General features: G+C 65.5%; 1 protein-coding gene across 6 annotated transcripts; it reads left to right on the top strand.

Moving 5' to 3' along the window:
- Nucleotides 1-60,977: 60,977 nt before the first annotated feature.
- Nucleotides 60,978-128,778, top strand: MYT1L (myelin transcription factor 1 like; the record flags this gene model as incomplete). Of its 6 annotated transcripts, XM_084234643.1 has the most annotated exons (21): nucleotides 60,978-61,216; nucleotides 61,311-61,344; nucleotides 61,570-61,632; nucleotides 66,930-67,279; nucleotides 73,041-74,018; nucleotides 76,668-76,802; nucleotides 78,996-79,086; nucleotides 80,148-80,255; nucleotides 82,866-83,077; nucleotides 86,894-87,144; nucleotides 88,879-89,115; nucleotides 90,707-90,828; nucleotides 91,607-91,675; nucleotides 107,679-107,741; nucleotides 110,833-110,916; nucleotides 111,841-112,062; nucleotides 118,495-118,586; nucleotides 123,277-123,380; nucleotides 127,589-127,732; nucleotides 128,084-128,218; nucleotides 128,752-128,778. In XM_084234643.1, exons 1-21 carry the CDS (start codon nucleotides 61,162-61,164, stop codon nucleotides 128,776-128,778), a joined length of 3,576 nt encoding a protein of 1,191 aa, XP_084090769.1. In that variant the 5' UTR covers nucleotides 60,978-61,161. The 6 variants fall into 6 exon arrangements, with proteins under 6 accessions (XP_084090769.1, XP_084090772.1, XP_084090770.1 ...); XM_084234646.1 differs by lacking the exon at nucleotides 128,084-128,218 and having other exon boundaries at nucleotides 73,041-74,012; XM_084234644.1 differs by lacking the exon at nucleotides 128,752-128,778 and having other exon boundaries at nucleotides 73,041-74,012; nucleotides 128,084-128,277.
- Between the last annotated feature and the right edge of the window lie 8,588 nt (nucleotides 128,779-137,366).

The following is a 137,366-nucleotide window of genomic DNA, read 5'->3' as shown; positions in this document are numbered from 1 at the left end:
TGATGTTTCCCAAAGATCAGTGACGGTGCTGGCACGGCTCCCCAGGGACCCTGGCTCTCTCGGACGTGGTCCCTGGGTCTGTGTCACGACACGACGGTGACCCCTCTTGCTGCCGCGCTGGGATCGGCACACGCAGCCCAGACTGTCAACTTCTGAGGACCTAGGAGACGGTGGAGTTGGTTTCCCCTCCCCCCTCAAAAAAAGTTAATTGCCAGTCTTGGGTGGACCCTCCTTGCCTCCCTGACATTTGCCTGCTGCTAATTCACTGATTAATCTCGTTAATGTGATTATAGTGGGATGGGAGCCGGCTGCCATTGTTCTGCAGACACTGCTGTTCAGTGCGAGCACTTGCCACCTCATTCAGTCTCACTGTGATTTTTCAAAGGCTGCTGGAGTGCGCTATTGTGGGCAGGCCGCGCGCCCTTCCTTCAGCACCGGGAGCTGTCCCCGCTGCCCTCGCCCGGCTGGGCCGGCGTCCCGCTAGTTACCGGTGATGTGGGAACAGCTCACTCTTGTCACCCTAAAGCCTGTGCTCACGGAGGTAGAAGCAGGAGTGACCTTTAGGGTTTCAGCTGGATGTTTTGAAGATGGTGGCAGAAAAGATAGGCAGTCTCCGTGTCTTCAGCTTGCACACAGATTTTTTTTACCCTGCTTTCTAGATCACCGAACATGAACTCATTCAAGTGACTTGCGTAGGTCTAATTGTGAGTTGAGACTGTAAACTACTTGGGGACCTGCTTTCCAAACGGAAGATATTGACATAAATTCATGTCACCATTCACAAAACCTTATTTGGGAAGATGAAGCAGGGTTCTCAAGCCAACTAGTCAGGCAGAAAGCGCACCGGACGCAAACGTCTCAGCTTCTCTTGCTTTCAACTTGAGTCCTCCAGCAAGACTCAGGCCCGCTCCATCCACCTGCATTAGAAGCTGAGATCGAGGCTGAACTCCCAATAATCTGTGGCCACGTACGTGTGGCACAAAACCCCCTCCAGAGGAGTGTGAGCTCACAGCTGCTTTCCGGGTTCCAGAGGCTGCGAGTGTGGTTCTGGGGATGCGGGGTCCTCTCTGAGGAAGGCGCCCCTTCAAGGTACTGCGTGCATTGTTCCTGTCGCGTTTTCACCTAAGTCACTGCTTTGTGTGCTCTCTTGAAAAGACTCCTGTCTCCCTTGGCTACTGAATATACCCAATTCCATCACTGGCTGATGTTTCGTGTTTGTTTTCTAGACCAACTTTTAATAGGTTAGGGAAAAGAAAGAAGTTATTTTGCAGCTTCAAAGCTTTTTTAAGTTTACCTATTTGTTAAAAACTATGCTTAAAATTCAAAACTTAGAGTTAATAATCTGATTATTTGTTGATTTGATTTTAGAAATACTTCACATGGGTGATAAAAAGTCCAATTACCAAAAGAGTTAAAATAAATCCAGTTACATATGTGTGAAAAATTCATTTTGTTGTCTAAAAACTGTTTTCAAAGTCCCCTGTATAAGCTAGATTTCCAGCTCTACCTGTAAGATAACTGAGTTTGGGAGAAAAATACTGTATTATCAAGCATGCTGTGTTCTCTAAAATACTTGCTATGCCTTTTGGTGGCTTTATTTTTAACTTCAAATAACTTAAAATTTTATTTATCCCTTAATTTGTTTTCTATTAAGAAACCCATTCAGTGGAATCAGGGCCGGGCAGGCTGCTCCCAGTAGCAGCCTCCCCTCCCCCACTGCGGAGGCACAGCTGGCCGACCCGGGCCCCGGGCTGCCGTTTCCAATAAGTTACCAGCGTTTCGATGCACCTAGTACTGTGCCTTGAAGTCCACCTTAATGCAAAGTCTCATCAAAATCGTCCACGAAACAGATGAGGGCAGATTCAGAAAGAAAGATGTTCACTTTTGCTGAAATCTTGTAATCAAATTAGCCCACATCATGATTGGATTGCTTTGGCACTGTGCACCATCTGATGTTCAAGTTTTTTCAAGAGCCCCCTTTTTTTGTTGGTTTGTTTGTTTGTTTGTTTGGGTGTTGCTTGCTTTGGGAAAAATGCATAGCGTTCTTGAGGGGAGAGTAATGAGGGATAAACTTGAACAAAAACTTGACAATGATGAACGTATTTTTCACCGAGCTAAGTTTTAGCATAGGCAGCTCCACGCCACGCTGGACACTGAGCTGCACTTACTCTAGGCGAGAGAGAAAGCACAGCATGAAGCAGAAGAGAATGCTAAGATCTTTAAATGTTTTTATTTGGAGATAGCAGGGGATGGACACCTGTGTGACTAGCAGGGAAAAGATCGTGCGCCGGCATGCCCTGCAAATTAAGAAATATTGCCTGGGGTGAGCGTGACTTGTACGAGGAATACCCCAGCACCCCACTCTAGAGCAATTCAGATTGATGTTATTTATTTTAGAAATTCATTTTTCGTGCTTTCCCGTCGTCGGCACATTGCAGGGCAACACGGTTTCCGTGGGGGCCGGGCTTTGTCTGGCCCCCCAGCTCCGTCCCCGCTGCCTCGCGCTGCCCCTCTCCTCCCGTCTCTCCACCTGCATTGTTCGAGCACATCCGCGGGTGTCTCTTGCCTGTTTTCACAATGAGACTGTTTTAAGCTTTGACATCATAATGAGTCCTCAGGGTATCTGTGGAAGTCATCGGAGATGGCAGGGAAAATGTAAGCCAGGTGCTCTGGAGCCAGGAAGATGCTTCGTGCTTGTTTACTGTGGGAAGAGCACTGATAAGCTCTGCTGGGCTGGGCTGTTCTGTTGGGAAATTTTTCCTAAAATGTATCCCTTTAAAAAAAGCCCTGCTCCCCACGTGGTGATTATCAGGAAAGTTGGGAGGGGGAGGGAAATATTTTAGTTTGAGAGTGAGGTATTGTGCCGTCAGGAGACAGAGGGCTGTCCTCCCGGCTCAGACTGCGGCGCAGCGGCCGGCCGGGAGGGAGCGGCCCCGCGGGAGCGTCTGCTGGACCCGAGGAGAGAGGCTGGGGCTGGGGACTCCCGCACGCCCGCCGAGGTGGGCTCTGCCGCCTCCGACCGGGAGCCGCGGGGACGCGAGGACGCGGGGCCGGCGCCGGCCTCAGGGCTGGGGCTCCGGCGGCCAGAGCAGGACGACAGCTGTGGACGCCTCTGGACAGGTACCCGTCCCTGTCTCCCGGCTGTGCTCGCCGCCCCTAAGCTCTTCAGCAAACAGTGGCGAGGGGCCGGCTCCGCAGGCTGACAATGGCCAGCAATGGCCGCGCTGCGCTGCTGCCGGGGCTGGAGCTGGGCTCGGGGGCAGGGCTGGCTGCCCGTGAGGGCTGGGGGCTGGCGAGCCGGGTGGGAGCAGCACCGGCAGCCAGACAATCAGAGCTTGACTCAGAAGCCATTTATAAAATCAGCACTTTCTTTACCGGAAAGATGCTCACTGGAGTCATCTCTGCTCCCTTTTGTGTTCTCGGAGGCTCTCTGGGTTCTGGTCTTCCCTGATCAACTTTTGCTGGTTTTTATCTTTCAAGCATGACTAAAAGGTGGATCATGTTTTAACTTTCTTCGAAAATCAGTTCTGTCTTTTGTGCTAGAAGCAAATGCCGAGGGGCTCGTGCTGAGCGGTGTGGTTGGCAGGAGGCTCTGGAGTCGTGTTAACCCCTGGCTGGCCACTTCCTGGCCTGGGCAGGCCGGGGCGCCTCTGTCTGTTTTGTTTTGCTGCTAAGCAGTAGTAGCCTGTGCATCTCAGAGGTTCCGCTGACTTTGTGAGGCCTCTCTGGCCACAGCATGAATTACCATAACGTCGATAACGGGGGGCATTTTTAGATGGATGGGCGCCCGGGAGCTGCGAGCAGCCGGCTCTGGATTCGCAGTTCCCATCTACTAGGCTGAATACGGCGCTGCACATGATCCGCTCGCTGGAGATTCGGGGCCTGTGGGCACGCACGATGTAGGGCGCACCGCGTGCTCGAGCCGCCTGGCCCCGCAGGCCCGCGACCGGCCGGGCTGAGATGCAGGGGGCGCCTGCGGCTCTGCCTGGCCACCCATCCTGCGGGGCGCTGGGGGGCCGGCCTGCGCCGGGACCGCGGGCTGAGCACAGGTTTTGTGGCGCGTAGAGGATGCAGCACGCGGGTGAGTGGTCTGCGGGGCCTGCGGCAGGCGGGGGCGTCATTTAGTGCTGCCAACTTATTCATTCCCGTCTTCGACGTCAGGCCTGTTAGTTTCCTGTCTGCAAGCATGATTACTTTTGTCCATGTGGCAAAATAATTAGCATAGAGATGAGCAGCGCGGGAGGGAGAGGCGTGTGCGGACTGATGGGGAAGGAGAACAAATGGTGGCCGGTCCGGAGCCCGCGAGGCCGGGCAGTTTCTGGGCGAGTCCCTGCGGGGACGCGGGCGGCCGCGTGGGGAGGCTGCGCGCCAGCCTCCGGGGCCGGGCAGAGCCCTCCCCAGGTTCCCTCAGGTAAACAAGTCCAGCCCTGGGGTTGCCAGCCTGGGCTCTGCCTCCCCGAGGGCAGAGCTTCAATTCCCCAGCTCAGCAACACAGCTGGGTCGTGCCCGGGGCGGGGGTCCTGGCCCCTGCGGCCCCGTTGGAAGTGGAAATGCAGTTAGGACGGGATTGTGTGCTGGCGCTCAGCAGCCATTATTCACCGCGCTTCATTAATATCTTCTGGAACAGGGCAGCCAGGAAAATTAGCAAACAGCGTTGCAATTAAAGCCTGGACGTCATTTGCTTTGACTGGCACCTATTTTTCCTACCTGGGGAAGATTTTAGCTGGTTTGACCAGCGACTTGCTGGGGATTGTGAAAATCGAACTGAAGTTTCTATCGAGCTGTAGCATCTCCAGACAGGAAACGTACACATCGCCGCCCCCCACCCCCCACCCCGCGACCAGCTCTTCTCGGAAAGCTGGAGCCCGTTTTGTGGGTGGCCCCAGCTGGGCTGGGTGTGGAGGCCGCCGGGCGCCCGGCCGCCCATTGTCGCCAGCGGCACGCTTGTCTTATATAACCGGGCTGGGCTGCTGCAGTGTGGCTGCTGGAGTGTTTACCGCATGTGCTGCTGTCGCGGGGAACCCGCCGGTGACAGCTCAGGCTTGTTTTTATAATCTCCACTCTCCCTGAAAGGTAAGGTTTTCATTGCAACTGACCCAGTTATTTGGTCTGATTTAAGGTAGACCCGAAGAGGAAATTCTCGCTCCTGAGCTGTTGTTTTTTTTTTTTCCCCAGTTTCCTGGACCTTCAGGTCTCTTAGTGAATTTATTCGGCTTTTATTATTAGGCTGTTCCCAACTAGAGTGGCCTTCCTTGGGCTGAGTGCTGTGGACAATCACAGAGCATCTGACAGAAAAGGCAACTTTTTGGAGGGTCATTTCTTCTGTTCAACAAAACTGTGTCTTTCCATAAAAGAACAAAAACTACCTCCAGTGGACTTAACCCTCAAGTCCACGGGGCTGGAGACACATTAACCCCTTGCAGGCCGCTTCCCGCACTGGCTGGGAGACTCGCCCCCTCCAAGTCTCTGAGCCCTCCCAGGAGGGCTCTCCCTGTTGGGTGAACTCACTTCTCACATCAACCCACATGTGTGCGTCTGTGTGTCCTGACGTGTGCATGTCAGCAACATTTTTCTATTTTATTTTAAAATTTGCTGGTAAATTAGAATGGAAAAAAAAAAAAAAACAGCTCGGGTTTTTTATTGTTTTCACCCAACAACATCGAGTGCTGGTTTGTCACGAGACCCGCGAGCTCTGAGGGGAGAAGGTGACGTCCAGCCCTCCCGTGGACGGTCCCTCCACGGCCTTCCACGGCCCGACACCGTCTTTCATGTCAGACTCGAGTCGAGCTGTCTGTGATTCAAATGACTCCTGTTAGCCTGGTGATGGATTATTACTTTCTTGGGGCAAAATTCCAGCTCTGGCTTCTGCACCCCTGTGCACGCAGAGGCGGCTGCCCCCTGCCCCCCGCCAGCTCCGCGCCTGCCTCTGGGGGCACAGCCGGCCTTTTTTTAGGGCCACGATGATGCCCTGCTGGTTTCCGCTTGGCAGCGGCGCCCTCTGCCCGCGTGTGCTGTCACCCCCAGCTCCCTGGCTGGGCGGGGTTTGCGGGGGGCAGCCGGGGCTCCGAGCCAGGGCGTGGCTGCGTGTACCTGGGAAGAAGGTGGTTTCGGAAGGGGGTTTTCCATTTCGCAGTTTAGCTTTAAGGTGGAGCTTAGGCTTTGGAGAGAAAAGCAGCCTTTAAAGACAATTTTGAAGCCATCAAGGAAAGGCCAAGGTGTTTGTGGGGCGCGGGCACGGTGCGGGGTGGCCTCGCCTGGAGGTCCCGTGGGGCCGGCTGCGTGCCCGAGCAGGGCTCCCTGACCGCGGAGAGGGTGGGTGGGAACGTTCAAAAGGTCACTCGACCTTATTTCCTGAGCAAGCCTGGAACGTGCAGTGTCTGCTCCGGGGGCGCCGGCCAGGCTCTGAGGGCTTGTGAGTGCACATGGGGAGTGCCAGGGCAGGTGCCAGGAGATGTCCAGCCGCGGGGCCCGCGTGCGCCTGGCACCTGTGCACAGGCTCTGTCTCGCACAGACGCTGCCCCGAGCCTGGCTCTGGGGGGCACACGCGTCACCTGCAGCAACCTCCTCAGAACCACCAGGCGCTGGCCTTGGCCAGGTGGGGCTGCCAGTCCGCAGCCCCGAGCTAGGCAAGGTGGGGCGGGCAGTGGCAGGCATGGGGCTCACCCGTCCCTGGGGGCTGCCCCAGCTTGGACACGGCCGGGCTCGGCCCCTCACGATGCCCCAGCCTGGACTCCCTGCGGATTCGCTGGCACCAAGAACTTGTCTCTAGCAGCAAGTGTCCCCGTGGACCCCAGACTGCCTCCTTGGCCTCCAGTGCCCGCCGGGCTGCCAGCCTGCTGCGGGGGGCAGGGGACCGGTCTGCAGGGCGCCCCCAAGCCAACCTGCCCACTGGGGGGCATTCAGATCCCCACACTGCACCTGTGGTGGACTGCGGCCCCACGCCCACCTGCCAGACACCTGGGCACGGGCCTCAGAGACGGTCCTGGGGGTGAGCAGATGTGTCTCAGGCCGGGCACAGCAGGGGCTTCCATCTCTGTGCCAGGAGCCTTGCAGCAGCCTGGGGGCGTCGGCAGACACCAGGCCCCCCTGTGCCCGGGCCAGCCCCGGTTTCTCGCTAGGAAGAGGCTGAGGAGGACGGCCCAGCAGGCCACAGGCGCTCGCCTGCCTGGGGCTCGGTCAGGGCATGGGGGAGGGGCAGAGGCTTGGGAGGGGCTGTCGAGGCCACGGTGTGGGGGAGGGGCCCCACCACTGTCTGCTCGCAGCCCCCAGGCCTGTGCCGCTGCTGCTGGCCCCTCAGGTCGTGACTGGGCTCCTGGCAGCAGGCAGGGCCGCCCCCACGGCCTGGCTGGGTAGAGGCGGAGCTGGGCCGCGGGCCGCCTTCGGGGTGGCCGGCTGGTGGCGTCCCCGAGGGAAGAGCCTGGTCAGGGCTGGGCCTGCCCTGGAGGGAGGTGGTTTTGCCCCGTGGGTGTGACAACGGCCAGGCCGAGCACAAGACCCTCTGGCCCGCGGCAGCCGCCCCGGCCCCGAGCGGCACCCAGGGAGGTGGAGAGGGACACGGGCCAGCGCCCGCCGAGGCCCCTGTCGCCTCCCGAGCAGGAGGGACGGCGCCCTCTTTTGTCCCCCCTCCCTCAGCCCCTGCTGCCCGCGTCTGCCCTGTGGGTCCCGCGCGTGGGGCTGCTAACGGCCTCGCCGGAGCCCTCGCGCGCCGCAGCCGGCCCGCGCCCCCCGCTCCCGGGGCGGCTCCGTCTGCCCGCGAGTCACAGACTGTCTCCTCACACGCAGCCGCCGCCCCGCGAGGCTCAGGCCGGCGGGTGAGTGTCTGCCCGGCCCCCGCCCGCCCCCGCCCCCGCTCCAGACCTGCCCTCTCCGCGGCTGCGCTCGGGAGCAGAGGGAGCCCGCTGCAGGGCGTCCCTCCTCGGCCGCTGCTGCTTCGGGGCGCGGGCAGCCAGCCGGACGCGCTCCCGGGGGCCGCTCTGCTGTGTTTCCCCACTTCCCTCGGCTCGTGGCTTGCGTTTGCCCCTTGGGGTCTCTCGAGGACGGGTCTCTCGAGGACAGGCCTACTGTCCTGCCCGCGCCCCCCTGGGTGTGGGGAAGTGGGGACCAGTGTCCGCAGCTGCGCGGAGGGAGGCGCGTGGGGACACCCAGGCGTCTGCTGTGCAGCCTCAAAGCTGTGACGCCAGAGGCCACGAGCCGGGCTGGAGGGGGCCCCAGGCCAGGGCGCCTGCCCCCCTGGTCCGGACACGGGCCGCCTGCCCGGGGGCTGCCAGCGGGGCCCTGCGCACCTTTGGCTGCAGAGGCCTCCAAGGCAAGAGGAGAGGAGAATTCAGATTCGAGGCCGGAGCGTTTCAAGCTCCCGGGGCCCCGGCCGCCCGCCCCAGCCGCCCCAGCCGCCCCCGCCGCCCCCGCCGGTCAGAACTGAGCCTTTGCATGCGAGCCCGTGGGAGAAAAGTCAGACGGGCCTGAGGCTTTATATTCTCGTGGGGTCTGGCGTCGCCGCCAGCCCGGGCCTCCCGTGTTTGCTGAGAGGGGGGGCAGGCTGAGCCCAGGGGCAGCCCCAGCGGCCGCGTGGAGGGTCCGAGCCGTCTGCCCGGCAAGTTCCGGGCGGATCCACTCCCGTCGTCGCTCACGTGGCCGTCGGAGCACGTGGGGCTTGCTCTGGAGGGGCCCTGCCCTGGCCGGCGGCCCTGCCCGGTGCGGCTCCCCTCCAGGCCTGTGGCGTGTTCGCTCAAAAACAACCTTTCTCCTGAGAGACCCGCTCCGTGCGCCAGGCGCAGCGCCTGCTCCCCGGGGACGGGGCCACCTGTTACCCGAGGCCGCGCCACCTGCTCATCCCCGTCGCAGCAGCGGCCGCCCCGGGTGGGCGTGGAGGGCAGCGTGGACGCGTGCCCGAGGGTGACCGGCTCTCCACACCCAGCGCCTCCGTGGGCTGCCTCTCAAGAGGGGACCCCCCCGGGGGACCGCCGCAGCCTCGCTGGCCTCATGGGCTAGACCCGGGACGTGTGAGGGAGGCCTGGCCACAGGCGCTTCGGGTTTCGTGTTCAAAATCCAGCAGATGCAGATGGAGTCATTGATTTTGGCTCCGAAGGTCTCACTGAGGGGTGAGGGATGAGGGGTGAGGGTCGCTGCTGGGGCCACCGCCCCTGCCTCCCTCCCGCTCTGTCCTGTCCGTCTCCGAGCTCTGGGCACTGCCCACATGGCACCAGCTGCCCTGACCCGCTGCCATTACGTCCTCCCGCTGGCATCTCTGGGACTGGCCAACGAGCTGAGGGGCGGGAGGAAGGACCAGGACTGGACCCTGTAGGAGTCTCCTGCGGAGTCACGGGCGGCGGCGGGTTCTGTGAGGTGCCCGCGCTGAGTCCCAGGTTCTCCAGCCAGTGGCCGCGGGAGCCGCTCAGCTCCGGCGAGGTTGTGTGGGCCTGCGGGGCCCAGGCAGGGCCCCCTGCCCTGCGAGTGGGGCTGGGCTCAGCTCCCCTGGGCCGGCTGATTCTGCACCAGGCACAGCCACCCTCCCTAGCCCAGCTCCCGGCCCGAGGGGGCCCCGCACAGCTCCCGCGTGGGGCTGGGCTACGGGCTGACGGGCGGCCACCAGGCAGGGGCCTGAGAGTCAGGGAGGGGCAGCCCCCTTCCGGGTCTCGTCCAGGCCTCCGGGCTCCGCTGGGGAGACCAGAGCTGGCTCGCGGGAGGCTCTTGGTTCTAGGAAGCTGCCTGGACGGCAGGAGGCTCGCGCCTGACGCTGGGACTCTTGTCCCTCTGGTCTCCACCCTGGGCTCTGTCTGGGCCTGCGGTCCCGCTCACCTCGGGCCAGGCCTGGCCCCGCTCTCCCCACCGTGGCGGGCACCCCCGGCCCCGCGTCCCTGGGCCCACAGCGCCTCGCCTGTCCTCTCCGTGCGGGCTCCGGGGCCTGGAGCCAGGCTGCCCCCCAGCCCGGCGCCGCCACGGACTGGCCCCCCGGCCTTGGCCCCCGAGGGCGCTGGCGGACACTGGGCCTGCAGGGCTGTGGAGCGCTCCTGGATTGCGAGAGGGGCCAGCCTTGTCCTCACGACACCCGGTGACGCGGAGCAGAGGGGAGGACCTGCGGGGGGCGCAGTCAGACAGAGCCCACCCCGCGCTCACAGGAGCGAGGCCTCCCCAGGCCCCGGTTTCCAAGGAGGCTGCTTTGGGGAAATTCAGATGAAGATGTGCTGCTTTTAATAAAGCAACCGCCCTTCCGAGAGCTCACAACGCCATATATGGAACTTTTGAGCACCCGGAGCCGCGCCTGCACCGGGCCGGGAGAGGTGCGGGGAGAGAGGTGCCGTGCCTGGGGCTGGGGGGTGGTTGGGGGGGAGAGGGGCCGCAGCAGAGGGGGCCAGACGCGAGGATGACCCTCGAGGAGACGCCTTGGGACGGCCACGGTCTCCGCCCCGTGGCCCCAAGGACCCCATGCCCGTGCGGGACCAGAGGGCGCGGCGGCTCTCGTGAGACTGATGGGTCAGGTTCGCTCACGCCTGGGCAGGGAGGCCAGAGCCTGCGTCGGCAGCCGCGTCCGTGGCCACGGGAGGGTCAGCGTCAGCCCCCGAGGGCTGGATGCCCGCGCCCCTCCCGCGCGGCACAGCTCTGCTGACAGCCACGGCCGCCCTGGCTTCGCGCCCGGGACGCCGGCTTCCCTGGGGCGGCCCTCAGGGCAGGACATCACCAAGGGCTGTCCGGCCAGGGGCTGTCCGTGACGCCCGCGCCCTCCCCAGGCAGCAGGGCCCCTGCGGCTGGGCCGGCTCTCCTGGTCTGGGCCCAGCTCTCCGTGGCTGTAGGCCCCGAGTGGCTGACGGAGCAGACGCTTCATGTCGGCGCATTCAGTAGCGACTCCGCAGGGCCCGGCGTGAGCGTCCAGGCCTTGGGCAGCTGCCCTGCTGGCTCCGCAGCGGCGGGGGCCGGGGCTTCTCTGAGCCCGGAGGGGCCAGGCTTTGGGGGAACCCGGCCAATGCTCCGCTGCCGGCAGGGGCCCTGCAGCCTGGCCCCGGGCTGTGTGGGCCCCGTGCTCCCGGGCCCAGAGCCCAGCCCTCTGCTGGCCGGTGGACGGAGAGATGGGCAGGAGGGCCCAGGGTGCCCCGTGGGGAGCTGCAGCCAGACACGCCGAGCTCGGGCCCAGCGCGGGCTCCGGGAGGGACAGGGCGGCCCCTCGGCCTCGCGCTCGGGTTCCAGCGACCGACGGCAGCCACTGCCCGCCACTGGCAGCCGGGTCGGCCCCACGGCGGCGTGCTCAGGACAGACTGGACCCGGGAGAGCCCAGCCGCACCGCGGAGCTGCCAGCCCCCGCCCGGGCCCCGCCCAGGCCCCGCCCAGCTGCCCAGGCCACTCAGGGCCCGGCCGCAAGGTCATTAACTTCCAGACGTTTCCGGAGAGCTGCGCGCTGGAGCCCGCGGGTTCCATTTCCACAAAATGCCATTAACGTGCCACGGCTGGAAAACAAAGACGAGTCCTCCCTGCCCATCGCCCTTCTTCCCCCTCACCGTCCCCCCATCACCGTCCTCCCCATCACCGTCCTCCTCCCCCTCACCATCCTCCTCCCCCTCACCGTCCTCCGTCCCCCTCACCGTCCTCCCTCCCCCTCACCATCCTCCACCCCCCACCATCCTCCCTCCCCCTCACCGTCCTCCCTCCCCCTCACCGTCCTCCCTCCCCCTCACCGTCCTCCCTCCCCCTCACCGTCCTCCCTCCTCACCGTCCTCCTTCCCCCTCACCGTCCTCCCTCCTCACCGTCCTCCCTCCCCCTCACCATCCTCCTCCCCCTCACCGTCCTCCCTCCCCCTCACCGTCCTCCCTCCCCCTCACCATCCTCCTCCCCCTCACCATCCTCCCTCCCCCTCACCATCCTCCTCCACCTCACCGTCCTCCCTCCCCCTCACCATCCTCCTCCCCCTCACCGTCCTCCCTCCCGCTCACTGTCCTCCCTCCCCCTCACCGTCCTCCCTCCCCCTCACCGTCCTCCTCCCCCTCACCGTCCTCCTCCCCCTCACCGTCCTCCTCCCCCTCACCGTCCTCCCTCCCCCTCACCGTCCTCCCTCCCCCTCACCGTCCTCCTCCCCCTCACCATCCCCCTCCCCCTCACCGTCCTCCCTCCCCCTCACCGTCCTCCCTCCCCCTCACCGTCCTCCTCCCCCTCACCGTCCTCCTCCCCCTCACCGTCCTCCTCCCCCTCACCGTCCTCCTCCCCCTCACCGTCCTCCCTCCCCCTCACCGTCCTCCTCCCCCTCACCATCCTCCCTCCCCCTCACCGTCCTCCCTCCCCCTCACCATCCTCCTCCCCCTCACCATCCTCCCTCCCCCTCACCGTCCTCCCTCCCCCTCACCGTCCTCCCTCCCCCTCACCGTCCTCCCTCCCCCTCACCGTCCTCCCTCCCCCTCACCGTCCTCCCTCCCCCTCACCGTCCTCCCTCCTCACCGTCCTCCTTCCCCCTCACCGTCCTCCCTCCTCACCGTCCTTCTCCCCCTCACCATCCTCCCTCCCCCTCACCATCCTCCCTCCCCCTCACCATCCTCCCTCATCCTCACCGTCCTCCCTCCCTCCTCACTGTCCTCCCTCCCCCCCGCCCTCCCCCCTTGCCCAGGAGCTGGAGGGGCAGCAGCACAAGCCCCTCGCGCTCGCTGTCCTGCAGGGAGCAAGGATGGACGCTCGGCCTCTGCCCGGGCCTGGCCCACTCCCATGTCCGCGTGCCCAGCCCACGCTCTGCTCGTCTCCTTTGCTTCATTCACCCCCCGGGCGGCATCTCCTGCCTGGCTGGTCCCGCACACCTGCGCTCCCTGCTTCTGCTCGCAGCCTCCGTGTCCCTGCACAGCCAGCGGCCCCGGGTGGTGGCCCCTGCGGCAGTGGACGTGTCTCTGTATCCTGGGGGCCGAGCATAGGATGACGCTCTGGCCGACTCTGGACCGAGCATGGGCGGGGGTTGAGGCTGCCAGATGGCGATGGGTCGGGCCCCCGGGGTGGCCTCTCCGCGAGCCACTCGGGCTGGGGAAGGAGTGGACATGGCCCTGGGGCTGCCCGGCGCACCCAGGCCCAGTCCAGGGGCCAAGGGAGGCACCTGTGGGCTCCGTGTGCAGCCGGCCAGCCCCCTGCTGCCCCCTGGGAGGGACCCGGGCCACTGGCCACGCCACAGCAGGCGCTGAGAGGGCCGGCGGTGGGAGCTGCCAGAGTGGGGCCCGCTGGCCTCTCTCTGTCCCGCTACCCGAGCTGCTCCTCTCCTGTCCAGGCTGTGGGGAGGGCGGCCTGGCCGGTCCCGCAGGGGCACAGGTGGCAGGTGAGCGTGTGGCCAGTCCGGTCCCGCACCTGGCTCTCAGCGTGGCCCTGGGGGTGCGGTAGAGGAAACAGCAGGGTGGGCAGCACCTGGGCAGCCTTGGGGGAGACGCCAGTCCTTAGATGGTGCCGGGGGGCTTGGCGGAGAGCCGGCGGGCCGGCGGCGGGAGCCTGGTGCGGGCGGTTCTGGGGCAGAGCAGGCGCTCACGGAGGGAACCACCTGGGCCAGGTGCCCGCGGGCGCAGGACCCGCGCTCAGGCCTGGCGGCGCCGGGAGAGTGCTTTGTTCCCAGGGAGTGGGGGATGCTGCCGGTTGTGCCTGAGTGACAGGCCAGCGCTGTTCTCTGGGATAATTAATCTGGCAGCCAATCAGCGGCTACTTCCTGCCAATTCTGTCTCTAAAATAGCTCTCCCAACTGTTCCGTCCCTCGCGCCTTCCCCGGGCCTGGAGTGGGCTGTCATTATCTCGCTCCTGGACGGCTGAGAGCCCGGCGCCGCCCGCCCGCACGCTGGCCTCTGTCTGTCTCGGGCGGCCACCCGCTGCAGCTCCGGGACTCCGGCGGCCACCACGGCCTCGCGTCCACAGGCCCGCCCTGGGGCCCACCCGCGGTGCCTGCCTCCTGCTAGCCCAGCAGCCATCCTGCACCCCTGCCCTGGTGTCCCTGCAGTGTCCTGCTCACCGCGGGGCGGGCCCGAGGCCACTGTCCACAGAGCCCTTCGGGGCTTCCCCAGGACAGGCTCCCGCAGGGCTTCTCCTGGGCCTGGTGCCTCCTCCTGCGGGCGGCTCCTGTGCCGGCCTGGGGCGTGGGGCGTGGGGCGTGGGGCGTGGGGCCTGGGGCCTGGGGCGTGGGGCCTGGGGCCTGGGGCCTGGGGCGTGGGGCCTGGGGCGTGGGGCCTGGGGTGTGGGGCCTGGGGCGTGGGCCGCCTCTTGCAGGGCGAGCAGGACTGCGGGAGCAGAGCAGCGGCTGCAGGAGACGGACAGCCCCGTCCCGTGGGCCCAGCGCCAGGACCCCGCGCTGGCTCGAGGCCGACGGCCCCACAGGGCCGCCTCCTGCTGGGCTGCGTCCACCCCGAGCCCCGAGCTCTGGTCATGGGTGGCCGCCAGCCACACTCGGGAAGGGCTGCCGGTTCTTGCCCACCGCACGCTGACCTCGCCCTGCTGCCACGCTGGGCGCCCCCTCGTGCAGTCATTTGATGCATGGACTGTCGTGTGTCTGCCCCTGGAGCCTCCAGTGTGGGGCGGGGCTGCCGCTGCCTCGCCCCGGCTGGTCCTCGGAGATCCGGCTCACCGCCTGTGACACCAGCCGCGCGAGGGCATCTGCCCATGGGGGTTCCAGGGGACGGCTCACACTCAGGAGACGTGGGGGTGTCCCGCTGCCTCTGAGGAGGTGACTGCTCTTTTCCTTTTTTACGTTTAAGCTGGAACTAGCGGTGGAGCCGGGGCTGGCTGTGGACAGCGGATGCCCCGTGGGTCAGTCCCTGACCGAGCTCCTGGGACCGTAAACATGTGCTGTGGCTGAGGGGCGCTGGGGCTCACCCCAAGTCTCTGTGCACTTACTTCTGCGCCGAAGCGGTGCCTCCTTCAAGCCGAGCCCGGCCTCTGCCGCCGTGTCCATGGCTGATCAGTGGCTTTGGTTCGGGCCAAGGCCTGCCTGAGACCAAGGGCACCTCAAAGCCTTCGGGAGCCGGTGGGGTTGGCTCCGGCCTTCCTTCAGGCTCAGCCCAGAGGGCGCGGGAGGGTCTGACTTTCTGGGGCGAGCAGGTCTGTTGCCATGGACAGCTGCTGGGAAGCACCATCTGCACCCTCCGGCGGGCAAATCACTGCCACCCCCGCCCTGCCAGGTTGGTCTCCGAGTCTGGCACAAATGGAAGCTTCCTCCCTCCCCCGGCCTCCCAGGGCCCACTCGTCGAGGTAGGCGGCTCCTGCAGCCTCCCCTGGCCACCCTGCGCTGTTCTGCACGGTGTCTGGCAGGCCAGACCCCAGGGGGCCCGTTAGCGCATGAAGCCCTTGTTGGTCCAGCTCCTGGAAGCCCCGAGCTGGCACCCGGCTGGGCCTGTTTGCCGCCAGCCTCTGCCACCGCCACCATGCTGGCCTTTGTGGCATATCCTTGAGCGTCTCCGCGACCGCGGCGGGGGGTCCTCGTGGCAGGTGCTTTGGTGGGTGACAGTGATTCCTGGACATGGCGCCAGAGCAGACAGGGCCGCCCTCACCTGCTCCCCTCTGTAGCATGCAGCCCACCTTTGCTCTGGCAGCAGCGTGCCCAGCGGGGCCTGGTGTGGGCTGGGGGCGTCCGGCAGCCTGCGATCGAGGGGACGTGCTGTCTGTCACCTGGGGAGTGTAACACTTTATGTTTTCATTGAGGCCGTGTTGGTTTCTAGTATCAGGGACGATGTAGGGGTAAGGCACACCCTGTTTGGGTGTAATCGCTGCCCCCCGCCCTCCCAATGCCGCCCCGTCGGCCTTGCTGCATGCGCTGCGTGCGGAGTAGGGCAGGCTCAAAAATGTGAAATGCATATTTGCTAATGAAGTGATGAAAAACGAGCTTGTCCACCCTGCCGTGAAGCCGGTGCATTACAGCCATAGGCCCCAGCGCCCTGCTCAAGTCGGGGCCCCCTAAAGAGAAGGAGTTGAGAAAAAGCGGGGGTGGGGGCAGGTGGCTGCCCACTCCGCACTGCGCCCGTGTTCCTGTTTCTGTCCTGGGGCGGGGCCTGCTGCTGGGGCTCCCCCAGCCTGAAGGCAGGTGCACACAGAGGCCGAGGGTCCCAGCCAGGCTGGTCCCGGCCTCTAGGCCATGTCACCCTGTGTGCTCGGGCCCCCGTGTACCCCCGCCTGCCTCCAGCACCCATGGAGCTTTCAGTCTCAGAATTATTCTTGTTTTGCCAATTAGTTTTCCTTGGTTATTTATAATCCACAAATGAGCGAGACCGCCCAGCCTCTCTCATTATTTCATTTAGAATCTTCCCCACAAAGCCCATCCGTCCTGTCCCCAGAGGCAGGCTGTCGTCCTTTTTAACGGCTGCGTAGTACTCCCCCGATGCCATGCCCAGTTTGTTTATCTGGTAGCCTGTGGGCGGGCATCTAGGTTGGTGGCTCCTCTCGGCTGTTTGGCCTCTCCCGCCTACAGGGGTGGGGGGTGGCCAAGCTGGCTGTTCTGTGAGGAAAGCAGCTTGAGTGTCACCTGCCCAGGCCACAGCACCTAAGGGTCCAACTTCGTCCCTCCTGCACCTTGGGGTGGGCAGCTCAGAAGGGCCAGTCAACAAGATTCTTTCAAGTTGTGGCCTGATGGAGAAGAGGCTGTGATCTCTAGGGGAGTTCTGCCCGCTGTGGTCCCCGTGAGGGCTGAGGGCGCGTGGCCGCTGTGGGGGACACAGGTGTGGTTGGGCTGACAGACCCGACCACCGCACAGATGAGGAGGAGGGGGCAGGATGACAGTCTGCCTGGGGCCTGATCACAGCGGGGAACCCGGGCATCTGTAGCCCGCGCTGTGTCCACCGCACTGGGCAGGAAGCCCAAGGTGACCAGAGAGGCTCTGCTTGGGGCGGCTGCGTGTTGATCTGAGCATGGACATGTGCCGGCGTCCGTCCCAGCAGCGCGCGGATGGCCGGACACGCAGCAGCCGCATCTGCACACACAGGGCGCGGGCGTCCACACGGTGCCTTGCTGCAGGGACCGCGGACGCCCCCGGGCTGGGCTCATGCTGCCAGGCGGTGGCTGCTCCCTCTGCGGGCAGCGGTCAGAGGCCGCGGGCTGGGCTCCTGGGAGGCGAGGGGCTTGGCTGGTGCTGGCTGGTGTGACAGAGCAAGGGTCCTGAAGGGCCGGGGGCGGGTAGCAGGGACGTGACATTCACCTGGTGACTGAGGGGCAGGCCGAGGGAGGCCCCCTTCTCGCGCAGCCCCTCCCCCACCTGACCTCTGAGCCTGGAGCCAGTTGCAGACCCCTGGCTGCCCCTGGACGCCTGGCTACCCTTGGACACCTGGCTGCCCCTGGACGCCTGGCTGCCACTGGACCCCTAGCTGCCCCCAGACCCCTGGCTGTGCCTGGACCTCTGGCTGCCCCCAGACCTCTGGCTGCCCCCAGACCTCTGGCTGCGCCTGGACCCCTGGCTGCCCCCGGATCCCTGGCTGCACCTAGACCCCGGGCTGCCCCCGGACCCCTGGCTGACCCTGGAGGCAAGCCCGGCCCTCCCCTGACCGCAGGCTCTCCCAGGACCCGTGCCTCCGCCATCTCCGGGGACCAGGACACCGCAGGGCTCACTGGCCATGTGCAGAGAGAGGACCCAGTGCATCCTGTTCCTGGGATGACAGCGGATGCCTGACTGAGGGGGGCATTGTCCTCGCCGCCACCCAGTGACCAGACACAGCCCCGCATCCCCTGCATGTCCAGGCGCCCCGTGGCGTCCACCAGCCCGGCTTCGGACCTGAGCCTTAAGTATTATTTATAAAATACAGAGCGTTGACCATATTTTGGCTGTTTTTTCAAAGAAAAACCTCTAATTCGAATGAAAGTTTACAAACCTTCTGTGATTGAGGCCTGCTCCTTGACCTCACGGCTAGTCCCTGCAGTTCGCCCTTAAATGAAAGGGCTGGGCCCATGGGTCCACCCGGGTCTGCTGAGGAGGCCGCAGCCCAGGCCTCGCGGGTGGCTCTGCTCTCCTGGGGGGCTGCGGCCTGCAGGCTGGGCCAAGTCTGCGCTGAACTGGCCTCGTGGCTGTGGGCCGGGGTGCTGGCACCCCTGGGGCGTCTGCTTACCTGCAACTCCTTCCACAGTGAATCCCACCACCCCGCTGCCCCCAAGAATGTGCATGTGAGGGGTCAGGAGTGACCTGGAGGGTCAGCACCGGTCTTGGGGGTGGGTAGAACAGGGTCACTGCTTCATTGTGGTGGGAGCACCAGCGAGGGGTTCTGCCTGAGCCTGCAGATGACAATAGGCGTGGTCGATGTGCGGAGGCTTGGGAGACCCCTGTCCCCCTATCTCCCCCGTACCCCCATCCCCCTGTCACCCTTCCCACGTTCCACCCCCCCCCTCCACCCTCCCCCCGTGTGCGTGAGTCCCACTGTCTCCATCTCACTGAGCGTCCCGGTCGGCTGTGCCGGATTCTGCCTTGCTTGGTCTCCCCCAGTTCATCTTGTGGTAGTGGGGCTTCCTGCTTTTTGAAGGCTGAATAATATTCCCCCCAATATATACACGTGGTGCACACACACGCGTGCGCACACAAGCACACTCTTCTAGCTACCTGCCTGCGGATGCTGAGCTGCCTGCCTGCTTGGCCGCTCTGAGTGCTGTGGCGACCTCAGGAGAGCAGACTCAGCTTTGATTTCTTGCTTCCGATTACTTTGGATTACCTTGGATAAATACCCAGAAACAGGGCAGCTGGATTATATGGTAGTTCTATTTTTAGTTTTTTAAAAAAATATTTATTTATACATACAAGAGCTGGGGTACAGGTCAGAGGTGCAGGAGGGTGAGAGGATTCACCAGAGAGAGCGGGGAGCAGAACAGGCAGACTGACTGAAACACACTGCTGAGGGGAGCAGCGGGCAGACAGGAGAGGTCTGCTGTACCCTGTAGTTTGCTCCCTGGCCGGCTGGGAATTGAACCGGCGCTGCAGGGGCTGCGGACAGCGTCACAGTGCTGCGATCAACCTGCTGCGCCACTGGGGAGGCCCTATTTTTAGTTCTTGAGGCACCTCCAGAGCCCATTTCCATGGTGACCTTTACTGGCTTGCCCCTCCCTTCCCCCCGCCCAGCTCCTGCCTCCCTCGGCCTTGGGTGGCAGTGCGGGCACTAATTCATGTTCCGCTGATGGGAGACGCAGGGCACCTTCCTGGGCTGCGGGTGTCGGGTCTCATCCAGGTCAATCATCTGCCCGTTCTAGATTGAGTCACTCAGTGCTTTGCTCTTGGGTAGGAGGTCTTTGGGCCTTTTGGACATTAGCCTGGTCAGCCGTGAGGTCTGCGAATGCCCTCTCCCATCCCGGAGGCTGTCCCCTCGCTTTCTCCTGGGGTGAGCAGGAGGTTTTGCTTTGTTGCAGCCCCACTTGGCTATTTCTGCTTTTGTTGCTTAATAGAGTTAAAACGTCCATCCACACCATGCAAATTTGTCTAACGATTCAATGCAATCTCTCAAAATCTCATTTTACAGAATTAGAAAAAAAATTCCTAAAATTTAGATGGGCCCACAGATACCCCAGATAGCCAAACCATCATGAGAAAGAACAAAGCTGGAAGCATCACCTATCCTGACCTTAAAATATATTACAAAGCTACAGTACATGAAATAGTGTGGTACCGGCTAGAAACCAGTAGGAGAGAATAGCAGGTCAGGAAAACCCCACCCATACACTGTCACCTGATCTTCCACAAAGACGCACAATGGGGAGCGGACAGTCCCTTGCATTACTGGTGCTGGGCAAACTGGACAGACCCCAGGCAAGAATGGAGTGGCCCTTACCTGAAACCACGCACAAAGTCAATGATGAAAGACTTAAATACAAACCCCGAACCTAGATAAAACTCCTGGAAGACAAATCAGGGGGAGCGTCACACCCTCGGTCCTGGGAAAGATTTCACTGAGTGGCTTTACTTTCCTGACACTTAGGGCCGTTCCCCTCCCTCACATGCTCTTACAGGCATGTGCTGACTTTTGCCGGCTTTCCTCCCTCTGGGAGAGTGCTCACAAGGGAGCAGGGAAGAGGAGGTGATAGGAGCAAGACCCTTGGTCTTCTGGAGCAATCCCAGCCCTCTGGGCTAATGCCCCCGGCCCCATGAGGCACAGAGGCTGCCGGTGGAGGCGGGTGGAGACGTTTCAGCATCTGAACCGTGTGAGTCTTTACGCCAGTCTCTGGGGAACATTAACAGGCCCACCTGGCCCACCTGTGGAAGAGAGCCCCTCCCCGAGGCTCACGGGGTGGGGCTGGGGCCACACATGTGGGGGTGGGAACGGCCCCAGTCACTCCACAGCTGTCCTATCCATTGTAGCCTCTGCCCCGATCCCGGCTGCCCACGTGTCCCTTATCATGAGGGCAGTCCAGATACAAATTTCAAGGTGCTTCCTCCGGGAGCTGTGCAGGAGAACCACTCAGAAGCTTCTCCAGAAGCTTCTCGTGGTGAGACACCCTTGGGAGGGGGAGCCGGGAGGCGCAGAGCCCACGTGATGGAGGCAGCCACCGTGGCCAGGGTCTGGATGGTTGCCCGTGCTCTAGAAGTGTCCCTGCTGGTAGTGGTTCCAGCTGCCCCCATTTGGTGGCAGCAACCTGAGACGGGGCCGAAGGTCTCAGCTGCCCACACCCGAGGGTTGTCCGGGCGTGGTGCTGGCTGCGTCGAGCCCTGCCCCCACCTGGTTGGGCGCCTTCAACTGACCAGCATTGGAGAGGGCGGCCCTCCCTGGTGTGGCCCAGCTGGCCTCTCTCGGATGGGGGTACCACGGCCTTCCCTCCAGGAGAGAAGCCCCAGGGCCCCCCGTGGGTGGGGGGAGGGCGTGGGCTCAGCGCCAGCCCAGGTCTCCGTGCGGCTTGGGCCCTACTGGCTCCTGTTTGGCGCTGCCGGAGCCTCCCAGCCTCCTCTGTCCTCTGGCTTCCCTGTCCCTGGAGCGGACACACGCACGGCCGTCCTCCCCGTGAGACCGGGCACAGACGGACAGGTGCCTGTTTTGTCATTTCTTCAGCAGAGGGAGACACCCTCGGAATGGACTGTTTCCGGGAATCACGTCCTTTCTCTTACAATAATGACTGTGTCTAAGTGGACAGTGACACTCAGTGACCAGGCAGCCTCCCACGTGTCCTCCTGGGGCTGGTGTCCAGGAGCGGGGACCCTGGTGTCCAGATCCAGGGTCTTTTTTTTTTTTTTAAGATTTTTATTTATTTACACAAGAACCGGGGTGCAGGCCAGATGCGCGGGAGGGTGAGAGGATCCACCAGAGCCAGAGCGGGGAGCAGAGCAGGCAGAAGGACCGAAGGACACTGCTGAGGGGAGCAGCGGGCGGCAGGAGGGGTCTGCGCGCCAGGTGGGACCCTCGCCGGCCGGCTGGGATCGAACCGGCGCTGCAGAGGCTGTGGACAGCTTCACAGCGCGGTGCTCAACCGTTGCGCCTCCGGGGAGGCCCAGATCCAGGGTCTTAACCGCTGCTTCTCGGGCTCACTCTGCTGCTTGCACGTCCCTGCAGGCGGAGCAGCTCGGGTCTGCGCACTGACGTGAGTCCCCCGCTATCTGGGCCGCGGGTGTTTGGGTTGCGGCTCCTCCGCGTGGACAGGAAGGCCCCTCCCCGCCCCCTCCCTCCTTGGGTCTTTCTGGCGAGGCTGGTCTGGGTAGATCTCCTGGTGCAGCCGGCGTGGGGCCCCTGGCATGGCAGCGAGGGACCCCCTGGCTCGTGGTCTCGCTGCGCCGGCTTCCAGATGGACAAGCACCGCGGGCTGCATGCTCGGGGCCTGGGGCTCAGCTGCCTCACCGTCTGATCGCGTCTGGCCCCAGACTCTGCTCAGCCCCTGCGGCCGCTCTTCCTGGCCTGTGCCTGTCGGGAACACACGCGGAGACCAGCGCTCGCAGCGCCAGGATCTGAGTGGCGCCTCTAGCCAGGTCTCCCCAACCATTCTGACCTGGGGGCCCTGCCATCTAGCCGGGGCTCACCCACCACCTTCCTGCTTAGAACCTGCGGGTCAAGGGCTGGTGTGGTCTGAGGTCAGGCTGAGGCGGAGACAGAGGCATGGACGGGCGGAGGATCGGGGCAGAGACCACGAGACGGACAGACACAGACGAGCTGTCGCCGTGGGGGGCACGGGTGGCGGCAGGGGTGTGGGTGCAGACACGGAGACACAGGCGACGTGCGGGAGCTGCCGGTGCGGGCCCTGTAATGTGCCGTCGTGCTCGGCTACAGCGTCGGAGCTGACTTGATTCTGCGAGGACTAGACGCGCAGAGGGCGGAGCCGTGGCCGTCACCCGTGGCTCCCAGGCGCGAGGGACCGAGACGCCGTCCCTCGGGGGTGCCATGACGTGAGTGTGTTTATTTTTTGTTCCGCTTTGCCCCTCAGCAAACCACCATGCCGGCCCCCACTGCCCCCTCCCCCCACTCCCCCTCCCCTCCCCCTTTAGCTGAGCACTGGCCTCGTGTCGTGTCCTGCCACTGCCCGTGGTGAGCGCTCTGCCAGCTGTACTGCCCCGGCGCTCACCTCTGGCTGCACGCAGCAGCGTCACCTCCATGTCCCTCCGCTCTGCCCGGAGGCCTCGTTCCGTCTTCCTCGCGGCTGCGCCACATCCCATCCGTCCACACCAGCATCCACGGCAGCTTCCACCGTCCATCTGCGCAGTCCAGCTGGTCCCACAGTGGGCAGCGCCGCCGTGAATGTGGGAGCAGAGTGTCTTGAGGGGACCTCGTGGCCCCCAGAGCATGCTTAAGCTACGTGGTGTCATCTGCGGATGGAGAGAGCTCTCCTTGGAGGGCCGTGGCTCCCTTGTCTGTGTTCACACGTCTGACGGCGGCGTCTGGCCTACTCTCGCGCAGGGCGTGCGGGCGTGTGTCCACTGTATTCGCCGCCGGCTGGGGAGGCAACAGGCCTGGCTTCCAGGGCAGTTTGCAGAATTCGCGGGACCTGCAGTCCTTGCCAGCCTCGTCCTGGATTTTGTAAAGTGAAGGCATTCCTGATAGGCTGCGGACGGCCGTGTGGGCGTGCGCGCACCGGGCAGCGGGCTTGTGCCCTGGGCCAGCGCCAGCTCGGGGCTCCCCTCCATGACAGGGGCTTTCTGAGCCTGATCAGCCACCTGCACCGGCCTGTTGAGGGGCCACCGTCACCTGAACTGGACGCGCATTGCTCAATGTCCTCGGCCCCTCGTGGCCTCAGGTTCTCACTGACCTGATGTTTTTGCTAAAAGTTGAAGCTGGCCAGCGGGACGCAGCCTGCTGTTTCGTCTCTCCATCTGTGCATCTCCACTTCATCCAGCCTGCGCCTGGGCCTGCTGGAAGTGGCCAGGAGCCGTCCAGCAACCAGTGCTGACCGCTTCCTGTCCACTGTCCATGGCCTTACGCCCTCACCCTCCCCCTGCCCTTGCCTTGCCAGCCCCTGCCCAGCTCTGCCCTGCCCCTGTGCCTGCTGACCCCTTGGTGAGCATGGACATCTGCCCACCGGTGCCGGCACGTGGCCTGGGCACTCAGAGGCAGGGAACATGGTTTGCAGACGGGCTTGATTTACTGCCAAGGAGAAAGAGCCCGGAAAGGGCTCCCAGCACGGGGGGAGCCAGAGGCACACCCGCTCTGTCTGGCACACCCGCTCTGTCCCTCCGCGCTCAGCCGGCACGGCCGTCCTCGGCTGCACCTGGTGAGCGGCGTCCCTGCAGGTGGGGTGGTGCTGGGCTACCAGTGCATCAGAGCACAGATACGGCTCCAGCAGGGCCCCTGAGCCGGCTGGGGTCTGCCCCAGGGGGCAAATTTTCTTCCTGCCCCTCCCCCTCTGCCCCGCCTGGGCCCGCCCCTGGGGCCCTGTTTGTGGCTGGCGCAGGTGAGCTGGGGCCTGGAGGCTGCGGCTCCAGGCGACTAATTGGATCTGCACCTGCCCTTTCTTCCTGGCCTTCTCGGGATGCTGATAAGTCCCAGCCCTCCCCTCCCGCCTTCCCGGGCCTGGCGCCGGGCTCCCTCCTTCCACCGCGGCCCGAGCGGGCTCGTCCAGTCCCCAGCACGCGGGGCTGCTGCGTCCACGCCTCACAGCCGACACCCCGCAGGGCACACGCGGAGACAGCGTAGCGTGATGACAAAGCAGTGGGCCAGTTCCCGGAGGTCACGCGCTCGCCGCCTCCATGTCACGCAGGTCCTGGCTGGAGAAGCCGCCTGAGCGACGGGTGCGGAGCGCTCGGGGCGGGCGTGGCCTGGCGCCCAGCAGGGACGGCGCGGGCAGTGTGCTCCCCGGCGGGCGGGGCCCGCCTGCCCAGACAGGGGTCCACCCAGGCCCTGCGGGCACGCAGCAGCAGCCACCGCCTCGCCGTTGCGGGGACAGGAGGCCGCGGGCTGAAGGGCCCCGTGTCGTCTGGGGACCTGCTCGGGGCCGGCCAGCCCGAGCGGGCATGTCCTGGTCTCGGCGCGGTGCCCTGATATTGGGGTTGGGAGGTCCCGGAGTGGCCTGGCGGGGCCGCGAGCCACAAGACAGAAACGAGACACCGGAGCCCTGGCGTTGTCCCGCTTCACTGTCCGGCAGGTTGGGGCCCCAAGTGGACGCTGAGGCGCAGGGCTGGCTGGTGTCGCGGGCTCGGCCGCCTCGACGTTGCTGCTCCTGCGGAAGCTGGTCCTCGCCCGCCGCTCCCGGAGCTGGTTTAAGGGCCGGAGAGTGGTGTGGAGCCCCGGGTGCCTTGGGGGCACCCGTCATCACCCGGGTGTTGAGACCCAGGGGCCACCTGTTCTTTGAGGGTTTTGTCATCTTTCTACCTGCAGCCGTTAGAGGTTGATGTTTTTAGATAGAATTTTGTGCTTTTGGAAAGTGCGACTGGCCCAGGCTGGCGAAGGGGCCGCCGGGCCGCGCACGCCCCTCCCCGCACAGGCGAGCTGCGTCCTGCGGCCGGGCCCGGGCAGTCTCCCGCCACGTCTTAAATCCAGTCCTCGGGTTTTTATTTTATTTTGTTTTATTTATTTATTTATTTTTAAAGATTTATTTATGCAAGCACTGGGGTACAGGCCAGAGATGGGGGGTGCGGGGAAAGGATTCACCAGAGCCAGAGCGGGGAGCAGAACAGGCAGGCAGACCGAAAGCACTGCCGAGGGGAGCAGCGGGGAGACAGGAGGGGTCTGCTGCGCCCTGTGGGTCACTCCCTGGCTGGGGATGGACTCAGGCCGCGGCGGCTGGCGACAGCTTGACCGCGCTGAGGCTGACCCCTGTGCCCCGGGAGGCCTGCATGACCTCTTTTAAAAGCGAACGTATTCTTCGTTTGATTCTGAACTACCCAGAGTGGGTCCACGTCCCAGTAAGGGAGCAAGGGACACCCCCTCCTCTGATAAGCGCGAAGGAGCCGGGGCCGGGGCTGACGGGGCGAGCTCGCTGCGGCTGCTGGAGAGCGGCGGGCGCCAGGCGATGACGCCCAGCGGGAAGGGTGGCCGGTCCCCAAGGCTGGATGAGGTCACCGCGTGGCGCCGGGCCAGTCTGGCTGCCAGGGGGCCCGCCGGCGGGGAAGTCCTTGTCCTGCTGTCCTCACGCCGGCCGAGTGGGGAGCGTCACAGACCCCGAGGCGGGGGGCGAGAGTGTGTGTCGCTCTGCGTGGGGGTCCTGCGCCATTGTTCCTCCCCCAGGGCCGCTGCGATTGGAGTGGGTATGGGGGGGTGGCCAGAGAGAGCCGACCGGGCCTCCAAAGGGGCTCCCTCCTCTTCTGCGCTCACCCAGTCTTCCATGTAACCTAGAAGGCGGGGCGCCTCACAGCGCCCTCCGGGCCCCTCCCTCTGCCTCTCGAGCCTGCTCTCCAGTCAGCCTGGATGGCTTAGGGACGGCCTCAGGTCCTTGCTGGGCCCTGGTGCTGCCTACATTGGCACCGGGCACAGCCTGGCCGCCGGGGCCTACTGAGGCTGCCTGAGCTCTGCCCGGCCAAGCTCACGCCACAGCCTGGGCTCCGCGGGAGGCGGGCCTGGGGTGGCCCCACCTGACCCTGGGCTGGCTGTTGCCAAAGGACAGACTTCACCTCAACAGCAGGGGTGCAGGGGTGGGGGCAGGGGTGAGAGCTCAGCCTGGCTGTGGGTCTGGGACACAGTGGGCAGTGGACGGGGGCAGCCTCTCCACCAAGCACTGTCCTCTCTTTCCCACAGAGACACCCTCAAGGACGACGGGGCCCAGGTGCACGCAGCTTCCGCCTGGACAGGAGCCCAACTTGTGTCCACACCACGCGTGTCTCTGAGTGCGGTATGTGTCAGCGCCGGGTACAGGCTGCGGTCAGGACCGTGAGGGATGGTGTGGGAACCAGCCGTCCTGCAGGGCTGCCTGGGCGCCTCCTCCCGGCCCGCCTCCCCGCTCTGCCCTGTGCCGCAGGGCCGCAGGGGGCTGGCCCGTGTCCGCAGCCAGCTGGGAGCCTGGGGCCATGTGGAGACGTGGTCAGGCCGGAGGAGGTTCCCTGTGTCTCCCGCCATCGGCCAGGCTGCCCGGCAGGGTCCTGAGTCTGGGCCCCTGCTTACCTCCGGCCAGGCCTACAGCCCTCAGGGGCCCGGCCAACCCTCCCCGCCTTCCGGCAGCATCTACCATTGTTACCCCCGTGACCTTATCAGCCGGCTCCACAAACCCTGTTTAAAATGCCATGTAAGTGTGCAGAGGCGGCTGCTCCATCTTACACCTGAAACTCCTCTCCCCGCTGTTTCCTGAAGATCACTTGTGGCGCCGCAGCTGGGTCAGAGCTGCTGGGGCTGCAGGGAGGGGAGCTGCAGGTGCGCGGCTCCTAACATGTGCAGGCCGGCGCGGGACAGCCCTGGGGCCTGGGGGGAGCAAGGGCCGTGGGTGTCCCCGGAGGGGCTGGGGGGCTCTCGCTCTGGCAGGGTGAGAAGTTAGGGGCACGCGCCGGCCTCTCCAGGTCACCCCTGGCCGTGAGCGGAGGCGGTGCCGGTGGGGATGCGGCTGACGGGGGTGGCTCCCCACACACGCGCGTCTCCAGGCCTTCTGTGTCTCACGAGATGTATTTTGCCTGAAATAACTGGATTGTAATTCAAAACAAAACCTCCTCCGTCACCTTGGGGAGCCTGTGTGGGTGTCCTCAGGGGCCCGCACCCGGCCTGGCAGGATGAGCTGGTCACATCCGGTGCCCGCCTCCCTGGGGTGCCTCCGTGGTGGGTCAAGTGGCCGTGTGGGCCCCGCCAGGATCGGCCAGGCCAGCCCGGCGGCTGCAGCCCCTGCTGCTGTCCAGCGGCCCTTTTGCCTGTTCCCTCTTCCCCACGATTTATCTCCGGATCGCATCTTGCTCAGGCTCACACCTAGCGGCTGAACCCCCAACCCTGCAGCTTGGCTCCTGGCAGAAGCCAGCAGGGGAGGGAGCCCTGAACCCAGCACCGGCCTCCGAGGGGGCTCCGGGCCTGCCCCCCGCTGGCTGCCACCCTCGACAGTGCTTTCTGCCCGCCCTGCCTGTTCGGGTGCTTGTGAGCAGGGTCTGGAGACTCTGAACCCCACAAATGATGCTCACACGTTGAGGTTGGTCTGAGTGTGGAAAATCCACCTACGTGGTCTGTCCTGGGCCCCCACGTCCCCTGCCTCTGTCACCCCTCCATCAGCGGGCCGTCGCCCCACATGCGCGTACCCTAGGATCCGTCCCCGCCGCGCTGCGCTCGAGTGTGGAAACTGCACCTGCGGGCTTGGGAGGTAGATTCTGTTTTGCTTTCATATATTCGTCGTTATCTTTCACTCCTAGCTAACAATGACAGAGTAATTAATTATTTTCAGTTCAGAAAAGAAAATACTTCCATCCGGAATAGCTGCGTACGGGACTCCAATGCATGTGGGCTTTGGGAAATTAAAAAATGACTTCATTTTAAATTCTACATTGTGTTCAGAAATCTATTTCTAACGTTTTGGAATTCCCAGCTGCTATTCCCCCATCTCACCCTTTATTAACAATAATTAGAAGCCTAAATTCTAAATGAGTTTCCAAGTAAGACACTCAGAGCGAGTACTGGCTCCTGACCCGCGGGGTGCTGGGCTGAGGCCGCTCCCCCAGGTCCCTGTGCTTCTCCCCTGGTGCCACCCCGTCCCACACCCCTCGCCGCCCCAACCCGCCCCCAATGCGGGCATCTCTAGGTGGTGCCCGGTCACCCCATCTCTGCCTTTGGCCAAGTGCATCACATGGGTCGCCTCCCCTCCTCCAGCAGGGGTGCAGGTCCCGTGTCGCCCGCCCGCCTGTACCCTCTTCTGTGCGGCTCCTCCCTAGGGACTCACCGCACCCTCCTCCCCCTGGGGGACACCCCCTCCTTTCCCTGGGGGGACGCCCCGTGTGTCCCAGGGGCCCCAGTGTCCCCCGCACTGGAGTCATCAACACCTGCTCCTGCTGGGGCCGGCAGGTGCCCTTCCCCCACAGAATGTGCAGGGGCTTCCGGGGAACGCGGTCCCCCAGCTTCCCGGCCTTGGGGACTCGCTTCCCTGAGCAGGGCCGGCCCTGCCTGAGCGTGTGGGGCGGGTCCCCTGCAGGCCAACTCTGGGTGCCAGGGCCGCCGACGGGGTGCACGATGCCCCCTGCTTGGCTGCTTTCCCTCTAGCTCTGTCTGCCAGAGACCAGCTCCCCAGGCATCCGTGGCTGGGCAGCTGCTATCCCCCAGCTTCCTGCCTGCCTCACCTGCGCTGCCCCCGCCCTGCCCCCTGAGGCTCGGGCGTCTCCTTGCCCTGCCACCCCCGTGCGCCCCCTCCCCCGCATGGCGGCAGGACCCGCAGCCGCGCCCTGTTCTTGAACTGGCTGGCAACACTGTCCATGCCTGCAAGGGGGGAGCAGGCACCTCCCAGCCAGGCCTGGGGCCAGCACCCCCGTGGCCTGTGGGGTGGCCCAGCCGCGGGGCTCTCCATGCTGGCCGCGAGCTCCCGCTGAGGGGCCGCGGCTCCCGAGTCCAGCGGGGAATGGCCCGGAGCCGCAGGAAAGGCGCAGACGCAGGCGGGGGGACCGATGCCCAGCCCTGTCCCGCACGCGTGGATGGGGAGCCAGGATCCCCTCCGTGCGCAGGCACCGGTGCACCTGGCTCCCGCCTGTGGCTGCGGGGGGCACTTGGCCAGGCCGGGGGGGACTCCCAGAGGTGGTGGGGCGGCGGTGGGGGCTGCGCCGCTCTCGTGCCCGGGGAAGCCCACTGGGCTGTGGCAGGGCTCTGTGGTCCGCGCCACAGTCCAGCCCCACCTGGGGACCCGCGCCCAGGTCCCCCTCTGCGGCGCATCCTCCCCGCCGCCCCGCGCTGGCCATCGCCAGGGACACCCGGGAGAACCGGGGCCTCGCACCCGTGTGGGAGCCGCTGCTGGGGCTGACTCCCGGGGCTGCGCGCCCCACCATCCGTGGCCCGGTGAGAGGCTTTGTCCTCCCCGCCGGTAGCAGCCATTGCTGCTGGGCAGAGACGGAGCCCAAGCCCGGCTCCGCCTCCTTCCCCTTCGCCGACCCGTGCCGCCATCCTCTAGTTTCAGGTGCTCCAGAAATGCCCACTGGAGGCGCTGGCTCCGCTCCGGGGTCAGAGACGGGCTGCTCTGCCTTCTCCCCACTGCCAGCCCCCAGGCCGGGCAGAGGGGCTGCAGTTGTCCTGGTGGGCTGGTTCGTGAGCGCACACGGGGGTGGGGGAACGGCCTCCCCTTCCGCCCTCATCCTCATGTAGAGTGACTCCCGAGGGGGGCCCTGAGTCTGAGGGGGGCTGTGTGCAGCCGAGGTGGTGGGCAGGGAGACAGAGGGTCCTGCTGCGCACAGGCCATGGACCCCGGCCGGGGGTGGGCCCTGGTGGGCAAGTGGGCGGCACAGACACTGGTCTCGACCCCGGTCATCAGGAGGAGGACACGGGCTCACCAGCCTGCCTGGGAGGGGCTGGGGTCAAATCCACCTGCTGCCCAGGGTGAGCCTGCTGTCTGGGTACAGCCCGGCCCTGCTGTCCGCCAGCCAGAAGTCTCCCCATGTGAGTGTCCCACGCAGGCTGTCCAGCCAGAGGCAGGTGGCCTGGTGGGAGGGGGTGGGCACAGAGCACATGGGCACAGGGCTGACCGGAACGGCTCTCCCGTGTGGCCAGCAGCGGCCAGCTCTCTGCAAGGCCTGGCCCAACAGCCGCCCACTCGGCGCCGGGCACTGAAGGCTGGGGTCCGGGCAGTGGGCACCAGGGCCTAGCCCTCCCAGTGTGGGATCCCAGCAGCCGCTCCGCGCCACACGGGGACCGGGGCCCAGGCCAGGGAAGGGGCCTGCCCACCAGGTCAGGGGCTAGAGCGGCCTGTGCCCTTGGGGGCGGGGCGCAGGGAGGGGCCCAGCCCGGGTCTTCCCTCCCGTAATGTGCGAGCGCTACATCTTCCTAGACACCAAAAGAGGCCCGGCTCGTGGGAAGAGTGATTTGGTTAATTAACCCAAAAAAAGAGGTTCCATTTGGTCATTTAGGGGAGAATTAAATTTAACTGCCCTCGCCTGGGGCAGCAGCGATGCCCATTTACAAGTTATTAATTTTCACGGCTTTGCCATCAGGACGTTCATTGGTGCTTTCCTCCTGCCTTTCGAGAAAAATAATTGTATTTATTTACTTTGTGCTATTAATTCTCTCGGCTGAAAGAGATTTATTGCGTAAACGTGGCGTATCGACACGGGGGCTGCTGGGGGCCGGGGAGGGCGCCGCCGGGCAGCCGTCAGAGCCTCCGGTTCTGAAATAAAGTCGGGGGGCCCACAGTGGACTCTGCAGGCGGCAGGGGAGGGCGGGCGGGAGACGGTCCCCGAGGGCCGGCCCCAGAGGCCAGGTGCCGCGAGCCGCCCGTCGGGTTAGCGGCCTGTTTGGCAGGAGAATGTGCAGTTTATGCGGAATTACAGGAAATCAGAGACGGGGCCTGTGGGACTCAGGAGTCACTGCTCCTTATTCACCCCCAAACGCTTCCTCTTTCGTCCCCAACCCCCCCCAGCCCCCGCTCTCCTTTCCTCTTCACACCAGAGACACTCGATGTCCACCATGAGCCATGGTGTGGCTCGTCTAGTGTGGGATCCACAGCGAAAACCCCCCCACACTCACGTGCACACACGCCCACACGCGTGTAGCACACTGCACACACCCACACACCACTCACATACGCCGCACACTCACACTCACCGCACCCGCCCCCAACGTGCCAGCCCCCCAGCTCCTGGAGGGGCTTGGCCAGCTCAGGGGGGGCAGAGCCACCCCCTGCCCCCTGCTCAGCCTCAAGTCACTCCCCTCCCCCGAGGGAGCCGCCTTGTCTCCGGCGCCATCAGCGTGAGCGTCTTTCCTTCCGTGTGACTCTGGGTGTCAGTCCCTGCTCAGGGAGCCAGGGTGTCCTGGCTGGCTCTCCCGCTGCGGCAGGCAGGAACCACGGAGGCCCCGCAGGGCTCCCGAGCAGGCCCCTGGCTCGCCACCGCCCCCCCCACCCCACCAGGCTCCCCTCCTGTGCTAATGGCCCAGGCCACTCCCACGCTATTATCCTGATGTGCGTGGTCTGGCAGCACCCGGTTCCCGGCAGCCTCCCCGTAAACAAGCCCTGCCCCGCTCTGCTGTCACGCGGATAGCCCCAGCCCAGCGTTTTGAGGCTTAGCCTGGGTGTGGGGGGCAGCTGCGATCCCCGCTCCCTGGCGACACCCCCAGGCGCGGTGCCTCCCTCCGACCCGGCTGCTTCTGCTGGCGGGGCTGCACCTGCCCCCGGCCTCTCTCCACGCGTCTGCACGACCGCGAGCACAGTCACGGGAAATGACAAAATGCCCAAAGAAATGTGTGCGTCAGCGCCTTAGGAAGGGCCGTCTGTTTTGACTGGATGTTTTTAAAAACAATGAAATGGGAGTACATTGCACAGCTACGTTCTAAAACAAATAAAAAAAAATACTCCACAAAAATAAAAAAAATCAACAGTGGCTGATCTGCCGGGAGCCAGAAAGGCCAGGCCCAGCCCACCGGGCGCCAGCGAGCGGCGGGGCCTCGAGGTCTCCTGGGTGCGGCGGGCAGGGCCCCGAGTGACTGGTTCTCGTGCAAAGACACAACTTAGTCCTTTGAATAACAGGCCGAGGTTTAGAAAACAACAGGTAACACGATATCAGGACAGATGGGCTTCTGTTTACACACCCTCAGCCCAGACACCCCGACAGGCTGGTGACTCGGGACTAACGGGGTGTGGGCGACGGAGGATGGCGACCCCACGGGATCCCAGAAACTCCTGGGCAGTGTGGTGTGTGTGTGCTGTGTGTGTGCTGTGTGTGGTGTGTGAGGTGTGGTGTGTGTGGTATATGGGGTATATGGGGTGTGTGTGTGTGGTGTGTGTGTGGGGTGGTGTATGTGTGGGGGGTATGTGTGTGGGGTGTGTGTGTGTGGTGTGTGTGGTGTAGTGTGTGGGGTGTGTGGGGTTATGGGGTGTGTGTGTGTGTGGTGTGTGTGAAGTGTGTGTGTGTGGGGTGTGGTGTGTGTGTGGGGTGTGGGGTGTGGTGTGTGTGTGGGGTGTGTGGGGTGTGTGTGGGGTATTTGGGGTGTGTGTGTGTTGTGTGTGTGAAGTGTGTGTGTGTGTGGTGGGTGTGGGGTGTGGTGTGTGTGTGGGGTGTGTGGGGTGTGTGTGGGGTATTTGGGGGGTGTGTGTGTTGTGTGTGTGAAGTGTGTGTGTGGGGGGTGTGGTGTGTGTGTGGGGTGTGTGGGGTGTGGTGTATGTGTGTGTGTGTGGTGTGTGTGGGGGGTATTTGGGGTGTGGTGTGTGTGTGGGGTGTGTGGGGTGTGTGGGGTGTGGTGTATGTGTGGGGTGTGTGGGGTGTGTGTGGGGTATTTGGGGGGTGTGTGTGTGTGGTGTGTGTGTGGGGTATTTGGGGTGTGGTGTGTGTGTGGGGTGTGTGGTGTGTGTGTGTCTTGCTCTGCCCAGCGTGTGTGGATGACAATATCTCCCAGCATATCCGGGAGCATGATGAGGGCCCCTCTGAGTCTGGGTTGTGGGGACAAGAGGCCCCCCGAGACACGCGTGGATTTGGCTGTTTTTAGGGCTCCATCAGGGCCCTGACCTCAGAGCTGGTGCCTCCTGGGGGGTCCCGCGAGGCCTCCTGACTTACCCACCTCACCTCCACCCCGTGCCAGGCGGGGAGGCCCCGCTGCTGAGGGGACGAGCCGGTCTGGTGCCCAGACAGGGGTGCTAAGTGGGGTGCTCCCTGGGGACAGCGGGCCCCTCCTGACCTCCGCATGAGCTCCCAGTCACCCCGCCCCAGGGGCCCCTGGAAGGCTAGCCTGGGAGCTCCTGCCGCGGGAGCCCCACGGACCCCAGAGCGGGACTCTCCGCAGTGACAGAAACTCCGGTCCCCGGGACAGCAGGCGTCCCCCCCAGCTGTGGTCACGCCATCCTCCGGGTCCTGGCCCTTCTGCAACACTTAAGTCACCCCAGGACATGGGGGCCACCCCAGGACACGGGGGTCACCTCAGGACACAGAGGCCACCCCAAGACATGGGGAACAGCCGAGGACACAGGGAGTTACCCCAGGACACAGGGCTGCAGGAGGACGAGCTGGGACTTGGGTGTACGAGAGGCTCCCCGTGGCCGCTGGCGTGACTCCCCAGCCTCTCCAAGGTCTGCAGGCGCCTGCACCCCTGTGTACCCCGACCCTGGCCAGCCCCCAGCAGCAGGGCCCTGCGCAGACACCCCGCTGATGGCACACCCCGAGTGACCGCACGGCCTCCCCAGCCAGCCCCTGCTCCTCCCTGCTGGGCAAGCAAGCACCCAGGGGCTCCGGGCCATTGGCCTGCTCTGCCCCCAGGCCTGGCCTCTCCGGCCGCACAAATACGGGGTGTCACCCCGCATCTACCCGCCCGCGTCCCACCGCGCTCCCGGCACTGCTGAGCCGTGCCCGCCGGAACGGTGCAGAGGGTGGCGGCTCCGGGCGGGGCCCAGGCCCCTGCCCCCCGCGCCCAGGCACGCCCCCGCGCTCCGCTGACCCAGCGGCGGCCTTGGAGGCTGTGGATGCGGCTTCCCCGCGACTTCGCTGGGCCCTTGCGGCCGCAGGGTCTCCGGCTGGTCTGCGGCCTGGACCCACCAGTCCCTCCTCCAGACCCAGGGCTGGGGACATCCCTGCTGGCCAGCAGCGAGAGCGCGGTGTGGGGGACTGGGCTGGGGCCGGCACTGCCCGCCAGGGCACTGGGACTGAGCTCGGGGGATCTGGGGTAGGTGAGAGGCTGACGCTGGCCAGCTCCCGCCCCCTCCCGCTCCTGCCCCGGCCGCCTCTCTGGACGCCCCGCGGTCCACGCCTGCATCCCCTAACTCCAGGCCCAGGTCGCTTGCCGGGGCGTCCGGCCCCCTGGCCCACCGTGGTGCACACCAGACCGCGTTCTCGTGGCCTGGAAGCTCAGGGGTGTGCGCCCGCTGCCCGTGCCCACGCAGGACACAGGCTCCTGCCCCCGCCTCCGGGGCAGACGCTCTCCCCGCAGCCGAACCTGCGGGACCTCGCACCCACCCAACATGGCCACATCCAGAGGCCGCGGGGGCTTGGCCCTGGGGCCTGACCAGCACCCCCGGCACCCCAGATGGAGGCTCAGAGGCCCCTCTGGGCAGCCCCCAGCGCCCGCACCTGCCCTGCACCCACCGCCGCCCTCCTCGGAAGGACATGTCTGAGGAGCATAAGGACAGAGGCCATGTCCTGCCCAGGGACACTGGTCCTCGCTGCGTCACTCCACACCCCAGGGGGGCAGTGGCCACGGGGGCACTGGCCGTCCTGGGGCCCAGCTGTCCCCAGCCTCGTCTTCTGGGGGCGCAGGTAGGAACCAGATCCGGTGCCCAGGCTGGCCCCAGGGTGACATGGGTGGCACCTCCTTGCCCAACAGCAGCCCCTCCCCGGAGGCGGGCCGCGTCTGCACCCCAGAGTGGGCTGGACCTTCTGCGTGCTCGGCCAGGAGGGCGCAGCCTGGTGTCCGCCATGATGGGGAGGACACAGAGGGGACGGGAGCTCTGCTGCCCACCGCGTGTGGCGGGCACTTTCAGTGACCAGGCGGGTGCCCGGCCGCCCCATGTGCCCGTCCTGTGCAGAGGGGCGGGGCGGGGCCGGGCAGCTCGTCCAGCGGGAGCGCCTGTCCCAGGCCCAGCGGGCAGGAGACGGCGGCCAGTGCGCTGGGCGGTGGGGGGTTAGCCGGCCTCTGAGGCCAGCGTGGGTGGGCGGCGCTGGGCACTGAGGGACGCCCACCGGCCCGTCAGGAGGTGGCAGAGGGCGGGCGAGATCACACGGGCGGCCAGAGGGCAGAGGCGCGGGGAGTAGATGTGGCTCCCTGGGGACGCTGGCCGGCGCCCGGCGCGGAGCCTCCACCCCCAGAAGCGCCGAGGCCACGCGCAGCTCGGGAGCGGGCGGCCAGGCTGCGGCTGAAGCGGGCGTGGGGCCCACGGAAGGGACGGAGCGGGAGGCCGCGTGGACGGAGGAGACCAGCGCGCGCCCAAGCCGGGGGCCGCCTGTCGTGTCCCAGGAAGGGAAGGGGCAAGCCCTGCGGGGCGGCGGCCCCACCCGCGCCCTCCCCGCCCGCCGCGCCCCGCGTGACCGCCCTGCGGCTTCCTCCTGCCTTCCCCAGGCGGCGGCGTCGAGACGAAACCCCGTCGCTTCAGTTTCGTGTTGCTCTTTCCACGAAAGTCTTGGACATTTTGGGTGAAGACCCACCACCTGCGGCGAGCCGGGAATGAGCGTCCGTGGACAGAGGGCGAGACGGAGAGGGACGGGAAGGTGGCCGGCCGGCCGGTGGGCGGGCAGGGGGGAGACGGAGGATGCGGGGGGTGGAGGCGGAGGAGCGAGCCCACGGATGTTGGGTGGGGGGGCGGGGGCCTCCCTTCTCTGCGCCCTGGGCCCCTCCCTCCCCCGGGCCCCAGTGCCCGTCGGGAAGCACCGGAGGTGGAAGGGGGCTCTCCTGGGCGGGAGGGGGCCTGTGCCGGGTCCGGGGAGCCCGCCGGGCCGGGCCTTTGGACAGGTCACTTCTCCTTCCCGGGGGTGGGTGGACGCTTGGCCTGGATCTGTGCAGGGGTCTCAGGGGTGGGAGACGCCCCCCCAGGAGGCCCCTTTGCGTCAGAAGGCAGAGCCCGGCTCCCAGGGGGTCATGTAGGTGCTTTTCCCGCCACCGAGCCCATGACGACATGCAAGCAGCCCGGCGTGGGGGCAGGGTCGGGCGGGCTCCAGGGGGCCTGGCGCCTCCTCCGGGTGAGCCAGGGCCGGGCATCAGCTTGGTGGCGGGTTCTCCAAGCTCTGCCTCGGGTCATAGCCACTGCCATGGTCACCTGTCGCCTCGCGGCTCCCCGCTGGGGGGGAGGAGGTCCCCAGAAGCGTCCTGGCCCCCCCCCCGCCGGAGCTCAGCCACCGAGTCTCACTTGAGCACCGGCCTCACACGACCCCGCTGGACATCAGAGCCGTGACAGCCCTGGGGGACAGCTGGGGCACATTGCACCACGGGCAGGGGCGGGTGCCTGGGCCCACCTCCGGGTCCCTGGGCTGCTCCCGCAACGGCTGCTCATTTCTAGAAATAGGGCGCTCAGCAGAGGGGTCAGACCCTGAGGGTCCTGCCAGCGCCCTGGGCGAGGACAGGGGAGCGGAGCTCAGCGCAGAGCCGCAGCCCGGATGGAGCAGGGCCCCCCTCTGGGAAGACCCGGGCAGTCAGGCCGCCCCTCAGCGCAGCACGATTTCTGAAAGGGACACTCAGGCTCGGGCCGGTGGCTGAAGGGGGCAGGGCGGGCCACAGAGCGGTCCCAGGGACGTCCCATCAACCCGCCGGGACCTGGATGTGGGGACAGCTCCCCACAGGCCTGCAGGCCCTAGTGGGAGACCACGCTCCAGCGGGACCAGGAGAGTCCCTCGTGTGAAGGGACACGGCTGCGGAGGGATGTCCCTGGCCCCAGATCCCCAGCCCCTGCCCGGCCCACTGACTGGGGGACGTGTCTCTGGGGGGACAGGGTGGGGAAGGGACGTCTGCACGGCTGGGGGCCAGTGGGACAACACAGGTGGGGCGAGGGCAGAGGGACTGGGCAGTGGCTGTGGGGGCGGGGCGGGCAGTCTGCACTGCGCCCCTGGACGGGGCGGGGCGGCCGCTGGCGTGTTCTCACCACACAGAGCCACAGGTGGACAGCAGGCCCTGCTGGCGGGGGGACAAGGGGCGCAGCCTCCTCAGAGGGGGACGCGGCAGGTCGACTGGGTGTCACGGCGCGTGGCCCTTGACTGGGCAGCTCAGCGGTCGGAAGGTGCCCTGAGGCCCCGGGTGCGTGCAGGGCGAGGCGGCGGCAGCTGTTGTGCGTGAATAACACCGTGGGCGCCGAGTGTGCAAAGCGGCTTCCGTGCGCAGCGGGTCAGAGAGCTCGCTGCTCCGCCCCACGGAGAGCGGGTGCCGGCGAGGGGCTCGCCCGCGGCAGGCGGGTCTGCGCGCGCCACGGAGGCCGAGGGGCCCTGGGGGGCGGCCGCCATGCGGAGCCCGGTCCTCAGTGTGGGGACCCAGAGCTTCCGAGCGGGCAAATCCCCGCCCGTCCTGCGGCCCCTGTAGGAGAGGCGGAGATGGAGACCCGTCGGCCCAGGCCAATCCCGGCGGGAGCTGCGGTGCCTTCTGGAAAAGCCTCTCTAGGCGCTCGTGTAGAGGGTTAAAGTGGCTCTTTAATTTTTCCATTCTGAAAGCATTTGATAAAGGCGCACGGTGCACGCCGTATATGTAGAATGAGAAGATATGGAAGGAGAAAGTCTGTAATGTTGGGGACCCTCAAAACGCGGAGACCCCCACGCCCCGCCGTGCCTGTGGCTCAGCCGCGGGCGGGGGCACGTCGCGAGGCCCCTCCTGGCCGCACGATCACACGGCCTGGGAGGCCGGGCGAGGAGACTGGGCGCTGTGTGGGAAGCGGGTTCTGACCCCAGGGCTGAGGCCGGACGACAGGCCCCGCCTGGTGCCTGCGCTACCGGGGGAGCTCGGCACCCCCTGCCCGGGCGTCCGGTGGTGGGGGCGGCACAGGCGGGTGCGGCTGCTCAGTCACTGCCCGGTGGGAGCCACTGCGGGGCAGCCTCCGTCCTGGCACTGGGTGGCCTGCGGGCCTGCTGCAGGGCCGGCCTGCAGAGCTGCCCGGGCACATCCAGGTCCCGGCGGGTTGATGGGACGTCCCTGGGACCGCTCTGTGGCCGGCACTGCCCCCTTCAGCCACCGGCCCGCGCCTGAGTGTCCCTTTCAGGAGTCGTGTTGTGGTGACGCTTCCGTGCCGCACAAGCCGTCAGGCAGCACGACCCCCAGGGGTCACAGGAGTCACAGCCCCCTGCCCCCGGCCCCCCAGGGGTCACTGCCCCCGGCCCCCCAGGGGTCACAGCCCCCTGCCCCCGGCCCCCCAGGGGTCACAGTCCTCTGCCTCCGGCCCCCCAGGGGTCACAACCCCCTGCCCCCGGGACCCCCAGGGGTCAAAGCCCCCATGCCCCCAGCCCCCCAGGGGTCACAGCCCCCTGCCCCTGGCCCCCCAGGGGTCACAGTTCTCTGCCCCTGGCCCCCCAAGGGTCACAGCCCCCTGCCCTATCCATGTGCCCCCTAGGGGTCATAGCCCCCATGCCCACGGGCCCCCCATAGGGTCATAGCGCCCCTGGCCACGACCCCGGGCAGCTGCAAGTTCCCCACGGGCTGGGGTGCCCCCATGGCCGTGGCCCTGACCCAGCAGGAGCTGGCTCAACGGGGTCCGGCTCCCGCGGGCGGGAGTGTCTCTCCCATCGGAAGGCTGACGCAAACAGCCTTGGGGCCTTGACCTTGCAGTTGTCGTGAATCCAGCCCTGTGAAGACTCTGGCCTGTGAGGTCTCCGGTACAGGCACCAAAGCGAGTGGCGGGACATGTGGGGGACACCTCGCACCCCCACCCCGGTGCTCGGCCGCGGCCTCCTCTGGGAGAGCTCGGCTCTGGGACTTGATGGGTCGGGGCCAACATTACGGTCTTGCCCACTCCTGTTCCCCCGTGATTCACGAAGAAACGGGATCCAGCGGGCGCTGACCAGCTGGGCGCTGAGCCGGGACCGGTGGGCGCTGGGCAGCAGCTGCAGCACACACTGACAAGCGCGGTGAAACCAGCACTGCGGCAGCCGCTTGGACTGTGTGGTCACGTGCAGTCGCACACGGCGTGAAGGTGCGTGTTACACACGCGTGCACACAGTAGGCGTTTCATGTGGCGTTGCTGTGTGCAGCCGGCGGCCGCCCAGCACAGGCCCGTGCACCATGGTTCTCGGCCGGCGTAGCCCTGAGGCCCGCTGGGCTGTGGCCCTGGCTCGGGACCGGGGCTGGCCGGACGGCTGCTGCTGCCATCCAGGAGGGCGCACGGGGAGCCGGCAGAGCGCTGCAGGCTCTGAGCCTGGCCCGGCCGTCTTGTCCCGAGGCCCCGCTCTGCGCACCGCAGAGAGCTGGGTCTGGCCTGCCAGGGGCGGCCGGGGGTCAAGGCTGGGGCCAGGGCCGCCATGGGAGCTGCGGGGTCAACGCCACCAGGGGCCCATCCCCGGGCCCGCTCGCATTCCCACTCAGCACCATGGTTGCTCTGCTGGCCCTTCCCGGTGCTTGTCCTGGGCCCCCGGGCCTGGTCACCCCGCCGTCGCCGGCTCTGGGAGGGCCTCCCTCTGCGGGAAGCAGCGTTCTGCCACTCGCTGTGGGCCTGACCTGCATTCCCTTGGTGCCGGGAGGACACACAGCTCAGCCCAACAGGGCCATCAAGCTCCCTGCGGCTGCACCCCCATCTGCGACCTGGGGCTGGTCCATCTGCCCCCTTGGCCAGAGGCTCCAGGGAATGCCCAAAGCCAGGCGGTCGTGCATGCGAGGAACGGCAGAGCCGCCAGGGACAGGGCACGGGAAGGAAGCAGGTGGGGGAGGACATGGGGCCCCCACTCTGGGGTCTCCCGCCCGCTGGGGCTGCAGGCTGCTTGCTTTGACCTGAGGCTTCCTTTGCACCCCGCTCCTCGTGCTGCTGCGTTGAGGGTGTCAGGTCTGCCTCCCCGGCCCCTCCAGTCCTCTGTGCTCTGCCCACCAGGCATAGCCCCCCCACTCCGCGGCCCCTGCGCCCCATGTCCCCTCACTGGGTCTGGCCCTGGGCTCAGGCTCCCGGGGAGGAGGGCGAGGCCCCCCGGGCATGAGGGGGCTCCACAAGTTCAGCTCCAGACCTCCCCAGCCCCCCTCCCGCCCCGCTGCCCGGAGCTGCCCCAGGGCCGCGGCAGGTGCACCCGCCTCACACGCCACCCGGCCGGGCCTGTTGTCCCCGCGGCCTGGTGGTGCCTTCAGCTGCTCCGCGTGACCCGGCCCCTCGGCCCGAGGGGTCCAGGAGACCGTGCAAGGGGGTGGGGGCTGGGCCGCTCTTGTCCCGAGAACTGGGGTGTAACTGACATGACACAACCCCACGTCGCAGGGTGTGATTCTGGGGCCCTGATACGTGCACTCGGCCTGTCCCTGTGGCGATGGTGACTCGGCCTTACCCCAAACTTCCCCCCGGCCCGCCCTCGCCCCATAACTCTGGATCTGCCACCGGCGCTGAGGTCAGGATTCCCGGGGTCTCCCCACGTGGGTTCGCGCAGATGCGTTTTGGGAGCCCCACCCCCAACGCCGAAGCTGGGCCCCCTCCTCTCCCCCGGGCGCTGCGGGCCCAGGGTCCCGCGTGTTGGGGGGCTCAGGTGTGGACGGGGGCCCGCGGGGCCACCTCGCAGCCGGGGCAGCGCCTGTTTCTCCGGTGGGCGCCTGGCTGAGGGGCCAGCACAGTCACTGCTCTGGGGTGGTCCAGCTCCGGGGTGCCGGCTCCACCCCCTCTCCCGCCCACGGCCCTGCGTGCCCTGCTGGGCTCCTCCCCGCCTCCTGGCCTGGCCCTGGCTCTCTCCTGGCTGCAGACCCTGCTGGGAGCACCCGCGTCCTTTCCGTGGGGGGCGCTGGCTGCCGCGCCTCTGAGGACACTTTTTAAATTTTGATGAAATCCACATTAATAATATGTCCTTGCACGGATCGCGCGCCGGACACTGTGTCACCTGAGAACGCACCGTGGACTCAGCCGTGTCTCTGCGTGGGCGCTGGGGCTTCGGCCTGATCGATCGCGGAGCCGCGCACTTTGTGCCATGATGTCCGCCGCCCTGGTCCTGTGTGCTGAGGGGACTGTCCTGCCTCGGCTGGCGGCTCTGACCTCAGGCAACTGTCTCGGCCACGTGGTGCCGGTCACCGCGCTGAAGCAGGCCGCCATGGGGCAGCGCCCACTCTCCAGCTCTGGCCTGTGGTGAGTGGCTTTGCTAGCGGGGCCTGGGCCGTGTCCCGCGGGTGGTCAGCCGCGTGATTCTTCAGGCAGTGGCCTCAGGCGCCGGTGGGTTTGCTGCAGTGGCAGCTCCAGGCGTCGGGGGGGACCCTCAGGTGGAGGCCAGGTCTTGGGGGACGGCTGCCCTTCCCACCCCCTGTCCACCCCAGACCTTCTAGTTTCTAGTTCTCAGCACAGGGGTCATCCCCGAGGCGCTGATGCGGACGTGCATACACAGTATTTCCACTTCTGAGAGATTCTGGGAGGAGAATTAACACCGCTTTCAAGCACAGCGTTGGCACTCAGCAGCCCGCTCAGGCGCCGCATGTGTTCCAGGGGCGCTTTCTCTTGTGGGGTCATCAAATCACACCGGAGCGTATGTCATCTACAAATGCAGACATTTTGCTTTGTCAACCTCTATGTCTTTTATTTCTTTTTCTTTCCTATTGCACTGTCCAAAATATCCAGGATCGTGCCGACTAGAAGTGAATCAACACTGAATTGTTCCTTGTTTTGGGGTACACTCGGCTGTAAGTCTTGTGGAGGAGGCGAAATCCCCTTTCATTTGCACTTTGCTAAATGTTTTGATCAGAAATTGCTGCTGGATGTTGTTACAGGATCGTCTGTGTCTGTTGGCTTAAGAAGTAGTGTTTTTTCTTCATTTCTGGAGATTTTATTTATTTATTTATTTTTATACAAGAACTGGGGTACAGGCCAGAGGCGCGGGAGGGTGAGAGGATTCACCAGAGACAGAGTGGGGAGCAGAACAGGCAGACTGATGAAATCCACTGCTGAGGGGAGCAGCGGGGAGACAGGAGAGGTCTGCTCGCCCTGTGGGATTCTCGCTGGCTGGGATCGAACCCGCGCTGCAGAGGCTGCCCTTTACCTTGGTTCATTTTCAGACGATGGATGAAGTGATTTCACCCCACGTGGTTGAAACATCACATTTGTTCTGCCGCAGGTTATCTATGTTGAAAACGTGCTTGGAAGTGTTGCCCCCGTGTTTGTGATCGCGCTGCTCTTTCGTTTCGCTTCTCTCAAATATTTTGCCTCCCGTTTGTAACATTTCTCAGGAGGAGCATGGGGTGCAGCCGGCCTTGCATTTCCCGGGAGGCTGCGGCTGCTGCTCTGAGTCCTCCTCTCGCCGCGTTTGATGCGATCGGCAGCGGAGCGGCCGGCCTGTGGCTTCCCTTGCGGGGAGATTCTCACGCAGCTTCTCTTCCTCCACGGACCCGGGCCCCTGGCACGCCTGTTTCTCGCCGCGTGAACGTTATGCTTGGGGCCTTTAAGGGCAGTTTTTCTGTTTCTGTGATTTGTTGGCCGAGGTCGCCGGCGAGTGGCCCCATTTCCAGTGGAGGGTGCTCTGCACGGAGCTCCCCTCTCGCTGGACCCCCTCCCCGCCAAATCGAAGGCTCTCAGGCGCGCCGAATCAAACGAGCTTTCTTTTTCACCACTTTTTTCTACTTTTTTGCTTTCGGTTTCATTGGCTTCTGCTCAGGTCTTTGTAATTTCCACAGACTGTCATTTGCTCCGTGAGGTGGGAGCTGAAGCCGTCGGTCTTTGTCCTCTGCTCACGCCCCCGAGCGCCGCCAGTGTCCCCCAACACACCGCGCTGGCCAACCAGAAAGTCGAGGTGCTGCGGCCTGTTTTTTGTTCTGTTTTTTTTTTTTTTTTTTTACTTTCCCTTTTTCTTCCTCCTTTGACCCACTGAGGAGCTGGAACTATGCTACTTCATTTCCAAACTCCTGGGCAGTTTATTAAGAAAGTCCTGCCTTCAACATCTAGTCAGAGGACACACCTCGTCTGCCTCGACTCTGGCTCCGGGCCCTTGCAGTGCGCACGCGCTCTGCTGTGGGCGGAGGCTCTGGAAGCCACGTCGGCCTGGGGCTGCCGACTCTGCAGCCCCGCGGGTCAGCCGCCTGCCCGGGGCCTGCTGAGAGAGGGTGTCGAGGTCACTGGGGGCCTGTCCGTTTTCCCTTGCGGTTCTTCGGTTCTTGCTTCATGGGTTTTAAAGCTCAGTTGTTAGTTCCGTGTGTGTTCAAGATTGTTGTCTTCTTTAGTAATTTGTCATTATATGAAAAGAACTTCATCTCTGGTGACATTCCTTGCACTGAAAACTCTTCTGTGGTTAAGGTAGTTCTCCTGCTTTCTCCTGATTAGGGTTGACATGGCGTATCCGTTTCATCCTTCCTTTTTAGCCTCCCTTGTCTTTATTTATCAGGTATGTTCCTGAAGGCGACATGTAGTCAGGTCCTGCTTTTTAATTTAATTCAACAACATCTGCCTTTTTATTATAACATTCTGACAATTTACACTTAATGTATTAACATAATTCGATATAAGTCTATGATTTTACAGTAGATTTTCCATTTAAATCTTCTGTGTTCCCTTTTCCTGATTTTTGCCTGGTTTTAGATTGAGTATCTATAGTTCTAATTTATCTCTCTGGTTGGCTGATGAACTAGAACTCTTTTACCGTCATTGTTATTTTAGTTGTTGCTTTGGGTTTATAAAATAATAATCTTTCTTAGTTGACGGTCAGTGCTGTTACACACCTGACATTAGGGTGTGGATTGACACTGGTTACTCCACTTCTTTCGCCTTGACTTTTGCTGCTATGTGTAGTTTTACATATGTCATGAATGACATGCCACATTATTCTTGTTTAAACTGTCATTTAGTTTTAGGGACTTAAGAAGAGAGAAAAACAGTGTCTTCATGCACACGTTGTCCTCCGCGTCTGTCTCCAGCTCCTCCTGCTTGAAGACAGCCTGGACAATTCTCTGCTGCTGACCACCGCACTGTGTGAGTCCGAAAAGTCTTTATTTTGCCTTCACTTCTGAAGGCTATCCCCCCCCCCCCCACATACATACCCAGGGTCAGTGAGTCTAGGTCAGGGGGACCCTAGTGGCAGCACTGTCTCCCCACTCTGCAGACAGCGTGTAAAGTGGGTCCTTGTCTTTGCTCCCGACCGTGAAACGCCCGGTGCCCCTCTGCTTTGGGGTGTCCTCTTTATCTCTGGCTGGAACACACCAGTCTGTTGCTCAGGCTTTGCTGATGTTTTGGGGGATCTGTGGATTCCAAGTTTTCACAAATGTAGGTAATTTTAAGTCTTTTGACCTTTTTTGGCCCTGTCTCCTTTCCGCAGGTGCTGGAGGGGCAGCGTGCTCAGCGGGGTGCCAGACCCACGGGGACCCACGGCGGCCCTCATGGCTCGTGCCCCCGCGGGCGGGTCCTGGAGGTTATTCCAGGCACTGCTGTTGGGTGTATTTTTTTGAGCTATTTTTTCTACGTGTCCCATTCTGCTCGGCTTCTGCTGCCACTTCTTAAACCGCTGGTGTGTGGTTCTCCCGCCCCAGCCTGGTGCTCACCCCCGCTGGGCATGTTTCCCATCTTGGATGTTACAGCTTTTATGTGAGATGCGTGATGCAGGGTGTCTCTTAATCTTGTCCCCACGTCACTTGTGGGGTACGTGGAGTAGTTTATTGTCCTTCTCTGAAATCCTAGCTTCTCTGGACGTTCCGATCAGCTTGACTGATCACGTTTTATCCTCCTGCTTCTTTTCGTGACTGGTAACTTTTAATGAAATCCTGGACACTGCGAGGTGTGCCTCTCCGCGCCATGGCTGTCTTCCATTCCTGGAGATGTCTCGCGCTTTGCTCTGGGAAGCAGCGCTTGGCAAGAGCTCGGTCCTTGTGGGCCGGCTTTGCGCCGCGCCAGGAGCTTCTCAGTGACACGGTCTGTGACTCGTGATTCTGGCTGCGGGGCTGGGACCTCCTGAGCCCCAGCCGCGCCTGTGAGGGCGAGGCGCGCCCGGCCTGCGGGGCAGCACCCCCATGAGTGCCCAGGGCGCCTGCGGGCGGGCCAGCACCCCAACCCTGCGCTCCCCACAGGCTCGGGACAGAGCGAAGGGCGGTGCGGGCGACCCAGCGGCCGCGGGTGCCGTGCGGGGCTCCGTCCTCCGCGGCCGGCCCAGGGCTGTGGGAGAAGAGGCCGGGCGGGGCCGGCGCCCACGCGAGGCGCGGAGGACCCGGGGCGCCGCGAGGGCGGGCCCGGCCGTCACCGCTGGGGCGGGCGGCCGCGAGGCGCAGGCGCAGGGGGCGCGGCTGGCGCCTCCGAGGGGCTTTGGGCCGGGCCGAGGACGATCCAGGGGCGCGCGGGGCGGGGCCGGAGGTGGGCGGGGCCTGGCCGGCGAGTGGGCGGGGCCTGGTCGGCGAGGGGCGGGGCCTGGTCGGCGAGGGGCGGGGCGGGGCGGGGCCAGGCGGGGGCGGGGCGGGGCCAGGCGGGCGTCCCCTCCAGCCCGGCTTTTGACTCTCGGGCGGGGCGCGGGGTCGCTCTCGGGGGCGCTGCGGGGCTCAGCAGCGAGAGGAGAAGGGACGGGGTACGCGTCCCTCCCGGTGCAGGGCCGAGGCGCCCCACGGGAGCCCCAGTGGCAGCCTGAACCGCAGGGCAGCGGCAGGAACCCCTGGCGCCCCCTGCGCCCCCTGCGCCCCCTTTCGCCCCCTTTCGCCCCCTTTCGCCCCCTGCGCCCCCTGCGCCCCCTGCGCTCGGGCTGCTCGGTGCGAGCCGCGCCTACGCCTGCGGGGAAGGCGGCCCGGAGCAGGACGGCGGGACAGGCCCCGTGCGGGAGCGACTGTCGCCCAGACGCCTGGAAAGGGGGGCCTGGAAAGGGGGGCCTGGAAAGGGGGGGCCTGGAAAGGGGGGCCCGGAAAGGGGGGGCCCGGAAAGGCGGGGCCTGCACGGCACGACCTGCGGAAGCGGCCGCTCTCGGCGCGTGTCCCGCGGGCTGCTGGAGCCCTGCTGGGGTCTGCGGGGGTCACCGCTGGGCCGGGGCGGCGCGGGGGGTCGACCCCGGGCTTCGAGCGGCGACCCCGGCCCGGGCCCCACCGGCCTCGGCCTCTCCGGGTCTCCCGCGGGGTCGGGGCGTTTCCCGACGCCGCATCCCCGCGAGTGTCCTCCAAAGGGGTCGGCTGACGACAGGCCCCTTCTGCGGAGACACCCCGTCCCCTTCCCGGCCCAGGGCCTGTCCACGAGGGCTGGGGACGCTGGACACGCGTGTGGCCAGGGCCGCGCGGGTCCCTGGGCCCGGCCTGTGCTCTGCCCACGGCGCCCGGTTTGGGGTTCCCCTGGCGCCTGCTTTCCGTCAGGGTCGCTAGGACGCCTCAGGTGTGACCTCCTCCCCGTTCCCCTTCTGGATTTGGGTGCGTCTTGACTGGCGGTTGAGGAATTTCGTTACTTGTGGAAAATTTTTAACCTTGATCATCGAACATCCCTTTTGTGCCCCTCCTGATTCTCAGCGCACTACGGGGGGCTCCGGTGAGCCCCGTGTCCCACGCTCGTCTGGAGGCTTCAGACACTTGTCTCCGCACATTCACCTGCAGGCTCTGTCCTGGCGACCTCGGCCCCCACACATGCGCTCCCGACGCCGCGCGTCTTGGTGTCTGTCTAAGCCTTGGGTTTTTAATATTGTTTTTATTTCTCTCCTGGAATTCAGCGTCACGCCGCAGTGTTTCCATCGTGGCGTTTACTCCTCGTCAGAGCAGTCCCCGCGCCTCTCAAGCGTGGCCGCGCTCTGGTGGCGTCGGCTGCCCCAGGCCTGACGTGTCTCTGAGTGCAGGCGCCACTGGTGACCAGGGGCGGCTCCGAGAGTGGCCGGTTCGGGCACTCAGGCCCCGGGGCCCCTCTGGAGTCCACGAGTCTCTCAGACAGAGAAGCGTGCTGAGCGGGCCTCTGCCTGGGCGCCCTTGCAGGCCTTGACAGCGGGCCCAGGCCCTGTCCTGCCCACGGGCCATGTAAGTGGGCTGTCAGCCCGGCCGCAGGAGCTGTTCTGAGCCAGGGCCGGGAGCCGAGGCGGCGCCGGCGCCGAAGCCTTTCCCTGGAAGAGGCACTTTCCAGATCCCCAGTCGGACAGCCCGGGCCCTGCACCAGTTAGAGGACGTGGCGCGGGCGGCTCCGTCTCCTGGGTCCATCTTCAAGCAGCAGCCCGGCCCTGGGAGAGGGGCTGGAGAGGAGGGGAGCCTGGCACATGCCCCCGGGCCCCCACAGGCAGGCGGGGAGCAGCGCTCCTCCTCCTGATGCCCGCCCCCCCACGAGCCCAGAGCCCTCCCAGCCTCTCCCCCTCCCCGCCCCATGCACGGCGGGTTGATGTGACGAAAAGGCTGTTGGCATCAGAGCTTCTGGCGTGTTCTAAAGGAACATGTAACACGGCTGATAACTAAACACGCCTGCACTAGACGATTACTCTCGGGTTATGGGGGGAAGATTTACTAACAACAGAATGGCAAAAACAATCAGGATAATGGTCTGGGAGCCAGAGTGACTCCTTACTGAAGTCACTGTGTGGACGGCACCCCGCCCCGGAGCACAACGGGGGGCCGTGGCCGCTTTACCCGCAGAGATGCCTCAGCTCAGCAGCCCCAGGGGCCTCGCAGCAAGTCCCTGAAACTAGTCCTTCCTTGAGCCCTTGCCTGGGCCCACGCCGACCTCCAGCCCCCGTGGGCCTGCTGGCCCCTGCCGACCTCCAGCCCCCGTGGGCCTGCTGGCCCCTGCTGACGTCCAGCCCCCGTGGGCCTGCTGGCCCTGCGCTACCGCTGTTTTAGAGCCCTGGTCTTGTGTGTGTTTTGAGACTCTGTCAGGAGTTCAGGCACCTGAGGGCGGGAGGCGAGGCCGGAGTCGGCGGCGGTCACCACCTGCGGCGCCCGGACTCTGCTTGGACCGCGCAGCTCCCTGTGATTCTTACAGCGGATCATCGCGCAATGGTCTAGCCTTCATCTCGAGCTTTTCAGTCCAGAGCAGATTCCCGTGTCTGGGAGGTCGGGGGGCCTGTCCCCCACTGAAACACGCGTAGCTCCTGGGGCAGCGACGCCCGTCCAGGGTCCCCACTCCACACTTGGGCCTGGCGGCCCGGCCTGTGGTTCACGGCGCCCCACGTCCAGCAGCGTGCAGGCTCGTCAGACGACCCCGCTGTGTGGGCAGCCGGGAGGCGAGGGCAGCGGGTCCGGCTGTCAGGCAGGCCGCGGGTGTTTGCCGGAGGTAGAGACTAGGATGACGCTTGCCCGTGAATAGACTTTATTTCGGGTGCAAAAGTTTTATTCAAGATGGTGGGACTCGCACACGCTGGTGAGCACTGCAGTTTTGCTGATTTGGTGTGGACGCTGCAGAACCTGTGTGTGTGTGCGCGTGTCTGTGCGTGTCCGTGTGTGTGTCTGTGTGTGTGACTGATGATGTGTTTGGGGACCACGTGGGGACATGTCCTGAAATGCATTTAGGTCTCATTTGAGGGGTGAAACCCAAACTGCCGGTAGTCTCGCGTGGGGCGCCCTCTGTTGGGGGCGCAGGCGTGTGTTGCGGGGACTGATGGAGCCCAGGCCCCAAACGCCTCCCGCAGCTCTTGCCCGTCCTTCATGGCAGCTACTTCTCCCCCGGGCATGCCACTCCGCTCCTGGACACCTATCCCCGGCTGTCCCCGGCTGGGCGGCCGTGGCGGGGCCGGCTGGGAGGACCCACTGTCAGCACCACGTCAGTCTCCGGGCCCGACGGGTGGCGGCGGCGGGACGGGCTGCTCCGTGGGCTCGCCTGCGGGTCTCGCTCGCCTGGGCAGCCTGTCCGCTGTGCCGTCCCAACCTGGTCCCACCAGGCGCGCTCAGCGTGGGCTTGGGCTTGTGGGCGGGGCTGCGGCCGGCATCAGGCTGCCCCACCTGGGCCTGGACCCTGGCCGCCCGCTTCCCCTCCGTCTGTCCCTGGAAAGGCTGGGGCCTCAGGATAGCTCCCGGGCCCACGCGGTCGGGGCCATATCTGGACCCTCTGTCTCTCGAAAGGCAGGTGGGGTGCTCCAGAGCCAGCAACCCTTGGGGCTGCACAGCCTAACTGCCCGCCGGGTGCCCGGTGCTGGCAACGGCCCTGACCCCACGATGCACGGTCGCGTTGCTCTAAAGGGGCGTCTGACCTCGGCCTTGCAGCTCAGAGCCGGGAAGTGGTGCCAGGACGGGGGCCGGGAGGAGCAGGCTGCGTCTCCCAGGGGCCCGCCGCCCGCCTCGGCTTCCGCACGTCGCCCCGCGCCTGTCCCCTGGCACTGCTCCGTCACCCGTGGCCCCAGCCCTCCTCCCCACAGGCCGGCCCAACCCCGCCTTCCCCAGAGAGGCACCCCCCAGGGACAGGACGTGCTGCTTGTCGTCTCTCTGCTTTCACTGTCACACAGGTTCACCGGGATGGGTTTTATTGTACAAATGAGCTTTAAAAACACCACGAAGACACAGATGGGCAGACGGCAGCCGCGTCCTTCTCTCAGCGGAGGGAAGGGGGCCGAGGGCGTGTGCCCGTGGCTGTGACTGCAGAGGCCTCGGCGACGCTGGTGCCCGGAGCTGCCCGGGGCTCCTCGGGCTGCCCCGCCTGCCCGGCCATGTGGGCTGAGGGCAGCTGTGCCACCACAGACTGCGGGCCAGGGCCCAGCCCAGAACTCAGCCCGTGCGGCCTGCCAGCCCGCCCTCAGGGTGAGCTGCTCTGGGCGCGTCCCCCCACTCTGGCCCGAGGACCGCGGGGGGAGTCATGTTGTTTCTGTGGACGCGCCCACAGGGACAGGAGGTGGGCGGGCTGCACTTCTGGCCCTGCCCCCGCTGACTGGCTCCTGCTGATTGTAGACGCCGAGACGTGACGGTGCTGGGGGTCGCCGCCGCCGTGGGAAGCCACCCGTGGACAACTTGCCTCTCCGCTTGACAGGCTTGCTCTGATTCCAGTGGCTTCCTCCCGTGTGCACTTTGCAAAACTAAATGGAGAAGCCTGACAGCTGTGAGTCGGTGACCTCGGCAAGCAGCTCCAGCCACGAGGGCGTTGGCACCGAGGCCCACCTTCGCCCCTCCGCTCCAGCAGCCCTACTTGGGAGACCAACTGCCCTCCGGGACGTCCCAGGGTGGGGTGTGTGTGGGCGCACATGTGCGCGCGCAGCAACCCCACCAACTCGTGCTCCCGGCTCCCTCGGCCCTCCGGTGCCTGCTGGTCCTCCTGGGTGGCATCCTTGTCCCGAGAGACAGGTGCCAGCCGGACACTGGGGTCATCACCACCTCCTGTGATGCCAGCAGGCTCAGAGCCTACCGTGGTGCACTCCCATCCACTCAGGATGCGTCTCCAGGCCCTGGCAGCACGGAGATACACAGACAGACGCCCCAGCCCCCGCAGCAGTGATGTCAGCGCACCCCGGTGCCACTGCGCTGTCCCCCCATGAGCAGCCTGCACCCGCGCCAGGATGAGGCCAGGGTCAGGACAACATCCAGTGGACAGATTCCTGGATGCCCCGGAGGCCATGTGCTGGGCGGGGCGGGCTGGCCTGGGGCCTGGCCTGGGCGGGGCCGCCATCCCCCCGGCAGGTCATGCAGTCCCCGGACTTGAGGCGCCGGGAGAAGGAAGGGGTGAAGGAGACCTCTGCTCCCTGCTCCAAGGACAAAGCGCCTGCCTTGCCAGACCGGAGGCTGGGGGGGTGGGGAGGGCTGCACCCCACGATGGCCGCAGGGGCCCGGGACCCGAGGGGCCGCGGTAAGGCCCCGGCTGGCTCCGTGGCTGCAGTTCGGTTGCTGGGGCGGGTCCAGCCCCACCCCTCACGGTGCCGGCCGACCGTTGCTTCATTGCCTCCTTTTTTAATCGCTTTCCTCTATCATTTTGCTCGATCTGGGAGAATTCTTAATGAGCTGGGGTGAGCTGACTGGGCCAAAATGCGACTTCCTCGTAGCCCGTTTCTCGCTGTCCGACGGTCAGCAGATCCAGGGCCGGGCTGGCCGAGGGCCGGTCACTGCTACTCCCCGTGGCGGTGGAGGGGGTTTCAGAACAGGGAGCGTGGGAAGCCAGCGTCCTGCCTTTTGCAGTTCGTTCTGTTCTGTAAATGTTTTATGGATTCGCCGTGACAAGGAAATAGGAAGCAGTTAAGGGAAAAGTGAAACTCCTTTTTCTCAAGATCCTGCTCTTTCCCCTGAGAAAGCTGGGGAGCCTTTGGTTTGGACTCAGCCTACACGTGCCCTACACGTCTCCCAGCGCACCCCTGCCACCGCACCCCTGCCTGCGCACCCCTGCTACAGCACCCCTGCCAACGCACCCCTGCCTGCACACCCCTCCTACAGCACCCCTGCCACCGCACCCCTGCTACAGCACCCCTGCCAACGCACCCCTGCCTGCACACCCCTGCCAGCGCACCCCTGCCAGCGCACCCCTGCCAGCGCACCCCTGCATGTGCACCCCTGCCAACAGGCGTGGTCACGGCTGCGGGCTCGCCCTCGCGCCCCGGCTCTGCGTGCTCTTGTCCCCGCCAACACCTGGTGGTGCCCCCGTAGCACTGAGGGGCCGCACCGCTGCTCGCCCAGGAGCGTGTGCCCGGTTCCCACCCAGGCGCTCAGCCGTGCGCTCTGAGCCGCAGAGGCCCACGCGGGTGCGAGGGGGTGTGCTGGGTGGGCGCCAGGACCCGGGCCTCACGCTCAAGTGCGCATTTTAAATTGTCTCCCGCGCCGCCCTCCGCGGCCTCCAGGCACCCGGGTCTGCCTGTGCAAGGGCGCCGCCTGCCCTCCACCTGTGCCCACCAGGGGTGCCCCCTCCCACGCCCCTGGTGGGGGCCCCAGTGCTGCGGCCCAGCCCACAGGCCCACGGCTGCTGCATCTGACTGGGGGGCGTTGGGCGCGTCTGCCTTGTCCCGGGAGAGCTCCGTTCCTGGACCGCGTTAGTAAGGACGAGGGGCCGCGGGGCTCCCCGCGTGTGGCGCCTGCACGTGCGGACTCCTGAGGGACCGGGCGTTTGTGATGCCCCAAACGGCGTGCCCTCTGCGGACTTGGGCTGCGGCAAACTGAAGGCGCATCCTCGCAGGCAGGCGCTTGCTGTGGGGGTGTTGCAGTCACCGCACGGGCGACGGGCACCCCGAGACGCAGACAGCCTCGCCAGCCTCCTCCGGCTTGCCCTGCTTTTTCGGGGTGATTTCAATGCCTGTCTAGGCCCACGTCCAGGGCTCCAAAGACCCCGCCCTGGCTGGCTGGCTGGGCAAATTCTTACTGGGGAAAACAATGTAACGAGTTAGGTTGCAGGTTGGCTCGGAGGCCGCGCCCAGGGACCTGCGCTCTCCCACCCCAGCACCAGCGGGTGCCTTTCCCGGAGGGAACCCGCCTCGGGTCTTGTGGAGGATTAACGGGCGCTGCAGCCTGGAGACCCCCCACCCCACCCACCGCTGCCACCACCGGATTTGAGGAGCCCTGTACTTGGGGCGGCTCCAGAGGGCAGAGCTTCGGCGCCCGCCGCTCGCCACTCCCGTCTGCAGATTCATCTTCCTTTAAATGAAATAAACTCTTAAAGGAAATGTTGGAAATCATCCGGGTCCTTTCTTTCCTAATTACCGCAGTCAGTCATCGCTCCTGAGGCGGAAACAGTATACGGAAGGCCCAGCAAGAATCTAATAAATAAATTCTAGATTTACATTAATGAAGGTAATTACTCTCGTGTTGGTCTGTGGAAATCAAACTGAGCCGACATGGGCCCCGCCCGTCCCCCCCGTGCACCCCGCCCGTCCCCCTCATTCTGCTGCACCCCATCGCGTGGGGAGCTCCAGACCCGGCGCCTCTCGACTGGCTGGTAATTGCTCAGCCAGTTGTGAGGTCCCTGGTTTCACCTGCAAACTTAGATGAACTTAAAACCGTCGCGATCCTTGGGTCTCAGAGCCGGTGACCTTGGCGCCAGATGCCGGGTCCTCCCGCGAGCCAGGCAGCCCCCCGCGGGGCAGATGCGCTCAGCCTCGGCTTGTGCGGGCCCAGGGCCTGCTCCCGAGTCCTCACCTTACAGGTCTCTCTTGTGTCCTGTAGGGAACGTGCCGGGAGCAGAGCTGGTGATTCAGCGGCGGCGACTCCGGACCGAGGACCAAGCCGGCGAGGCTGCCCGCGCGGCCCAGCGCTCAGGTACCTCCTGCGGCAGGTGGGTGAGGCCCTCCGGCCTCGTGTCCGGCTTCCTGGCCCGCGGGGGGTGCTGAGGCCCCGGACCTCCCACTCCAGGCTGCGGCTCATGCTGACGGGTCTGCGCTTCCCTTAGCGACCGGGGCCTCGCCCTGCCAGGCTCTGGGGCAGCACAGGCGCCTCTTGGGGGCCTGGGAGCACCAGCGGGCAGGAGCCATCCCTGCCCCAGATGGGACCCCCTTTCCATCTGCGAGCCAGGGCCACGCGGCCCCGGGCAGGTGGCGGTGTGGGCACCCGTGCCGGTTTACAGCCTGGTGGGCGCAGGTCCTCGGGACTCGGGCTGCACGGGGCCAGGGCAGCTAGGTCCTCGCTGCGGCTGCAGGTGCCGCTGCTGCCCCCTCACGGCTCTGCCTGCGTCTGTTCCGAGTGAGGAGAGGGCGGCAGGTGGCGACGTCACGGCCCAGGCAGCTCTGGCTCACGCAGGTGCCTGGGGAGCAACCCGCCCGCCGCCCCAGCCCTTCTGCCGCAGCCTCCGTGGTGTTAGGAACCAGCCACAGGTCACGGCTGCTGCTGCTCACTCTCTGTGGCCCACTGCAGGCTCGATTCGGTCTGGGGGGCCACTGTGTGAACCCTCGCTCCCCTGGAGGTGAGGAGGCCGTCCCAGCGAGGGCACCAGTTGCAGCGCCTACTGCGCGCGGCCTGGTCTGTCTCACATCGCGGCCCTACGCGGCCACGGGCAGTGCAGCGGAGTATTTTTGCGTCTGGCCTCTGAGTGCCGCCTGGGGTTGGCGTCTCCGGCATGGAGTCAGGTATCCCCGTGGAAGGAGGGGCCGCGCGTGGTCACTGAGCATCCAAACATCTCCACGTGCCACCGAGGCCACCAGCCAGGCAGTTTTCAGAGAGAAATCCGAGTTTACAAACTGGCCGGGACTGACTTCCTGGTTGGGGCTGACGGCTGACTCGAGGGGGTGCGCCGGGGCCAGAACAGGAGCGGCCCAGCCCCACCTGCTGTCTGGAGTGGGTGTGGACGAGCTTGGCCGGCCCCACGGGGCCCCCAGCCGGAGAGGGTGCAGGCGGCGGGCGCACAGCCCAGGGTGGTGAGTGGGACAGCCTCGGCCCTGCAGCCCTGTCCCCCACGCCGCACTCCGGGCACTGCGCTGAGAGTCAGATACCCGCAGGCGGCGCCCGGCCTCGCCTATGGCGTCCACCAGGTCCTCTCTGCAGCTCCAGGCAAGAGCCAGACCCGCCTTCCTTCTGCACAGGCCCTGGGTGGGTGGGCGGGGCACCCGCGGCATCCAGGTCCTGCGAGTGTGGCCTGCGCCCTCCAGCTCAGCTCCGAGGGCCCAGGGCGGGGCGGGCGCGGCCGGGGGAAGGAGGCCACAAGCAGCAGGGCCAGTGTGGCCTGCACGCCCTGGGGCCCGGAGGGGCTCGGGCAGCCCGTGGAGCGGGCTCCCCTCGGCCAGCAGCTCAGGGCAGGGGCAGCAGAGGCCGCAAGCTCCTCCGCGTCGAGGGCTCGGGGAAGTGGGCGTGGGCAGACCTGGGGCGCAGCGGGACCTGCTCTGGGCCGGCCGCACGCGCGCCACCTGGCGGCCTCCGCCCTGGACTCGCCGCGCTGAACCCGGCGGATCTCGTGGAGGTGGGCGTGGAACCGGCCCTCACACTGCTGCAGAAGCCGGGCTCTGGGGTGTGTGGGGCTCTGGGGTTGTGGGGCTCTAGGGTGCGTGGGGCTACGGTGTGCGCGGGGCGGGTGCGGCCCTGGCCAAGCCGAGCGGCGAGGGGGACTCGGGGCATGGGGTCCGGCCAGCCAGGCCCCTGCGGCTGGAGCACTTCCCCAAGTGCCCTGAGTCGCAGCGGGGGCAGGCAGGGTGAGGCTGTGGCGCCCAGAGAAGACAGCCGCGCTCACGGGGTCTCTTGCGCAGGGACTTTGAGGTGTTTCTTCAATCTGTGATGGCTGTGACGCTGGGGTCCTTTCTGAGCTGCTGGCCAGGGCCACATTTGGGGCTGTCCTGCGGCTGATGGCCACCTGAGGCCTTTCAGCCTGACTGGCAGCAGGGCGGGCGCAGCACAGCCTCCAGCCCCAGGCACCCAGCCCCGCAGAACCGGCAGGGGCAGGCCCAGCAACCCCCAGCGCCTGTGAGGCACCGAGCACTGAGCGGGGGCGCGGGGGCAGAGCGGGGCGCTTGGCCATCCACGCCGTGATGTCGCCTGGGGCTAGATGTGCACGAAACCCAGGTCCTGATTGGCCCTGGCCGCATGTCCCCCAGGTCCTCCTTATGTTAGGAGGGGCCTGGGCAGCACCTGCGGCCGCTGGCAAGTGCCCAGCCAGCTGCGGAGCCCACGGGGACGCGAGGGCAGGACGCCCTCCTGGGACGGTGACTGCCAGGCCAGACGCATTGACTGACGCCCACCTCAGGGGTGTCCTTCGCCAGAGTGGGTGGGCAGTGGGGGCCCTGGCCCCGCCAGCCCTTCATGGACAGCCCGGAGAATGGTTTCGTGCCGCGCCTGTTTCCTGCGGGACCCGCCCGCTCAGGTTGCTGCTCGGTGCTCCTCACGTGGTGACCCTCGCGTTTTCACAAACCGGCCGTAGAACGTCGTCGCCCATCAGCTGCCACCGTGGCCATGTCAGAGGCGCCGTCCTGCAGCCGTGACCAGGCCCAGGGCCCAGCTCCGTGCAGCTGTGTGGCCGGGGCCGCGGGAGGCAGAGGCGGCTGCAGGAGCTGCTCGCTTTGGTCTGGAACTAGTGACGGTCCCTGTGGCCTCGCTGCACTGGGCCGCCCCACCATCTCCTGCCACTCCCTGCTGTCCCCCGCCGCCCCCCGCCATCCCCCGCTGTGCCCCGCCATCCCCGCCATCCCTGCTGTCTCCCGCTGGCCCCTGCGCCCAGCGCAGCCAAGATCCAGGACTTGCACGGCGCCCTGGGCGGCTCATTCCCCTGTGGGTTCTGCGTCACAGATGCTGATCTGAGTCGGTTCTCGTGGTGTTTTTCTGAAAGGACTTATGGGGCCGCCGCGCCAGGTGGGTGCTGGTGGCCCGCTGCCCGCTGTGTCCACGCCCCTGCTGCCCCAGGCTGAGCGTCCTCAGCACCACCTTCATCTCTCCGTCTCTTGTCCTTCTCCAGAGTGACCGCAGCTGGCGGAAGAGGGGAAGATGTAGCCCCGGAGCGCAGTCCAGCGTCCGCCCCTCCGGTCACTGACATCGGCCAGGAGGCTCTGGGCCCGGCCGCACGGCCTCTAGAGCTGCCCGAGGTAAGGCCCACCTGCTCACATGTCCGGCCCTCCCCTGAGGGGGACAGAGCTGGCCAGGAAGGGCATCTCCATCTGACCTGGAACAGCCCCTTCGTCCTGACGAGCAGGCTCATGTCGCCTGGGCTTGCGCCTCCTGCGGACCGAACCCCCACACCGCCCCCCCGCCCTGGCCCGCCCCTCACCCCTGGCGACACCCAGCGCAGGGACGGCCTCGCAGGCGGCCTGCTCTTCGCCTGCCCTTTGTGCTGGTCCCTGCTCCTGCGGGACGTGGGGTCGGGCTGTCTCGCTCCTGAGCGATTTAAAATTATGGCAAAATGCAAATGGAAATCTGCCGCCTCCGCGCTCTTCAAGCTGGCAGCTCGGGCCCCTGCACAGCGGCGTGGCCGTCACCTGCAGCCCTGACCTGGCCGGACGCTGCCTCCCGTCACCCCAGGCAGCCCTGATTGTCAGGCCCCAGGCACCGTCCTTCCCTGCGTCCCCTTTGCAGTGGTGCGTCCAGGGCTGGCGCGCCCTTGGGGTGACCATGCGTCTCTGTCTGTCCCTGGCTGTCATGCGCAGCCCCATCTGGGCCGCCGGTCAGAGCCATCTCGTGGTGCTCTGACCTGCACACCCCGCGGCCAGGCCTCAGGCCCCTCGAGAGCCTCTGGGCCATTCATGGCTTCTCTGACCACGCGAGTCTCTGCCTGGTCCAGGGGCTGGTGGTGGAGCTGTGGCTGCCAACTCTCTGAGTACCTGCCTGCGTCAGGCGATGCATGGGGCCTCCCTTCGGCGGGCGGACGGTCCACCCATCTCCCAGGGGTTTGCTTTGGTGGAACCCAGCTTGCCTGTGCTCTGAGGTCCGGTCAGGGTCCACGGCCTCTGCAGGGGGGCATACCGCGCCCACGGCCTGCAGGGTCCGGAGTGCCCCCCACACCTGCATTGTCTGCAGGGGACCCGCCTGCTCCCCGCTCCTACCCACCCTGGGCCCGGGGGTGGGGGTGCGAGTCTGAGTCTGGGCGCCCTGCGAGTTGGCTCAGGAAGCAGCGGGCTCCGGGGCTGCCCCTCGGGGGAGGCCGGGAGTCGCACGCCCTGCTGGTGAGGGCTGACCGTGTGCAGAGCCGCCTCCTGCCCGACGCCGGGGCCACTGGAGGAGCAGAGAGGAGGGCTGAGTCCGTGGGCTGCAGCGGGCACCTCTGGGGGCCACGCTCTACTCTCTGCCTGGAATGGCGGGGAGTGGCGGCCACCAGCCGCTAGGCCCATGGCCTGGGGGCCACTGGTGCCCCTGCCGTGTCAGAGCCCGAATGCCCTCTCCTGCCGCACCCCTTAGCAAACACCAGAGAACCTTCGAGGCCCCAAGAGCTGTGCGTTTTCCCAAAGCCGCGCCCAGGACGCTGGGGGATGTGCCAGCCCCTGACCCTGTCAGAACTGCTTGGGGGGTGGGGCGGGGGCGGGGTGTGTGCCCCACGGAGACAGCAGCCTCGGGCAGGCCCTCGGGACAGAGCCGGGAGAGCGATTGGTGCCACCTCGGAGCAGCCAGCGTAGGGAGGAGACGATTCCACTGTGGAGCGGAGGCGGGGAGCGATGCCTGGCGGGGTCTTGGCGGGGCGTGGGCCGGGCCTTGGGGTCCCCCACCTAGTCAGCGGGCCTGACCTTGCCACCCTTCTTCAAGCTTTGCTGCAATGGAAAGGCCACGTTTCCAGAAGCAAAGCGCGGGTGCCGCGGCTGTGCTGGCCCACCCGCCGGCCGCGGCTCTGAATCAAGGCTGAGCGGCGAGCGGCGAGCGGCCCCGTGACCAGCTCCCGGCAGGCGCCGGGCCCAGGAGGGGGACTGGGCCACGGGACCCGGGCGCCAGGCCTTCTCGGGCAGCGGGGGTCCGGGCTGCGGGGCCCATTCAGCGGCAGGGGCGGCCCCAGGCGGGAAGCCTGGCGAGCTGGGGGCCTTCCTGGGAGGCCCGGGCTGCGCGCTCGTGCTCGGGTAGCCGGACGGACCGGAGCGAGGACGTCTGTCCCGGAGCAGGGGCGGCGGCGCGAGGAGGGCAGCCTCGCCACCGTGTGCGCAGCCGCCAGGCCTCACGCTGCCCCGCTTTGCAGATGGAGACGTCGCGGCACAGAGGAAGGAAGTGACTCGGCCGCGGTCGCGAGCTGGGAGGACAGCGCCGGCCCCCAGAGAGGACCTCGACTCGCCTGTGTCCTGCCCCGGAGCCACGCTGCCGCCCTTCCTGGGAGAGAAGCCTTCCTGCGAGGTAGAGCCCCACCTCCCCGCCGCCGCCTCCCCGCCGGCGCCTTGTCCCTCCCGCCCTGAGGGGAGATGGGCCCATCCTGGCGTCCGGCACAGGGACGGGGCCTTCGTCCTCCCCGCACTGGCCCCTCTCTGCCTGGGGGTCCCGTCGTCGCTCTGGGCCTGGGCAGTCCCTCTCCACCTTCCGTCCGTCCCGGCCGGCCAGGGCAGCGCTCGCCTCTCCCCGTGGCCCGTCTGCGTGGGTGGGACTTCCAGGTGCGCAGCAGGACTGGGTCTGGACCCCTTGCCCCCACCCACGCTCCCTGCAGGGGGCATGGACGACACCCTCTGGCCGGCGGTCCTGGCCAGCCCAGCCCCTCCTCCGGCTCAGGTTGCGCGACGCTGTCCAGGCTATCCTCCAGCCTCCCACGGCTCTGCTCTGTCCACCTGCCCCCTCCCCTGCCCGCGCAGGGCCTGTCGGTCAGCGGTGTGTCCCCAGTGGATGAGGACGGGGTTGGGGAGCCGACGGCCCAGTCCTCAGAGGACGGTGGCCACACGCCGAGGTCCTGGTGCAGCCCGAGGTGGCGCACCAGGCCGGCCCCGCTGCCTCTGAGCTTGGCCACGCGCTCCTGCAGACAGGCTTGGGGACATCCTGCTGCTGGGGCAGTGCCGCCTGACTCCCTGGGGCCATGGGAGCCCCCTGCCTGGCATCCGGGGGTGCAGGCCATCTTCCCCGCAGGGCCCGGCCTCCTCAGCCCACCGGGCTCCCCGCCTCCCAACGATGGAGCTCTGTCCCCTGCATGCACCCCAGCATGTCCCTCCTCCATGGGGCGCTGCCCAGGAACCCACTGTGCCGGCCCTTGTCCTCTGGGGTGCCCCATGGGGGCCTCCCCTTTGATCGGACAGCCCTGTCCATGCATCTAGAGCGTTGTACGGGGGCCGCCTGCTGGGGGACGATGTTGGCTCTTGAACCTGCCACGGCAGCATCACGTGTTTTGGGGGCCGGCTGCTGCGCACGAGGAATCTGGGGTTCCTGTGTCTTCCATACCGTCTGCCCGTCGACACAGCTGTGGGGACAGGCCGTGGGGCTGCAGGCATCCAGGACGCCCACCTCCGACCACAGCGGCCCAGGGTAGCTTCCTTGTGCCCACGGCACCACCCGCGGCGTGGTCTCCCTCGCGGCCTCGCTGGGCGAAGTGGCAGCTAGGGGCTCAGGGGGCGCTCAGTGTTCTGGCGCCGTCCCGGCCAAGGGCAGGAGCAGGCGGGGCTGGTTGGGGCAATGGCGGCCGCGGAGGCCTCCGGGCGCCTGCCCCCACAGCACAGCCCTGGCAGCGGCGCACCAGCAGCAGGCTCGCCGAGCAGTCTCCCCCGGTGGACGGCGACTGTCCCCAGGGGTCAGGCCTCAGATGGGCAGCTGCCCCCTCGGCTGGCCCCCAGCTGCCCTCAGGTCCCAGGGGACCCAGACCCTTGCTCACCACCGCAAACCAGCGCCCCGTGTGACAGAGGCGAGTGCACGTCTGTGCTCCGTGTGTGCGTGACGTAAAGCGCACACGACGTGGGCCTGGACACAGATAACATGCAACGGATGTGAGAAGTGGCTTTATACTTGACGCTTTTGCAAACTTAAGTGTTTGTGATTTTATATATTTCTGTGTTGTCTTCACCTTCACGCGAGCTTGGTGGCTTTTTCCTGTATGCGTGGTGTGTGGTGTGTGTGTTGTGGTGTGTGTGTTGTGTGTGTTGGGGGTGTGTGTGTTGGGGTGTGTGTGTTGTGTGTGGTTGTGTGTTGGGGTGTGTGTGTGAGTGGTGTGTGGTGTGGTGTGTGGTGTGGTGTGGTGTGTGGTGTGGTGTGTGGTGTGGTATATGTGGTGTGGTGTGGTGTGGTGCGTGGTATGTGGTGTGTGTGGTGTGTGTGTGTGGTGTGGTGTGGTGTGTGTGTGTGGTGTGTGTGTGGTGTGGTGTGGTGTGTGTGGTGTGGTGTGGTGTGTGGTGTGTGTGTGTGGTATGTGTGTGGTCTGTGGTGTGGTGTGGTGTGTGTGGTGTGGTGTGTGGTGTGTCTGGTGTGGTGTGATGTGGTGTGTGTGTGGTGTGTGGGTGTGTGTGGTGTGTGTGTATGTGGTGTGTGTGGTGTGGTGCGGTGTGTGGTGTGTGTGGGGTGTGTGGGTTGTGGTGTGTGTGGTGTGTGTGGGGTATGTGGTGTGTGTGTGTGTGTGTGTGTGTGGCGTGTGGGTGTGCATCCCCTCCCGGCAGGCCGAAAGGCTGCTGTGTGGCCGGGTACTTGCCGTCCATCCCATCAGCCCGGCGGCTCTGGTTCCCCTCTGTGAGCTCAGGTGTTCATGTCCTTGCAGACTCAGCAACTCACTTGATGTGGATTTTCACGTCTTGGACACTAGTGACTAGTTCACACGTGTCTGTCTGTGAGGGGACATTTATTGTCATGCAAGCTCCCACGTCTGCAGTAAAGTCAGACACACGCACATGCGTGCGCATAAACACACACACACGTGACAGGAAATTGCCAAGCCGGGCACTCCTGGTGTGTCCTGGTGTGGAGTGCCGCTCGCTCGCGCCAGCCTGTTCTGCCAGGTCCCCTGGGGGCCCCTAGGAGGTTGCCACTCACGGGCTCCCGTCTGTCCGGGCAGAGGCCTGAGACTTCCAAGGCGCAGCCCCCCCAGAATGCAGCCCCCCATGGCCAGGCCCCGCCCGCTGACGCCCGCCGCTCTGTCCTCAGATGGAGGTGGATGCCGAGGAGAAGCGTCACCGCACTCGCTCCAAAGGGGTCCGAGGTACGTGCGCGCGTGGGGTCCGGGCCCCTCCGGGGCGCTGCGCCGGGTCTGCGGGGCCCCGGCTGGGCCCGGTCTCACTGCCCTCTCCCCGCAGTGCCCGTGGAGCCGGCCACGCAGGAGCTGTTCAGGTCAGTGCGCGGCGGCCGGGCCCCAGCAGCCGCCAGACGTCCAGCGGGTGCGGGAGGCCCCGCGGCCCCAGCCGCCCCCCTCCCGCTCGTGGTTCCCACTTCTGTCTGCCCTGCCCGCCCCTCTGCTGCCTCGGTCTCCCCACCCCATGTCCCCTCCCCCACCTCGGTCTCCCCCTCCCACCCTCTGCTGCCTCGGTCTCCCCAACACTCTGTCTCCTGTTGCAGCTGCCCCACGCCCGGCTGTGATGGCAGCGGCCACGTCAGCGGCAAATACGCGAGGCACAGAAGGTGAGTCCGCGCCGGTGCTGGGCCCGAAGCGGCTCCTGCAGAGCTGGGCCGTGGGGGCCGTGGGGACCGAGTCTCTGCTCCGTCTCTCGTGGGGGCGCCAAGCACCAGCCCTTCTAAGGGTTTGAGGGGCTAGTGGGGTGCACGAGCCGACGAGCCAGACCCCTTCCCGGTGCTCCCAGCGGCCCCCCTCCCTCGCTCGAGTCGCTGCAGGGGCTCCCCAGCGTGACCTTCCTGACCCTTCTGGGGCGTGGGCCGGGCAGGCAGCTGCAGGCCGGGGATGGGCAGCGGGGCCCAGAGCTGAGGGGAGGTGCGTGGGGAGCTGGTGGCTGGGCTGGGAGCAGCGTCTCGGGGCCAGCGTGCAGGGCCTTCAGACTGGCCTCTGGGGGCTGCCCCAGACAGGGAGGCACCGGTGTCCTCCGGGCCCTGCGTGGGGAGACAGGGAGGGCCCCGACATTCGTGGGCTTTCAGCTCACCCCACAGACTCGGCTGTGCAGATCGCTCCTGGGCAGACGGTCGCGGGCCCGGGGCTGCCCACCGGTCAGGGCCGGCCAGGCGCTGGGCGCCCCCCTCCGTGGCCTGCATGCACGCACGGGGAAACCCCGCGGCTGTGTTGGTCGTCCTGCGCGGAATCGAGGGGTGGCAGGCGGCGCGGCAGGCGGGGGCCCCGGTGAGCAGCTTCCTGGGAGCGCTTCTGTGGTTGAGGCCGTTCGTGGGTTGTGTCGTTGCTGCACGCAAGCCGCGTCGTGGGAGAAGGCCGCTTGCGCGAGTGCCTACGGGGTGTGCGTGACCTTCCAGAGCGCGTATCTGCAAACCCATAATCCGTACGTTTAAGAAACTGCTTTATTTGCGTCTTTGATGGAAAACAAGTCGGCGGGGCAGGAGAGGCCCTGATTCCCCCCAGCCCAGCGCGGTGACGTCACCGTGTGGGGCCGAAGGAAGGACTCAGCTTGGCTGCAAAGGCTTCACGGGGCCCTGGGGCCACTTCCCAGCCCGCTCTGCTGGGGGTGACGAGCCCCGGGGCTGTCCCCACCCGGCTGTCCCGCAGCCACTGACGGGGCGACCGCAGCACCCCTGCTCAGAACCAGCTCTGCGGAACCGGGGCTGCCGGCTTCTCCCGGAGGCGTGAGGCTGACGTGAGCCGCGCGCCCCTGTCCCTCGAGCTGCTGGCCAGACGTTGGGCAGCGTCCATGGGCGCCCACGCTGGGGGGCTTCCCGGCGGAGTCTCTGAAGAAACGTCACGTTCGCCGAGTCCCGCAGCACGTGGCTCCTAGAACTCCCGTGTTTCACTCACAGCGGCTGACTGGGCCAGGACGTGGTTTTGTGGACGAAGACGAACAGAGAGCAAGCCCGGCCTCCCAGCCGTCCCGGAGAGCCCGCGCGCTTTGGACAAAGCACGCGCCTTTCCCGGACCTCGGTTCCCTCCGTGTGAGGACAAGAGCCTTGTCGGCCTCCCTGTGCAGCCGCCCCCCACCGAGCCCCGTGGCGCGCCCCGCCCAGGCAGCAGGCCTCAGCGGCTGTTGCTGGAGGCTCCAGGGGGCTCCCGGGCAGACTTGGGGGGCCGACCCTTCAAGGGTGGGTGGGACCTTCGGACCCGAGGCCCCGTCGTGTTGGCCTGGGCCTCGGCCCGCAGGCTCCGCCCTGGCCACGTCGTCAGGGGAGCACGGAGGCGCCAAAGCCGGAGGCTCCTACAAAAACCCGCTTCAGAGCACTTGAGTAAGAGACCGCGTCCCTGTGCCCTCCCGCCGCAGTCCCCTCGGCGCGAAGCAGCGTCTGGCCCGAGGCGGGGCTTTGAGTGTGGAAGGTGTGGCCGCGAGGCTCGGCGTGCAAGCGGGGCCGATTCGTGGACCTTCGTTTCTCGGATTTCCTACGTAGAAACTGGAAATGGAAATTATCAAAATTTATTTCACCCTGTTACAGATTAATACTAAGCAAACAGAGGAATTTCAAGCTTAGCCTCCCTTGTAACAGTTACACAGACACCGGGACGTGTGGAGCTAACTAGACTCACTTTTTCTGGACCGCGATTTTGTGTGAGGCTCCAATAAGACGGGTGGGGAGACGGGGAGGCAGACGGAGACAGAGATGGAAACGGAGACAGAGATGGGGGTGAAGACAGAAGCGAGGCGGATTCCGAGGGCCCCCCAGCTGGAGGCGTCCCAGATCTGCTCTGGGGCCCCTGCCCTCCTTCTGAGCCCCGGTGCCCCGTTCGCACTGACCCTTCACTTTCCGAGCTGTCCTTTGCGAGGCGCAGCTCCTGACGGGTTTTTGACCTAAAGTTCGGCCTCGGTGCCCGCACCCCGTGCGCCCCGGCCAGGGTGGGTGTTGCTAGTGGGTGTCAACTCTCCCCAATTTGGAAAATCTCCGTCGGCCTTGGCACTTTACAGGCGAAGCCCCTCGTGGCGCCTGCACCCTCTCGCCCCCCTCGTGTGCACCGGCGCCCCCTCTTCCTCTCGCCCCCTCGTCGTGGACTGAGCTCGAGCTCGTTCTGGAGCTGAGGGCGCTGGCTGCGGGGCAAGGCCGTGGCTGAGTGGGCGCCTTGGGGCGGGGCTCCCCTGGAGGCCTGGGAGAGCCAGCCGGGAGCTCGGGCAGGCTGGGGCAGCGGACCAGCCCGAGGTGCCCACCTCTGCTCCACGGAGGTGGAAACGGCAAATGCCCTGAACACAATTGCGTTCTCGAGCCGCGCTTGAGAGAGTTACACCATTTTCCACATTTAACTGCAAAGCTGGTTTTAGTTAGGAAGGCTGTGGGTGAAAATTGCAGCGGCGCGGGCGCGTGGCTGCCCCTGCCCAACCGGCGGGATGGGTACAGCCTGGCTCCGCCTCAGGCTACACGGGGCCGCCGCGGCTTTCTGGCTGTTGGCAGCTGCAGGAGCGAGTGGGCGCGTCCCCGCGCTCTCCTGGCCCTTCCGCCCACCCCCTCCGCCCTCAGAGGCTTGTTGATCCGAGGGAAGGGCCTGTGCCCCCAGGAGCCAGGCGGCCCTGGCACCCTCCACTGCGCAGCGGGGACGAGCTGAAGGCCCAGGGTGGCACGGGGCCATGAGGCGCGGGCAGGGTGGCAGCCTCACGCGCAGCTGGCCGGTCAGGACCGCCCCCGGGGGAGGGGCGGGGCCGGGCAGAGCTGAGGTGTGGGCACTGCTGCTGCCCTGCCCCGCCCCTGGGCCGGTGCCTGTGCGATGCACGTTTCACTAAAAACGTGCTGGAACAGCGGCGTCCCCATCCCAGAGTCCCCGAGGGTGGGGACACTCCTCGGGCACGGCCCTGCACCCCCACCCGTCACACCGGCTCCTTCCCTGCGAAGGCCGCCCCTGCCTGGCGCCTCGGAGCCCCTCAGGTCACAGAGCGAGGCCATGAGCCCGAGGGGCCGAAGGGCTGGACTCCGGGGGCCAGCACGGCCAGAGACGCTTCATGAATCAGGCAAATTGATGACTGACTGCGGCAGAAGGGGGACAGGGGCCCGGAAATGGGCTCAGAGCCTGGAGGGGGGGGCTCTGCCTCACGCCCCTGCGGCAGTCACTGCGCCGACCTTGGCTCCCTGTTTTCTTTGATTTTAATGCATTTTGCTATTTTTTAAAAAATTGGTTTTGCGGATGTGATTCTCTTTCGGTTTCACTCGGCCCCACGCCGACCCGCCTCTTCCTGGGCCGGTCAGCGGGGGATCCTGGCTCTCCCCTGTGCCTCGGGCGGCTCCTGCCGTCCCCCAGCAGAGCTGAGGGCGGGCCTGTTCGCCGTGATGCGGACGTGTTTCTGGAGCCGTCCCGCTTACTCGAAGGGGCTTTCTCACTTGTAAAGGGACAACTTGTTACAGGGTTGATGAATCTTTGTCAAGACCTTTGCCAGAAAAATCTGGAAGAAGCGATGAGCTGTTTAGCCAGCGCCTTTCTCCTTTCCAAGAATGACTCAGGCTCCGTCACAGCGTACCCCCTCCCAGCTGAGTGGGCCAGCTGAGCACAGGGGTGCCCAGGGAGGGCTGGGGGGGGGGAGCCGGAGGCCCCAGGGCCCCCTGCTGAGCCCCCTGTGCACCTGCACCTGGGCCTCTGCCTGGACGTCCTCCTGTCCCGCTGGCCGGCAGGGGAGCGTCCCCGGGGCCCATCTGCGCAGCGTCACGTGGTTGTGGTTCTGAGTCTGCGAGCTGCTGGGCCGGTGCGGAGGAGTGTCCCGCGGCTGCAGGGGAGACAGTGGGGGTCATGGCCGAGTGCCGCATGCTCCACAGCCGGCCCCGGGAAGCGGCGTCCCCACGGGCCAGTGGCTCTCGGGCTCACATTTGGCAGGCAAGGCCGACATGGCCCGCAGGCACCTCCCCCCATGCCGCTGACCCCGGGTGACACAGGTGACAGTGGCACGGCCAGCCCTTGCCTCCCCAGAGGCCCGTGTCCCCACCACGTCCCACGGCGGCGTCCTCGCACTCAGCCCTGCTGGCCGCAGCTCCCCCGCCCAAGCCGCTGCCTCCTTCGCCGCGCCCCGGGCTTCCCACTTCCAGTTCTCTCCTGGGACCGTTATGCTCTTTCTGACGTTCGTGCCTTGCAAATTCTGTTTCACTCGAAACGTGCTGGCACAGCGGCGTCCCTGTCTTGTGTCTGCCCCGCATCCCTTCACCCGTCAGCGAGCACAATGGGCTGGTGCCGCTGGCGTGCCCCAGCCACAGCCGCATGGCGAAGGGTTCCTGGGGCACCCTCCCTGGGGGAGCCCCGTTACCCTGCCCCCTTGCCTTCCAGGGGAAGTGGAGCCCTTTGTCTGAAGCTCCTCCCAGGGGAGCTGGGCCCTGCCATGGGCCCAAAGATGGGTTCCCCAGCCATGAGGGCGCGTGCCACGCCACCCGGGTCCCAGCCATGCCCTGGGCCTGCAGCACGGGGCGGGGCCCGCCTGGAGCAGAGACCTTGCCAGCAGCGCAGGCCTTGGCTGCTGAGGGCTCCAAGTCCCGGCCATCTCGGCAGCGTTGAGTGGCCCCTGCTGAGAACACGGGGCTCATGCTGCAGGGCAGGTGTCGCCCCCGCCATCAGCTCACCCTTGGGGCCACTGCATGGGCCTGTGTGCAGGGCGGGGCAGCCTTGGGGTCCTCTGGGCACAGGCGGGGATGCAGGGTGCATCTGCGGTGACCGGTGGCTGCTGCCCGTGCCTGGGGCGTCACATAGGCAGCTCCTGGGCCCGCGCTGTGCGCGCAGCGGCCACGGGGGCCGCGTTTCTGGGGTTTCTGGCAGGTTCCCAGTGCAAGCGGCTGCTCTGCCTTGGGCGACGGCAGGAGGACCCTGGGCCCCGGGCGCCGCACACCTGGCACAGACATGACCTGCCTGTCTCCCCCAGTGTCTACGGCTGCCCCCTGGCCAAGAAGAGGAAGAGCCAGGACAAGCAGCCCCAGGAGCCCGCGCCCAAGCGCAAGGCGTTCGCGGCCAAGGCGGACAGCTCCTCGGTGGACGAGTGCTACGAGAGCGAGGGCTCCGCGGACGCGGGCGAGCGGGAGGACGAGGAGGACGAGTACTCCGAGGACGAGGACGAGCCCCGGGATGAGGAGGACGAGGAGGCCGAGCGGGAGGACGAGGAGGAGGAGGAGGAGGAGGAGGAGGAGGAGGAGGACGTGGACGACGGGGAGGAGGAGGACGAGGAGGACGACGAGGAGGACGAGGAGGACGAGGAGGACGAGGACGAAGACAACGGTAATGGCCGCGGCGCCCGGGGACAAGGGGGGGGGGGTCCTGCGGCGAAGGCCGTGGTCCTCGGGGTGTGGCCCCTGCAGCTCCCGGAGGCGGTGAGGCAGCTGGCCTAGCCGCGCATCTTCTCGGGAGCAGCCGCAGGAGTGGGGAGGCGCGTGTAGGGCGGGTGTGGCCACGGGGGGAGGACCCCCCTCGGCGTGGTTTGGGAGCAGGCTCCGTGCAGGAGGCAGCAGACCCTGCGCAGCCGCCGTGGGCAGCTGTTTCAGGAGACGCACCGCGGGTGACGCGGTCCTGGAGCCCGTTCTGTGAGCCTCAGGCTCCCACCTGGCTTCAAGCTCATCCTGCCGTGGAAGTGGCTCCTGGGGCGGTGGATGCTCCACGTGGCCCCCATGGGTCTCCAGGAAACGCCTCCTCTCCTCTCGCTTGAAGTCTTGGGGGCCCGAGTTCTGGAGGTGGGGCGGTGGGCGTAGGGGTGGCAGGGGAGGCGGGCTCAGGGGGCAGTGGGCGCAGGGGGCAGAAGGCACAGGGCTGCCAACCGGGGGTGTTGGCTTCTTCCGTGTCCTTTCTTCGGAGACACGGCAGTTTGCACCAAGGAACCTGGATTTCATGCAATGGTCCTCAGCTGTTACGCAGTGTCAGGTCCCGTGGAAATAATTCCCTTAGGTTCCCACGGACGCCCCTGCTGCCTGCCCACGTCCAGTGCCCACACACTTCAGAATCCAAGTGCTGGCCGCCAGGCGCCTCTTCCTGCCGTGGGCACTGCAGCTCCACATCCCTAAGTTGGTGATGCCCTGGAAGGGCCGCTGGTGGGTGCTTAGGACCCAGGGCCCCTGGCGACGCAGTTACTAGGGGCCAGCGCACTGTGGGGAAAGCACTTGCAGTGGGTGTGGCATGGCCCGCAGAGAGTGGGACAGGCCTGGGGGCTCTCGCTGCGGCACCCACGTGCTTCCTGCCACCCCTGCTGCTTTCAACAGGAAGGTCTGTGTGCCCCATGTCAAGTGACAGGAAGCTCATGGCTGATTATTCAAAATTGTGTTTATCGTTCAGTTGACCTTCCCTAAGCTTTTCAGGGATCTGTTGACAGAGAATTTCACTTGCAAAATCCATCGTGGGGGTCTCAGCGCACTTGTTAAATAAAATGCTCTGGTGTCCGTGTTTGGAAACGTTCGGGTGTGGATTTCCTGCTGGCAGACGTCGTGATGAGTGTCTCGTCAGAGCCTTGTGACTTGAGAAATGCAGGTGAAACGCCCACCACATCGAGGCGTGTTTTCAGGCCTCGTCCTCTGACGGATGAACCTCCAAATGCCGTCCGTGCACGCGCGTGTCTGTCGCCAGCCGCTGAGACCATGCGCTGTCGGGACAGTGCTGCAGCCTGTCCTGGGGTCGGGGAGCCATGCGCCCACACGTGGCCTGGAGCTCCATCTCTGGGGCTCCTTGCCCTCCGCACAGTGGGGCTGGCAGTGCTCACCGGCCTTCGCATCGGCTGGACCACGTGTGGGGCCTCCCTATTCTAGCCCAGGTCCATGTTCAGGGGAGCCTCGGGTGACTTGATGGGACCCGCGCATGACTGTTGAAGAGGCAGCGGATGACGCGCGGCAAGGACTCAGTCAGCAGCTGCCTGGGCTCTGCACCCAGGCACCTGCCAGACGTTTCCCAGGGAGGTGCTGGACCTTTTTAGCAGGAACGGTCCTCCCCGGGTTGTTCTTTGGCTGCCCACGTTCTGGGTGCCTTTTCTCTAAGCAGGTGGTGCGCTGCCCAGGTTCTGGAGGGGCTGACCACCTGCAGCCTCCAGGCTGGGGCGTCCGTCAGACAGGGCTACGAGCTCCCCAAGCCCCCAGGCAAGCTTCTGTGTGCTGCGACCCCTGAGTCTCTCTCAGGGCGGCCCCTGTAAGGGAGGTGAGCTGATAGGCAGACAGGCTGCGGAAATCCGAGCGGGCCGCTGGCGGCAGTGCGTGCAGAGACCACAGGGAAGCGGCAGCTTGTCCAGAGGCCAGGCCTTGGCCCTGCAGCTCTGCGGTCGGGGGACACAAGTCTGAATCTTCAGCACCTTAAAAATTAATCTCTCCCACACCCACCAGAGCGCTGTTTTGGGCCCGGCATGCAGTGCCCAAGCCTCCACCCACAATAGGGCGAGCCCTGCTTGCAGGTGAGGCCTCCTCGTTTGTCTGGGCTCCTTGCTGTTCCCAGCAACAGAGCCACGCCTGGGACCCTGGGCGCCCGTGAATGTGGACGCCCCTCCCTGAGGTCAGTGGCAGCGACTGAGTGGACAGGGGGCTCCGCTGCAGGCCAGCATCCAAGCTGCCCCCAAGGAGCCCCACACTTTGCCGGCTGGGCTGAGCCGGTGTCCCCCCAGCCCTGCCTCTGTGGTTTGGGGGAGGAGCCTGGCGATGCAAGTCTTGGCAAGCTCGGTCTGCAGTATGACCTTCAGGCCCAGAGCCGCGGTCCCTCGGGCCCCTCTGGTCCCGACAGTGGGAACCGGGCAAAAGCTGCAGGCTGTGAGTGCACGCTCACGCTTGGGAACTGGGAAATGTGGGGAGGCTCTGGGGCCTGGACTGGCCCTGCAACCCCAGCCCACTCTGGGCGGAGGGGCATCAGCTCCGGACCAAAGAGCAGACCGACCGGCAACACAGGGCCCGAGGAGCAGCAGCTGTGCGTCCATGGCTGGACAGCCGGCCTTTCAGGGGGCAGTGCGGGGCTGCTGGGGGCGCAGGCAGGCATCATGCCCAGCACCATGTCCACATGGGCAGAGCCTGGGACACTGTTGAGTCCTTCATGGCCCCTGAAGCTTCACAGGGCCGAGGGCTGGTTGTGGAGGGGACGCCCTGAGGATCGGCTACAGCCACTGACAGGCGAGGCATCGCAGGGGCGGGAGATGCTGCGGGAAGGGGTCTCCCGAGGACCCAGAGGGTGGCAGAGGCCGGTTGGCCACCTCCTCCTCAGTCACCTGCCCTCAGGTTCAGCTGCAGAGTCCAGGGCCCCGGGAAGAAAGATCTGAAGTCAGGCAGGCGCCGGTGTATGCAAGGGCCCCGGGCCCCTGCCCTCGACTGTCCATCTCCTCACTGCGGTCACGCAGCTGGAGCCGTGTCGGTCCTCGGGCGGGATGGGCCGGGCCAGGCCTCAGCTTGTCTATGTGGCGGGGGAGGGCGGCTGAGCTGTTGGCGTGGAGCAGCAGGAGCAGCCTGGCCAGCAGCGCAGGAACGCGGGACACCCGCCTGGCACCATGGCGGGGTCACTCCCGTCCTGGGGTTCTGCCCTCCGAAATTCCTCATGTTGCGCTTGCACATGGTGTGACAGGCCAGTCACCCGCTCTGCGCGTCCACCCAGGGCCGTGTCGGGCGGACCCTTCTCATCTGTCACGCGGCTTCCCCAGAGGAAGTGCAAACCAGGAGCGAAGAGTAGAGTCTGCAAAGCCAACCTGGCAGCTCTGGCTCCCGGAGCGCCCAGCCCGGGTCTTTACCTGCCTACTGGGATTCCCGTTGGGCCTGAAATGGGTGAAACAGGTGATCGGGCACGAGGCGGCGTGGTAGGACAGAACTCACCAACGGCCAGAACGCTGCCCACATGCCGAGGCTCTGAGACAAGAGCTGCCAAAGAGCCCAAAACCTACCCCGAGGGCCGTGGCCGCACAGCACCCACGGGAGGGGCCTGCGCCGGCGACAGAGGCCAGGCCGGGGACAGCCGCCACCGGCCGCCTCCCCGACTGCAGGGGACCTGGCCCGGGGCGGCCGCCGGGTCCCCCTCCCGGGCGGGGGCGGACACTCACGGGGCCTCTCCGGGGCCGCGCCAGGGGGAGCATCGCTGACGGCGCCGCCGGGCCCCGGAGTCTGGTCGGCCGGGCCAGTCGCGACGGCCGCCGCCGGGCCCTGAGGTGGGTCAGGGACACCCGCGTCACGGCTGCCGGGTAGAGGCCACGCGACGCCAGGCCGGGCCTCGGGGCTCCCTTCAGGCGACACCAGACAGGACGCGGCCCCGCCCCGCAGAGTCCTTTTTCCTCTTCTCCTTCCTCCGAGGCCTGGAGCAGAGTCTTCGCCTTCTTGCTTCTTCCCTCAGGGTTTGTCTCTCGGCTCCCGCTGATCCTGGCTTATATTCTCTCTCAGGGGGCCCCACCCACAAGTCTGATTGGGCCATTTTTCAATCCTGTGGCTGGTTGGATCATTTCACACCAATCCGCTCATAGCTCGCACCTGATTGGTCCATGCCGCGATCCAGGAAATAGGGGTTGCATAAAAGGGCTCTGCGGCCCGACAGCCACAACGGACCTGGTGGAGCCACGGGAGATGCCGGCCCCGCTGCTGCTGCTCCCGCGGCCGAGGGGCTGGCTCCAGTAGCAGGGCCCTTCCGTGGCCACCTCAGTCACAGTCCCGCAGGCCTAGGGACCCGGACAGAGAACCACTGCAGGGGGCTGCCTGGCCAGATGCCCACACACCGTCAGGACTTCTCCACAAACAGCCGGCGCCAGCCCGTCCCCTGCTCCCGAGGCCAGCCACGGCCAGTGCCACATGGCGGGCAGCCGCGCCCCCACCGCATGGGCCGAGTGCAAGTGCCTGCTGTGCTGCCCAGCGAGCCGGGGCCACGGCGCCCGTTCCTCGTCCTAGCTCCCTGTGGGGCAGCTTGTGAGGACGTGGCTGGCTCCATTCCCCTCCCCAGGGACGGCGACTCGGCTCGGCCTTGGGACTTGGGCTGCGTACCCTGCTCCTCCACCACCTCTCTGGCTGCAACCTGGCCCTGGGCCTGACCCTAGGACACATGGCGTCATGGAGGGAAATGGCCTTGGCCATGCCTGGGCCCCGAGACACAGCGACCAGCCTTGCAGGCTCTGGCTGGGCTATGGGTGGGGGCGCTTCTGTCCTTGGCCCGCTGATGACCAGGCCTCTGCAGCCATAGAAGGCCCTTCTGAAGAGACAGCCTGGGTCCCAGACCGTGCCAGGCAGATCCTCCCTGCTCGTCAGCACTCCTCATCTAGAGGAGGGTTCACGGGCTTTGATCACAGAAGCTAAGGGTGGGACGTGGCCCACGGGCCGGATGGGACTGCTGAGGGCCAAGATGGGCGCCACTCTTCTTGTGGGGATCCTGCCTGGGGCAAGCCCAGGCCCAGGGCCCCGTAGTGTGCAACAGGATGTTTCAGACGAAACAGGTGGCTCCGGCTGTTCCCACGTGGTCTCCGCTTTGCTGGTTTTCTTTAGAGGCCGGCCGTGAGCTCAGACACACGGTCCCACCCTGGCGTGTGCCCAGCTCCTGCACCCTGCAGCCCTTTGTACCTGTCCCCAGCCTGCGGGAGGCACGCCCAGGACCCACTACCAGGTTCACCCCCAACCCTTCAGTAGAGCGCCCTGGGCTCCCCTACGACATACGATCCGTGGTCTCTGGGCCCGGATCCAAATACGCTGCCCCGAGCGTGGGCTCTGACTGGGCCACCTGGGCGGCCACAGGCTGCCCTTGACCCGAGCTTTGCTTGCGAGCCTGGCTGTGGACCTGTGCGTGCCCAGTGCGAGTCTAGGGGTGGCTGCCCGGGGCAGTGTCTGGGCTGCCAGTGTGGGAGCTGGTGCGGAGAGCAAGTTCATGGGAAAGCCAGAGCCAACGGGCAGTTGCTGTTTTAGCAGCGTCTCTTGGGGCTCCCCCAGGGCGACGGGCGGGACAGACCGGCAGCTGCGCCCCCCTGGAGCCGGCCTCAGCCCTGGCCCACCCAGGGCTCTCGAGCGGACCCGCGTTCTAGCCACATTTTCTTTTCTCTCCTTTCTTGTCCTCTCTTCTATTTTCCTTGCAGAAGACCCCCACGTGAATGGCCACAGCGCCCGGCTGGCGCAGGCGGTGGAGAAGGACCGCCACGAGGAGGAGGAGTACGACAACTACGATGAGCTGGTGGCCAAGTCGCTGCTGAACCTCGGCAAGATCGCGGAGGACGCGGCCTTCCGGGCCAGGACCGAGTCGGAGATGAACAGCAGCACCTCCCACAGCCTGGAGGATGACAGCGACAAGAATGAGCCGCTGGGCCGCAAGGCCGAGCTGAGCCTGGACCTGGACAGCGACGTGGTGCGGGAGACCGTGGACTCGCTGAAGCTGCTGGCGCAGGGCCACGGCGTGGTGCTGTCGGAGGGCGTGGGCGAGCGGAGCTACGCCGAGTCCCTGGCCCCGCAGGACGGCCGGGGCCTGGGCTACGTGGTGCTGGGTAGGCCCGGGAGCAACGGGCTGGCGGAGGCGGCGGTGGAGGAGAGCGACGAGGAGGTGTGCCTCAGCAGCCTGGAGTGTCTGCGCAACCAGTGCTTCGACCTGGCCCGCAAGCTGAGCGAGGGCAGCCCGCAGGAGCGCGGGCAGCCGCAGGGGCCGGGCCTGCGCCCGCACGGCCGACCGGAGGACGAGTGCCCGGGCCGCACGCCCGACCGGAGCTACTCCGACATGGCAAACCTCATGCGGCTGGAGGAGCAGCTGAGCCCCAGGGCCCGGACGTTCTCCGGCTGCGCCAAGGACGACGGCTTCCCGGACCGGGACGACGACACCACCTCCGTGACCTCGGACCGGTCCGAGGAGGTGTTTGACATGACCAAGGGGAACCTGACCCTCCTGGAGAAAGCCATCGCCTTGGAGACGGAGCGCGCCAAGGCCATGAGGGAGAAGATGGCGCTGGAGGCGGGCCGGCGGGACCCGGCGCGGCCCTACGAGGAGCAGTCCCCGCGCGCGCTGCCCGGGGAGGACAGGAAGCCCAAGCCCGGCGACAGCCACGCCCGAAAGCCATACTATGGTAAAGGTAACGCGTGTGCCTACGGGAGGCGCGGGCGCCAGGGCGCGCGGTGGCCGCGGGCGGCTCCGTCCCGGCGCCTGGTCCTGCGAGTGGACGCCGGGACCCTGGCGCGGCCTCTGGGGCCCCTGAGCGAGGGCGTGCGTGGTGCAGCCTGCCCCTGGGCGGGACGGAGAGGCTGCGGCGGGGCTGGCGCCGCGGGGCAGGAGCGCGCAGACGGGGCTGGGCGTCGGCTGCCCGGGGTCACGACCTGAGCAGGGTCACCGGAGGACGCTGCTGACCAGACGCCTGTAGAAACACCCAAGCCAGCCAGCGGGTGGGCGGGGCAGCGCAGAGGGCGGCGAGGAGCAGCTGCCGTCGAGAGGGGCCCGTGTCCCTTAGCCGGGGCCGCACCTTGGCGCCTCAGTCGGGGCCTGCTCCGAGGAGGAAGCCATTGTGGACAGCGCTGGGGCCGCCGCACCCCTGGGTGTTGCTAACGGGGCCTGTGGCCCACATTCACCCTGCTCCTCCCGAGTCCTGGGTTTGCTCACCTGGTGCTCTCTGTCCTCAGGACGCGGGAGTGTGTCCTGTCGCAGCCGCGCGGGGCCCAGTCCAGGGCGAACTCGGCCGGAGGCCCAGGCCCCGGCAGGGCGGGGGCGCCTGGACGTGGAGGCCCAGGTGGGGCCATGGTGGGCTCCCTCCCGTGCCAGGGGACCCCAGGCCAGCCCGCACAAGTGCTGGGTCCCCTGCCAACCCCCTCCGTCTCCAGGGGTGTCCATGACTCAGAGGGGAATGAACCCCAGGGAGGCGCGCGCGGCCCTCCTGCGTGGCGCAGCTGGACAGGGCGGGATGGCCACACACTGCGTGTGCTCGGGAGTGTGCCCAAGCCACCGCGGGCTCCCCGGCGTGGCAGGCAGGCGGCCTTTAGTCAGGCGGCCTCGGCCGAGCTGCTTTTCAACCTGGGCGTTTTCTGGAGATTTCGACTTTTTATCCTGCTGTCGCTTCTGTCTTGCTTTCTTGTTTTGTGAGAAATGGAGGCCGCACTGCCCATGTCCCCGGATGGACGGGGGTAGGCGCCAGCGCCGAGGTGAGCCTTCCAGTGAGCCTGCCCGCCCCAGTGCCAGGTCATCCCCCTGTCAAAGTCTGTTTCCTGCCAGCTTGTGCCACATGCCCCCAAGTTTCTTTCTGAAGTGTAGTTTTATCCAAAACCAAATAAATAAAACCCAGTAAGGACCCCAGGGGGCAAAGAGGTGCTGGGTCCCCAGGGCAAGAGCGACTGGCCCCAGGGCTGCCCCCAGCAGAGGATGTGGTGTCCCAGCCCCAAAAGCACCTGAGGGGTAAGGGAGGACGTCTCCGTGATGACGAGGCTGTCCAGGGGCCTTCCTCCCGCCCGCACACAGCCTGCCGTCCTCAAAGGGCAACAGCCGCACTGCGCGCGGGACCGTGTGCCGGCCGGGGCCCCCGAGAGCCAGCGAGAGCCAACCCGCTGGCACGGCAGAGCCCGCGGTCCCTGCCCGCGAGGGCTGCGTCTCTTGCCACCGTTTTAAACAATGGGTTTTCCCTTGAAACCGCACATTTACCCTGTCGCGGCCTCGCCACGTGGGTCCCTCGGCTCACGTGCAGCCACGGCCACGCGGCGGGCAGCCCCGCAGGGAGAGCTCGCAGCTGGACCAGGCGACCTCGCGGGGGTTGTCGGCGAGCCAAGCAGCCTGGTGTGCGGCCCCGGCCAACCAGGGCGGGCACTGGCCCGAGGCTGCGCGGGCACTCAGGGGGCACCAGGTCCACGCCCCGGCTCCTGCCTCTTGTGGGCCCGGCAGCGGCTCCGAGGGGCCTTCGCATGTCACGACTCAAACGCCTGGAACATTAATTTATCCTGAGAGAAAGTGAACCTTGCGGCGAGAGCGAGACGCGTGTTCGCGCCTCAGGGCTGTCCCGGGCGGCGGCGCAGGAGTGAGGCCGGGGCTTCCCCCGCCAGCCGTCGTTTCCGTTGCCGTCGCCGGTTCTTCCCACACTCGGTGCCTTTGGCCTGAGCTTAATCTTCTGTCCTGAGTCATTCTCTGCACGTGGGGCTGCGGTCGGTTCCGGGCATGGAGGTGGCTTTGTCAGTGCCCCCCGCGCCCCTGGCCTCTGGCATCTGCCCGCCGCCCTGCCCTCCAGGCGCTGCCTTGCTGCGGCCGCTGACACCGGCCCCCCCACGCCCGCCCGTGTGCATGCGCCCAGCAGCCTGCTCTGGCCGCGCGCAGGGAAGGGGCCGCCTGGTGCCGCAGCGCTTCTGAGGCATCGCCACCACCGCCGCCGGGGGCTCCCCCACGGGGTCATTGCTTACGGGGCCTTCTGAGAGCTCGGCTTGTCGGAACGCGCTGGGTGGGTGCATGGGGCAGCGCCAGCCCCACTGAGCGCTGGCCCTGTCTCCAAGAAGGCCACTGTCTCCTCACGGCTCGCGTGGGTTTCTCTGAGTGGCTTGTCATGTAACACACGTTAAGGGACAGTCTTTTTGTGTCGTTAGTCTAGAAAGCAAAATATTGGATGATTTGTGATTATGCTGTTCGAGGTCCAAAAATCACCCAAAACCAAAGACCCGCCCAGGGTGACGCCCAGCCCGCGAGGTCTTCAGAGCGTTGGGGGCACCTTGACTTCGCTGGTAAAGTGCGTTCTCTTGACACCTGTTGTCGCTTTTAGATCCCTCGAGAACAGAAAAGAAAGAGAGCAAGTGCCCAACCCCGGGGTGCGATGGAACCGGGCACGTGACTGGCCTGTACCCGCATCACCGCAGCCTGTCCGGATGCCCGCACAAAGATAGGGTCCCTCCAGAAAGTAAGTGCGTGCCGCCGGCGCACCTGTGCCCTGTCTCATCACCCTCCCACCTCTGTCATTTCCATCTACGGCTCGTGCGCCCTCGCTGGCGAGCCCCGGGCCGGGCCGAGGGGCTGCCCGCCCTCCCGCCCGGCTGTGCCCTCACCTCGCGGCAGGCAGCTGGCCAACGCCCGGGGCGGCCCTTCAGCGCCAGCAGCCCTGGGGCCTGGCCCCACGACCCGACTCCATGCCCAGCCCCGCCTCCCCCCACTGTGCTCGTGACGTCTGTCTCGTGTCCAGCGGCCCCACAGTCCCACACGGCAGACCCGACACGGAGGTGAAACAGGCTCAGGCCCCGCCCACCCCTTGGGCCAGCCAGGCCGAGACGCGCTGTCAACCCGCGCAAGCAGCTCAGCGCCGCCTCCGCGCTGCTCCCTCTCGGCGCCCCATGCCGTCTGCCCTGCGCGCCCAGGCAGGAGTGCTTGCGCCCCGGCTCCCTGCTGGGAAGCCCCGAGGCAGGACAGGTGGACAGGCACGCGACAGGACCCCAGGACGTCCGTTAGGACGGGCTCTTGGGAGGCCCCTGTGGGACGGGCCGGCGGTGGCCGGCTCAGGAAAGGCAACGGCAGCCGTCAGGGGGCACTTGCCAGAGCCGTCACGGCGGCTGCCACGTCAGGCGGCGCCGAGGTCAGGGCGGGCTGTCCCGCAGGTGCAGGCCGGAGGCGTCTCCGCCGTGTGTTACATGAGGGCAGCATGTCCGCTTCCGGCCGAGGCCGCCCCCGCTCCCTGCCCCGCCGCGCCGGCCCTGCGCTCCCAGGCCACGCAGGCCCCGGGGTAGCTCGTGCCGGGAGGGGTGGCTCACGCTGTTTGAACTCACCTGAGCAGGTGCCATCTCGCCTCAGCACGTCCCAGGAGGAGGTTTCAGGCCACACCTGCCTGAACCCCAAGCCCGGCCGTCCTGCCGGGACCTGCCCGCCGCGCTCCGTGTCCCGGCCACAGCATCAGGCACAGGCGCCGCGTTTCAGGACAAGCTTCTTCGTGTGGTTTCCTTTAGAGCCTGCGTTCTCACCCCGCAGCACAACATCCTCCCTCCCACGCCCACCGCTGCTCCCAGCGCCACACCCTGCGGCTCAGCCTCGGCCACAGAGGCCGGAGCGCACATGGAGGGCCCCCCACCCGCTCTCCTGCAGAAACCCTCTGTCACAGCCCCAAGGGCATAGCAATGGCCCCCCACAGGGCACAGCAACGGGCCCCCCCTGCAGGGCATGCCTCCTTTTCTTTTTCACTTCTGAGCTCTCTCTGGGCAGGTTCCCCCTCGTCTCGCCCCCAGTCAAACCCAGTAAAGTGACCTACACCTCATTTGCCCCCCACGGCGCCAGAGCCACAGAGCACAGCAGTGAGAGGGACCCAGCAGAGTCCCCAGGGCGCCCGCCCAGGGGAAGGGGCCAGGGCCCAGCACAGGAGAGGCCTCGTGAGGGAAGCCCAGCCTGGGGCCAGGGCCGGAGGCCTCCTGGGCTGCCCTGAGCTCACGCAGGCCGTCCCTGGGAAGGGACCGCGTGGGCCTGCTTTGGGGAGTGGGCAGGTGAGGAGATGGCGGCGTGCAGGAAGGACAGCCCCGCTCAGACCGGGTTTCGGTGGCCCCCGCCAGCCGTGCTGGAGGAGGGAGAAGTGGACAGGGCGCCCCGGACGAGCTGGTGCAGGCTCTGCTTTCAGGCATGGGGAGCCCGGCTGGCCCCCCGCCTTGTACTCGCCAGGGCGAGGCGCTTCCAGGTCAGGACAGATGCCAGGCGGCCGGCTCCCCCCAGAGGCCAGCCCCGAGGCCGGCTGAGCACCGCCAGGGCCCACAAAGCAGCAGCTTCTCGATGAAAACCCGGAGCTCACTGAGTTCACCTGAACCGAGGCTAGGGTCTCTCACTGCTCACCAACCTCCCGCCCCAGCTCCGGCCAGAAGCAGGTGTTTCAGACCAGGGCTCCCTGCTGTCTGTAGGGGCGCCCCACGGCTCCAGTGCGGGGTTCCACGGAGGCCCGGCCCCCGTCCATTCGCCCACGTGGCGGCCAGCTAGGGCCAGGCGAGGTGCCCTCGTCCCCCACGCGTGTCCACGCCATGCCCATCGCCAGTGTCGGGGCTGTCCGCTGTGAGCACCCAGCCTGTGTGGACACGCTGCCTGGCGCTGCCGCGCTGTAACCCGCTGTTTCTCTGCTCTCCTTGTCAAGTCCTCGCCATGCACGAAAACGTCCTCAAGTGTCCCACCCCCGGCTGCACAGGGCGAGGGCACGTGAACAGCAACAGGAACTCGCACCGCAGGTGAGCGCGGCCGGCGGCCTCGGGGTCCTGGGGCTGGCGAGGGAGCCTCCTGTGGGCAGCATCCTTGCAGGCTGCGGGGCCCAAGGTGCCCTCAGAGGCTGCTGTGGAAGGCAGCCGTGGCCATCTGCAGCCCCAGGGGCCCGTGGCCTCAGGTGTGGGGCAGCCCTGCAGGCCACGCAGGGCAGGTCCGCACAGCAGGCCAGGGGCGGGCGACTGGACAGGGCTGCTGCAGAACCAGGCCCCAGTGTGGACTGACATGGCACCAGCAGCACCCCCGAGGGCCCGTCCCCCATGTCCCTCCTGCTGCCCCTGCCACACGCACTCAGCTGCGTGGCCAGGCGTGTCCTGTTAACCCTCGCTCGGCTGCAGCTCCCGCCTCAGCCTGCGAGCAGTCACAGCCCAGCAGGGCAGCTTCACTCTGGCCTCGGCCACCGCCTCGGGTCAGTCGTGGCCAATGGCGCTTTGCCCCGGGGGGGGGGGGCGCAGGGAGCTTGATCTGCAGGCTGAAGGCTGCTGGCCGGGCGGGCGTCTGCCCTCCGCCCACGCCCCATGGCTGCCCCCTTGGGACACACCTTGGGCATCCACGCCACATGCTGGGCACAGGGATGGCGCCATGAACGCCCTGAAGCCCCTGGGGCCGACTGCTGCCCCCTAGCCGTTTGCCTCCAGAGCCTCTTCCTGTCAGTCAGCACAGGGATGCCCCGCTCCCTCTTCTGCTTCTCTCCCTGGAGGCGTCAGGGCGCGAGACCCACCGCCTGGCGGCCCACAAGGCCCCAGACACCTGGTGTCCGTCGGAGCTGCTGTTCGGAATGTCCCCCCGCAATTCCTGTCCCCAGAGGTGCGCCTGTCCCCCTCATCCGAAGCTGCCGCCAGCTCGTCTCCTGGTGGCCGTCAGCACGGCCCAGAGGACACCCGCAGAGACCCGCTGCCCCCAGCCCCCCCAGGACAGCCCCACCTGCTCGGGGGCACCCGGAGGCCTTGCTGGGGGCGGGGGCGCGAGTGTGTGATGCGTCGGGCACCTCAGAGCCGCGGGAGGGACGACAGCCTCCCTGTCCTTGCAGCCTGTCTGGGTGTCCTATCGCTGCAGCTGAGAAACTGGCGAAGGCCCAGGAGAAGCACCAGAGCTGCGACGTGCCCAAGTCCCAGCAGGCCTCGGACCGCGTGCTCAGGTACCACAGGCGCCGCCACGGGCGGAGCCGGGGGTTGGGGGGCCCCGGGGGGCTCCCGGTCAGGCCTGCCTGGGTCTAGGGGCCGGGGGCCTGGGGCGGGCGCCTCCTCCACCCGCTGCGAGCTCCCAAACGAGAGATGTGGACCTTGTTGTTTCTGCTTTTCTTTCTCGCCTGAGGGCTCCTGGTTCTCCAAATGCTAGATGAAAGTCAAGCCCAGGGTAGTTGCGCCCTAACCTGCAGGAGGCGGCCGGGTGCCTGGGAAATGCAGAGGCCTCAAGCCGCTGCCCCCGTGTCCCGACCCGGGAGGAGGCGAGGCTGGCCCAGCAGCCCAGCCCAGGAGGGAGGCTGACCGGCGTCCTGCCGCGTCCCGCTGGCCGGGGAACACCCAGCCAGCGCCGCCCCCGCCCTGCGTTTCAGGCGTTTAGCAGAAGGTGACTAGTGAGGGGGTGGGGGGAGCAAGAGGCACCCGACAGCCTCTCACCTGCCCAGCAGCCTCCAAGGAGGGGCCGGCGGCCTCATCCGCCCCCCGCCGCCCTCTCCTGGCTGCCACCCTGGCCGCCTCCGTCCCTGCGTGTGAGCGCCAGGCGTCTCCACGGCGACGGACCCCCGGGCAGACCCAGGTTGCCGCGCGCGTGTGCGGACTCGAGCCACCGGCCACAGGTGCCGTGTGCCCGACAGCGCCCGTGCACACCCAGCCCGCCACGCGCACACCCAACCCGCCACGCGCACACGCCCGCACAGCATACGGGCCTTGCAAGGTGCTCTGTTTGCGGTAAATCACGTGGAAAACACGACGGGGCAAATGATACAAACCTCTCTGGGTCCCGCTGTGGATGATGCCGCCGCTCCCCCAGGTCTCACCAGCGAAACTCCCTTTGCCCTCCCGAGAGGAGGACACAAGGGCACGCGTGACGCCCCCACTCAGAGAGGCCCCAGCAGCCGGCGCCCCAGATCTTCCCACGGAGTTTCAGGTCCCCCCCACCGGGGCCTCGGCTGCCCTCGCCCACACGGCCCGGCCCCTAGAGCCCCCCACCGGGCCCCAGCGCAGACACTAGTCCGTCTGGGCGGGGCCGGAACGTGAGCCCCCCCGACCCCCCCAGCCTCAGCCTCAGCCGCGCAGGCGCCCACTAGCTGAGGAGCTGCCCGCAAGGCGACGTCCAAGGCTTGTCCTCATCTTTCCCTTTACGGCACCTCATGTCCGCGACGTCCTCCTGCTCTGTGGAGCGCAGGCTGAAGGGCGTCCGCGCTGTGGGCAGCCCCCTCTTCCCGGCCCAGCCCTGCCCGGGGCCAGTGGCGGCCCGTTTCTGGCTATCGCAGCAGCGCTGAGGGGACGCAGCCGACCTGTCCCTGTGGCCTCGGGCCCCCCGCGGGCGGCAGGCAGACATCAGGCAACACGGCCCTGCTGTGCTGACACGTCACCTCCGGCGCCCGCGCGGGCATGGGGCATGGCCGGGAGGGGCCCCTGTCCACCGCCTCAGGCTGTCTGGATGAGGCCCTCTCCCGGCCCCGCTCCCTGTGCTCTTGCTCCCCGCACCCGGCCCTGAGAGGAGGAGGCCAGACGCTGGACCTGCAGCCTGACTGGTCAAGGCCTCTGCTTGGCTGCCTGGCAGGCGCTGAGGCTGAAGCGCCCCCACCTGTCCGGTTCTCAGCCCCTTGAGGGACCTGGCCTTGGCCTCGGGTCCAGCCTCACTTTGCCCTCAGCTTCCGCCGCCCTCCAGCCTGCGCTGCTCCGGCTAATCCTGACCCAGGCAGGGGCTGACCCTGACCCAGCCTCTGGCCTTGATGTGGCGCCCACGCTGCAGGCAGCTGCTGCCCGCCCCCCCCCCCCGCTGCTCCCCTTCCTAGGCGCCCACCGCAGAGCGCTTCCCACGCCACCTCCCCACTGCGTGAAGCAACCCTCCCAGTCCGCGGCCACTGCTCCCCAGAACTCAGGCACTGCAGAGCTTGCACCCTGCCTGACGAGGGCCAGCTCCCACGCGGCTGCGTCACGTGCCCCAAGTGAAGTCTCTGCTGCTGTGGGGAGAAGCAGCAGCCGGGCCAGAGAGTCCAGTGACGCAGCCACCTGCTGTCCTTGCCAAGGCCTCCTGGGGGTGCGGGCGAGGGGGGCCACCATGGCCTGCTGAGTGGACAGATGCCTGCGGGCTAGGTGAGGGGTGGACACAGAACCAGCTAGGACACAGCTGGACGGAATCGCCCCCATCTGAGCTCCCAGGTGCAGAGGAAGGGCAGTAGGAGGGGACGTCCCTGTGGTGTTTGCTAGAACCATCCGCTCCACACCCCAGTTCTTGTCCGAGTGTATAGACTCTTGCTTCATCCGTCTCAGCCTGTGTTCCTGCAGGCGTTTCTTTTGTCTCTTCTGGTTTTGGGGGCTGTTTCTCGTCCGCTCCCTTCCCTGGGACGGCGTGGCCCTGGGATGGCAGTGAGCAGGGCCATCCTCGTGCCCCGGCCGTCCACCCGCGCCCGGAAGAAAACACTCAAAAGCGTTTATGTTCTGTCTCCCTTGCCGGCGGCGTGTCTGGACGGGCCCGTCTGGACGGTGTCCGTGCGGGGTGCGGGCCCCGTGGTGCTTCCACGTAGCGAAGCAGCTGGGCCTCTCTTCTTCGCTCACAGGCCCATGTGCTTTGTAAAGCAGCTGGAGATCCCGCACTACGGCTACAGAAACAGCGTGCCCACCGCCACACCCCGCTCCAACCTGGCCAAGGAGCTCGAGAAATACTCCAAGACCTCGTTTGAATACAACAGTTTCGAGAGCCACACGTACGGCAAGCGGGCCATAGCCCCCAAGGTGCAGAGCAGGGACATAGCCCCCAAAGGATACGATGGTAGGAGGTGCACACGCTTCTACGTGCCTCGCTCGTCTGCCGTGAATGCTCTTGTCTTGTGTCTGGTTCCCGCGCGGGTGGGCGCGGGGCTCACGCGGGCGGGGGTGCCCGGCCCTCCCATTCCAGGGTGTTCCGCCCACGGTGGAGGCAGGGCCACCCCCCCACTTGGGGTTCCCAACCTTTTGCGTGAATGGGGAGACACAGAGAAAGGGGGCCCCTGTGGGAGCCGGGACGCCCCGAGTCATTCCCCGGGGGCACCATCTTGCATGCCCAGCACAGCCCTGGTGCGGATCTGAAGGGGGCGGCACGTCGCAGCCCAGGTGCCCCTGGGGACCCCGGCCGCATCGGGGGGGCCCTGCCCGCTTCTCCCCAGAGCTGAGCCCTGGGCCTGCTGTCTGGTGGTGAGCCACACTCAGGACCCCCGTCCCAGGCCGTGTACTGGGCCTGGGCACCCACTAAGGCCTAGGACGGCCCCTGGGAGGAGGGCAGATCTGTGCACTCGTTGCGCTCTCCCTGCACCCCGGGGCTGAGCCCTCCCTGCACTGGGGGTGCGTGCTCCCCGCACCCCTGGGGTGGGCCCCTGCACCCCGGTCTGATGATGAGTGATGCCCAGCGAGGGCTGTGTCCTTAGGTGCCGCTCACCTAAGCTGCTCCTCTAAGTTCTGGGGCTCTTAGTCGGCAGATGTTACTGACTGGGATATGGGTGCACTCGGAGGGTTTAATGGTCTCGCCTTGGTGAACTCCGGCAGAGGCAGGTGAGGAGACAGGTTCTTAAAGATCTTCCAGCTCCACTCTGTAAAAAATATTTAATTGAAATCTCAACACACAAAAATTTCACTTACATGCTTGGGGAATTTCAGCATCTTTTGATAAGGTGACATGAATTTGCACACCTTCCTACGCTGTGCCAGGCGTCCCTTGCTCTGTAACCGTGGCCTCGTGTGGCGCGGAGCCTGCTGTTGGCTGGCACCAGGCCTGCCATGCCGGTGGCCTCTGCGAGTGTCGGCCCTGGATATTTAGGGCCAAGGTGCGAAGGGGTCAGGGGCGGTTATGGGGGTAACAGAGAGCAGTTGCCCTTGCTTGCTGGCTTATTTTGTGGTAATAACTTCCCGACTTCAGGTCTGTTACCTTTCCATCGCTTCGCCTGAAATGAAGGGCCACAGCCAGGAAGCCTCTTCGGAAAGGCCACGGGCGGCGGCGTTGCTGAGACGGCCTGGCCGCCCGCACCTGCCTGGCCTGGGGCTGGGCTGGCCTCTGGCCTAAGAACAGAGGGAACTGCAGGGGCCGGGGACCCCATGGGGCTGAAGTCACCCTCTTGGGGTTCTGTGGCTTTTCCGCGCACGGCTGAGAGTGGGCGCACCAGCTGCCCTCGTCGGCTCCCTGGGGGCTCGGGGGGATGGGCCTCCCCCACCAAGCTCTCAGGTCTGAGGGGACCAGAGGAGCATGAGAATACTCCCGGAGGTTCTGCTGTGGGGCGCCTGGGGCTGGCTTCTCAGCCGACCAGAGAGCAAGACTGAGATGCACCCAGGGCGAGAGTGAACTCAGGGGCCCAGAAGCTGGGGACGAGGACAGGCAGGGCGGGCTTTCCCTCCCAGCTCTTCAGGCCCACCGGGGAGTGCTGCGGCCTGGGCGGACGGCTTTCACCCATTTAAGTAACTAGGGAAGAGAGAAAAGAAAAGCCGGGGTTTGCGACACGAAAATGACGTGAACTCAGGTCTCAGTGACGGGGCGCCTGTACTCAGGGCCTTGCCGCCTGCTTGGGCGGCCCTCCACCAGCTGGGCCCTCTCCGGGGCTCCCTTCCAGTTCTCCGAGCTCAGGGCTCCGCGCCTCCCCGGCCCTTCACTGCCCGTGCCCTCCTGAGTCTTGCCGACCGCCGGGCCTACCAGCTCCCTCCAGCGGTCAGGGGCCGCAGACGCTCCATCCACTCAGCACACGGGAGCTAGGAGGGAGCCCCTGTGTCCTGTTGGGGGTTCTTTGTCCACAGTTCACTCCAGCCAGCCCAGAGGGCGCTGCCCCCCAGCAGAGGTCAGTGCTGGCCCAGCAGGGCCTGAGCCAAGGCCTGGGCTGGGGCCTGGGGTGCCTCCGGCGCGGGTCTCCATGGCCTGTTCCCTCCGCCTGATTTCCTTGGGGCTCCCTCTGCGGGGAGTCATCTGCCGTGGGGCGGTGCTCGCATACAGGAGGCCAGCGTGGGGCAAGGAGCGCCAGCTGGGGCTGATGGCCAATTCGGGGAGTGACCTGCAGCGGGAGTGGGCACTGGCGGGCCCGTGCGTGCCCCCAAGAGACGCGGTGTCCCCGTGTGCAGGGGCGTGGGTAGGGGCAGGGAGGAGTTTGCACAAGTGAAGAAAGCGCGCTCCGTCCCTGCTGCCGCCGCGCGGTGGAGCAGCCCCCGAGGTGGGGCATCAGTGCTGCGCACCGGGACGGCCGGGTCAGCCCGCGCAGACGCAGAGCTGGGTGGGCCTGTTCCAAGCAGGAGCCAGCCAAGCCGCAGCTGCCAGGCAGGGCCAGGGCTCCCTCCCGCGCCGACGCAGAGACGCTCATTTCACCCCGACCAGGTGTCAGCGTTTCAGGAAAGGGGCAGAAGGCCCGAGCGATGTCCTGGCCACCTGCCGGGGGCTGTGGTGGGGGCACGGGCATCCCCTCCTCTCCTGTAGAAACTGAAATTCACTCATTTCCAAACAAAACTCATTTTCTTGTTGGTGTGGAACCCGCGGCTCCATCCCAGCCACCGCCCCGTGGAGAGCCGTGGGATGGGGCAGGGCGCCCTGGGCAGGCCGGGCCTTGGCCGCGAGGGGAAGAGAGCGTGGCCTCGCTCCCGGGGCCCGCGTGGGTGCCGGGCTGGGTCCCGCTGTGAGGCCCTGCTCTCGGGGTGCTGCCCAGGTGCTGGGTGTGGGGTGCGGCCTTGTGTGGGGAGCCCCGCCTGCGGTGAAGGTCGGGGTGTGGCTCTTGTTTGCTTGTATCTGACCGAGGGGCATGGGTACCTCCCGGGGCGCCCACGGGGACCGGCGCACTGGCCTGTGGGGTGCACTGCCTTCTGCCCTTGGGGGGAAGCATGGGGTGGGGGTGCAGTGACCCCAGACTCATCCACGACTGGGGACCCCACAGTAACCCCCAGGGTTACCACAGCTGGCGGGGCCAGCAGGCCCAGGACCCGCGAGCAGACTGGCCACCCCACTGTCTCTGGTGGGCTGAGCACCTGGGAAGGTGAGGGCACCCAGGTGCACTGCCCGGGCCAGGGCCGGAACATGTGGGTGCTCGGGGTGCATGGCCTCCGGGTGCGTCTGCCCCCTCTGCAGGCTCGGGCCCTGCGGAGCTCCCAGCTCGGGTAGCGGTGGGAGGGCGCCTGTGAGCACGAGCCTGCATGGCCTGGGCGACGCTGGTGTCCAGGGGTGTCCAGTGGGTGCTCCTGCAGGAGACCACAGATGTCCCGATGGGGCGTGGACGGGCTGCAGGCACCTGGCCGTCAGGTGCACGGCTCCGCCATCTCCCCTACCTGCAGGGCCTCTGCGGCCAGGACTGCTGGGGCTTGTCTGCCAGAAGGGGTGTCCTGGCTGCTTTCTTGGGTGCGCCCCAGGATGGAACACATGAGGCGTGGCCCCTGGTGGTTCAGGACCTGGGCATCTCTGGCCCTGGGCGCTCCTGAGGGCGGGAGCGACCAGCGTCTGGGCAGCGAGACGGGGCTGTCCCTAGGGTCGCCTCTGTGCCTGGCTGGGTAGCAGCACAGGGCGGGCAGCGGCCCTGGGCCGGAGGGCATGGGCTGGGGCTGGGGCTGGCGCACGGCCCCAGGACGGCGGCCGAGTCACCCCCTGTCCCCCCAGCGAAGCGGTACTGCAAGAATGCCAGCCCCAGCAGCAGCAGCGCCAGCAGCTACGCGCCCAGCAGCAGCAGCACCCTGGGCGGCGGCGGCGGCAGCAGTGCCAGCAGCACCTGCAGCAAGAGCAGCTTCGACTACACACATGACGTGGAGGCTGCCCACATGGCGGCCACGGCCATCCTCAACCTGTCCACACGCTGCCGTGAGATGCCGCAGAACCTGTCCACCAAGCCGCAGGACCTGTGTGCTGCCCGGGTACGGGGCCCGTTGGGGGGGGGCGGGGCAGGGGCCAAGGGCGGTCTGGGAGCCAGGCCACTCGGCGGGGCTAGTACCCCGGCCTCCTCTTACGGTCTGGAACCATGGCTGTAAACCCACAGCCTTGAGCAGGAAGGTAAAGGGGGGACGTGCGTTTACCCCACGAGGGCTGGGTCTGGTTCAGGAGGCCCTGGCCATGCCCACAGGCCACCACGCAGGTGCAGGACAGTGAGGATCCGGCCGGCACGGACGCCCTCCTAGCCCACCAAGCATCAAGGGCACCAAGGGGTGACCAGCAGCCCTGGGCTTGTCAAGGCAGCTGCTCGTTTTGATCTGTTTGCACACGCGTCATCTTGTCACAGCGAGGCGCTCGCCCTGCTGCACTGCGCCTCGCCGCCCCTCCCGTGGTGACGCCTCAGCCGTGGGCTGCATGGCTGAGACCCGCGCGGCTCAGGGCTGCAAGTTCCGGCCTTCGCCCGTGGCTGCCGGCCTCCCCAGCCCTAGGTGGCGCAGCCAGGGGCCAGAGCGGGGAGGCGGGGCCAGAGCGGGCAGCCCTCCTCTCCTGACTACGAGGGTCTGCGGGCCGGGCCAGGCCCCTGCCCAGCCGCCCGCCCTTGGCCCAGCACTGACACGGCTGTTCTGGGTTGTTGTCACGTCAGCGTTTCGTGTCTTGCAGTCGCTTTTTTCCTATTCATATTTTTATGCCAGAATTTGGGGAAGTGTCAGGGGCACGCGGTTTCCATGGTGACCAGGTCGCTGAGATGGGGGCTCACGGGGAGGGGCCTGTGGCCCAGAAAGGAGACCAGTCCCTCCAGCGTCCGCTCCATTTACCTAACTACGCTCAGCCTGAGAATCACCTCGGCGTACCGAGGTGGACCCAGCGTGGGCGCTTCCGGGGGGGGGCGAGGACCCTGACGCGGGTCCAGGCAGACCGAGGCTCTGGACGCCCCACGGGCAGTGTCGCCCGGGCTCCCTCCGCCTCGTCCTCAGCTCGGCTGCGGGGTGTTGGTTGGAGCAGCGTCATGCCAGCTGGAAAATCACATTTTTGCTCCAGAGTGTGACTCAGGGCGAGGGAGGGATTATGAGGGGCTGGCCGCCCCCTCCCTGCCCTCCAGGCACCCCTGCTCCCCCCACCCCCAAAGGCCAGGCTGAGCTCTTGGTGTGTTTCAAAACATCTTTTAAAGAAACAAGCCCCTGTGCCTCCAGGCAGCCGAGCATGGCCCCTCAGGGCCCCTCCTGGGTGGGAGCGCGCTGCCCCAGGGGTTTGTGCTTGAGAGCCTGTCCTAGCCCCCCTTCCTGCCAGAGGGGTCTGGAAGTGCGAGCGTCAGGGCTCACCCACTAGGTGCAGCAGGTGCCTGTGCGTGTTTTCTGTGCACGAGTATTTCTGATCTTGGAGGAGCCTTCTGTGCTGGGATAGAACTGAAATCGGGCACTGGTTTCATTTTCTTCTGGGCAGGTTTATTTCTAGAGTAGAGATGTAGTCAGGAGATGCAGTTCTGGACAGGCGAGAGGCGAGTGCGGAGGACAGGTGGACGGAGGACAGGTGATTGATAGACAGAGATGGTGGCAGCACCTGCCCCTGGTTTTGCAGCTGAGCAGGGGAGGGCGGCGCTGTGCAGAGGGACCACCGCCCACTGGGGGGTTCTGTGTCAATGGAGGGCGGTGAGGACCCCACCCCGACTGCCGCCCGGGGCGGGGAGGGAGCTGCGGGTCACTGTGTCTGTCTGTCCACAGAACCCAGACATGGAAGTGGACGAGAACGGGACCCTGGACCTCAGCATGAACAAACAGCGGCCGCGTGAGGGCTGCTGCCCCGTGCTGACCCCCCTGGAGCCCATGTCACCCCAGCAGCAGGCAGCCATGAACAGTCGCTGCTTCCAGCTGAGCGAGGGGGACTGCTGGGACCTGCCCGTGGACTACACCAAGATGAAGCCGCGGCGCGTGGACGAGGACGACGCCAAAGAGATGGCCGTACGTCCCGCGCGCTGGCCCGTGTCTCAGAGCTGCAGTGGGGTCCGCCTGCTGGGCAGCCCCGGGGACGTGCCTGTCCTGGCAGCCCTCCCTGGCTGGTGGCCCTGGAGCCCGCCCTCCTGGGCAGGCGCTGTGACCGGCAGCCATTTCAGTGAGACGACAGATTCTTCCCCTTAGAGGCTGAGCTTCGTTTCCTAACAAGTGTGTTTTGTCACAAACGGTTTCCTAAGGAAAAGTAGAAACGGCACACCGGTCGCGTTTCTGGGGAACACTGGCAGAGCTCAGGGGTTTGCGTGCGGGTGGAGAATTACAGTGGGAGGCGTGAGTAGCTAAGTGGCTAGTGACTTGCTGGCTGCTGGTCAGCTCTTGGACACAAAGCGTGTCTGCCCGCAGAGAAGCCCGCCATGCCAGCCTGGAACTGACCGCCCGGGCAGTCGCCGTCATCCTGGCCCCAGGACACTACACCCGAGTGCTTTGAAGTAGTTACAATGTTTAGGTTCAAGTTACTAGAATAATTTAAACATCCTTCAGGCTAAGAAAAGAAATGAAGAAACTTATTCTTTATTGGACTTTTTCTCCAGCATTGAAGTATGAAAATTATGACGCCTTCTCTATCGGAAAACGGAAATTCTTTATGCCTAAACGGGGAGATCGCCATCAAAGCCGCAGCACCTTACAGAAACGGGGGTGGTAGGCAGCTCTTTGCAGGGATTGGCAGGGAAGGCGCCTGTTTATAAGGCCATTACATCTTAAGGCCTATTTTCTTTATTCTTCAAATTGATATAAGCATCCAGGCGTTGTAACGGGACTGCAGCCTCAGTGGCAAGCTAAATTCCAAAGAATTTTTTCTCTTTTACAGTTTTAAGTCGCTATTACCAAATAAGGCATGGTAGCCGAATCTCTGAATTTATTTTTATTAAAATTAAACCCTCATGAATCGACAAAAGCGTTTCCACCCTATGGCCTGTCTGTCACCCGAGGGGAAGCGGGCGCCCTGGGGAAGCAGGCTTGCCGAGCACTGCCACCTACAGGAGCTTCTGTGTTACTGCAATTGGACCCATTTACCAAAAGTAGATGCTTTCTATAAAAAAGGCAGTTGCATAAGGATGATCTAAAAGCACGAGGTTGGTCTTCCCCGCCTGGGGGCTGAAAGGCACACGTGTGTAACGCACGTACCAGCAGAAGGTGAAAGCCCCACTGTGAGTTGGGCCTGGTGCCGTGTGCGACCCGGCAGGAAAGTGTGGGTCCGGCATGGAGCAGGCGCCGGTGGCGGGCAGGGAGGGGCCTCAGGGTGGCCCCCAGCGGCCAGGCAGGCACGCGCCCCTGTGAGGGCAGCGCCATTCCCCGGCCGACGTCCGAGCGTCCTAGAGCGGCTGGCAAGAAGTGAAAGCCCACCATAGAAAGGGGGGTCTCGTCAGGGAAAAGCGGGTCACGGCTGCAGAGGGCCGGTCTTTTGGGAGAGGTGGGAAGGCCAGAGGCGCCCGTCCAGGTCCGTGTCCAGGGAGGCATCCGGGGCCGCGTGCTGGGGGGCCGGGGGGCCCGAGCCACATGCGGGTGGCCGGGTGGCCCTGAAGCCGTGTTTTGCCTGCAGCCAGAAGACCTGGACCCTTTCCAGGAAGCTCTGGAAGAAAGACGGTATCCCGGGGAGGTGACCATCCCGAGCCCCAAGCCCAAGTACCCGCAGTGCAAGGAGGGCAAGAAGGACCTGATAACGTAAGCATGCGGCCAGCTGCCCGGCCACCGCTCTTCATGGGCCCTCCTCTGGCTTAGCTCTGAGCGCGGCCTGGACTCGCCTGCCACCCGAGCATGTGCCGTGCACAGCGGCGGCGTCTCCAGCCGCGGCGGGTCGGGCGGGCGCGGGCCGCTCGCCTGGCGCTGGCTGGTGGCGTGGGCACCCTCCTCACCAACCCCTGCATCCTGCGGCTTCTCTCCAGGGCGCTGAACCCCTGCAGACATTGCGGCTAAACTGGAAACAATGAAACTTTTAAAGTCTCTTTTTCAAACCTACTCACTGTTCTGGCTGTTTCTGTTTTTGTCTGGTGGCAGATGTCCAACACCCAGGTGTGATGGCGGTGGTCATGTGACTGGTAATTACGCCTCCCATAGAAGGTGTGACTTCATCCCTCATGGTGGATCTGTCTTCTCGATTTATTGTTTTCAGCTTACCTCAACAATGCTGTCAGACCGCTGTCGGCCTGTGTCCCAGCCCCGCGACCCGCATGCTCCTGTGTGCTGTATAATGCCTTTTGCTTTCCAACCAACTGCCGATTCGCATATTTAAACCAAAGAAGCCGGATATTCCCGATCCTGCTCTTTAAAAACAAGTTGTCTGTGGCAGACGCCCTCCACGCGCACGTCCACAGACTTGGCCAGACAAAGAGCCAGTATACAGCACCCCCATCGCCTCTGCATCCGACTGACCTCAGTGTTGTCGTGTCTGTCCGGGAGGTGCCGGGGGGGCCTGCTCACCCACTCTCTGGCTGTCTTACAGTCTGTCTGGCTGCCCTCTGGCTGACAAAAGCATCCGGAGTATGCTGGCCACGAGCTCCCAAGAACTCAAGTAAGATTTCACAAAAATCATTCTTTTTCAAAGATCGATTCATTTAGTGCTTTACCGGGAAGGATGTGTCATTGGAGAGAGATGTGGCTCGTGCATGTCGGCGCCGGGGGCTCGCGGGGCCTCGCAGCCACACCGCGCCCCTGGCTCTGGCCTGCAGTTTCTCACGCGAGAGTGTCTTCTCTCCGGGGATACTCGTGCGGGGCCATTTCTTACAAAGTCACTCAAACTCTTAGGGAGCGACTGTAATTTAGAGAGGCAGAGGTACTTTCAGAAGCCAGCGCTTCTCTTGGGCATTTAAATGGTGCTGGCCACAGAGTCCGCCGTGCACAGTAGCTCCTGAGGGAGTCACAGCACCTGGTCTTCAGGACACTCATGGCCTGGCTGCCCTGCCAGGAGCTGTTCTGGCTTGAGCAGATGTCTGAGCCCCTGCCTCAGCACCAAGCACCTTCCCCGTTGTGCGGGCGTGACGGCCACGTTGAGTTCTGGGCTCTGCGCGAGCAGGCGAGGCTTCAGTGAACGTGCAGGCTCAGGCACCCGACGCTCGGGCCATCGGGCAGGCGCTGGGAGAGCTCTGCGGCCTGATGGAGAGAGTCCCGCATACCCGCGCTCGGCCCGTGCGTGGCGAGGCCGTGTCAGAGGCTGTGTCAGGGAAGGGCCGGACCCAGGGTGCGCGTCCACTCCATCTGCTCCCTCTGCAGCCTGGCCCACCCCCGTTGACCAGGCAGGCCGCCGCCCCAGGGCCCCGTTTCACACGTGTCATTTTTTGCAGGGTCCCTGCCCAAGGCCCTAGGGCCATAGATCACCTGCTCATGCCCACTGGCCTCCTCGGCTAGCCCCCGTCTCGGGACCCTTGGCGTTTCTTCGTGGAGTGTAAGCACCCGGAGGGGCCCTCACGTGCCGGCGCTGTGGCCGCAGTCGCAGCGCCTCCGCACGGACAGGATTAGTGAGAACGCCTCCGCCCGCTTTGCTCCAGCCACTGCTAGCTCAGCCCCTCGCGCCGGGCGATCGCCCGCTCGGACCTTAACGAGCGCCCCTGACACCACCGTCCGCATCTCTTGATGAGGAATACTCTGCTGGTCTGGCGCGCCTCCCGCTCCGGCAGGCCAGCTGTAAACAAGGAAATAGCCTTTGCATCCGCCTTTGTCGCTGACTGGCTGGGGTCCCAAGACCCCCGAGTAGCTTCCAGTGGCAGGGGGTTTGTGCCCCGTCATCTGGGGTTTGCCCCCCACCGGCGCTCCCAGCTACCTGCTCCCTCTCCAGTGGCCTTTCTTCCTCTCGGCCCTTCCTGGAAGGCACTGCCCTGGCCTCGCCTTCGGCACCCAGGAGGCCCGCCCTGCATCCAAGGGGAGGACAGTGCCGGTGCCTCCCGCCCTCCAGGAGGGAGCCCTCGTCTTCCAGAGGCCATGCCTTGGCCTCAGCTGCTCTAAAGGCCACACTTTTTTCCACACTTATCTTTGTAACTAGCGGGTCCCGATTCAGTGGCCTCTCAGGAAATCTGGACTTGACAGGTTTTCTGAAGTCTGCTGTTTCTATTCCCACATCTTCAAAACTAAGGGCTTCAAGTAACTATCGCCCGTCTAGTATCCAAGTGGCTGGTTCCCCTGATGCTATGTCCTCCAAGGCGCGGGACGTGGGCTACAGCTCCCTGAGGCCCTGCCTCAGCCCTGGGCCGCTGTTCCTCACGGGGCCAGATTGACCCCCAGGGTCCACCCCGGCTGGCACAGCCCGTGTGTGTGCCGTTGCCCTGCGGGCTCTGGGCATGCGGTTTTTCTTTTCCTAACGTTTTGGTCAGTTTCCATGGAAGCAGCCTCTTAGCTGATCACGGAGACACGGGGTCTCCGCATCTTCATGGCCATTTCAGAAAGTGGGTCCCAATTACCTCAAAACTTTTCTCTTAGGATTTTCTGGAAAAGTTCCTCTTGTCACCGCTAACACCAAATGCTGATGGCTGGTCATTTCCAGGATATCCTGACCACAGACAACGAGTTTTGCCAGAAAACTCTGCGTCTTCACTCCTCAGACCTTACACTTCCGCTTGGCTCCTGTCCCACAGCAAGTGCGGCCGCCCCAGGGGCCAGGTGTGTCCGTATAAAGGTGTAAGTGACGCATTAAAGCCGATGTGTGAGTGGACACCATGGCCTCCGGCTCTTGCTTTGTGGGCGCTTGCTCGTCCTTGGAGGAGAGAACAGCCTGGTGGTTCAGAGCAGGAGGCCACTCGGGTCCAGGGGACCTGGGCAGGACCCCGGGAGGCCCTTGCCTGAGTGCGCTGTGCCCCCTGGGCTGACCTGCTGGGGCTCCCTGCCCCACGCTGAGTTGTTGGCCCGGCTGTCAGCTGGGAGTCCTCCCAGGCCAGGCAGTTCTGGCTTCTGTGTCAGGCCTCAGCCTGGCCAGCCCCTCACACCGGCCTGTGTCCACACCCTTCAGGCACTTGCGCCCCTAGTCCCGCCGTCTTTTCCGCCACCTGCCAGTGTGAGCCACTCAGAGGCCGGCAAGTGTGAGGTGGGCCAGGCAGGCCTCGCTCCCGTCAAACGGGGCAGTCGGGGCAGGAGGATGGCTGGCTCGGCCGCCCACCAGCCTGTGCTGAGACAAGAGCTGCCACAGGGCCCAAAACCAAAACAGAGGCGCCGGCGACAGCGACAGCAGCCCGGCCGGGGACAGCCCCGCCCGCCGCCGCCCCCCACCCCCCCCCACCCCCCCGACTGCAGGGCCCGCCCGGGCCGGCCGCCGGGTCCCCCTCCCGGGCGGGGGCGGCGCTCGCGGGGCCTCGCCGGGCCGCCTCCGGGGGAGCGTCGCTGACGGCGCCGCCGGGCCCCAGGCGGGTCGGGGACGCCCGCGTCACGGCTGCCGGGGGAGGCCGCGCGACGCCGCACCGGCCGCTCCCGGGCGCCAGGCCGGCCTCGGGCTCCCGGCAGGCGACGTCTGAGGCAGGACGAGGCCCCGCCCCGCCGGGCTGCCGTCCGTTCAGGGGCCGCCGTCCGTCTTGTCTGTCTCGCTGCCTCAGCGCCGTCGGGCCCTGGCTTAGAGCCTCAGGGAGCCCCGCCCACAAGTCTGATTGGACCATTTTCAATCCTGTGGCTGAATGGGCCATTTAGCACCAATCAGCTCATAGCTTGCATCTGATTGGTCCACTCCACGATCCAGGAAGTACCCTGTTCCATAAAAGGGCACTGACGCGGGCGCCGCCGCAGGGAGAGGCCGCAGCCCCCGCCCTCCCCGGGCTCCCGGCTCCCCGCGCCCTCGGCGTCCTGCCGGCTCGGACCTCCCTGGCTCTGGGCCCCGGAGCGTTGGCCTTGTTCTGCACTTTCTAGGCATCCATTGTAGGTTTCTTTGACTTAAGCATAGAGGGATCGTAAAGCGTGTGCCACAGGCTTTTTTTCCTTGACTTTTCTGCATGTATTTAAAATAAACTTAAATCAAGGAACTGGATGCTGGGCTCAGGCCAAGCTACCCTCCCAAGAGGCTGCATCTTTCCGGGTCGAGAAGCTTCTCTCCCCTGCTGAGCCCCGCGGGCCCACCCTGGGGGCCTTGGGGGGGGGCGTCCCCACCCGCGGTGGTCGGCTGCTCGGCGTCTGTGCAGAGGTGGCTCCCGCGACCCAGGCCGGCGCGGGCCTGGCCCACACGCGGGGGTGGCGCAGGGTGTGCTTTGCCCTGGCCCGGCGGTTTGGGCGCGTGTGTGCTGGTTGTGCCGGTGCACACGCGTGTGCCTGTGTGCCACCTGCTGTTTGGGGCGGGTGTCTTTCTCCAAACCCGCTGAGCTGCCTCAGGCTTCCTCGCACATCACACCCCATTGACTGTGACCTCCTCTAATTATTGGTGACCCTGGCCCCTTTCACCCCACCTCTGTGCCTCTGGGGTGATTCTGAAAAATAGCCTCAGCCTCATTGGACTCGCAGTTGGTGCCCGAGCCAGGCCCTGGCCAGGCGGCTTGTGGGTGGAACGCTGGCCAGAGGCCCAGGTGGCCCAGCCTGTGACTGCAGATTGAAGGTCCCCAGAGCCAGGCGAGCAGGATTGGAAATTAAGTGGGTGTCCCCTTAGGGAAATTATCGCCAAGGATTGTGGAGGACATTTTTTCCAGGCAATTTCAGGAGAGACAATCATTCTCTTCTTGATCAGGAGACTCTGAGGGGTTGTGTGAGAGCCCGGGAGAGAGGCCATTGCGACCAGTCTCCCAGTCATTGCCTACACCGCCCGTGGCAGAGCGGTCGGAGGAGCCGCGGCCTGTCTACGTGGCCTGCGGGGCTCACGGGCCCATCGGGGCCTCTGGGGCTCACAGTCTCTCCTGCAGGACCTGAGTCACCACATCCAGGCTTCTGCACTGGTGCGGTCCTGGCCAGCCCATGCCCACACAGGGCTCAGTGGCCGGTGGCCGCGTCTGCACACTTGCCGGCCACTGTGCTCGGCCATGGTCCTGAGCCTCCCACCCCCAACCCTGGCCTGCTCTGTGGAGCGCGTGCATCCTGAGATACTGTCCTCAGATGTGACTGTCCCCACCTGTTACCTCCGGGCGTGGACACCTCACCACTTGGCCCCTCACGATCCCGGGTTCAAAGTGGCATTTTTCATCAGCTGGTCTCCCACAGGCCAGGGGAGGCCATAGGCCTCCGACCTGCCACTCCAGAGCTGCCCGGCCAGGTAGCACCGGGCTGAGCTGCCCCCAAAGGGGCGCAGAGGAGACACCGCGGCCACCAGGACCACTTGAGAGCCCGCCCATAGGGCGGCCGTGTGTGGCCCGGGGCTGTGAATGACTCAGTGGGCTTAAACAAGTCTAAACTCAGAGAAATTCAGAAAGTGAGGAAAGAAACTTCCTTCTTTTCTCTAGTAGACGCCCCGTCTTCTCCTCACGTCCAGCCCCAGAGCCCTTTGCTGACGTGTGGGTCGTGGCGCCTCCCTGGAGGGGGATGTCCTGCAGCTTCCATCTTAGTGAACTAGGTGGCTTCAACATCCCAGCACCCCCCACCCCAGCACAGGCCAGCTCCCCCAGCACAGGTCCAGGGTCTCCCCAGCACTGGCCGGCTCCCCCCAGCACGGGTCCACACAGGGTGGGCACACGCCCCGTGGGTGACGGCATCTAGCATGTCTTTCGGAACCGGCGCCACAAGTCTTCTTAGCTGAGCCTCAGTGAATGGCAGCAAATGTCCAGGGTCCTCCCTGGTAAGGAAGCCCGGGCACAGGGGCCCCTCCATGTCCCGCCTACAGTGGACACACCGAGCCCCCAGCCCTGTGTCAGGAGTGCCAGGAGGCAGGAGCCGCCCACGCAGGCTCACGGGACGCAGGAGGCCAGAAAGCACCAGAGCAGCAGCAGAGGTCAGGCCCAAGGGCTCGCCAGACTGCAGGGCTCTGAGTGCTGTTCTGGAAGCCATGTCTGCTGCCTGTTCCCACTCTCCCCATTGTGTGTGGGTACAGAGGCAGCCGGACATCCACCCTCCAGAAGGAGAGGCACCAGCACCAGCAATACCAGCGAGTCAGGGAGCCCTGTCAGAGCATGGGGAGCAGGGGAGCTTGCCACAGAGCTGGGGTGGGGCCAGAGAGGCCCGGACACCCAGCCAGACAGCCAAGACAGTACCTTCCACATCATGCGGGGACATCGTGTGCACACGTGCAAGGGGAGAGGCAGTGTGCTCACATGAGGGGAGAGGACAGAGGTGGTGTGAGCATGATGAGGGGAGAGGTAGGGTATGCCTGTGTGGGCTGCTGTGTCCTGCTCTGGGCTACAGGCTGCACGGGGGCGACTCTGCCCCTCAGTGCCCCCCAGGGCTGCTAGCTGAGCTTTACCCCTGCCTCCCGCCGGCACCCAGGCCGCTGCTTAGCCAACCCTCTGAGCACGTCCGCAGGGAGACGGTGGGGCCGATCGCCTGTTGAGCTGGCGCCGAGTGCTTGGGAGCCATCAGGCCCCTGGGGGCCCCTCTGTCTGGGCCTGGGCGTCTCTGTGTCCTGGGGTCCTACCTCCAGCTGCATCTGCTGTTCCTCCCTGGAGTGTGGCTGAGCCAGTTTTTAGTAAAAATAACTTAAATTTTGTTTGATGTTTCATTGCAACCTGTTACTTGTTTTCTTTTAAAAATTCTTTTTAAAATCTAGTCAGAATATTTTGATGGCATTTGGGAGGATTCCTCAGAGACCCCGGCATTTTACCAGTTTTGGGTTTTTTGTGTGATGTTGGAAATTCACCTGGCCTGAAACACTGAGACCGCGGGCAGTGGGCCTGGGCTGCAGGACGTGGCTTGGGGACCGCCGGGGTCCTCCTGCCCATGACCCGTCCCAGCTCACCGTCAATGTCGGCTGTCGCATCGGGACCGCGGGGCCGAGGGATCTGGGGCACTGGGCGGAGGGGCAGCAGGCCTGGGCAGTGGGGTGGGGACACTGGACAGAGCGCGAGGACCAAAGCCCCTTGTGTTGCAGCTCTGGCACACAAGGGCAAAGTGTTTCAGAGATAAAAGCGTCCGTTTTCCCGACGCGTCTTGTCTCTCGTCTAGCGTGGCACAATTTAAAGTACGTCTGCCAGGCTTGCGCATCAGCTTTATAGCCGTCAAGCGCAGCATCCCCAGGCCCTTAGTCCACAGAGCGAATCCCGTCCCCCTCCCCACACCCTGACCATCTCCCCAGCTGGCGCACTTTGCTCTTTCTGGCCTCTGTCTTGTGGTATCCAAGCTGCCCTGACGCCTGCTTTGGTTCTCCTGCCCGTGGGGGCGGCAGCTTGGGCCAGAGCACCGGCCCTCTGGGAGGCCTCAGCTGGGGCTCTGCATGACTCCCTGAGGGGCTGGGTAGGTGGCCTCCGGGCGTGGAGCTGTGTGGACACGCCAGCTACTGGCTTCAATTCCCTGAGTAATGGCCCCTTCTGAGGTTGTGTTACGCGTGTCGGCAACAGCGAGGGCTCCAGAGCCCGGAGAGACGTGATATAATGAGGGCACCCAGTTCCTGCCGGGCTGGTCTCATCCACACTGTCGACCGTGGTTCCGCCACACTGTCCTTCTGTGTGTCCGGCGCTTGCCAGGAGGCTGCGGACGGCCCGCAGGAGGCTCCAGGGCAGAGGCGAGGGCGGGAGGGCCAGGGCGGGCGGCTTCTCAAGCAGCCCCACCTTTGTAGCGGAGGAGAAGGTGGATCACCCCTGTCCCGAGCAGCAAAACCCCCGGAAGGAGCGGGGTATGGTGAGGTTCGGGGGTTCCCACCAAGCCCCGCAGCCAGTCCCGCACAGGCTGTGTGGCTGCGACCCTGGGAACCCTGTGGCCACAGGCTGTGCATGGAGCCGGGCACAGGCCCGAGCGGCAGGCCCAGCGCTGCCCCGGCCCGCGAGGAGGGACAGAGCTGTGGACTTCCCGATGGGGTCGGGTTTGGAGCTGTTGGGTGCAGAGAGGCGGTCCTGGGGTTCACTCTGGGAAAAGTGTCCCCAGAGCTTCCCTTTCAGCGGCACCGGCAGTTCCCAGGCAAGTTTCTCCACGACACAGAGATGCTGGCTGTGTCCAGAAGGGCAGGTATTACAAAGGAGAGGAAAGAATAAAGGACTCTGGTGGACACCAGCGGCGGGAGCTGCCCCGAGGGGACGGGTGTGCTGAGAGAGACCCACAGGCGGGCGCCTTGGGGAAGCTGCCTCTGCGGAGGGGGCGGTGAGAGCAGCCCCGGCAAGGCCACAGGTCCCGGGCAGCCGGGCAGGAGGCCGCTGCCCCGCGGAAGTGACCACGCCGGGGTCTATCAGAGGTCACCCTGAGGGGGTCTCCTCTTTGGGGGCTTGCTCCTTCCTGGCGTGGTGCTTGCTGTTGATTTCGGGGGCCCATGTAGAACGTGAAATGGACGGAGACGCCACCCTGGGCACCCCACCCCCGTGTCTTTACCTCCCGTCTGCTCCGGACACTGACCCCTCTGACGTGGCCTGGGGCTGCGCCTGGTGCCCAAGGGGCTCCGGCTCTGTGAGCTGTTGGCACAGGCGAGCTCGTCTCTCTGCCCAGGCAGCCGGTTCCGCCATGTGGCGCCTCCTCTCCGCGTCTCTGTCCTCACCTCCGTGGCCCGCTCACCCTCCTGGCGGGCGGCACGCTGCGCTCACGAGGGGCGTTTCGGGACCCGCTCCGCTCGCCCCCTCCTGAGCATCCTGAGGCCAGTGCTCCGGGCCACCCGCGGGACAGCAGCGGGGCCTGGCCGAGGCGAGCGTCCCCACCGGATGCAGCGGGCAGGGCCACCCTGCGCCAGGAGCACACCCGGCGGCCTGTTCGCTTTGCTGCCTGAGCCGGACGAGCCGCTGGCTTCTCCGTCTTTTTCTCACTAGAATGGGGTGACGAGCCCCTCCTCCTCAGCCTGGGGAGTTAGTGTGAAAGCCAGGGTGTGCCTGGGGCTGCGCACCCACTGTGTGAGGCCAGGGCTTCTGGGCCCCGTCCCCCCACACCCTCCCTACCCCTCCTGCCCGTGCTCCGCCAGCGCCCGGCTGCCCCGCGTGCCCAGTCCTCTCCTGTGCCCATCCCGCCCCTGCCCCGTTCCCATCGGCCCCGTCCCCAGGCCTCCAGGAGGCCCGCCGTGGACCACGTGGGCCCCCCACCCCGCCTGTGCCATGTTGTGCTCAGGTGGCGACAGGAGGGCCGGCTCCGCAGGCCTGCAGGCCCGCCGGGACAGGGGGCGCCATGGGCGGGTCACTGCTTTGCTGACGGGAGCTCCGCGACAGCTCGCGTCTCCGGCTGTGTCTGGGCGAGCAGACAACCCCGCCCTCCCCGCGCCCCCTCCCCGCCCCCATGCTGACCCGGCGCTGCGTGACTGGGCACTCTGGGCCCTGCGGGCTGAGGCTGCTACCAGGGCCGCCCTGTGCAGGTGACCCCGGGGCCTGCTCTGGTCTCCAGGTTTGCCTGAGCCCCGCCCCCTGCCATGTCCCTCATGCCACACCCCTGCACCCCACCCGCCCCACCCCCAGGGCACCCTCTGCTGCCCCCTCAAGCAACCAGTGGGCCCACCAGGGAGGCTGGGGATCCCCTCGTGCCTGCTGTGCTGGGGGTGCAGATGCTGGGGAGCCCCAAAGGGCCTCCTCCCGGCCTGGGTGGGCGCGGGGCCTCTGTCCCCCAGGGGCTGCCCAGTGCGGGCATCTTCCCTGCTTTCTCTTCTTTCCTTTCCGAGAAAGTCATCTCTGCTCCCCTGAATTGCTTCCCAACGTGGCTTTCCCGCCTGAGCCCAGAGCCCGGGGTCCACGTGCTTTTCTCATCTCACCGGAAGCTGCTCCACTGAGCAGATGGGTGTGTCCCAGCCTCCTGGGGCTGCCCCCCCAGCCCGTAGCCCCCTCAAGCTTCCGCCAGGTCACCCCGGCCTCCGACGCCCCACAGGAGGGGGAGGCGGGAACCGGGCTGGGCCGAGCAGGTGTGCTCAGGGGCCGCCCCGGGAAGGGTGCAGGTGCTGGGCTGCCCGCTCCGGTCAGTGCCCGCACCTCAGCGTCAGGGTCGGGGTCTGACCTGGGGTCCCCCTCACCTCTGGGCAGCTCAGGAGCCCCAGGAGCCGCTCTCTCGGGGTCCCTCACGGCCCCATTCTCAGGATCTTCCCTGCTTAGGTCTCTGTCCTCACCCTCAGGGACACGTCTCCCTCCTGCGCCTCCGCTTGCCTCTGTCCCCAGCCCCGTCCACCTCACAGCCCTGCTTCCCCCAAGACACCGTCCACCTGAGCCCCCCGCTCCACCCCCCAAGACCCCGTCCCCCCTGTGATGGCTACGGAAGGCCACTCCCTCCAGGAAACGTGGGGTCTCTGTGACCCCCTAGCGCTCTCCAAGACCTGAGGTTACCGTCGCCCTCTGCTCCCAGCAGGCCCCCAGGGCGCTCTGGGCCTTGCGTGGAGGGACACGGGCCCAGCTGGGTGGGGACGGTCCGAGTCAGGGCTATGACTGTCCGAGCTCGGGGGGCCCTGTCACGTCCCACGGAGCCCCACCCCACCGGCGGCCCTGGCAGGGCGTCCATCCACCTCCCAGAGGGTGGCCCTGGTCACGGCTGGGCCCTTGCGCAGCGCCAGGAGAGCAGAACCTACTCGGGCCGAGCGCGAGTCTGTCTGTCAGTCCAGTCTGTACGAACGTGAGTGTCCACAGCCTCCAGTGTCCTGCCTGAGATGGGCTGGGGCTGCCAGGCCTCCCAGGCCCTCTGGGCTGTCCCAGGTGTGGACAGCACCGGGGCTTCAGTCTTGAGAGCCTTCTGTGACCCCAGGCTTGTGACCCCAGGCTTCTTGTGACCCCAGGCTTCTCAGGGTCACCCGGCTTCCCTTGAGCCCCGGTGTGGAGCGGGTCTCGGGCATGCGGCGCTGTGCTCGGCGACTGTGGGGAGGGGCACGCTAGGCACCTGGACACAGCATCCCTGCTTCTCAGAAGAGCCTGTCAGGTCTTTCCAGGCGCGGCCAGTCCCCTGGCCCCTTCCAGTGCATGTCTGCAGGGCTTGACCGTGCCCTCGAGTGGTGAGGCCGGGGTCCCTGCCCACCTGGTCTGCATGTGGCCACAGCCGCGAGGAGAGCAGGGTGCAGGCAGGACCAGCCGGCGGCTCCCTTGGGGCCCCGCGGGCGAGGCGGCCTGAGGCTGAAGAGTTGGTTGTCTGGCTGCTTGCGCGTGGCTCTCCTTGGCCTCTCTCCACCCAGCCCGCGCCACGTGCTGCTCCCAGTGCCCTCTGCCTGTGTCCTGTGTCCTGTGCTCTCCTGGTGTGGCTGGCGGGCGAGGGCAGGCCATGCTCAGCTTCTCAGGGTCTGGGGCTACGGGAGGGCCACAGGGGCCTCGAGGACATGCTCACAGATTCCGCCCTGAGAGGCTGCAGAGGGGATAAGGTCCCCCCCCCCCCCCCAGGACAGACTGGATGTGGCCCATGCCTCTGCTGGATGGGCACCCTGGTCTTGAGCCCAGTCCTGGGGCTTGTCCTGGGGCTCCAGGGCCACCTCCTCCTTGGAACCCCTGTGGCCAGCCTCTGCGACCTGGTGTCCGACTCCACTCCCACTGGAGGGACACTCTGACCCTTGGGGCTTTTAGGAACTGTAGGCTGTGGCTTCACCCCACTTTTCCACACCCCTCAGGCTCCCCCACCTGACTGGACACCTAGATGTCCACTGGTCCGAGGAGGAAGGGTGGCAAGCGGTGGACCCCAGGCGCAGGCTCCAGCAGGGCCTGCAGGACGATGGGCATAGGCATCCATGGAGAGCCCCGGTCAGCGCTCGGCGATGCTGGTGCGGCTTTCACAGCAGCCGCCGCTTCCTGTGATGACGGAGGCCTGACTGTTGCTCTATTTCTAAATACTTTTGCAAAGCAAAGAGACTGTCATTTGCAGATTGGACTGAAAAGCAGGATGAGGCCAGGGGAAGGCAGAGGTCCCGGGAAGAGGCGAGCCCCAGACTCGCTCCTCTCCTGAGAGGGGAGCCGAGTAGAAGGGGCAGCGGGGGTGCAAGGCCGGTGCCACAGAGCAGGGCCCAGGGGCTCTGGGACAGAGGTGGGCGAGCGGCCCGGGCCTGGCAGGCGCAGGGGGCTGCGGTCACTGCATCTCTCCTGGAGACACGCCCAGGGACCAGCCCGCAGCCTGGTGGACAGAAGACTCGGGCCGGATGGGCAAGGCAAGGCCGAGAACGTCAGGCCCCAGTCCTCCGGCCTCCGCAGCCTGTCCCCTCAGGAACGCAGTGGCCCTGGGAGCCGTGGCCTCCTTCAATTTGAGCTGCCTGTGGGCAGAGGAGCAGAATCTCGTGCCCCATGGCCACACGGTCCCATGTCCACCTGCTCTCCCGTGCACAGCTCCTCGGGGTCCGGGGCTACGGGAGGGCCTGGTGTCGGGTCTTTCCAGGCGCGGCCAGTCCCCTGGCCCCTTCCAGTGCATGTCTGCAGGGCTTGACCATGTCCTCCACATGCCCCGCTTTCTGGCGGCCACACGGAGTGGGGTACAAGCACCTGTGCCCGTGCCGCGGGGTCCGGTGCTGAGAGCAGGACCGTGTACAGCAGAGCCCCGCAGGCCCCTCCCCGGCGGCCCAAGTGGGCGCCCTGACCGCGGGAAGGCCGGCCGGGCCGGCCACTCTCCATCACAGCGGCACTGCCCTGGGCCTGGCCCGGGAGGCGAGCACCCGTCCCGCCCCGTCCTGGGGCTGGGTGGATAGACGAACCTTAGACTCAGTGTAACCCGCTGAAGGTGAGTAAGCCCCCAGCCTCCCTCCGGGAGCCGCTCGGGGGGCGGGCGCTGCGGCAGACAGGCGGTCAGGGGTGGTCTCGTTGCCGCGGCCAGCTACACCAGTCACCTTTGTATTTTTTTTTTTGCATGGGTCCTCGAGTCCAATTCCAAACCTGGCTCCGCTCCCCAGCCTTTGCTAGGCCGCGGCTCTGCTGCTGGACGTGCATGTGCTCCGGCAGCAGCCCGGACGCGCCCGCTAGAGTGGGACGTCAGGACGCGTAGGTACGTTGGCCGCACTGGGCAGGAGCCCCTCGGCGTTCCCGGGGGGCCTCGGCAGCGCTGCTCAGTGGGCGGCCAGGCCGGCCAGGCTCCCCGCTCCAGGCCGCGTGGCCCGACAGCTGAGGCCCGAGTGGCAGGCCCCTGCGTGCGCAGGCCAGGCCCCGGGCGCCCCGCGACCCCGGAAGCAGCTGGGCCAGGCCGCTGGCCGCAGCTCTGTGCTGTCCTGCCCCAGGGCTGCTGGCCGCCAACCCTGAGGGCCCCGGGGGGAGTCCACTGGGAGGGGGCGGAGGGCCCAAGCCCCGCAGGGGAGCCTCCGGGCCGGGCTCGCACACCTGGCAGACATGCTTGGGGAGGAGCTGCAGGGCGAGCCCCCCAGGGACCTGCCGCCCCCACGCGCCCCCGCCCGACCCCAGCCTGCAGCTCAGGCCTGCGTCTCCCACACGTGCGTGGGCAGCACAGAGGCAGCCTTGAAAGTCATGTTATGGGGCTTTCACAGTCTTTTCATTTACATGTTTGTTTTGGGGCTAATTTTAAAAGAACAGTGCTTGGAGCCAAGAGGAGGGCGAGCTCTGTATGTGCAGCTCTGACAGCGAGGCCTCCGCCGGGGCTGCCGCGCCAGCCCGCGGGTCACCAAGGTGTGCAGACACGGCCTGGAGGCCGGGAGTGGGCGGAGGGGGCGCCAGACAAGTGGGAGCCACCCCAGGCCCGGCACCGAGCGCCGACGTGAGCAGCGAGTGTCTTCGCTGTGGCAGACAGGAGAGGAGCCTCGGAGCCCCAGCTGCTCCGCGTGGTGCAGCACGGCCAGAAGCTGGGCAGGAGGTGCGTCCCAGGAGGAGGCTGGCCGGCAGAGGCGGCCGTGTCCCCCGCCTGCCCCTGTGAGTCTCATCTCCCATCCATACGACGAGGCAGAGGGGGTGTCCTCAGAGCCGCATCTCCTCAGGCAGGAAGGGGCGTCTTGGCTGCGGTCCTGGGTGAGGGCACACCCGCGGGTCACTCCAGTCTACAGACACGCTTGCAGCTGTGGCCAGGCCTGGCCTTACACGTCCATGGTTTCTCTTAAAAATGGTGAGGGAACCGTGCATCTCCGCGCCTGTGCTCACTGCCCGCGCCTGGCTCAGTCGGGGTAGGGGCACGGAAGGCGCAGCTCCCTGTGCCCTCGCGGCCAGGCCAGCCATGTCACTGCCGCGTGGTCAGAGGCGGTCTCCAGCCTATCTAGCCGCTGAGTCCCGGCCAGGGCAGCCTGGGAGCCAGCCCAGGGGGTCGGCGACACAGCACGGGAGAGCCGTGCCTGGGGAATCTTTTAAAGTAAGCGGTTGACTCTGTGGGGCAGGGCCCCCGGCTCAGCCCCAGTGCAGGCCGTGCCAGCTGAGGGTGGTGCCGGCTCTGGAGGATGTGGCTGGGCACCCCCAGCTCCCCACCTGGCCTACCTTCTGGCAGTTTCCATGGAAACGCAGTCACTCTGTCCGTCTCCAGCCCACGCTGTGACCACACGCTGTGGCCAGGGCCTCCCATGAGGCCTCCACTTCCCGCCGGCCGCCCCTCATGGAGAGGACGCCCCCAGCTGCGACGGGCTGAGAAGCAGGCGCCCCCAGCCGGGTGGAGGAGCACATCCCCATTCACCGACTGCAGAAAACGTTGCTTGAGAATGTCGGGATTTCTTAACGCTTGGAAATCCAGATGTAAAGCTAAGAGTTTAAAAAATCTTAAAGAACTGAACGTAAGAGGAGAGTAACACCTCGAGCTGTAGGGAGGAGGAGGGCCGGGGCCCCTCTGGGTGGCCTGACGTGGCCGGAGGCTCCCCCAGGGCTGCTGGTCCCGGTGACAAGTGGGAGCTTGGGCGAGGGCCCCAGGAGAACCCACAGCGGGGCTGGGTCCCTGGCATGCCCCCACTCCGGCCAGAGGGGCCGCTGGGCCTCAGCCCCCAGCCCAGGCGTGCGTGGGGGTCCTGCCATCACCCTGTCTGCCTTGTTTGACACCATGAGAATTAAAACCTTTTAAGGACGAAAGGCCTCTTTCTGAGGATTTTTTTTTTCATTCTCAACACAAAGAAAGCTCTGACAATGAGCCAAACCATACCTTTTTGGTCTGTTTTCATGGTGATAAATACACCTCATTTTCTGTCAGGTGATGTGGTTGTGAGTGAGACTCATGAGACTCTGAAGACCCCAACTTTTTAAATAATGTTTAAATTTGCTTTCCACTTGTATTATTTTGGCTATAATGCCTCGCCATAAATTTTAACAGAATATGCCAACCTCTCCCCACCCCCTTCAAAAATAAGAGGTGTATGTCTACCCTTGAGAACAAATACATTTAAAATAAATTTGCACTTAATGTTTAAATTAGGAAGATTTAGGTATTTTTTAAAAGATTTATTTTATTTATGCATAGAGAACTGGGGTGCAGGCCAGAGGTGCAGGGGGTGAGAAGACTCCCCAGAGACAGAGTGGGGAGCAGAGCAGGCGGGTCCACTGAAACACACTGCTGAGGGGAGCAGCCAGGAGACAGGAGAGGTCTGCTGTGCCCTATGGGTCAGCTCCCTGGCCAGGGATCGGACTCAGGCCGCAGTGGCTGCAGATAGCTTGGTAGCACTGAGACTGGTAGCACTGAGACCCCTGAGCCCCCAGGGAGGCCCAGATTTAGGGGTTTTGTGAACAGGAAGCAAGGCTGAGTCTGATCACTGACTCCTGAACATCTCAAAGCGGAGGTCTGCGCGGAGGCCAGCCCTTGAGGTGTGGGCTGGGTGGGGCCTGGACAGGCCACTTAGGAGTGGCATCAGCTCTGCAAGATAGGCCAGCTTGGCCGGGGGTGCCGCGCTCCCTGGCAGGCACAGAGGGGCCGTGAGTCTGCCAAGTCCATTGAGGGAGGAGCTCAGAGGCCTGTCCCTCGGTGTTACACCTGGACTTACACGTATGCTGGGTGCTGGGGGGTGGGGGGGTGGGCGGCGGCCGGCAAGGGAGTGGTGCTGACCGGGCCACGGGCTGTTGGGAGCATTACAAGGCTGAAGGAAAGAAAGAATTCTTTTATTTTTGTCCATAATTTTTCGTTGCCGGTGGGTGTGAATGCAGCGGGCATTTGAAGCGACAGCACCCCCTGAACAGCAGGACACCTCACGGGCAGGGACCAGGACAAGGCCTGGGCCTGGGCGTGGTTGGGCCACCCTCATGTCTTTGGAGTCCTTTCAGAGCGACAAGGATTCAGGGCAAAGCACAGCTACCTGGGGTGGGGTCTGGAAGCTCCGTTCCCACGGGCAGGGCCCCCCGGGCTGCAAAGAACCTGCTGCCCCGTCCGAGTGCCACAGGCCTGGGGCCTGTCTCTCCCCAAGCCCAGTCAAACATTGTCCAGGGCAGGCCCAGGGATCTGGGCTGAGCTCAACCCTGCGGTTAGGGAAGGCATGGGGCTGCTGGGGCACGCCGTGGAGGAAGTGGTGGCACCCAAAGACATCCGGAGCCCGTGTCCTACGTGGTCACGCCTGTGAGACTGTCCAGAGAGGCCCCGGGTGGCCGGCGTGCGTGGTGGTGAAGGGTGAGGGCTTCCGCCTCTCCCTGAGGGGTTGGCCGCAAGGACAGAGCGCTTTTTGGGTGAACGAGAAAGTTCACTGTTCCGTGATCTTATTTCTTTCGAGTAAATCGCCTGATTTGCATTTGTAATTTCAGGTGCCCCACCCCCGGCTGTGACGGCTCTGGACACATCACTGGCAACTATGCTTCTCACCGCAGGTATGTGGGGCTCCGCTTTCTCCCCCTGCCCCAGGCTCCCGCTGTCCACAGAAGCACTGACTAGGCAGGCAGGCGGGTAGGGGGCAGGTGCAGGGGTGGCCCCCGAGGCCCCACCATGGTGGCTACTCTGTGCCTCTGAGCTGGACCTCCGGGCTTCAGAGCCCGTGTGTGAAGGTGCAGGGGCCCTGCCTCCTGGAGCCCTGCCAGGGACGGGCTCGCAGTGTGCAATAAATAAAACTGGAAGCCCAACACCCAGTGAGACATGAGGAGCAGCGGGCTCAGGCGATGCTGTCCTGGAGGAGAAATAGCAGCCTGGGTGGCTGCGCCCAGCTCAGTCCTGGCCCGAAGGGGCGCTGCGTGCCCCTCCCTCACCGGGCCCGCGCCTGTCTTTCTGCTGGCCTTTGGGGGGTGGAATTTGGCACCATGGAAATTGAGTCATTTAGTCTGAACATTGTTCAGTGAACTTTTCTCCCAGCGCAGTGGAAGCTGTGAGCAATGTTGGTTTGAGTGGGAGTGGCCATGTGGGGCCCTGGAGCCAGCCCCAGGGGCGTGCACGTGGACAGAGGCAGCTCTGGGTGGCAGATGTAAGAGCTGGTGCAGATTAAGACCTGCCCTCCGCAGACCCCCCGCCAGGGTCCCCCCCAGCCAGGGATCCCCCAACCAGGGTCCCCCCAGCCAGAGTCCCCCGTCCTCAGCCTAGCAGAGCCCACCTGCTCAGCAGACCTCAGCAGACCATTGCTCTGGGGTCAGTCAGTGCACGGGCACTCGGGTGCGGGGGCCACCATGTGGCCACACCCCAAGCCCCACAGGGCAGTGGCTCTTCAGGCTCTCCTCAGGGGTGCCAGAGCCCCAGGCAGCCTTGTGGGGCACGAGGACCATGCGGAGCGGTGGTGGCCGAGGGACCCTGTCCCCTTGAGTGCCCCACCCCCGGCGATGAGTCCCGACGCGTCTGGCTCTCTCCTGGGTCCTGGCCGTTGGCCACTCACCCCTCATCTGAGTGCTGGGTCAGCTCAGAGGGTAGCCGGAGCTCCATGTTAGCCCACTCTGTCGCGCGAGGGTGCAGGGATGCCCCCCACCCTCTGGTTTCTTCTGAGGCTGGACAGATGGACACATGACAAAGGACAGAGGGCGGTAAGGGTGACCACCCACAGCCTGCACAGAGGCCTGCGCGGTGCCCGTGCTCCGCTGAGGGCGTCCAGGGTGTTCCCCCGTCAGGGAGCCGGACACCGGGGGCGGCGGCGGGTCATTCTCCACTCTGAGGGTGGAGGCAAGTTTCTCCACGGGGAGCTCACACCCGCTGGTAAACCTGCACCCACGAGCCTGCTGGGTGTGAAGAGGGGCTGGGGCTGCGTCCTCGGCCAGGAAAAGGCAGAGGAGAGCCAGTTCCTAGGGCGTCGTTGCGCCCGCCTTAAAGCAGCCTGCACCTTTGACGTGCCGGGAGCAGACCCCAGCCTGGTCACCTCGGGCACATTGAGTGGGCCTCCTCACCACGTCTCATCACGACCTCCACACAAGGGATCCCGAGGGTGCCCGCCCTGTCGGCATAGCCGGCCTGTGTGATTTGAGGCTGGATGCTGCTTCGTACGCGTCCCTGAAGGCTCCTCAGGGCCTGATGGCTGTGGGGTGTTCTGCCCAGTCCCTCACCGAGCGCTGTGCCCCTCACCATCCCCACAAGGAGCAGCTGCACCCCAAGGCTCCAGAATGCTCATGACAAAAGGCAACTCACAGGGCACTGGCCCTGGACCCAGAACCACGTGAGCACTGACCGTGGGTGACCTCACCGACCCACCCAAGGCCATCTACCCTGCCTGCCTGAGGCCCTGGGACAGCCCACCTGCTGCGCCCCTTCTATGGGGGCTTGCTCTGCTGTGTAGCGGGCAGTGTTGGTTTCCAGAACCGCCGCAGAAGGTCCAGGAGCCAAATCTGCTTGGCTTCAACATACTCTGGACATCACAGGCAGGACCCACAGGCTACACTGCCCAGCACAGCCACAGGTCAGCCCCACGCGTCTCCGCCCGGACATGCCACGATGGCAGAGCTTGCCTCTGGCCCCGCCACCCCTGCAGCCGAGAGCCCAGCGCCTCCCTCCTGTGCCATCCACTCCAGCTGCCCACTGGACACCCCAGCCCCGCCCCCCTAAAGAAGTCAGTTCTAAAAGTGCTGGTTTCCAATCTGAGAAGCCAAAGAAATGTGCGTCTGGACAGTGAGCCCCGCTCAAGGGCAGCCACGACCTCGCAGCTTCTGACTGGGACACAGCCCACCGCTGGACAGCGCGGGGACGCAGCCTGGAATGCTGGGGAGCTCAGTTCAGCACTTAGTGACCACATCCCGTGTGCAGCAGCTAAGGGCCAGTGCGAGCCAGGGTTCCTGACCTCGAAGGAAAAGCGCATCTAGTGGGAAAGAGACATACACAGGCGCAGGCGCAGGCGCAGGGCAGGTGCAGACAGAACAGATACGGTACAGCCACTGATACGACTCAGCTGCTGCCTCCCTGCACACCACGTGTCCTGACCTGGCGGCCAGTCGCAACCTGGCCCGGGGCTCTGCAGGGATGCACTGTGCTGGGGTGGGGAGCACGCCGTGTGCGTCGTTCCTTTGTTTCACACAGAAGTGAGGTGTGAAGTGCTGATGGTGCCGTCGCACTGTCCAGGGGCCCCATGATTCCTGCAGCTTAGCTGGTGGCAGGCACAGTTCTCCCACTTGCTCCCAGCTGGAGGAGGCTGTGCTGCAGGGCTGGGCCTGGACCCTGAGGGTGGGGCCGCTGGCATGTCCCCATGGGAGGCAAGGAGAGCCTGGCCCCCCAGATCCTGGAGACAGGAGCAGGAGGACGTGCTCCCCTACAGGCCCTGTGCGGCAAGCTCTGGGCAGCGGCCCCGGTTCTGTGCCCCCTGACACCTGCCAGCTCCCGGTGGGGGCGCCCTGCCCCCTGGGGAGGCTGCGGTGTGCCCAGAGGCTCGGGGGAGGACCGAGGGCCCATTCGGGAGGAGCCGCTTCTGGCACGAGCACAGGCTGCTCTGGGAGCCTCGTGGCTGCACCGCAAGGAGTTGAGGACGGCACGGGGCCGGGTCTCTGAAGTGTGTTTCTGCTTTAGCCTTTCAGGCTGCCCGAGGGCGAAGAAAAGTGGTATCCGGGTTGCCCAGAGCAAGGAGGACAAAGAAGACCAAGAGCCCATCAGGTGCGGGCCTGCGGGGCAGCGGGGTGGGCTCCGGCAGCCTGGTGGTCTGGTCCAGCCGTCAGCTCTTGCTTCCGCCAGAGCCGGTGGGGGGCGGGGGCATGTGAGCCGGGTCCTGGGCCACGCAGGGACGGCCAGTGGCACCCAAGCGGGGGTCTCGACTCCAGCGCCGGAGGGCCCCGCACAGGGAAGTCTCGCTGCCCGCGTCCTCAGCTTGAGCCGCGCTGCCCGGCGCCCAGGCTGGGAAAGCGCCTCCTCCCCCCCACCGGCCGCCTGGGCCGGGCCTCAGCCTCTGCTGCCCACAGAGAAGCCGGCGGCTGAAATCCCATCTCAATATCTTTGGAGAAAAAAAATCACAATACAATGTAAACTACGTCGTGAAACAGCCATCGGAACAAACAGGCAGCGCAGAGTCCACGGCTCAGAAACATGAACGCGGCGGCCCAGACCCGGGCGTCCGGGCAGGGGCAGGGGAGGAGGGCGCGCAGCCCGCGTGGCCCTGGGCTGGGGGTGCCTGGGCCACTGCTCCCCGCCTGCGCACACAGCAGGGCCGAGCCGCCATGCGCCCAGCCACCCCAGGGCCCTGCCAGACATGCCCCGCTGGGCCCCCCGGGGCCGCACAGGCCGTGCCGCTTAGCTGGCATGTCGGCCTCCTGAGGGGAGCGCAGCACCCCGTGAAGGCGTTTTCCCGAGTCCTGCCCGTCCCGTCGACGTGGCCGGAGCTGTGACCCTGCCCGAAGTGGGGTCTTTGAAACGGCCCGAGCTGCAGGCCTGGGGGAGCCAGCGAGGGGCACACCAGGCGCCCGCCCCGCCCACCCGGCGTGGCCCTTGCCTCTGGTCCTCCGCACGGTTGGGTGAACATGGCTCATCCTCGTGGCCTCAGGGACACGGCGGCCGCCCCCTAAAGCGAGTCCCCTCCGCCCGCAGGTGCCCGGTCCCCGGCTGCGACGGCCAGGGCCACATCACGGGCAAGTACGCGTCGCACCGCAGCGCGTCAGGGTGCCCGCTGGCCGCCAAGAGGCAAAAGGACGGCTACCTCAACGGATCGCAGTTCTCCTGGAAGTCGGTCAAGACGGAGGGCATGTCCTGCCCCACGCCGGGCTGCGACGGCTCGGGCCACGTCAGCGGCAGCTTCCTCACACACCGCAGGTGAGTGGCTGCGGATGCCGGCGGGGCCCTGCCAACCCGTCTGGCAGCTCAGGTCCCTCCTGTGGGTCGAGAAGCGACACAGGGGCCATGCTCCGGCCATGACCCGCGTCAGTCTGGAAAGCACGAGCTCGTCCCGCCTGCCCAGGCTTCAGGCATCTGGGCCACAGACGGGGCCACACGCCCAGGCATGTCCTGAACCTTACTGACCCTGGCACTGAGCACCGGCTGGCTCCGTGCTGCCCGCTGTGCTGCCCTGAGTCCCCGCGCATTTACCTCCTGAGCTGGCAGGGCAGCCCCGGGCCTTCCGTGCCCGGGCACCCCACTCTTGCTCCAAAGGGGCTCCAGGCCCATTAGGTGGGGAGGGTCGCGTGCCCCTGGCACAGCACAGGACCTGCGACCTCACGAGAGGCCGACACGTCCCGGGGGGAAGGGGCAGGCGTGAGGTCCCCAGGCCTCTTGGGAGCTGGGGCGGGTGGGAGAAGTGGAAGCACATCCACCGCCCCCCCCACCCCCGGAGCAGGGCAGGAGACAGAATTGCCACCCACAACCCTGCTGCTGCCTGCACCCTACTCACCCCAAGGGAGATGGAAGCACCCCCAAAGCTGAGGTTCACCGATTCGACCCCCGCTCGGGCAAGCGGAGCACGGCTCAGTGAGCCCACCGCCCTCACAGAGCTTGGCCAAGGCCAGCTTCACAGGCGCCTCCGTGGCCGCGCCCACACCCGGCGCAGCCCAGCTCCCCGGCAGCCCTTTCCGGGAGCCTGGCTTGCTCAGCGCCTCCTCGGAGAGTGGACAGGCCGTCCCACCGCCGTCTGGAGGACGGGCTGACGGCCCTGGGGCACTGCCATGCCAGCCCCGGGGGTCAGCTGGACCGGCCGGGAAGGGGCGCCGCCACAAAGGAGCGCTGACAGCCAGTGCCCGGCGCACCAGGCGCTGGGCGTGCACAGCGGAGCGGGGCGAGAGCCGCGCCTGCCTCCCTGGCCCAGCCGTGGGCGCGCACGTCCCGCCGCGCAGGAGCTGAGGAGCCCGGCCCCAAGGACGGCGCCACGACTCGGGGCACTGCCGGCAAGGAAAGGGCTGCGGTCGCCGGGGCTGGTCCCTGGCTGCCTCCAGGACCCGTGCATCCCCCTGGCCTCTGCGCCTGCAGGCCCCCCCCGGGACCCGCCCCCGGGCCGCGGCCAGAGGCCCCCGGGAAGCCCGGAGAGGCCCAGCACCCGCGGGGGCGCCCGCGCCGGCGACAGCGGCCCGGCCGGGGACAGCCCCGCCCGCCGCCCCCGGAGGCCGCGCGACGCCGCCCCGGCCGCGCCCGGGCGCCAGGCGAGGCAGGGTCCTTGGCCGCCTCCCCGCCTCCGGCGCGGCTGCCGGCGCGGCGCTCCGTGTCTTCGGAGCCAGGAGCAGAGTCTCCCCGCCGTCCTCGCTCCCGGAGGAGCCGCAGCTCCTCTTCCTTGCGGGCTGGCGTCGCCTCCCCTCAGGGCCGCCTACCCCCGCTTATATCCTCCCTCAGGGTGCCCGCCCCCACGTCCGATTGGACCACTTTTCAATCCTGTGGCTGATTGGACCGTTTACCCATCAGCCCATAGCTCCTGATTGGTCCATTCCACAATCCAGGAAGTGCGCCTCACATAAAAGGGCTCTGAGGCGCAGCTGCCACCACTGACTTGTGAGAGGCGGGTCCTGGTAACAAAAGTCTGATTGGGCCATTTAGCACCAATCAGCTCATGGCTCACAGCTGATTGGTCCACGCCATGAACCAGGAAGTCCACAGTTGCCTAAAAGGGCTCTGAGGCGCACCTGCCACCACTGACTTGAGGTGGAGCCGCGAGTTGAAAGAACCACTGCTCCTGCCGCTGGCCCCACTGAGGCGGTGGGTTCCGGTGACAGACTTAAGCAGAACGGAGGCTGGACAGAGCTGGATGGAGGCTGGACAGAGGCATTCTGCCAGCTGCTCAGTGTCCTGTGCCCTCAGATGTCCAGCTGCTGCTCAGGTGACAGGCAGAAGGGAGGGGACACGGTGTCGACCCAGCCGCCCTCCTGCCAGAACATCCCTGCCAGGGCCCGCACTGAAGATGCCCACTATGGCAGCAGGGCCCTTCCCCTCCCTTTCAGGTGAATACTGGGCCACTCTGACCAGAGGCCCTGTGGACAGAGGACACAGAAGGAGGGTCAAGTTGTCCTGTCCTCCAGATTCCAGTGTCAGGGCCCAGCAACGTCACAGGCTGCAGACAGCTCTCGGGATTGCTCCTCCTGGACCCTTGGCCCTGGACATGTGCCCTTCCCAGGGAGACCTCTGCCCCTCCTACTCTTAAGTCCACCCCTCCTGCCAGTGCTGCTGTGGCAGTGGGAGGCCTGGAAGGGCCAGGCCCAGGGTGGCTTCTGCACACCCCAGCACGTGAAAACACCTTATTCACTGACAACACAAGAAGAAACAAAACAGGGCACAACACAGCACTGAAGGACAGTGTCGGGGACAGGCACTGTCGGGGCTGTCACCCACATGAACAACTTGAGACCATTCAGGCTGGGGGCAGCAGCAGGGGTGTCAATGAAGAGGAGGCTGGGGTAAAAGGAAGAGTCTCTAAGGCCCCAGTGGCCACAGCTCACCCAGACAGCACAGAGGGATCAGAGCCCCAAAGGCTGTCTTACAAGGTTGTGCTGTCCTGCAACAAGGGCCTGGTGCTGGTAGCACACAGGTCAGCAGAGCCCCTCAGTGACAACTGGAGGCACTCACAGGTGACATCACAATAGGCCACAGCAAGTGTGTAGGCCGGGACAGCACCGGAGGCAACAGCACAGGAGGGCATGCTAGATGACCAGAAGCAGTAGACAGCTCTCAGCACTGCTATCCACCTGCAGTGCTGGTCAGCACTGGTCAGCGGTGCCTGTTACCACCCATCACTAGGAGGCCATGTCATACACTAGGGCATCAGTTCTTTGTGAGCTGTTGGTGTGAACCAATGGCACAGCAGCTCTTTGAGGCACCAGGCCAAGGCCTACAGCGCTTGTGGCTGTGATGTCAGAGGCTGGGCCAGGGCCGGGCCTGGGACCAGGTCTCTGCAGACAGGCTGTGTGGTCTACAGAGTCTACAGAGGCCTGGGGTCTGCGGGGGTCTGTGACGTCCCACGGCTGGGGAGCAGAATGCCTCAGGCTGGCGCCTGCCCTTCCTTACATCCTCTCTCAGGGACCCCACCTACAAGCCTGATTAGACACTCAGAAGTGGGCCTTCTGCTGGGGCTCAACCTGCCCTGAAAAGGGGGTGGGGTCCATGGTCCTTCTGGTCCTCTCTACCAGATGGAGCAGGGGTCAGGGCACCTGCAGGAAGCCCCACGGGACGCCTCTGCTGTCCCAGCTGCCTGAGGAGTGGGCACCGCCATGTTCCTTCGCCCGGAAGGAAAGGTCAACTCAGAGAGGGGACAGTGGGCCAGGCTGGAGACTGTGGGGCTGAGGTGGTCCCAGTGCAGAGGCGGAGACTGCGGGAGGCCCAGGAGCTGAGCAGGAGGCCTGGCCGGAGGAGCAGGCTCTCGGCTGCTGAAGCTGTGCCAGGCCCCGCAGCAGAGGAGAGAAACATGTCCCCAGCCACGGGGCCTCATAGGAACACCAGACAGAAACCACATGCACCTCCAAACAGCTGCTGAAAGGACCCTCTTGGGGAGCAGGGCGCAGGTGGAGGAGGGAGGGGGAGAGCCTCCATATGCCCCTGGGGTGCCCCCAAGGGGGGACAGGCTGCGTGAGGGGCTTCATCAGCGGCTCAGCTCCCAGGTGCCCCACGCACCCCCGGGGAGGAGCCACCCAGGGGCCGGGCTGGCAGCCGACACAGGAGGGCACCGCCCCCGGGGCCAGAGCTGCAGATGAAGGGGCACCTCTAGAGCCCTCCACGCAGCCCAGCCCCGGGGATCCGGCCCTGACACCTGGCACTGGAGGGCTGGCTCGGCGCAGCGTCCACGGCACCCCGACACAGAGAGCCAGCAGAGGACAGGGTTTGGGAGACACAGTCTGGAAGAAGAAGCGCATTTTTTAAAACACGAAGGTGTCATCAGCAGAAATAGAAAGAGTTGCGACTCCTCATGTTCATGGGCTAGAAATGTGCAGAAAACAAGAAACAAGATGGCTTCAAATTGGTCAGTGAAATGGAAAGTTCAGTTAGGAGCTAAGACTGGGAAGACAAGGGGTTCACCTTGAAATCATAAAGACATGAGAAGAGAAAATGACAGCATTTAGAAGACGGAGAAGCCAGTGGCGAGGCTTTTGAGGAAGGAAACAGAAGGAGCCGTGGAAGCGGCGGGGGCTGCAGTGAGGCCCCTGGGCTGCCTGGGCAGGAGCAGCGCGGCCACCCCGCCGCCCCCCCAGCAGGGTCCACCTGGGCAGGATGTGCATAGGAGCCCTCGCTTGGGCAGCCACAGCCAGTGCCCACCGTGACCCGGAGCTTCCCGACTCTGTCCCTGTGCGAGCTCACCTGTGTAGCACCTACATGTGCAAGCTCACACCTGTCTGTGCCTGTGACCACCCGGCACCCAGGAGGGCATGGGGGATGGGTTAGGGGCAGCCGGTCACCAGGCTGATGGATCGTGGGGTACAAGCAAAAGAATGGCTGCAATTGCCAAGCCTGCTGCTCCCTGCTCAGCCCCAGCTCACAACTAATGGGGAACCCCCCTGCCTTCCCGCCCGCAGGGTGCTACCTTGTGGAGACCCAGGAGCCCCGCTCAGAGACACCTGCTCTCTGTGGCCCAGGACACGCTCTTTGACACAGAACATTTGGGGACTGCAGAATGTTTGCGGTCTTGAACTGAGAAGGGACACAACACCCTGTTACGGAGATGGGAGCAGGTCGGGTTCAGGGACACCCTTGTGTTCCCCGTGCACACCCCTGGGGGCCCTGTCCTAAATCCTAAGTCCCAGGAAGCAAAGCCAACAGTGGCTGCTCTGGCAGATAGGACAGCCCTCCGGATGTTGATGCAGGAGAGGGGCTTGCCAGGTCCATGAAGATCTGCTTCCCTGTGCAAGCTCACCTGTGCAACACTCACCTGTGCAAGCACACCTGTGCAAGTTTACATGTGCATGCTCACCTGTATAAGTGTACCTGTGCAGAGTTTACCTGTGCAAATCCACCTGTGCAAGCTCACCTATGCAACACTTACCAGTGCAAGTTTACCTGTACAAGCTCATCCGTGCAACAGATAGCTTTGTAAGCTTATCTGTGTAAGTTTTTCTGTGCAAGCTCACCTGAGTAACACCTGTGCAGTCACCTGGGCAAGCTCACCTGTGTAACACCTGTGCTAGCTCACCTATGCAACATTCCCACCATCCAGGTCAGTTAAAGACACAGTGTCTAGGCACAGGGTAACATTCCCCCACCCCTCTGGGTTCAAGACTGGAGGAACAGCCTTTAACAGCAAAAAGGTGAGCAGGACCAAATTGAGTAACAAGTGTGGAGAATCTACATGGCTGTAAGTGCTAACGTAGAGACAGGTGAGCCGGGGTCTCTCCCCTCCTGTGGTGGGGGCCTGGGCAGTGAAGAGAGGAGGTGATGTCTGTGGCATGGCCCAACCTCTGGTGGTTTGCCCCAACGGGGGATTTCTGAAAATGACCCTAAAAATCTAGGTCACCTGTATTCTGTAAGTGCCACTAACTTCCTCCTGAGGCTCACAGGGGAGACCTGAGATCGCACGCCCAGATGATAGGGAGCACCCTGTGAAGGCTGCAGTCGCTCGGCCCCCAACCCCACCCTTGAGGAACTAAAACACACTTACTGACACCTTCAGATGATGCAGCCCCATCTACAGCAGCCAGAAAGGCCCAGAGGCCACCTCAGGGCCCTGGGCAGGGGACACCGTTCAGCCACGGGCAGAGGAGCCGCTGCCCTGTGACAGTGTAGCTGGAGCATGGGAGGCCTGTCGGGGCAGCATGGCAGGAGGGCAGGACAAGTGGACACTAACATGGGGACAATAGGACAACACAGCATCGCATGGGGACATTAATGGACAGTGAGGTTTCAGGGGGCAGGAAGAGGGTGACAGGACGGGTACCAGGCTGGCCGTCAGCCCAAAGGGCACAGCAGCCCAGTGAGCGGGGTCACTCGGACAGCATGAAGCCACCCCTGGCGAGCTCCCGGCTGGTCAGGGCAGCCTGGACTTGGCTGCCTGCCAGGAAGGCGGGGCCGGGAGCCCACTCCTTGCTCTTTACGCCAGTGTGTCCAAAGCAGTGTCCACTTCCACCCCTGTACACCCCACGCTCTCCATAACATGATGACACAAATAGCGAGTTTCTGCCTTGAACCCCGGCAGCCCAGCTGTCTCCACAGACCCCCGCGGCGGCGGCCCCAGAACCCCAGGCGCTGGCCCACCTGGGCGCAGGGGCCCTCGCCGGCCGCCGTAGGGCCAGCTGCGCGCGCCCTGGGCTCCCTCCCCTGCTAAACCCCTGTTCCGACTCTCGCCCGCAGCTTGTCAGGATGCCCGCGAGCCACGTCCGCCATGAAGAAGGCGAAGCTGTCAGGAGAGCAGATGCTGACCATCAGGCAGCGGGCCAGCGATGGTAAGGCCCACCTGCCCCGCCCCGCCCCAGGCCCCGCCCATCCCTAGGCTCCACCCCATCCCTAGGCCCTGCCCCATCCCCAGGCCCCGCCCCATCCCCAGGCCCCGCCCCATCCCCATTCCCTGCCCCACCCCAGGCCCTGCCCCGTCCCCAGGCCCCGCCCGCCCAGGCCCCGCCCCATCCCTAGGCTCCACCCCATCCCCAGGCCCCGCCCCAGCCCCAGGCCCCACCCAGCCCCTAGGCCCTGCCCTGTCCCCAGGCCCCGCCCCATCCCCATTCCCTGCCCCGTCCCCAGGCCCCACCCCATCTCCAGGCCCCACCCAGCCCCTAGGCCCCGCCCCATCCCCGGCCCCGCCCCATCCCTAGGCTCCACCCCATCCCTAGTCCCTGCCCCGTCCCCAGGCCCCACCCCTTCCTCAGGCCACGCCCCATCCCTAGGCCCCGCCCTGACGGGCAGGTGCGGCCTCCCATGGCCCGGTCCACCTGCCGACCCCAGCCCGGAAGGCCCACCTGGGCCTAGGCCCCTCCTTGCACAGCGGCAGAGCCCTGCCCCGGCGCCCCGCAGCTCTCGGGCAGTGTTCTCACCGCCCTCCCCACGTGCACCGCCCTGGGCCGGGGCGCAGGAGGTCCCCAGAAGCCGCGCCCAGCAACGCCCCTCAGCCGCCAGGGCCCTGCTGTCCGCCCACCGCTGTCCCCGGGGCGCACGGCCCTTCCTCTTGGCTGCCCGGCGCTGGGCTGGGGCTGTGAGCCGGGCCGGGGCGGCCTGGGCAGGGCTGGGGCTGGTGGTCGGAGGCTGGGAGAGGCCCTGCCGCGGCCCCAGGCGGGACTCAGGTGGGACTCAGGTGGGACTCGGTGCCGGCAGTGAGCAGACGCGTGACGTGGGAGTCTCAGCACCGCACACCTCAGGCGGGCGGGGGCCGGGGCCGGCAGTCCTCGATCCCCCTAGGGAGGGTTTGGCCACGGAGTCAGCGTTGGCCAAGGCACCACAATAACACCCCAAAACTAGCAGCCGAGTGCTTTGCGCAACTCGGCGCACGGGTCTAGCTTCCACGCTGGGGTCCCGCCTCCCATCTCAGGGGCGGGAGGGGGGGCTGTGAACCCCCAGAACAGTGGACCTGAGGCTTTGGGGAGCCCCCATCCGCGTCTCTCGAGGGAACCAACACCCAGCATCGCAGAGTGGAGTCCTCCTGCTGGCACTGCCTAGCCCAGACCTGGAGGGGATCCTGCCCCTGCCCTTGGGGCGCGGGGCAGCTTCCCATCAGGGCCGCGGTGGGTCACGTGACGTTTGCCCCAACACTTGTGCCTCCCTACCGCGTGGCCCACTGGTTTCTGGGAACAGTCGGGCCACACCCATGTCCTGGGCTAGGACCGTGTGCCTGGGCTGCCTCGCTCACGCCGGTGGGGCACTTGTGGGGGGCCTCCTCTCCCCTCCTCTCCCTACCACTCCCCTCCCCTCTCCTCTCCGTGCTCAATGCAGAGGAAGCTGCCGGCTCTCCCCGAGCTCCAGGCTCCCTGCACGTCCTCTGCCCACCTGGCCTCCCACCTTCCCAGAGCACCTTCTCTGCGGCGCCACCCGCTGGCCCCCGAGCCCGTGCCTGAGGCCTGACCAGCCTCCGGAAAGAAGGAAATGCCCATCTGGTCCTCTCTGCTGGGATGGAACAGGGGTCGGGGCGCCTGCGGGAAGCCCCACCCCTTTGCTGTCCCAGCTGCCCGAGGAGTGGGCGCTGCCGTGTCCCCTCACCCAGAAGGAAAGGCCAACTCAGAGAGGGGACAGTGGGCCAGGCCAGAGGCTGCGGGGGCCGAGGCGGTCCCAGCGCAGAGGCGCGAGCAGGAAGCCACATGGCTGGCCTGGCTGGAGGAGCAGGCTCTCAGCCTCCGAGGCTGTGCCGGGGGGGAACCTTGGGGTCAGGCGTCTTCCCTGCAGGCCCCTCTGTGGGCCGGTTCCCAAGTCCCGCTCACTCTGGCAGCGGGCGCTGCTGACCTGGAGCGCCCCTCTCTGAAGGCGGGTTCTCCCTGGGGACAGCTCTGGCCTCAAGGAAGTTCATCTCCAGCCCCTCCCTGCGGGGATTAGAGGGTTCCCAGGACTGTCCAATCCCAGCCTCAACTCCCTCTGTCCCCTGCCAGCTCTTCCCCTGCCCGCATTTCAGCCTCTATTGCCCCAGCTTCGGAGAAGAGCCCCCCCCACCCCGGACTTGCAGGAGACAGGGGTGCAGGGACAGGGCCCACACCTGGTGGCTGCAGAGGGTGGACCGGGCCAGGAGGGCCAGGGCCGGGGCCGGACAGCACAGGTGTGGCACCTGGCTCCTGCAGACTAACCCGGAGTCTCCTGCCCGCCTCCTGCTGAGGCAAATCTTGGAGCTGCGAGGCCGCCTTGGGGCACAGGCTCGTGTTTTTATTGGGTTTAAAATGACACTGACTTGAGTCAGAGGTGGATTGGGCCGCTCGCTTTGGTGGTGAGGGGGTTTCCCAGCTCATTTATATAACGGACATCTCTCCTGCATTTCATAAACCGGTGTCACGATCCAGGGTTTTGGTGGAAGTATGGTTAAGTCGTTCTACAACGCACAACTTTCCACAGGCGCACACACATATACGCTCAGCGACTATTCAGACTCACTGTACTTTTCTGTGGCAAATGCTGAGGTTCGTGCGGGAGCCCAACACCCCAAGAGTGCTCTGGCTGCCTGGGGCTCCGTGGGCCCAGTCCAGTCTGGTCAGCAGAATTGAGATGAGCCAAGGCTCCCTGGAGCCACGTGACCTTTGCCCTCAGCCCTGGATGGGGGCTGCCACGAGCCCCTCAGGGAGGCCTTTTGCCCTGAGGGACCAGTGTTGCCAGGATTAAGAAGAGGGCTCCCCCACACCCCACCCCAAACCATCTCCCCCACCCCACAAGACAGCAGGAGGCGGTTTCCTGTCTCGCAACCAGGTCCCGCACCCAGACCTGGGGCCTGGGGGCGTCAGTGCGGAGTGGACTGGCGGGCGGCTGCAGGGCCTGCCCTGCTGGGTCAGGGCTCTCCACGACCCCTGATGGGAACAGAGACCGTGGGACACACTCCAAAACACATGAGCCCGAGAAGTAGCCGCCAAGACCTCCCCACGCTCCTCTGGGAACCTCCTTGCCGTCCCATCAAGCTCGGCTACAGAATCTGGCAGAGGCTCCAGGGCCTCCAGACCATCTGGGGGCTCCAGGGCTCTGGCTAGCAAAAGCCGCCATCCCCTTCTCTGCCCCCGGGGTCCTGTCTCCGCCCCCCCCCACCCCACACGCTGTGGGCCCGTGGCTGAGAGCAGGCAGGCACACGGGACCCCCACTCCCAGGTGGCCTGAGCGGCCTCGGGTACGACCTCCTGGGGGACCCCAGTCATGTTAGGGGGAGCACAGCAACTTCGACAGGAGGCTAAATCTGGACACAGATGGAAAAGCCCTCAGAGGCAGCCAGACCTTAGGCCGTGGGGCCAGAGGAGTGACTCAGCACGAAACCCTGGGAAAGAAGCCTTAAGCGGGTCCAAACGGAAATGAGCTGCACGGGATGGACTTGCTGGGAAATCTCCACAGACCTTCTCTGTCAGCCCCCAGCAGCCCGGCCCCGGGTGCGTGCGAGCCCCTGCCGACTGGCCTAGGGACTCGGGCAGACGCTGGACAAGCCGGATGCTCTGTACTGGACCTTCTCCTCTGGGGGCTGGTGGGGCTCGCGCAGGGAAGTCCTGGCATCGCCCCGGTCGAGGGCCCGTGCATGAGTGTGACCCCCAAGTGCAAACGCTCACCTTGAGTGCCGGGTCATGGGGAAAGGGGATGGATGAGGGCCCATCCTGAGACTGTTCTTGGCCATCCTTTTATCCTCTTTGACTTACCTTTGGGGTGCAGCTGATAAAAAGGGAGATTTGGGAGCAGCACCCCGGAGGTTGGCTGACTGGCCAGGTCATACTGCCATCCTCTGGCTCCTGGTCCTCACCTGGCGTGTGGGCGCCCACACGGGGTGTGTTGTGGGGGGCAGGGTGAGGCAGAAGCTCATACCAGAGGTTTCTGCGCCTGAGAGGGACTCATGCTCAGGTGGGAGCAGGCAGGGGCTGACGGGGGCTTGCTTGGGGGAGGCGGGGGCTGGTGGGGAGACTGCCGGGGCTGGGGGGGCAGAGGATGGAGGGGGTTGGTTGAGGGGGACAGGCGGGCTGGCTGGGGGCAGGCTGGGTACCCACTCCTGCCATGCAGGACAACTGGGAAATCTGGTGCCAGCTCACTTTCCCTCATTCAAAACGAGGGGGTGCTTTTGCTGGTCTGTGTGTGTCCAGAAAGCTCTCAGCCACTGCCCAAGGGGGGTCACACCTGTCCTCCTCCTGTCACTAGGTGGACGGCCCTCAGGGTCACCGCGTGGGGGCTGTCAGGAGCTGTGGTTTCCTCCCAAAATCTAGGCTTCCGAGGGGAGGGGGCCCTAGAGGCTGCCCGGAGCCTGGCTGTTCCCCCAAGTGGGAGGACAGGAGCATCCGGGGCAGAGGGGGTGGGCGGTGACCACGGGCCCCAGGGTCCACGTGGAAGCTGCCCTCTCCAGGCCCCAGCCGGGGCTGACCACCGTGGCCCGGCCTCCCGCGGGGAGCCCCGGGAGCGGGAAGTGGACTCAAACTGGGGGGCAGCGCCCCAGGCCCGAGGCAAACACCAACGCGGCAGGGGGAGCCCCGCGCCCACCGGCCTCTGTCCACAGGCATCGAGAATGACGAGGAGATCAAGCAGCTGGACGAGGAGATCAAGGAGCTGAACGAGTCCAACTCGCAGATGGAGGCCGACATGATCAAGCTGCGCACCCAGGTAACGGGCCACGCCCCTCCCACGGCCCCCCGCCGCGGCCAACCCCCCCATCCCCCCCACCCACACCCCGCGCCTGGTCCCAGGGGCCGGTTCCTGTCCCCGGCACCCGGCTCTGGAGCTCCCTGACCCGCCCCCCCCCACGCCCCGACCTCCTGGTGCCGCACCCCCGCCCCGCTGGCCCCTTCTCCGGAGTTCGGGTCTCCCCGCCCCGCCTCTGCCCTCCTGTTGGGGACGCTGGGGCAGCACCCGGCGCCTCCCGCTCAGCCCCCCAGACGCGGGCCCGGGGCCGGTCCACGGACACACACGGGGCCAGGCCAGGCCCCGGGGGAGCCTGGTGGCCCCTGCAGGTTCCAGAGGGGGCACCGAGCACCTGCTGGCCGCCCCCCACTGGACACTCCGGCTGCAAGGTGCGCGGTGGACACAGCCCTGCCCCACCCTCCTGGTCGGCTCCTCCTCCAGGGAGCCCCAGGGCTGTGGCCCTGCAGGGGTAATGGAGCGGGCGAAGCCTCATGTCCACCTCCACAGGCCGCTGCCCCTGGCACCCTGCGTGGGGCGCCCAGGCTGACCCAAGTGCTGCACCCTCTGCCCGGGCCTCTGGCAAGGGCAGGACTGTCCCCACACTCGCCCAAGCCTGTGCTCCTCTGGCCATGGGCCACTGGGGTCTTGGCCCAAGGACTCCGCAGCACCCGCCACACCCAGACCCCAGTTCTGTTCTGGGAGAAACGGCCCGCAAATCCCCAAATCCCCTTGACTGGCCGACAGGCTTGCCTACCCCCCACGTGAGTGCTTGGGAGGGGGAGACCTCAGGGTTGGGACCATCCTGCTGCCCTGGCCAGTCCCAGACGCCCAGGGACACGAGACTCCTCACCTGTCAGGCAGGCACGGCCGGCTCCCGCCGTGGGAGCCACCCGCAGGACACCCAGAGCTCTGGCCCCTCAGCCCACCTCTGGGCCAGAGCTGCCAGCCGCCCCACCCCTCTCCCGTCCTCCTGTGTGGGTCCAGTGCTTGGTCACCAGGGGTCAGTATTCCCTCTCGTGCAGCAGTTTACGAGGACGTCGGCATAGTCACTTTAGGGGTTCGGGGTATTTCTACAGACTAGGCCACCTTCCACCCAACAGGTCAGGAAAGACTCCAGCTGAGCTGGAGCCAGGCCCAGGCTCTGTGCATCCGCTCTGGGCACCGGCCCTGGGCGCCAGGCCTGGGAGGCGCATCAGCTGGGTGGACGCCTTGGGAAAGCCTCCTTCCTCCCACCTGTGCGGCCCAGCCCCTCCAGTGAGCCTGCCCCAGCCCCAAGGGCGCCACTGCCTCAGGGCACATGTCTTTGCTCTGGAGGCAGGCAGGCAGGCAGGATGCCGCGGGGAGGGGCCATCTTGGGGAGGGCCAGCATGGCACCCACCCTATCTCATCTCTTGGGGAGGCAACGGGATGGAGGCTTGTCCACAGCAGCCACAAAAGGGCAAACGTCCACTTGCCTAATGTTGTTCTTGGGGTGACCGGGCCCAGCAGAATCCCAGGGCTCAGTGCCCTGGTTTTGCCCTATCTGCTGGCGTCCGGCCCACTGCACCTCCAATGTCCAAGTGGAGTCTGCTGCTTCGTCGACGCTGTGAAGGACCAGCCCAGCCCAGACCTCTTGTTCCACAACTGGGGAAACTGAGGCAGGTGGGGACTCCCTGTGCCAGATGCAGAGCCTGGAACCCCGAGAACAGAGGCCAGTGGTCTCCCCTGAAATGGTCGGATGGTGAAGAGTGACACAGATTTTTAATGTCACCAGTCGGTGTTTCTGAGCTACAGCTACTTCTCTGAGGAATCTTGTTTTTACCTGAGAGTCCCCCTCCCCCCAGATTCTGTGAGCCCCACACCTTAAACCAGCTGCAGGGCAGTTCTCGGTAGGTGGAGCATGGGGTGGGGAGATAAATGTAGGGAGACGCCCCTCCTCCTCCCAGGGGTCTGACTGGAAAGCCTGGTTCCCCCTCTTCACCCCCCATTGACCTTCAGATCCAGGACTGGGCTTTGAGCCTGGGGCAGGTCCCCCAGTGGGGGCGTTTGGACAGTTCCCCAGCTCAGGAGAGCGCAGCAGAAGAGCCTGCTGGCAGGGAGCCCGGCTGCCTGGGCCCTGCCCCCAAGGCCAGTCCCTGCCATCCCCAACCCGCTGGACTGACCAGCTCACACTGTCCTGCCGGAGGTGCCCAGACAGTCCCACCCCCAGACGCTGACCAGAGAGGAGGGCTCTCGCCCCCTGGACACAGTTCACACAACAGACGGCTCAGGACCTCGCCCTAAGAAGGGCATCACCCAGAGGGGCACTTGGCATCAGAGTCCAGAAAGAGCACTCCAAAACAGAGCCAGGCAGGGGTGTGGCAGTGACAAGGCTCGGCTGCCTGAGGTCCGAGAGGGGCCCAGGGCCTGGTGGGTGGAGGATGGTCCGAGGAGAAGCTTCCCAGGTCGGGCCGGGGAGGGGCGGGCGGTGGGGGAAGGGTCCCAGGCGAGCCAAGTGCTGTCTTGGGGCGCCCTGGTCTGATGGGGAGGGGACGCGCTTCCGGCTAGGTGGTCACCTGGCACGGAGGCTGCGGGCCCCTGGGCCGGAGTCAGCGCCCGGCAGCCGCCACGTTCTGAGCACGGGGGTCCGGCCTCTGACAAGCCACCACGCAGCCTCGCGCCTGCCCGCAGGTGGGGGAGCCCCACCACCCCACCACCTCTGTGAAGGCCCGGCTGTCCCGGAAGCATGTCCTCAGCCGCGGCCGCGGTGGCCGTGTGCAGGCGGGCCCTGCCCTGACCGGGAACGCAGAGCAGGGGTCTCAGGGTCTCTGGCAGTTTGACGGGCGGGGCAGCCTCAGGAATGAGGCTGAAATCACCTGATGCGCCACTGGGGTGCCGGGAGGGCACCCAGTGCTCCCCCACTGCCTCCTGCCACCGCCGCGCCCCCTTTGCCTGGGGCCATTGGGTCAGAAGCCCCAGAAACTCAGCGGCCGCCCCACTGTGAGCTGGGGGTCTCCACAGGCAGGGCACACAGTTTCTATAACCCAGGGACCCCGAGCTCCCCGACTCACAGGGAGCGCTGAGCGGAGTCCAGGCCAGCTTCTCGCTCTGGAGGCGGAGCCAGAGACCCTGCCCAGGCTGGCCGGGATGACCGCCCAGGTCTGGTGCAAGCTGCCAGGGCTGGGTGTCCTTGAGGCCCCTGACTGGTGTCAGCACTGCGTCCACTGGCCGGCTGAGGCCACGCTGGACCATCTGGTGAGTGGGGTGTTGGGGCTAAGGTCTGGGCCCAGATGTGGGGCCACAATGGAACCACAGGCTCAGCCTCTTTCCTCTGCGCCCTGAGATGAGGAGAGCAGGGCTGGAGGCCGCTCCCCGCAGAGCCCATGGGAATGCAGCGCATGTCCCTCTCAGCAGCCAGTGGGCGGAGCGCTGTGCCCAGTGAGAGCCGCGGTGTCGGCTGGCACCAGGTCGCCCGCGAGCCCGTCTCCGGGGCATCCCTCCCCAGGTTGGTGGCCCCCAGAGACCTCAACAGAGCATAGAAGCCGGACCCACCTCCGGCGCCTCCCCCTCAGGAGGACAAGCTTGGTCGCCCAGCAGCAATGTGCCAAGTGCAGGGGCAGGACAGGAAAACCAATCCTCAAAATGACAGTTTTTTCTTGTTTCTGTTTTTCTTGTGTTGTTTATTGAGGCAAAATGGTTCGCACCCTGTGTGATTCAAGACACAGGGTCGCTGCTCCTCAGGGTCGCCACCTGTCCTGCCGCCTCCCGCCCACGGCCCTCCCCACACCGCCCATGGCCGCCCCATGGTCCCCTCCCGCCCACGCCTCACCCCTCCAGGAGCCTCCTTGCAGTCAGCTTGCTAGGGTTCGCTCAGGTCAGCTCTGTCCTCCCTGTTTCCTTTCTCTGCGTCCGCCTGTGGGTGAACTCGCCGCGTCCCGGCCACCGACTCCCCTCACTGCACGGCCTGCACCCTGGGCCGGTCGGCGTCGGGAATGGCAGGGCTCGCCATTTTCCGCAGCAAGTCACGTTCATTGGGCATTTAGACCACATCTCTTTTCCTATCATCTGAAAATGACAGATTCTTAACTTTGAAGCCTTTTTGTTTAGGCAAACATGTTCCTTGTTTGCATGAAAAGTCCCCCCCTCCGAGGTCCCGGGCTCCCAGGATGCTCCCCAGGGCCCAGCTCCCAGGACGCCCCGCGTCACCTGCCGCACTGGCCCGTGTGTTCCAGATCACCACGATGGAGAGCAACCTGAAGACGATAGAAGAGGAGAACAAGGTCATCGAGCAGCAGAATGAGTCTCTCCTGCACGAGCTGGCCAGCCTGAGCCAGTCCCTCATCCACAGCCTCGCCAACATCCAGCTCCCACACATGGTAAGTGGCTGAGCCAGCCTGAGCCAGTCCCTGACCCGCAGCCTCGCCAGCATCCAGCTCCCACACATGGTAAGTGGCGAGGGCAGGAGAGTGGCGCCTCGGCCCCGGGCGGCCCGGCTCTGTCCGCGACCCTGGCCTGGCGTCCAGCATTTGGACGTTGGCGGTTACTGCCCCGAACCATAGCATAACCCGAACCCCATGGGGCCGCTGCGCGGGCCCAAGGTCGCGTCCGCTCTGCATGGAGTGACGGCCCCAGATGGGGCTCTGCGCGCTGCTGCTGTTTTATGCTGATGTGAATATCCTATTAAGAAAATTAAAGTTGTGTATGAACTACTATTTAATATCTCGTAGGATCCAATCAATGAACAAAATTTTGATGCATACGTGACTACTTTGACGGACATGTATACAAATCAAGATCGTTATCAGAGCCCAGAAAATAAAGCTCTACTGGAAAATATAAAGCAGGCTGTGAGAGGAATTCAGGTCTGAACAGCTGCTAGTGCTGGATCTTGCTTAACAAGGACGCCTCTTGTCCCCTGCTGCTGCCACTTACAGAGTGTTATATATTTATTTCTGTTTGAAACAGTGTTATGCTCCCAAGACTTCACAATGATTCGTGTCTTGCTTTAAAGATAGCATACCTGCAGGGTAGTTTGGACACACTCACATTTTGTACGTTTCCTATAAGCTGACACAGACGCCGCGAAGTTCTGGCTGCTGGTGCCGTGCCTTGGGGTAGAGACCGTGTTCCGGGGGAGGCCAGCTGGTCAAAACACGTAGAGTGTACATCCTTTTAAATGCTTTAGTGATTACATGTCTTTTAGTATTTTGAACTGAAATGGACAAAAAAACACAACAGCTTTGAATGGCCGTGGCGCGGCGGCTGCGCCCCGGCAGGGGGCTCGGGGGTGCGTTTGTGTGCATATTGTTTCATAGCGAGAATTGGTTGCAAAAAATGCTTTATTTTTGAACAATGCTTGGAAATATTATGTGCTGTTTTTGTTTGTTTGTTTTAGGAGGATGGTGGATGGTGGGGGCAATAAATGAGTGTTTTTGCATTCCAAGGAAATGGCATATGGATTAACTGTAAGAAATGAGATAAGTGATTTGTTGTAAGACAACATCAAGCCATGGGAACTTGGCGGAAGACTCTCAGCAGCTCACACAGCACTTTTAAGCTAACTCCTGAGTGCGGCGCAGCTCTGGCACCCGCAGAGACAGGCCCGCAGAGGCGGCCCGCGTCCTCCGTGCTCTGGGACCCGCGGACACTTGCCCGCAGAGGCGGCCCCCGTCCTCCGTGCTCAGTGGACTTTGGAGCAGCCTCTCCTGCCTCCCCAGCCCTGCGTCCTCGAACTGTCCGGGCAGTGTGGCTCGTGGAACGGAGTCTGTGTGTTTTAATTTAAGCTCAAAGATAATTTAAGAGTATTTATTTCCCCTTTCCACCTTCAGAAATCACTGTTGGCATAGTCGTTGTTGTCACGATTTTACTCCGGGGATGAAGGCAAGTGGCCCCTGATGGCGGCGCGACGGCTGTCCGCGGAGGAGTGGGCGGAAGGCAGCTCCGGGGGCTCCGCCCGGCTCCACAGGCCCCACAGCGCCCGCGCGGCCTCCTTGTTCAGTCTGTCCTGACCTATCTAAGAACGAATGCAATCAGATTTTAAGAATAACTAAAGCTACTTCAGCACTTTCTTTGCTCCACACTCGGCCAGCCCCGGCGGGCTGCAACTCCGGACGTGCGCCCCAAGGACCGCGCTGTGCCCCCTGGGCCGCCCCGCACGCGACGGCGCCGCTCCCTGCCATGTCTTGATGTTATGCAGGAAGTACAGACGTACTTTAAAATTTTGTTATGAAAAAGGATGGGTTTTGTAAAAATAAAAAAAAATATTTTTAGCAGAACAGGACTTACAGGGTCATTGTCCCCACAACGTGCCAGCCGACTATTTGCACTTACGCTGTCCTGTAGCTCCGTCGGAGAGTGCCATCCCGGGACCGCTCGCCGGGACCCTGGGAGGCGAGCGGCCCCGGGCCGACCCGCTGATGTCGCTGAGGGAGATTCCAGGGATCTCACCGCAACTACTCCGATACAATACTCGACCTCGGTATATACATATGTACAATAGACGTCCGTCCGGCGGCACTTTAGCGCACTGTACAAACCCTCGCGGCCGCCCCGGGACTCCCAGGCGCGCCGGAGGCCGCGGCCGCTCCTCTGTCCGCCGCTGTCGTCCCGCCCGCGGAGGCCGCAGCGCCCCAGCTTCCTTGCCAATATAGTAATGCTTTCGTAGAGTATAGCTAGTCTCGGTCTTGGGTCCCTATGTACAATGGAAAGGGGTTTTAAGCACAAATCTGCTGCTCACCTAACGTTGGTACCTAATATCCAATCCAGTTATCTGTGACTATTCTATAGGGATCACCAGTGTCACGTGTTAGAATGCTGACTTTCATATGGAATTATCGTGAGTCATCAGAGTTATTTATTATAACTTATTGTTCATATTCATTTCTAAGTTAATTTAAGTAATCATTTATGAAGACAGAATTTTGTATAAATATTTATTGTGCTCTCCGTGGGACTGAAGTCTGATTTATTTTTGTACTACACGGCATGGGTTTGTTGACACTTTAATTTTGCTATAAATGTGTGGAATCACGAGTTGCAGTGATACTTCATTTTTAAATTGTGAACTTTGTACAAATTTTGTCATGCTGGATGTTAACACATCTTACTCGAAATAAAAAGGTGTTGCCACATTTGTAGCACGATGGAGCTCTGCCCGACTGGTCTTCCCTCGAGCCTCAGCCGCCATGGGGCTGGTGTCCCCCGTGCTGCCCTGGGATGAACCCTGCCTCCTGCCCCCTCCGGGGACCCACCAGGGCACTGCGGGGTACCCCGCTGGCCAGCGCCAGGCGGGCAGACACCTGCCAAGCCCTGCCGGCGAACAAGCCACCCCCCCCCTCTGTTTCCGCCGACCCTCTGGCCCTTGAACCCCCATCGTGCCATGCCAGGGGGCCCGGCTGCCTGGCCTGTCCCACGGCCTCACCTCCAGCTGCGTGAGGCCCGGGCGCCTGGCGTGCAGGCCTCACGAGGGCCCTGGGCAGGGTGGTCTCCTGGCTGCCCGCTCCACGAGTGGCAGGGGACCACCATAAAGAGTAAATGCCCTCCAAGGGGGGCTGACGGTTTCACCCCAGGCAGACCACCAGCCCGAGGAGGTCAGGCCGAGCGCAGGCCGGGCCCCCTGGCCACTGGCAAGGGTGCCTTCCCGGCGGGCAGGGGCGGGAAGAGCAGACGTTCCGGAGCAGGGCTGGGCCATCACGTCGGAAGCGATGGGCTCAGCTGTGCCCCAGGAGCGCCCCAGCCCGCGCCCTTCTCCCGCCTCTCCCGGGACGGGACGGAGACAGCATCTCCCAGGCACAGAAGACGGGGCGGGGGGCCCCCCAGCTGCGGAGCTGCGCCCCAGAGCCTTCCCCGCCCCCCACCCCCCACCCCCTCCCCAGGGACCACGGCTGGCGCCGCCCGCTGAGCAGGACCCTGTGGAGACCGGGGCCGCAGCCCCAGCCCCCGCCGCCCTCGCACTCCCCCGGGGCCAGGCCGAGGGTGGAGGCCGGCCTGGCCGGGCCGCAGCGGGCAGTGCCTGTCCCGGTCCCCGCGCCGGGGCCGAGGCCGCTGCCTGCCGCTTCCCGCGGTCGGCCCGGGCACCTGGCCCCGGCCCCGGCCGCCTCGGTGCCTCCTGGTGCCCGCGGGCTCTGTGGCCGCCTGCCCGTCCCCCAGCCACCTGCCGCCCGCCGCCCGGGTCCAGCGCCTGCCCCGGGCCTGGCTGAGACACACTCCCGCGCCGGCGAGCAGGGCCCCGCAGTTGGGGCGCCCGTGCAGACCCAGCCCACGCTGACCCAGCACCAAAGACAGTGCCCGAGTCCAGGGAAGTGACTCAGGTGCCCTCGATACCACGGCTGATCCACCACACGCGCCGGCCCGGCCTCGCTCAGACGTCCCTCGTGGTGATGGGATGTGGAGTTCCCAGTGTCTTTGGCTTTGGCCTGGGGTGGGGGTGGCGTCCACAAAGCCTGTATGGAATTAGCTTTGGGACATCCTTTTCCCCCTAACACCTCCTTCCCGGGCCGCACAGGGACAGCCCAGCCGGCAGGCGGCCCTCCTGCCAGAGGACGCTGCCTTCCACGGCAGGAGGCCCCAGGGCCAGGGCTGGAGGCCGATGTAGGCAGACTGGGAGGCGCCCCAGGACCCCCAAACCTGCCTGCTCAAAATGCCATTTGCCACATCAAGACAAAACATACTCAGCGCGTAAAACCTTGACTAGGAAGGCCTGTTAGTCAGAGTCAACAGAGAGGAAGACTCGTTTCCCAGGAAGCACCCAAAGTCGCCTGTTCCCTCGTGGGTAAATGCCCAGCGAGCCAGGGCTGGTCCAAAGCGGGGCCGCTGAGGCCCAAAATCTCGCCACACGTCTAAGGCGCAGGGTGCAGTGAGATGGGACGGTCCCTCGTCCTGCCCCATTAGACAGCATCCCTACCTGCTGCCTGCGACAGGCTTGTCTTCTTGCGGGGCCTAGTGACCAAGGGTCCCAGGAGGACAGGATAGGGGTTAAGCATTCCCAGGAAGGTGACCGTCAGGTGTTGGCAAAGCAGGCAGGAGCCACCTGGATCTCTGTTGCCCGCATCCAGGGGTCAGGCCGACCAGCGTCCTCTCCCTGTGGTTCTACTCCTTTATGTGAGCACCCCTGCCCTCTGCCCAGGAGCAGGCGGAGTCTTTGGGTTGCGAGTCCGCTGCTTTCCTCAGTTTGTCAACAAATTAAACTACTTTCCCTCTCCTCAAACTCTGCTTCCTTCCATTGGCCGAGGGAACCGAGGCCGGTGTTCCCCATCAGCATGGCAGAGGTGGGGCTGCAGAGGGGCTGCGCAGAGAGCCCTACCAGGCCTGATGACTGAGCCCCAGGGCTTGCTGTAAAGGTAAGATAAGCTCTGACCCGCGTCCTTACGCAAAACCAAACCTCACATGTCCACCTGCAAAAAAGCACTGAAGCGTCCAGCCCGGCCAGGCGGCAGGCCGTGGCCAGGTGGCAGGCCGTGGCCAGGTGTCTCCGGCCCCACTGCGGCTTCAGTTAACTCAAAAAGTCTGGTCCTCCTGGCGTTGCTGAGCCTTGTTAAAAACATAGATCTGCTCTTGAAAACTGGGCCAATGTGGGTTTCTCAAAACTGCCTGGGAAGCAGCTGCGGGAGAAACAGCGGCTCCGTCCTCAGCCTGAGAGCAGGAGAGCCCGGGGGCGGGGGGAGCGTGTCCCGCAGCCCACCCCGGCGGTCTGGTGCACGGCACAGGACCCTGCCTGTTGCCCTGGACTCGGGCTCTGAGGAGCACGTCAAGGCCCTGCCCCTTCGGAGGCTACTGACCACTAGTCCCCGATGAGGACTCGGGAGGCTGACCCTACACCTGAACAGACCGCGAGCTGTGCGGCGCAGGCAAGACAATAGTTTCCAAGCCCGGCACCCACAGTCCCATCTCCTCATGAGTAAATATCCAGCCAAACAGGCTCGGCCCAGAGCAAGGCCCGAGAGCTGCCACGGCCCAGAGCCCCTTCCGGCGGGGACCCGCAGGAAAGGGTCAGAAGCAGACAAGTCTGGGAGGAAAGAGCTAAATCGAAATCAAGATAAAAGCTGTTGCTGTCCCCTCCCCCGGGGCTCACCGCGTCTGTCCCAGCCAGGCCAGGACCCAGGACCCAGCGCACCTGTCCACGCGTCTCTGCTCTCCATCCTCCAGGTCCTCCTGCCCCGCTCCTCCTCCTCCCTCCTCAGGCTCCTCTCCAGCTTCTCTCCCTGCTCAGCTCACTCTTTGGGGAGGGGGGGCGCGGGAACCTGATTTAGCTCTCACCCCCCCTTTTCCTGGGGACCCCGTTACATTTCTTGAGCCAGCGGCAGGAGTTAGCTGGGGCTGCGGCGGGAGACCCCACCCAGGCCCGCAGCAGGGACGCCACAGCCTACCCAGGCGAGGCTGCACACGGAAGGAGACGAACCTCCCCTCCCGTCCCTCCTCTACTCCCCAGAAGATTTTGAACCCAATATGGTTGAGGGGTGTGTGTGGGGGGAGGGGGTGATGGAGGCTAAGAGGAGAACACGTGGGAAGGAGGCATCACAGACCAGAGGCCGGAGGCAGGGCAGAAAAGAGGGGCACAGTCTGCTGTGGACCAAGCCCTTGGATTAGGTCAGCTGCCGGAGCGAGGTCAGAGGCTGCACGAGTGTCTGGGCCAGAGGTGGATGTGGAGACGGCCTGGGGAGACGCCCTGTCCTCACCAATCAACCCAGTCACACCCTGGAAGGAAGCCATTCCTAGTAGATAAGGACAGACAGACAGCAGTTCCTTCCCCAAGAACTTCACTGTCCAGGCAGCCCCGCCCCAGCGAGCAGCTGTCTTTCTTCTTTCTGCGGGGGCCTCTCCCCCTTCCTGATAACCTGTGCTCTTAGGAATGTGGCCCTCGCCCGCCTGCGTCTGTGCAAACGCTTGTCTCCCGTGCCTGAGAGGGGAGCTCTGGTGCTGCTGCTCAGAGGGAACCCCAGGCCCCGGCTCCCATCAGAGCATCACAGACCCAGGGGCATGGGGGGGGGGTCAGCCAGCTGGAGAGAACTGGGGCGTCTGGAGTCCTCAGGCTCCCAACCCCCGCCAGCCCTGGCCCAGCCCCCAGGCCCTCCAACACCCTCCACCTGCCCTCCCCCACCCAGGCTCCTCATTCCTCTGGGGCATTCCTGGGCTGACTCCAGCAGGGAGGAATGCGGAGCCTCCAGGGAGACAAGCTTCCCCCAGCCGTGTGGGCGGAAGCTCAGAGTCCTTTAGGGGGTGTTGTCGGGTTGACCCTGGCCTTAGGTGTTCCTCCATTCCTGATGCGGTGTAAGAATTCACGTCTTTAGCAGAAGCAGAAGCAAAGCTGATTTAGAGACAGAATGAGCGGCCCTGGGAGAGGCCCAGGCGGCAGGGTCCTGGGTGAGACGGCTGAGGGGACCTGGGGGCTCTGCCCAGGCCTGCGGGGAGTGGGGGGAGCAGCAGGTCCCAAGAGCGCCCTTTTCACTGTGCTCTGGGGCGGCCCCAGGAGTGGACGAGCTGCCTCAGAGGCCGAGCCCCTGGGCGGCAGCGGGGATGGAACCAGGGGTGCCCCAAAGCCACCTTCTGAGAGATGGGGGATCTTGCCCAAAACCCCCGATGTCTCAGACCGGCCTTTTCCAGCGAGCGAAGCACGGTCAGCCGCAGCCATGGGCGCCCCGGCCTCCTCAAGTGCCAGAGTCTGTGGCCGCCTCGGCCCCCACCATGGCCTGGACATCCCACGTCTCCAGCGGCGTCTCGTCCCACGACCCGCAGGTGCTCCTGGGCAGGACTCAGCTCAAAGGAGAGTTTCAAGTCAAGGGAACTGGGTGGTTAATCACCCAGTGCTGGCTGGGCCTGGGGGGCCCCTCATCCACCCCCCACTGCCAGCCCCGCGGGCAGCAGTGCCCAGCAGAGGCTGCAGGACCTGCCCTGCCCTCCGCCCTCCCCAGCCTGGAGGGGTGAGCGCTTGGGGGCAGTTCTGCTTGTCAGTCTAGGGAACCTCCTTGCGGTCCAGAGACAGGCGACTCCTGCCCGCCCCCCCCCCCACATGCTCCCTGTCTCCTTCGGCGTTATCGCCACCTGCAGGTGGGGTGGGGGCGTTTCCTGGGGTCCTGGGCGCAGCCCACTGCTTGATCTCCTTCTGTCTTGCCCTCCCTGCCCCAAACGTCCAGCGGGAGTGGTCCCCGGCTCCCGTGTTCGGCTGTGACCCACGTCAGGCGCTGGGGGGCGGGCGAGGACCCGGAAGGAGGCCTCAGAGGGTGAGTCTGAACCCAGAGGGTGGGTCTGAGCCAGAGGGTGGGTCTGAGCCTGGAGCCCTGGCCAGGACGAACAGGTGGAGGGAGTTTGTCTGCCGTGGCAGGGCCCCGTGGGCTGTGAGCTGGGGACACCAGGGCGGAGGGTGCCAGCACACTGGGGCGGGTCTTTAGGAGACGGCGCAGAGGGCCCTGGCCCGCGTGTGCCCCTTCCCTGAGGTCTCTTAGGCTGGAGACATGGCAGGGCAGGGCTGCCACTGGGAGCTGGGACTGGCCGCGGCGGTCTGGGGTGTGCTGGGGTGCGCCCGCCTGGCGCAGGGTGACACGTGGACAGGACTCTGACCTCAGCCCGGAGCCTGCTGAGGACGTGGCCCCGAAGCCCGGTCTGCAGGGTAGCTTGAGGGCGGCGGGGGCCGAGCCCCAGGCCCTGCCGGCCACAGGTCCGTGGCTGAGAGCCCGGCTGGGAAGCCTCGGAAGCCGAGCGGCGCTGGTGCCAGCTGCGCAGCCCAAGCGGGTGTCTGTGTTCCTCTGCCTCACTTAGAAAACTGGCCTGAGAAAGGGCCTCGCAGGCACCCGGCGTGAGGCCAGGGACTGCCTGGAGCTCAAGCCTGTGGTGGGAGGGCCCGGGCCGGAGACGTCTGACCCGCCTGGGCCGAGTGGGGCGGGACTGGCCGCCCCGCCTGCTGTGCCCTCCCTGGGGCTGTCTCTGCAGGCACTGGCCGCAGGCAGCTCGCCCTGGACACCGCCTCTTGGCCATAGCCCGACGGCACCCCGCAGGCCCCGGAAGGCCAGGGCGGGTGCACGAGGTTGTGGGTGTGGAGACCAGGGCCCCTCACCCCCAACAAGGATGGTCCTGAGCCGACCCCCATGGCCACCCGGCCCCACCCTCAGCCAGGGGCTCTGCAGGTGCCATGAGGCCCTGCCCTCCCGCAGCCGCCCCTTCGCCTCAGGGCCCTGCCAGTCTGCGCCAGAGGCCTCCTCCGGGCGGGGCTCCTCTCCAGGCCCACAGGGCCCTGGTCCTTCGGGTCACAGCAGACACTTGTCAGCCTCCGACAAGGGCCACCAAGCGGCCCGTTTTCATTCCTCTTACTGTACCCCCAGTTTCCCGCCCGGCCCCACCCCGCCGGTGGTTCGGCCCCGGCCCTGCCCCGGCTGCGCCTGCAGCTGGGCCTGGACTTGGGGGCCCAGGGACCACTGTGATGTGGCGCCTGTCCTCCTCCCCTTGACAGGAGATGGGCACTTGGGCCCCGCACTCCCGGGGCACCTGGCAGCGGAGGCCGCACAGGCACGGCCCCCACACCCGGGGGCCTCCTGTGGCTGCTGTTTCTCCAGCAACCTCCACACCAAGTAGCTGCATCTTGGGAGTACATTCTGCCCCCTGGGGACTACTGCTCCTCTGTCACCCCAGGTCCTGGGGGCTGGAAATGCTGGATAGGACCCTGGGCTCCCCCGTTCTCTCCCCACCTCCAGAAAGGACGCTGCCCTCTCCTGCCTTGCACCCAGGGACACGCAGCCACAGGGAAGGCAGCCAGCCCAGGGGTGCGGCCAGGCACCCCGCGGCCCCACCCAGCCAGGGCACGGCTGCGCCTGCACCATGGAGTGGCTGCTGGCTGGAGCTGTCCCCGCACCCCAGCACTCACCGCCCAGCGAGGGCCCTTGAAGCTATCCTGGAAGCCGCCCGGGCTGAGCTGAGATGCCTGCGGTAAATGAGCCGGCCAGCACCCAAGGGACAGGCCCAGAGTGAGGAACTCCACACTGCTCCTCTCGCTGGCCACAGGCTCAGGCCCAGGGCTCAGTGGGT

This window comes from Talpa europaea (assembly GCF_964194135.1).
Source record: "Talpa europaea genome assembly, chromosome: 6".
Classification (NCBI taxonomy): Eukaryota; Metazoa; Chordata; class Mammalia; order Eulipotyphla; family Talpidae; genus Talpa; species Talpa europaea.
The sequence above is the reverse complement of the archived record's forward strand: the minus strand, read 5'-3'. Positions and strand labels throughout refer to the sequence as shown.